At 49.5% G+C, this 115,863-nt stretch overlaps 1 protein-coding gene across 2 annotated transcripts; it reads left to right on the top strand.

Annotated features, from left to right (window-relative positions):
* The first annotated feature begins 4,034 nt into the window (after positions 1 to 4,034).
* Positions 4,035 to 91,870, top strand: PPARD (peroxisome proliferator activated receptor delta). 2 transcript variants are annotated; one of them, XM_052649451.1, is made up of 8 exons: positions 4,035 to 4,154; positions 7,702 to 7,786; positions 77,238 to 77,468; positions 85,897 to 86,051; positions 86,821 to 86,959; positions 88,169 to 88,371; positions 88,548 to 88,998; positions 89,937 to 91,870. In XM_052649451.1, the coding sequence occupies exons 3-8, from the start codon at positions 77,339 to 77,341 to the stop codon at positions 90,182 to 90,184; spliced, it is 1,326 nt and encodes a 441-aa protein (XP_052505411.1). In that variant the 5' UTR covers positions 4,035 to 4,154; positions 7,702 to 7,786; positions 77,238 to 77,338; the 3' UTR covers positions 90,185 to 91,870. The 2 variants fall into 2 exon arrangements, with proteins under 2 accessions (XP_052505411.1, XP_052505413.1); XM_052649453.1 differs by lacking the exons at positions 4,035 to 4,154; positions 7,702 to 7,786; positions 77,238 to 77,468 and adding an exon at positions 80,007 to 85,159.
* Positions 91,871 to 115,863: the final 23,993 nt, after the last annotated feature.

Here is a 115,863-nt window from a genome sequence, read left to right as displayed (position 1 = left end):
TAAAATGTTAATGTTTATAAACTAGTAGAAATTACATCCATCCTCTGCAAGTGTTCGAAACCAATATGAAAAACATTAGATGTCACCTTAAGAATGTGCAAGGAGCTGCATTAGTTCTTCCATATTCTTTTAGGGATAGAGGGGCAAAAATTTTGAAGACTACTAATTATGAAGGACTGTGACTAGAAAGATAGAATGGGAACTGATTAGACATTCTTGGAAGCCAGGTAGTGTTTAGACTTGAGGTGGCAGGGCAATCTCTAAACCTCAGTCTCCTCACGTGTAAACGGGGTCCGTTCCTGGCTTTTGACCATTCTATGACGGGACACAGGAGGTGTTGCTGTTTGCGGCGAGGCAGGGAAAAGAAGACCACTCTGAATTGGGACTGGCATGAGAAGCTGTCAGTCCTGAGGGACATTTTTGGGAGCAGAAGATATTTTGCTGTCTTTTAATTGCAGGGTTAGAAAAGAATGCCCTTGACCTTACCAATATCCTGGGCAAAGGAGAGTGTATCCAATCTCTGATGCCTTCAAAGATACCTATAAACTAGGGGCCACGTGCAAAGTGCAGTCATTGCTGCCCCAGGTCACCACTCTGAGGGTTGGGGAGGTAGGGCAATGGACTGGAAGGGCTGGAATGTAACAGGCTTTTTGCAAACAGTTGTCAGGATATGTAAAGTGCCTATTTCTCAAGCCCAGTGTCACTCTGGGCCAAAGAGGCGCCAGCTCAGTGATGCCGCTCTGGCCCCTGCTGTAGCTGAGAAGGACAGAGAAGGGCTGAGGAGGCCGATTTCGGGAGGCCAAGGAGGACTCCCCCTGCCAGCTGGATCTTGAAATGGCTGTGGAGGCAACCGGATCCGACAGTTCAAAGCAGGTCTAGCCTTATTCCACACTGTAAGTTACCATTCAGTTACACTGTGATTGGGCATCACAGCAGGTTTTGGTAGCTGAGGTCTCTGGCTGGTCTGAAAAGGTTTGGCAGGAACCAAATTTTCCCATTGTGAGCTGTGCCTGTGGGCAAATCTAGTCAAAATGAAGATCTGGGGAAGCTGTATTGGTCTGTTTTGGACTCAAGCAACAGAAGCTAACTGATTTAGGTGAATATATATATATATATATATATATATATATATATATATATATACACGCACACACATCCTTTTAGTATAAAAATGAAGTGAGGTTTAAAATGTACTATCTCTGGGACTTCCCTGGTGGTCCAGTGTTTGGGACTTCATGCTTTCAATGTCGGGAATACTGGTTTGATCCCTGGTGGGGGAACCAGGATCTCACATGACTTGTGGCAAGGTTAAAGAAAAAAAAAGGTATGAAAAATGTACTATCTTAACAGTGTTCCCAGAATTTCTTTTAGAGAAGGAGCTGTCTTCAGGGGAAATGAGTCTTTTAAAGGAAGGAAGTGAGATCTTCAGGGCATGAATGTTGGCAGGAACCCTAGCAATGAAGAGACGCGCCTAGAAAGCCAGAGGGATTTTATTTTATTTTTTTTTGGACACAGTGGGGCAGAAGGGAGAATGGTGGGGCAGGGAGGAGAGGTAGTAATTTGGGAAAAGGCCAGGCCCTAAGGGGAAAAGAGCCAATCAGAAAACTTCAACTTTATGAAGAATGTCAGCTGTGTGAGTTTAAACTATTTGCAATGCATCATGTGATCCTGCCCCAGGGCCCGGAGCATCATACCATCCATACCCATGAATGTTTTGTGTGGGAAGAGGTTTGGGCAGTCCTCAGGAAGGGCTGAGTTTCATCTCTACATTTCTGAACTGTGATGGCAACAGCCTCGCAGAAGCTGAAGCCTGGAGGCAGAGAGATTTATGAGAATATAAATCCCCCAGAAATTTGCAGAAATCTTAGGGAAGGCTTTGACTTCCACAACCCATTCTTCCTTCCATCTGACAGGCAAGGAGGTTGACGTCTGAATTACAAAAGTATTGCACATTCATTTCACAAAGTGGGGGGTGAGGTGGGGAAAGAGAAGCAGAGAGAAAAATATCACTCAGCTCTATTAACCAGATATCTGAGGGTGTAGCCTGGGGAGTATATGAGAGAGTGGAGTGTAATCTTTATTTTAAAGATGATGGAGAGAAGATAATATACCTACAGAGTTTGTTCATCTCCAGATGATAAATCCAATCTCTTTCATAAGATTGCCTTCCAGGGACTTCCCAGGTGGTCCAGTGGTCAAGAATCCATCTGTCTGGAGAATGGATACTTGTATATGTATGGCTGAGTCCTTTCACTGTTCACCTGAAACTATCACAATATTGTTAATCGGCTATACCCCAATACAAAATGTTTTTGGTGTTAAAATACAAATAAAATTGAAAAAAAAAAAAAGAATCTCCCTGCCAAGGCAGGGGACATGGGTTCGATCCCTGATCTGGAAAGATTTCACCTGCTTCAGGGCGACCAAGCCCATGCACCACAACTACTGAGATCATAGGCCACAATTACTGAAGCCTGTGCCCCCTAGAGTCCCTGCTGTGCAAGAAAAGACATTGCAGTGAGAAGCCTGCCTACCACAACTAAAAGGAACTAGAGAAAGCCTGCATGCAGCAATGAAGACTCAGAGAAGCCGATATATATATATATATATTTTTAAAGACTGCATCCCAGCTGCTAGGTACTTAAAAAAAATTTCATTTATGGCTGCACTGGATCTTTAGTTGCTGCATGCAGGATATAGTTCCCGGAGCAGGAATCAAATCCAGCACATTTACATTGGAAGAGCAGAGTCTTAGCCACTGGACTACCAGGGACATCCCTGCTAAGTAACTTTTTATGGTATATCTGAAGGTTGGGATGACAGGTCCCTTCCAGGTCCTAAAGACCTAGGTTAAAAAGGGACAACAGAATTTTCTACAACAGGAGGAAGGATGTTCCCCATTTACAGGGCAAGTATATTAGATGAATAGGAAGATAAGTAAGAAATCCAGAACCATAAATTTCTAGTTGTGGTGGTTTAGTCGCTCAGTCGTGTCCGACTCTTTGCAACACCACGGACTGTAGTTCGGCAGGCTCCTCTGTCCGTGGGATTTCCCAGGCAAGAATACTAGAGTGGGTTGCCATTTCCTTCTTTAGGGGAATCTTCCCCACCCAGGATCAAACCCGGGTCTCCGCATCGCACCCGGATTCTTTACCGACTGAATCACCAGGGAAGTCCATATTTCTAGTTACAGAAGCCTCTTGAAGGCCGAAGAATTTATTCTTTTGTACTGTGGTGTTGGAGACGACTCTTGAGAGTCCCTTGGACTGCAGGGAGACCCAACCAGTCCATCCTAAAGGAAATCAGTCCTGAATATTCATTGGAAGGACTGATGCTGAAGCTGAAACTCCAATACTTCGGCCACCTGATGTGAAGAACTGACTCATTGGAAAAGACCCTGATGCTGGGAAAGATTCAAGGCGGGAGGAGAAGGGGACGACAGAGGATGAGATGGTTGGATGGCATCACCGACTCAATGGTCATGAGTTTGAGTACGCTCCGGGAATTGGCAATGAACAGGGAAGCCTGGCGTGCTGCAGTCCATGGGGTCGCAAAGAGTCGGACACGACTGAGCGACTGAACCGAACCGAACTGAACTTGAAGGACAAAGCCCTTTGTGAAAACCAGAGGGAGCATAGTCTTCTTCAGTGTAATATCCAGGTTCCAGCCTCCGTATTGCCTCTCACTGCAAGTCACACAACTTCTCTGGGGCTGTTTCTTCCCTGGAAGGATAAGGAGACGGTGCTAAAATAATCGCTACGTTCCCTTCCAACTTCCAATTCTCTTCTGTGATACTTGCCTGACGTGTCTTACCGGTCCTGGAGCTTCCGCCCTGGCTCCTCCCTGGGCACCAGAGGGCGCTGCAGGTGGGCCCGGCGCCGCGTGCGGTGGGCGGAGTGGCAGAGTCAGGGGGCGGATCCCAGACGTGCGGTGATTGGCCGCGGCTTAAGCGGAAAGGGGCGTGGAAAAGAGGGGCGGGGCCGAGCGGCCCGGTGACGTCGCGCTGGCGGGGGCGGGGCCGGGCCGCGCAGCGTGTGACGCCGCGGCCGCCGCGCGGAGCCGGGGATTAATGGGAAAAGTTTTGGCAGGAGCCGGAGGCGCCTGCGGAGCCTGCGGGACAGCGGCGGCGGCGGCGCGGGGGCCAGCCGGGACAGGTCAGTCCGGGTCCTGGGAAGTGGGTCGGCGGAGCGGCGGAGGCGGGAGAGCCGCGGGCCCGGGCTGAGGCGAGCCGCGAAGCTGGTGCGCGAGGCCCGGCGGGGAGTGGAGTGCGGAGCGAGAGGCGCAGGGGGTCCGCCGACCCGGCGGCCGTCGCTTCCCGTCGCTCGGGCCCGGGCGGGCCGCGGCTGTCCGTGGCTCTCCGGGCACGCCGCCCCGCTGCCGTTGCGCTCCCAGCCTTTGGACGCCCGTCGCTTTTCGAGCCCGAACCGTGGGCCTCCTCCCCTCGACCCCCAGATTTCTGCGGCCCCTTCTGGGCCTCGAGTCTTCACCTCTTCCCACTTCTGTGTTCTGAGAGCCGGCGTCTCAGGGCTCTGGGTCCCCTCCCACCCTTGCCTCTCATCTCTTCCTCCATCCCTTCTCTGGTGTCCCCAAAGCCTTGACCCTCTCTGCCCAGGGTCTCCTTGGAGAGCTTCTCCGCTCACCCCCGCCTCATCATCCTTGCCTTCGTCCCCCTATCCTTGCCCTCCCAGTCTTCGCTCTCTTTCCCCATCCCCGTCCTCTCCTCCCAGTTGCCTGCACCTCCCCCCCCCCCATATTACTCCTCCCCCACACCTTTCTCACCTTGTTACTTGGCTTTTTCAGCCCATGCCTTCAATGCCTGTCTACCTAAGCCTCTCCTATCCCGGTTCCCCGCAGAAGCCCTGTTTGTTTTTTTTTTTGCCCCACTCTCAGGATTTCTTTCTAGTCAGCCCTGTGCCCTGCATTCCTGTCATCCACCTCCCCTTCCCTCCCAGTTCCTTGCCTCTGCTTCTGGGAGAAGCATTAAGCTCCAGACACTACTTTGTTTTCCCATGACCCACAGATGAGATCCCCGTGGGGTAGGGTGTACAGCCCTGTGATTGAAGTAAGGCTCTGAATGTCTGAGGTGAATATAACCTGTGTCTGTGTGGGAGAATTTACTAGGGTGTTGCATCAGGGATAATGTCCAATTTATAGACCATTCTCCCAGTCTCAGCGGAGTACTTCCCCTTTATGGGTTTGTTGACTTCCAGGAACCCTTGAGGAGAGACCAGCCGCTGAATTGGGTGTGTGCCAGGGGTAGTTGGAGGCCTCATCCAGCTCTTTTCCCCTTCCAGGAAACAGGGCTTTATGGCTTTACACTCTTATTATACACATTTAAACCATGATACCCCAGCCTGTCTCTGCCCTTCCTCCCGCCCTCCACCCTGTCCCTCGTCCCAGAGAGCTAAGAGAAGTCTCCAGAGAATGCCTGTGGACCTCAACCTGTTTCCTCTGTACTGGCTCCAGAACATTTTTTTTCCTGTTCAAGTTTTGAAATAGATTGCCAGTCTGATAGCCCTGGGGCTGGGAGCTATCTATCCCTTTTGTTATTGGTGGCTCAAACCACCTGCTGATTTTTCCCTCACGCATCTCTTAACCCACTGAGTGTGTTCTGGGCTTCTGATGTCAAATCACTGAGCAGGTTCTCCTGAAGGTTTTTCTCCCGCTGTTGCCCTTGGGAGCTTCGTTTCCTGTGGCTCCAAGAGCGAGGCTGACATTGAGGTTCTGTTCCCCTTGAACAGAACTATCAGGTCGTATCTGCCCGAGCAGTTTGTGGGTCTGCATTAGGAAGACAGTGCCAGGAGCTTGCCTTGCTTCCAGTCACAGGCATCGTCTTCTCTGGGGCTGAAGAACCCACCGTGTTCGTGGTGCATCTGGATGTTTAACCTTCTTGCCAAGGTGAAAGTTTGTCACAAATGTGTTCAGTTTGAGCTCCTTTATTTGGTGTTAGTCCTCTCGGGGACTCAGGAGATGTTCAGGAAATGACATATCCTCTGTCTCTGTCCAGTCTGATATTGAAGGATTCTGAAAGTGTGACCCACTGGCAGGTTCAAAAATGAAAGCCTGTTGTTTCACCTGGCTCTGGGTTTCTGGGTCTCCTCTTTTGAGGATCGTGCTCTATGCCTTTGAGCCAGAATTGAACACAGAATTGGCAGCCTTCAGGAGCTGTGGTGAAGAGCCAGTTGAATCAGCCAGACTAAACTTTAAAGTTTTGGAGCCCTCCTGTGCACAGACCCTTTACTGTGAGAGGAATAGGGCTGTGGAAGGCTGAGCCAGTCCCCTTTCCCAGGCAGCACTAGGGGAAGGATTTGGGCAGACAGGACCAAAAGGGATCCCTTGTTCCTGTAGAAAACACCCCTCTGGTGAGTCCTTCTGATGAAGCTGGGGTCGTGTGTTTGGTGGTCCTTTCATCCAGCATCTGGCTCCCCAGGAGTTTATCCAACTCTTCTGAGCTGTTTGCTTCTGCTCTGTCTGCTTACCCACTGGTAGCACTCTCCACTGAGGTGGCCGGTGAGAAGGGCTCGAGAGAAGGTCAGGCCCAGGCCTTGGGGAGCAGCTTGGGCACCAGCAGCTCCGGCCAGATAGCTTCTTGCAGTTTGTTCACCCCGTTGTCTTCTGCGTAGGTAGTCGTCAGTATCCATGACCAAGTGCCCATTCAGTGATTTTTGCAGAGCTCGGCAGACAGGCTCCTGACATTATCCCACCGGTGAGGTAGCCCAGCAGCCCCTTAGTTCAGTGGCCTGCTCTTTTGTCCGGCTGCCTCTCTCCTCGCCTCTCCACTTCTGCTTTCCTCCTCCGTGCACTCAGGAAGAGTTGCCCCCACTCAGCCTTCCAGTCCTACCTGTGGTGCCTCAGAGCCCGCTCCCCAGGGCCCAGTGAGAGGACAGCCGGTGTTGGGCGCTGGCCTGGGAAGCTCGTAGGCCTCTTTTTTGGACAGAATGCCGCTGCCCTGGCTGTTGTGCAAGCTGTCCCCAGGGCCTGCGGCTCCCAGCATGTCCTGGGATGGTGCACCTTCTCTCAGGAGGGGCTGGCCCTTTGGCTGCTAAAGGCTTCAGCTGTCTTCTGTCACTGAGGCCCACCTCCTAGGGTGCTGCCTGCAGGCTGGGAAGCCAAACTACAGGGCCTTCCTCTGTGCCTTTGGATCCGGAGGGAGGAGCCAGTCGCAGCAGCCGAGTTCGGTGATGTCAGGAGAGCTGGGCACACGCTTGAGCCTGGCAGGGAGAAAACGGCCCCTCGCATCAGGTTTCAGATACCGGGTCTTCTTCCGTGCCTCATGGTCCTTGGCCTTCATGGCTCAGAGGCTGGTGATGAGGGTGTGACTCCAGTGCTGTCTCCACTGGGCTCTGGTCAAGGAATCAAGTATGACTCAGGGCATCTCTGTTTATGAGCTGCCACCCGTGGGGAGTGTTGGACTCCGGCTTCTTCCTCACCTCGCCAGCTCCTCCCACCCACCTGGTAGAAGCAGCAAAGCCGGTGTCTGCTGACTTGGAAATGAGCAGATGACATCCAGGATTGGGAAATATTTGCTGATTCAGGCTCAGAATCACAACATCTCAGGGTATGTGTCAGTGGCAGAGAAGGAGCCAGGTTGCCCTGGGAGCACCCTCTGAGCCCTTGTGTTTCATTATAATGGATCAGAGCTGTTTTTCTGACCCCCGATGCCTCTCAGCTAAAGATGTGCGGTTTCTTTCTCTCCTGCAGCCTTGTGTGGTGTTTTGGGGTATGCACATGGTACTCACGCAGTGGCTTCTGTTCACCAACAGATGAGGACAGATGCACCAAAGAGGTAATCCTGTCTTTCATACCTCGGGGCCTCTGACAACGGGTGGATGTGATTTCTCTAGCGCAGGGTCCCAGATCCCAGGCGCCTGTCACTGCATCTGGTCGTGACAGTAATTAATTAAATAATTATTGAATCTGTGGTTTAAACATGGTTTTTTTTGAGGAGCATTAAGCTTTTCACCTTTACACTCACTGAAACATAAACTCCACAAGGGTGGGGTCTTATTTTATTTCCTGTAGTGTCTCGGACAGTGTCTGGTACAGAGGAGATGCTAAGTAAATATTGAATGAATAAAGGTACAGACTTTCTTCTCTGTCCATATGGGTGCCAGGCCACAATGATGGTGTGCACCTTTCTCTTTCATTTATGCAACAAACATTTTTGAGTGCCTTCTGTGCACCACGTGTATTACTAGGCACGTGGAAAATGATGATGGTAAGAAATCAGGTTCTGTCCCTGTTCATGGGACAGAACTAGCATGTATGTGAGAGCTGGGTGTGATACGTAGAATTGTTTCTAGCATCTCTGCTGGGATATCAGGTCCTCAGGAGAGTCAGAACAATGCTCCGCACTTCCCATTGCTGTTTCCCTATTTGGCTGTCAGGATGCCTGGCGGGTTTTGTAAACTCTCAGAAGGGGAGCACCATGGAATTCGACGTTCATTGTCCCAACTATCTGGGAAGCCTGGCTATGGTGGGGTCTCTGCTGGGGGCCAGGGGAAATGTGGGGCTCCTGTTTGATTTGTTTTAATCTCTGAAGCTCAGTAGTTTTAATAGCTGTTTATGGGTTTCACTTCCCTTTCTCTGCCTCCAGCACCCTGTGGGTTTTCCTGTTGCCAAACAGGGTGCTGAGCTCATGTGTCTGTCAGTCTGTGGGGGTCAGGCTGTTTGTGGATCTTGCAGGAAGGTCTCAGGCAAGGGCCCCTCCTATTAGTCCCATACCAGGTCTTTTTCTTTGAAGGAAATGTACGCGTGGAAGGAGGAGGATTTGGGAGGACTTCGAGGTTCTCTGAGAGAAGGCAGAGAGGGAGGTTCCCCAGAGTCGGAGAGAACTGCTGCGTGGACCTGATTGGCTTGGTCATATGTTTGGGCAGCAGCCACCACAGTGGCAGCTATTGTCCACGTCCAGGGTCAGTTGTCCTGTTCATCTCTTCACTTTGAGCTCCCGGCCCCAGCCGGAAGTTTTCTTTCTTTAGTTTACACTGGCAAAGATGAGGCTGTAGCTTTATCGGATGTTTCAGTGTTAATCTCAAAAAACTGGTGTTGCCGTCTTAGTCTTTCCCACCTAAGGCACTTTTTTGGGGCCAGATGCTGTGACAGACGATTTCAGACCTGGTCCGTGGCTGTCCCCGTGGCCTGGACATAAGCATAAAAACATTTTTTGAACGCTGAGAGCCCGTGAGCACTAAAAACACGTGCCATACAAGGACACTCATTGATAGGAGCAAGTCATCCGTGAGGGCTGGCTCTGTCCTCAGAGAAGCTGGGCATCAGATTGGCCACCTTGAAAGGAAGCTGGTTTACTCTGAAGTCAACTTCATGCTCTTAAAAATTGTTAAGGGCGTCATGAACTTTTGTTTACTGTATTGGAAATTAAAACCAAGGCAGCTTTAAAAATTACTAATTTATGAATTCATTTAATATAATAATAAGACCATTACATTTATCACAAATGACATTTTAAATGAAAAATAACTATTTTCTAAAACAAAAATATTGAGAGGAGGGACATTGTTTTACATTTTTGCTAATATCTGGTTTAACAGAAGAGAGCTGGATTCTCACAGCTATTTCTGTGTTCAGTCTCTTGAAGTACAGTCTCAGTTGAAGAATATGAAGAAAATCTGGCCTCATACAGATAGGTAATTGAGAAGGAGAAGGGTATTTTAATAGCTCTTGCAGATAATTATGGATGTTCTCCTTTAATACTGTACCAAAACTGGACAACTGGTAGTTTCTTAAAGGTTAGTTGGAATGTGGAGTCTGAAACCTTATAAACAAACTTCTCATATTTTGTGACATTTAAAATCCATTGGCCCATCTTGCACTTCGAATGGATCTTTTATTTTGGTCTTTGGAAAATGTTGGTTCACTGAGTTATATATATTTTCTATATATATATATAGAAAAAATATATTTTCTATATATATTTAGAAATATATACATATGAAATATGTTTCATTATACAACATCAGTAAATCATATTCAGACCACTGATTTTATCCTTCAAGTATTAGAAAGCTGTGAAGCTCACAGTGGTGGATACAAGTTTTCTATAATTTTTTCTTGAAAGGTAGATTTTTTATTGTTGGTAACATACTGTCAGTTTCTTTTCTTGAAGTGACAGCTCACTTCATTTTCAAGAAAAATTTTGTTAAATACCCAGTGTAAATAATCACAGTTTATTTGGCTGTTATTCTTTTGTTTCAAGTAGAAATGGTACTTTATGAAGGGAAAAAAGTGGCTAGTTTAGCTTGCAACTCAAACAATTGCACAATTGCTTTTCTCTGGAACAGTCTTGGAACTCCTGATTTGTTACAAAGGACATTTAAAAGACATGTAGTTGGGACCTTCCTGTTCCTCATGGTCCAGTGGTTAAGACTCCTCCCTTCCACTGCAGGGGGCACAGGTTCAATCCCTGGTTGAGTAACTAAGGCCATGCATGCCTCGTGGCACAGCCTAAAAAAAAAAGACATGCACTCAAGGGGCATGATAAGTTCATTTTTTGTTGGTTCATCTAGGGCATTCTTAAGTGAAATTGGCATGTTATTATTTTTCATGATTCTGTGGGTTGCCTGGGCTCAGCTGGGTAATTCTGACTTGGGGTCTCTCATGTTGCTCTGGTCAAGTGGAGACCGAGGCAGGATCATCTGAACGCACGGCTGGGCTGGACGTCCACACTGGCTCACTCACACGGCACTTGACGCTTGGTTTTGACTAGGGTACCTACACAGGGCCTTTCCATGTGCCCTGTGCCTCTCAGAGTATGGCAGCTGTTCTGAGCAGAAATATACAAAGACTGAGCGTATCGAGAGATACAGGCAAGGTTTCTTAGGGCCTCACCTTGGAAGTCATACAACGTCACTTTGTGTCTTCTTGGTCATAGGACCGGTTCAGATTCAGGAGAGGGCTGCACGGGGGTATGAGCAACAGGACACATGGTTCATTGGGAGGGAGAGAGGCCTCCATGCAGGCCAGGTATTGCTTTTTTTTTTTTTAAGCATTCCTTCTGTGAGGTAACCTGGCCTGTAAATGAATACTCACAGGAGAAAAGTGTGTTTTCTCACAATTTCCATTTCTGGAAACCACTGTTAGGAAACTTCTAGTAGCTTGACAGATGCCACTGAATACCAGGTCAGGAAATGTGCACTCCATGTTCCTTGGGCAATGGGTGACTGCTGATGGTTTTAGAGCAAGGAGTCATTATGTTAACATTGCACAGAGGTTGATTAAATGGAGATAGAATGAAGGTAGAGAGGTTAGGTAGGAGATTACTACAGTAGTCTTAAGTGTGAGGAAATTCTTCCTCACGTATAATCTGAGTTCCTCTGGTTGCTGTTGAAATTAATTGATTTTGAGCTGCCAGCCACACAGGTTAAGTACACAGAGCCTGGGTGGAGTAACGCACACACACAGATACACACGTGTCGTTTAGGAGTGCTGATACACCAGAGACGTTAAAGGGCTCACAAAAGTTAGAAGGCAACTGAATTTAGGTTTTATTGGCAAGACACATTAAAAAGTTCTTCATAATTTATCAAATAAGAAGCAGGAAAGATGAGGCTTCATGTGACACCACTGACAGTATCACCAGTCAAGAGGAAGTGAGGAAAAGAGTGAGAAGGGGACAGAAGAAAGGATGGGAGGGAGAGGGATGAAGATGGGGAAAGAAGGGGGTTGAGGGGGGGAAACAGCAAACAGAGGGATGGAGGACGAGCCTGGAGGAACTGCTTGAGACCCAGCTAAGACTGCTGTCACGGATCTCCAGCCTTAGGGCAGGGGCTGGCTGCTTCCGCAGTTCCCAGGGCCCTGGCTGCCGCGTTCAGCACCTCATGCCCTTGACCTGTCTCTGTGGCTCTTTGCTGTCTGCGAAGACGCCCGGGGGAAGTGCTGGAGCGGCATTAGTGTTGGGCAGAGCTGGATGTGACTCTTAGCACTCAGGGTGTGGAGTCGCGACTTGGAGACTGAGGAGCCGCTGTAAGTGCTGGTTTCCCGAGCCAGGCTCTGGGGCGCTGAGCTCAGGAGGAAGTGGTTTCCTGCACCAGGCCCCTCCCCCCTTGACAGGAGTCTTCATCTGCTCCTCAGGAGTTCCTGGAGTTCTGGGCAGTATGTTGCTCTTCTTTTCCTTTAACGTGCCATCTGCAAAGCCTGACTTCTCCCAGGCCTTGGTGTCATCTCGGGAGCTCTCCCGAGACCCTTCCCCAGTTATCTATGGCTCATAGCGATACAGCTTTGAAAGATTTCCTCCATGGGATGGATCCTGAAGGGAGAGTCTCCCAGGTGTTATGGGAAAATGACCTCATGTTTAAGTTCCTTTCTTTATTATCGTATTGTTAGGGACCTAAAAACAGATTTTTGTTGCTTTTCTTTGTAACCTGCTATAAGTCTTTGGTCCTTATCTTATGACTGCTTTTGGCATTTCCTTCATCCAAGAATTGTGACCTCAGTGGCCCAGAGTTTCTTGGCTACTGCTCTGCTGGAAGCACAAGCCAGCTCTGCCCTCCTGCCAGCAGCGGGGGCCAGGCAAGCTGCTCTGCGTACACAGCTGTCTGCAGGCCCACTCGCCTCCCAGACAGGCCGTCCTTGAACTTGCCAGAACCCAGAGCTCACTGATCATCCCTTTTTCCAAACAAGCAGGCCAGGTGTGCCTTTACCGTTTCCTTTAATCCCATAAAGCATTCCGTGCTTGTGACTGTCATCCTGGTTTCTTCACGTCCACTTCTGTTTTCTCTGGCATAGGGTTTCTCAGCCCCGGCGCTGTAGACATTTTGGGCTGGTGCCTCTTTACTGTATGGGCTGTCCGCATATTGTAGGATGTCTGGCATCACCCCTGGCTTCTACCCACCAGAGGCCAGTTTTACCCCCCCAACCTTGATGAAAACCTAAAATGTCTCCAGACATTGCCACATGTCCTCTTGGGACAAAGTCACCCCTGGTTAAGAACCAGTCCTCTGTCATTTCACTACTAAATATTTTTAGCCAGCTGGGTCCACTGGTGACCCAGCGGATCAATAAAACCCATGAGATAAGCATATCGTTCTTACAGTGGAAATGTATCATCCTTAGTCACCTCCCTGAGCCCTTGAAGGCTTTGAGGGGAATGAGCAGCGCATTCCAACCAGGAGCCGTGTGGTGCTACACAGCAGAGGGACCGCGTCCCAGGTGTAAAACTGTATCCTGAAGCGGCTGTGTTTCTCTTGCTTTGCTTCTCCGTGTCTTTTGATGTCTGGGCGGAAGCCAACTTGCTGTAACTCCCAGAGGTGCCATGTGGAGCAGAGTGGGTAACATGCAGCGTTTGGTCTGTCGTTAACCTGGCCCTTCCTGGCATCAGATAGCACCAGCTGATCTGGAACTTCTCTCTAGACTCGGATGGGTTCTCACAGCCCTCTTCCCAAGGCAGGTCTCATGGGAGAAAACTTACCTGCCATCCCAATCTCGAGCTTGTTCATCTGGCCAGATCATTTCTTTGCAGCTTCCCCTCCTGACTTCTCTGGTGGCTCAGACGGTAAAGCATCTGCCTACGATGCAGAAGACCTGGGTTCAATCCCTGGGTTGGGAAGACCCCCTGGAGAAGGAAATGGCAACCCACTCCAGTATTCCTGCCTGGAGAATCCCATGGACAGAGGAGTCTGGTGGGCCACCATCCATAGGGGCGCACAGAGTCGGACGCGACTGAGCGCACAGCGCACACAGCCTGGCTTATCCTGGTGGGCCCTGAACGCAGCCACAAGTGTCCTTCGAAGAGGGAGGCAAAGGGAGCTCTGGTACAAAAGGCGTGTGACTACTGCAGCAGGGTGCTCTGCTGCTGGCTCCGAGGATGGGGGAAGAGGCCAAGGAATGCTCGGAATGCAGCTGTGTAAGCGAGAAAAGGCCCGGAAACAAGTGCTCCCCTAGAACCTCTGGAGGAAGTGCGGCCCGCCAGTGCCTTGATTTTGGTCCAGTGAAACTAATTTTGGTTTTTTGACCTTCAGAATCCTAAGAGAATAAATGTTTTGTTTTAAGCCAGTGAGTTTGCGGTGGTTTGTTACAGTGGCAACAGGAAACTGCTACAGGGCTTATCCATCTCCAAGCGCAGGTAGTGACTTGGCTCACCCTTGTTCTTATTCTGAGGCAGTTGTAGAGCATCCCTTTTATGGCACTTGGAGATTCTAGGTCCAGCCTTTTTGAAAACTAACATTTAAAGCAATATGCTGTCTGTAGCTCAGTCGGTAAAGAATCTGACTGCAGTGCGGGAGACCCAGATTCAATCCCTGGGTTGGGAAGATCCCCTGGAGAAGGAAATGGCAACTCACTCCAGTATCCTTGCCTGGAAAATCTCATGGACAGAGGAGCCTGGTGGGCTGCAGTCCATAGGGTGCAAAGAGTTGGGCACGACTGAGCGACTAATACTTACTTACTGTCTGGGGTAACCTTTTTGGGAGTTCTTGGGGGCAAAAGAGAAGGCCTCAGATAATATGTGCTCCTTGCTTTTGGAACTCACCCCACACCTTCGTTCATACTTTTGAGGATCCAGGGTTAGTTTAAATCTGACCCTGGTTCCCTCTTCCCCTCCGCTCTTCCTCCCATTCATTCGGTCGGTATTTACTGGCTCCCTCCCAGGTGCCAGGCTCTGTTCCAGGCACTGGGAGTGAAGGAGTGTACGAAGCAGATGAACAGATCTCCTGCTCGCCTGGTGGTTGCGGTGGGGAAGGAGGAGGAGCCAGAATTAAGTAAATAGCCTGATGATTAAGTAAATAGTCAGATGGTGAGAAATGCTATATCAAAAAATAAAGCAGGAAAGTGGTCATGGCAGTTTCAGATAGAGGGCTTGAGGAAGGCCGCGCCGAGAAGGTAATATTTGAGCCCAAAGAGGAGAGTGAGCCATATGGGGGAAGAGTCTTAGAGGCAGAGGGAAAGGAAGTGCAAAGGCCCTGGGGCAGGAACCTGGCTGGTGTGTTAGAGGAAGAGCCAGGAGGTCAGATGGCTAGAGCAGTGAGGGAGGAAGAGAGCAGGAGAGATCCGAGGCATGCCTGGGGCCAGGGCCACGACCCTGAAAAGCTATAAACATTTCTCCACGTGGGCCCTTCCTCCCTTCCTCCCTCGCCCCGTCCCCACCTCTCTGCCTCTGTGTCTGTGTCCTCAGCTCCCTTCTGTAGAACACCTGTCACATCATGCCAGTGGAGTAGCAGCAGGCAAACATAGCTTAACGTACCAGAAGAGGGAGAAAGGCACCTTCCTGTTTCTGAATAATAAAAGCACCTCCACCGTCCCCCGCAGGCATGGAGCTGTGTGCCAAGGAAGGCTGGTCCGCTGCTTTCTCCCGGCAGGTCCGGGTGGCCCCTGAGGCTCCTCCCTCCCCTTATCCAGGCCCGGAGGCTGCCGCCCACCCCGCCACCTCTCATGCTTTCTTAACAGCCCCACACCTCCCAGCCGCCCAGAGCAGCACCTCAGTCTGCCTCTGTCCCCGCGCTCAGCCGGGTGGGTGCCTGGGGGCTCCCAGGGGGAGGGGGCATGCGAGCTGGGCCCCTGCCTGTTTACGGCTGTTCCCCAGGCCCCCCGGCCTCACAGCCCCAAGTCCCTGTGCCACCGAGTCTCCCTCTCCTGGGAGTGGCCGTTCCAGACCTCAGGACTCTGCCTCCGCTCAGTCCTCCCCGCGCAACTAGGATTTCGAAGAATCAGATTCCAGAATGTCTAGTATGCCCAGCTTGAAGAGTCACTCTCTCTGGATAGTGACCCAGGACAGTTCTGGTGCTCCGACAGCTTTCCAAAGTGACATTTTGTCAGCTTTAATGTCACTGGGAGGTCGGGTACAGACTGTCTTCATGGATTAAATCCTTCATGCCTTTGTCCCTGATTTTAGAGTTAGTCCTAGGTGACTCTGTAGAACCTGTTCTGAGTAATGGCACCTTGGGACGTTGCTGGCAGTCCAGTGGTTGAGACTCCGTGCTTCCACTGCTGGGAGCATGAGTTGGATCCTTGGTCAGGGAACTAAGATCCTGCATGTCATGTGGTGCAGCCAAAAAGGATAAATAAATAAGTAAATAATGGTACCAAATCAGTTGCCATTGAGAAATGAGAAATGAGAAGTCAAATTGACCGATGATAACTTTGATTTCCCAAGAGAAAGTCACTAGGTAAATAAATTCCCACACTGCAGGCTGCATCCAGTCAAAATTGTATTAATCCAGTCCTGTTTACCAGAGAAGGCAATGGCACCCCACTCCAGTACTCTTGCCTGGAAAATCCCATGGACGAAGGAGCCTGGTAGGCTGTAGTCCATGGGGTCACGAAGAGTCGGACACTTACAGAGCGACTTCACTTTCACTTTTCATTTTCATGCGTTGGAGGACATGGCAACCCACTCCAGTGTTCTTGCCTGGAGAATCCCAGGGACGGCGGACCCTGGTGGGCTGCCATCTACGGAGTCGCACCGAGTCAGACACGACTGAAGCGACTTAGCAGCAGCAGCAGTCCTGTTTACATGCTGTTATAGTGTGTGATTCCTGTGACTTCTTTTTTGGCACTTTAACACCCCGCTGTATTTACAGCACCTACTTACAGTTTGCCTCCTATAATCCTTGCAGTGGGTCACCTTTTAGAAAAATATTTTGTCTGTTTTTTAGCCCATTTCCTGACCCAGTGGACATATGTGCCCCCAGGCCTGCCTCTGCCCCTGCCAGCCCACCGTGGCTTTGTCCTCTGCACCTCCAGGACCATGTGCTTTGGACTCGCGTGTGCGCCCCTGCCCTGGGCACCTCGTGGATAACCAGGGGGTGCCTCTCGCGAGCTGCTTTCAGTACTCCTAGGGCTTCTGCCCGTGTGCTGCTGATTCCTATCTGCGGACTGCAGCCTGAACCTTGCCTTCCTTTCTGCTTTCTGCTTCCACTGTGAGAAAGAACCAGTCCATCCGTCCTATGGATGGGTGAGTCAGACACCTTGCTGAGTCACAGAGGAGCAGCCTGCCTTGCAGGTCATGTCAGTCCTGATGGGTGTTCCTCAGCCCCATCAAAGCTCTTCCCAGAAGCTGGCTGCTTGCGGGGCCAGTGCCATGTGCAGAAAGGCTCACCGGGCATTTGCTGGATGGACGGGAGACTGGATGGCCGGCCTAAGTGGCCCTCTCCCCACAGAGTGGTGCTGGAGCCAGCCCACCACGGAGCCGTCTGGCAAGGCGCCTCGGGGAGCAGTCAGAAAGCTGCCGTGTTCTCTCGAGGACCCTTTCCCAGTTGTTGCCCCTCCCTCTGGTTAAGGGTGGTTTCTCTCAATTGCCTCCTCCCTGCTCCCTCCATGGGGGCTCTAGTAAGGCTTCCTTCTCACACCTCTGGCTTGGCATCTGCTGGGGTATATGATGGTGGGGTGACTGCCTGCAGGCTAGGCTCTGACCCTGACTGTGGCCTCGTCAAGAGCTGGACTCACCTGTGTCTAAGCCCCTTTCTATCCCCAGCAGACGTCGGTAGATATCTGAGTGGTAGCTGAGTCGAATATGTGTGGAATGCGCTGTGCTCATCACATCCCGTCACGGTACCTTGTTTCATCCACACCTCCCTGAGAGGTAGAAATCATTGTACCGTTTTACAGATGAGAATGCTAAGGCTCAGACTGGTTAGGAAAGGTGCCCGAAGCGGCACAGCCAATAAGTGATAGAGCTGAGATTTGAACCCAGGGGATTGAAGCCTGCTTATTTGATCGCCACACAGCAGGGCCTCCGCTCAGAGGGGTGACTGGCCAAATCCAATTCTTCCACTTCGGAAAGTACCTGCCTGACCAGCCAGACTAATGTTGCCTTAGAGAACACTCCCTGCTTTCGAGCACAGCAGAGCCTCTTGTTGGTCACTGAGCAGAAGCAGAGCGTTGGCAGGCTTTGAGGCCCCCTGCAGAGCCTCATTTCAGGTCAGTGGGCAGAGGAGGCCCTGAGAATGACTGTACTTAGTGACGCCCTGGATCTGCCCCAAGGCAGTGAGCAAGCCCCCTAGAATCATAAGAATAACCAGCCAACCTTTGGGCCAGGCATGGAGGGTGGGACGGACTTGTAGGAGCTGAAAGCAGTCCCTGCTCCAGTGACAAACCCGCCTGCTTTCAGCCGAGTGAAAGAGGAAAAAGAAGATGGCCTACGCGTGCACACATGGAGAGAAGGGAGGAAGGGAAATTGTCCCTGTTTAGATTCTCCCTCAGGCCAGGCGTTAACACTTGCGGAGGAGCTCACTACTCTCACACCATTGGATGAGGAGGTATAGGTATAGGATCAGAGAAGCTGAGCAACTCGCTCAAGTCACACAGCTGACAAATGATAGAGCTGGGGTTGAGCCCTTTGGAGCCCGTGTTCTTCTCAGGTCAGTGACTCTGCCCTCCCTGCTCACGTCCCCTTAGCCTGAGTTTTCTAGGTGTGTGCGAATGAGTGCCAGTTTGCATCAGCAGGCTGGAGCAGAGGCAGAAGGGGACTTGGGGCTCTTGGCACCTGTCTTGCTCAGCGGCAGTGGCCCTGCCTGCACCAGGAGAACGTCTCAGGCTCAGAGCAGCAGTGGCATTCCACTTTCCTCTTCTTGCACCTTGCCATCCCTGGTTTATTTTGGGAGAGCTATATTTATTTCTGCTCCCACTTCCTCGCTGGAGGCAGGGGTTGGTGTGCAGGGAAGGTGTTGGGAATCAGAGAGGCGGCCCTGAGGGGCATCTCTCAGGGGCCCCCTGAGGGGCCTTAGCTGGGCCCTGTGGGCTGGGCCTTGATGGCCGCTCCTCCACCCAGCTGTAGGAGTGGAGGTTCTGGAGAGGGGACCGCCACACTCCTCGTTTCTTTGGCTTCTCAGAAGGGAATAGGCTTTTACCTAGAGCAGAGCAGGAAGGAAGTAGCATGTGGCACTCCCTGGCAGCATCTAAGGATAAGAACTTTGAGGGAATGTGAAGTACTGGTTAAGAGCCAGACTGCTCGGGACTATATTCTGGCTCTGCTAGTGGCCTTGGGCAAGTCACGTTATCCCTGGATAGCTTTCCCATCTGTAGCAGGGGGAGGTAACTATAGACCTTACCCCTCAGGGAGGACTTACGGATTAAAATTGCTTTTAAAATTACATGTTTAGGCACAAAAGAGACATTCATTGAGTGTTTTGTTTTATTGGCTGTACCGCATGGCTTACCAGATCTTGGTTTCCTGATCAGGGATTAAACCCAGGCCCTGGCAGTTAAAGTACGGAGCCTTAACCACTGGATTGGCAGGAAGGTCCCACTGCTGACAGTTGAGTGTTTTCTTGTTAGCATATCTCTGCACTGTCAGCGTCCAGCACCCTAGGGGATGCCAGCAAACACTGGTTGGACTCAACAGAACTTCAAGACTCTTGGTCTTCCTCTCTGCATCCGAGTGTTGGCTGGAGCAGGTGTTGACTCCTATGGGACCTCGCTGGGTGATGCCCATGGCAGCTGGCTAAGGGTCACCCCCACCTTCCCTGGCCTGGGCCCTGGAGGAGGCAGCCAGGTCAGGTGAGGCATTGTCCAGCCTGAGGATGTCAGGGCCCTGTTTTTCCTTTTGTAGCTTTCTGAGGCTCTGGCTTTGGGGTGTGAGTTCTGGCAGGGTTGGGACCTATGTCCCATGGGTGCAGTCACTGCTGGCTGGTTCTGGGTGATTGGGCCTAAGGTTTTAGAGGAGGGGCTTGCCACTAGCAAGCTGTTGAACTCACTAGTAACAGTGAAAGACACCTTTGGAAACTTGTATTTGGGCACTTAGGACTTAATCAGATGTAACCAATATATGTGGGCTTCCCTTGTGGCTCAGCTGGTGAAGAATCTGCCTGCAGTGTGGCCGACCTGGGTTTGATCCCTGGCTTGGGAAGATCCCCTGGAGAAGGGAAAAGCTACCCACTCCAGTATTCTGGCCTGGAGAATTCCATGGACTGTAGAGTCAGTGGGGTTGGACACAACTGAGCAGCTTTCACTTTTCATGCATGTAGGTATATGTATGTGCTTAGTCGCTCAGTCGTGTCTGACTCTTTGCGACTCCATGGACTGTGTGTAGCCCACCAGGCTCCTCTGTCCCTGGGGATTCTCCAGGCAAGAATACAAGAGTGGGTTACCGTGCTCTCTTCCAGGGGATCTCCCCAACCCAGGGATTGAACCCAGGTCTCCCGCATTGCAGGAGGATTCTTTCCCATCTGAGCCACCGGGGAAGCACACATGTGTATACATGTTGGTCCCTCAGTCATGTCCGGCGCTTGGTGACCCCGTGGACTGTAGCCCACCAGCCTCCTCTGTCCATGGGATTCTCCTGGCTGTCCCCACAAACCAAAAGCCAGGTTTGTGGGAATTTGGGAAACTTTTTTGGATGTGGAGCTGGTATTCAAGCACAAGAATTTCTCTATGTGTGGTTTTTAATTTATTTTAAAATGTTTTAACTGTGTAAATAGTGGTTATTCATTAGACAATAGGAAGATACAGATTATTACTGAGGAGAAAAAAGTCATACATGCACACACCTGCAGTCAATTAATCTACGACAGAGGAAGCAGGACTGTACTGTACGATGGAGAAGAGACAGTTTCTTCAACAAGTGGCACTGGGAGAACTGGAAGCCACATGTAAAGAGAGTGAGATTAGAACATTCACTCACATCGTATACAAAAATAAACTCAAAATGGTTTAAAGACCTAAATGTAAGACCTGAAACTGTAAAACTAGAAGAGGACATAGGCAAGATACTCCTTGATGTCAATCATACCAGTATTTTTCTGGATCAGTCTCCTAAGACAAAAAGCAAATGATAATAAAAGCAAGAATAAACAAATGGGGCCTAATTAAATAGCAAAGGGAATCAACAAAACAAAAAGATAACCTACAGAATGGAAGGAAATATTTGCAAATGATGTGACCAACAAGGGTTAATACCCAGACTATTAAAAAAACACATACAACTCAATATCAAAAAACAAACAGCCCAATCAAAAAATGGGTAGAAGACCTGAATAGACATTTTTCTAGAGAAGACATACAGATGGATGGCTAACAGGCACACAAAGATGCTCAGCATCGCTGATTATTAGAGAAATGCACATCAAAATTACAATGAGATATCATGTCAGGCCTGTCAGAATGGCTATCCTTAAAAAGTCTACAAATAACAGATGTTGGAGAGGATGTGGAGAAAAGGGAACCTTTGGGACAGCCACTATTGAAAACAGTATAGAGGTTCCTCAAAAAACTAAAAATAGAACTCCCATATGATCCAGCAGTTCCACTTCTGGGTATAGATCCAGAAAAAACAAAAACGCAAATTCAAAAAGATACCTACACCTCAACATTCGTAGTAGTACTGTTTATAATAGCCAAGGTATAGAAGCATCCTGCGTGCCCATCCACGGACACATGGATTAAGAAGAAGGGTATCCATTTACGATGGCACATTATTCAGCCATAGAAGAATGAAACTCTGCCATTTGCTGCAGCATGGATGGGCATAGAGAATATTATGCCTCACGAAATGAGTCAGACAAAGATAAATCCTCTGTGACATGATTTCTATGTGGAATCTAAAGAGTAATACAAATACATGTATATACAAAACAGAAACAGTCTTGCAGATACAGAGAACAAATTTGTGGTTACCAAAGAGGAGAAGGGAGGGAGGAAAGGACAAATTAGGGGCATGGGATTAAAAGATACAGACTGCTGCTGCTGCTGCTGCTGCTGCTAAGTCACTTCAGTCGTGTCTAACTGTGCGATCCCATAGATGGCAGCCCATCAAGCTCCCCTGTCCCTGGGATTCTCCAGGCAAGAACACTGGAGTGGGTTGCCATTTCCTTCTCCAATGCATGAAAGTGAATATGAACTATTTGAGCAACGAGGGTATATTGTATAGCATGGGGAATTATAGCCATTATCATCTAGTAAATTATGATGGGGTATAATCTGCAAAAATACTGAATTACTATGCTATACACGTGAAACTAATATAATATTGTATATCAACTATACTTCAAAGAAAAATTTTAAAAGTCATCCCTAGGGAATTCCCTGGCAGTCCAGTGGTTAAGACTCAGCACTTTCACTGTCGGGGCCCCAGGTTCAATCCGTGTTCCGGAAACTAAGATCCCATAAGCCAAGAGGTAGGACCAAAAAAATCAAATGTAATTATGCCATCTGTAAGTGACTGCTATAAATTTTTATCTTTGTTCATTCATTCATTCCTTCATTCATCTATTAATGAATATTATTTTTTGGTGAAGAATGTGAGTAACAATCTCTCACAAGCCAAGGACTGTGTTCTTTGAGATTTTAGTATGATTGTATATACCTAATCGTTTTTTCTTTCAAAAATGGTGTATTGTTTCTCAGTTTTATGAATTGCCCTTCCCATTTTTCAGGTGGTTTCATTATGTCTCTGCTCTGACCTTCCTTGCCTTTTGTGAGTGAGCAAAGAAAGGTATTTTGCTCAAAGAGAGGCATTTGGGAAGGGCCATCTGTTGGTGTAGTTGCTTGAAGGGTGGATGCCAGGGAGGTGCGTGAGCTGTGTCTCTGCCTCTCCGCATCCATCCCCCGTCTGCTCTCCCTCCCCACCCCATGCCTTTCTTTTTCCTCCTGTGCAAACCCAGGAAAGGATACTGCCTCCAGTCTGAAGGTTTCTTTTCATGGCTTTCAGAGGAAAACCTCTCAAGAGCTCAGGAAAAAAAGTACACAGAGTGAAGATGGGAAGGGTCGTGCCCAGCAGGGGGTGGGCCTGGGGAAGAGTGACAGACAGGAGGGCCTGGGTCCCTGGCTGCCCTGCAGCAGAGAGAAGAGGCTGAGTGCTGGGTGGAGCAGAGGGTGCGGGACAGCTGGTGGGCAGCCCCCAAGGTGGCCGGGAAGAGCCTGACATTCAATATAAGCAGCCCAGATATGGGCCGGAAGCAAGGGAGAAGGAATTACACCTTGAGGGGACACGCTCCTCCACCTAGGCCCTGCTCTTTCCATGAACCTCTGCCTGTCTACTTTCCCCACCTGGCAGTGCCTAGGCTGGGTGGTTTGACAGGGCTGACACCGACCCTGCTCCGTGGCCTCTCCCTGGGCAGTGGGTGGGGTTCTGAGCACATAGTCAGGCTTGGGGAAGATGTCCCCAGCATCCTCAGAGTCAGGGGAGATTTCCCCGGCATCCTCAGAATTACAGAAGATGTCCCCGGCCTCCTCAGAGTCAGGGGAGATGTCCCCGGCCTCCTCAGAATTAGGGGAGATGTCCCAGGCATCCTCAGAGTCGGGGGAGATGTCCCTGACATCCTCAGAGTCGGGGGAGATGTCCCTGACATCCTCAGAGTCGGGGGAGATGTCCTCGGCATCCTCAGAACTACAGAAGATGTCCCCGGCATCCTCAGAATTACGGAAGATGTCCCCGGCATCCTCAAAGTTGGGGGAGATGTCCCCGGCATCCTCAGAATTAGGGGAGATGTCCCAGGCATCCTCAGAGTCGGCTGCTCAGATTCCATTCTAAAATGACAGCTCAGAGCTGGGGGGACGTTGAAGGTGGGTGTTCTAGGAGGAACAACGATCCCTCCCTTCACTTCCTCTCAAATGAAGTGGGGTCCCTGGCATTAGGTGAGGAGGAGGTCTCTGGGCCCTGAGGGTGGGTGACACTTGGCATCTCAGTGTTTTTCTGAGCCACTCTGATCAGCACACAGACTGGTGTTTCATGAGGGTGGCCAGGACTTCACGCTTGTGAACAGGATGGCTTCTGTAAGCTGTGTGTCCCTGTGGGCCTCTCTGGGTCACGCGTGTTCTCCAGTGGAGCTCAGTCCTGGCGAGACCTGGCGGCCGGCCCCTGGGCTGCAGAGCAGCTTCCTGTGCGGCCCCTCAGAGTCTGCAGTGCCCCTCGCCCCTCCTCCACCCCTGAGCTATAATTAAGTCCCTTCATTGAAACTGTATCCCTCAGCTGACACACGCTCAGAACTGCAGTCCCAGCCCCGGGCAGCTCCTCTGGGGTGACCCCGGGGGCTGTGGTCTCAGCCTCCAGACCCGCTTGGGTGGGGCTGAGTGATGGTGGGCGCCTGCCAGGAGAGGCATGGGTTCCGTGGGGCAGGGCCAGGCCTTGCCCACGAGGCGGAAAGTGCGAGTCACGGGGGAGATGAAGGCCTGGCGAGCAGCCTGAGTGCAGGGAACCCAGGGTGGAGGGGAAGGGCGGGCGGCCCTGCAGGGCAGGAGGGCGCAGACCGGCCGAGATTCTGAATCACCGGGCCACGAGGCAGAGTTGGAGCGGTTCCTTTTATCGTCTGTACGTTTCTGTGGGATTTGAAAATTGAGGTACACCTCACGTAACATAAACTTCACCTCTAGTGTACGCACTCTAGTGGTTTGGGTAGATTTACCGTGTTGTACAATCATTGCCACTATCTAATTTCATAGCATTTCTGTCAGCCCTAGAGCAAACTCTGTGTGCATTAGTGCGGATTCCTAATACCACCCTCCCCTCCTCAATTCCCTGTCAGCCACTAGCCTGCTGTCCTTCTCTGTGGGTTTCCCTGTTTTGGACATTTCATATATATGGGATCATGCAGTATGTGGCCTTTTGTGTCTAACTTCTTCATTTGGCATAGTGTATTCAAGGTTCATTCGTGCTCTAACATGTAATGGTGTTTCATTCCTTTTTATGGCTGAATAATATTCCATTGTAAGTATATCACTTTTTGTTTATCCATTCTTCCAGTGATGGACATTTGGGTTATTTCCATTTTCTTGACTTCTGTGGACACTCGTGTACCGGCTTTGTGTAAGGATATGTTGTAAGTTCTTTTGGGATTGTTCATAGGAGTAGAATTGCTGGATCATACGGTAACTTTGTTTAATATTTTGAGGAGCTACCAATCTGTTTTCCGAAGTGCCTTCATCATGCCCTCACTCACTTATTTGTTTGCTTGTTGTATTTGCTGAATTTGTATTTGTCTTCTTATGGCTCTGCTGGGTTGTTGTTGCAAATGGGGGCTGCTCTTCGTTACAGTTCCCGTGCTTCTCACTGCGCTGGCTTCTCTTGTTGCGCAGCGTAGGCTCTAGGGCACGCAGGTTTCAGTAGTTGGGGCTCCCGGGCTCTAGAGCACAGGTTTAGTGGTTGTGGTGCACGGGTTTCATTGCTCCACAGCTTGTGGGATCTTCCCAGACCAGGGATCAAACTCGTTTCCCCTGCATTGGCAGGCAGATTCTTTACCACTGAGCCACCAGGGGAACCCTATGTATTTATTTTTAATTGTGAAACATCCATAACAAAAACTTTGTCATTTTAGCCATTTTTTAAATGTAAGTTCTGTGGCATTAGGTACCTTCACCTTGTTGACAACTATCACCACCATCCACCTCCAGAACTTTTTTCATCTTGCAAAAATGGGAATTCCCTGGTGATCCAGTGGTTAGGACTCTGAGCTTTCACTGCTATGGTCCTGGGCTCAGTCCCTGATTGGGGAACTAAGATCCCACAAGCCGCACAGCAGGGCAAAAGGGAAAGCTGGAAACCATCTTGCGAGAATGAAACTCTGTACCCTAAGTACACTCTCCATTCCCCCTCCCCCAGGCCTCTGCGACCACCATGCCACCTTCTCTATGAACTTGGCCACTCTAAATCCATCATATGAGTGGAGTCACACAGTATTTGTCCTTTTGCGACTAGCTAATATCACTTACTGGAGAAGGGTATGGCAACCCACTCCAGTATTCTTGCCTGGAGAGTTTCATGGATGGAGGAGCCTGGCGTGCTGCAGGCCACGGGATCGCAAAGAGTGGGACACGACTGAGCGACTGACTGATGCTCATGCCACTTATACTGTCTTCAGAGTTCACCATGTTGTAGCATGTGTCAGAATCCCATTCGTTTGTGAGGCTGCGTACTGTTCCATTGTAGGAATGTACCACAGTTTGTTTATCCATCTGTATATCATCCATTTGTGTATCGTCTGTTGATGATCCTTTCATCTGTTACTTTCCGCTTTTGGCTGTCATGAGTGTACTGCTCTAAACTTGGATGTACATATCTGTTCATGTCCCCTTGTTCAGTTCTTTTGGGTACATACCCAGAAGTAGAATTGTTGGGTTACATGAAAATCTATTTCTAATTTTTGAAGGAAACACCGCACTGTTTACCATAGTGGCTGCACCATCTTACACCCCCAGCTGCTGCTGCTAAGTCGCTTCAGTCGTGTCCGACTCTGTGCGACCCCATAGATGGCAGCCCACCAGGCTCCCCCGTCCCTGGGATTCTCCAGGCAAGAACACTGGAGTGGGTTGCCGTTCCCTTCTCCAGTGCATGAAAGTGAAAAGTGAAAGTGAAGTCGCTCAGTCGTGTCCGACTCTTTGCGACCCCATGGACTGTAGCCTACCAGGCTCCTCTGTCCATGGGATTTTCCAGGCAAGAGTACTGGAGTGGGGTGCCATTGCCTTCTCTGACATCCGCAGCAGCACTGCCTAAAGCTACCCAAGTGCTATCTTGATTGATAGCACTGTTGCATATAGAATCAGAATTTGGGGGTTACTGCTCCATGTTTCAGTATGAATAGTGGATAAGAAGACCCCAATATGAAGTTGGATTCTAAGTCCTCTGTAAGTAATCTGTTTTTTTTCTTCTCTGAAAGATGTAAGAATTTTCTTTTTTCTTGGAGTTCAAGATTCATCACCACGATGTGTGCTAAGTCGATTTAGTCGTGTCCAACTCTGCGCAACCCTGTGGACTGTGGCTCACTAGACTCCTCTGTCCATTGGATTCTCCAAACAAGAATACTGGAATGGGTTGCCATGCCCTCCTCCAGGGGCTCTTCCCTATCCAGGAATGGAACCCACCTCTCTTATGTCTCCTGTGTTGGCAGGCAGGTTCTTTACCACTGGCGCCACCTGGCAAGCCCCTGTATCACCAGAATATATCTAGGTGTTTGTCTCCTTTCCTTAATTTCTGTAGAGCCTTTAGTTGCTAAAGACAAATGTTTTGGAGTCTCCAGGAAGTCTTCTATTTATTTGCCTTCATTGTCTCTGTCCTCTGCTTCTAAAAAAACATTTATTTTATTTATTATTTATTTATTTGGCTGGGCCAAGTCTTCGTTGTAGCGCGCAGGATGTTGAGTCACGGCATGCGACCTGTCAGTTTCGGCCTGTGGGATCTAGTTCCCCGACCAGGGATCAAACCCTGACCCCTGCGTTGGGAGCACAGAGTCTTAACGACTGCACCACCAGGGAAGTCCCTGCTTCTAGTGTTTATTAGACACTGTGGACTTGTGGACTTACTGCTTCATTGCTAGCGTATAGAAATACAGATAATTTCTATATATTCATTTTGTATACTTCAACCGTACTGAACTTATTTATTAGTTCGATTTTTTAAGTGGATTTCTTAGGAATTTCTATGTATCAGACCATGTCTTCTGCTCATAGAGATAGTTTTACTTTTTACTTAGCAATCCAGATAACTTTTTTTTCTCACTTAAGTGCCCTGCCTAGAATCTCCAGTACAATATTGAATGAAGTGGTGAAAGTGGAGATCCTTGTCTTGTTCCTGATCTTAGCAGGAAAGCTTTTTCTTAGGAGTTGCTTATTTTTGAATTGAGAATTCGTTTTTTAAATATTTATTTATTATATTTATTTATTTGAATGCCCTAGGTCTTAGTTGTGGCAGGCAAACTCTTAGTTGCAGAGTGTGGGATCTAGTCCCCTGGTCAGGTGTCAAACCTGAGCCCCCTGCCTTGGGAGCAAGGAATCTTAGCTGCTGGACCACCAGGAAGTCCGTTGAATTGAAAATTCTCGACATGCTACAAAATTCAGAAGGTATCCCCTCTTTCCCTTCCCCGTCTCTCAGCTGCCCAGCTCCCCGGAGGAGGCAGCTGTCTTAGCCACTTTGGTTTATGGGTGCATACTTCCCTCTTTTCTGTCACGACATTCTTACTTTCCAGGCCGATGACTGCTCTGAGCGCTGGTCTGCTCCTTGCTCCGTGTATTGTGTCGTGTCCGCCCTTGCACGTCAGCACGCCTGGAGCTTCCTCATTCTTTTCCACTGCTCCCTCCTCTCTTGCATGAGTGTGCCATCCTCTCATTTACTGATGGGCGTGCAGGCGATGTCCGGTTTCTTGCTGCCAAGTAACCCTGACAGATATTTTTGCACATGAATATAACAAACAGATTGATTAGGATATAGTGTGACAGCTGCCATGGTGAGGTGTGGGAGAGGAAGCTGGTTTGACTGTTGCTGCTTTGACAAAAGCCTTAAGACGGGAAGCCTGGAGTGCTGCAGTCCATGGAGGAGCAAAGAGTCAGACACGGTTGAGCAACTGAGTTGAACTGAGAAAGGCTCAAGGTGAGCATTTAGCATCTGGGGTGGGCCTGCAGGCTGGGCAGGATTGTGGTAGACGGAGATGTGGCAGGAAAGGCTGTGAGTAAAAGAGCAGTGGCTCTGATGTGCTTGGGGAAATCAGGAGAATCGTCTGTTGCTTCATAACAGATCACCCCAGAATTTGTTGCTGTTGTTTAGGCGCTCAGTCACGTCTGACTCTTTGCAACCCCATGGCCTGCAGCATGCCAGGCTACCCTGTCACCCTGTCCTTCACCATCTCCCAGTTTGCTCAAACTTCTGTCCATGGAGTCCGTGATGCCATCGAGTACCATCTTATCCTCTTTTCCTCCTGCCTTCAATCTTTCCCAGCGTCAGCTTTAAACAACATTTAGGATCCGACAGTGTCTGAGTCAGCAGGCTATTACACGAGGGCCTGAATACACCGAGGCGGGTGTGTTTGCGGGTCATTTTCAAAGGCTGCCTCCCATAGCAAGTTGCCGTGAGGGTGGGATTGTCTTGGACCCTCGTGAAGGCAGACATTCTTCCAGGCCTGGCTGGGAAGCCGAGACTGATGCGGGAACATGCGAACCATGGGAGGCCTTTGGGCAGGAGAGTAAGGTGGTGGCTCTTATTTAGGACAATTAACCTGCTCGGATCATACCAGAGGGGTCAAAATGGAGAGTGACACCCAGTCAGAGACTTAGGTAGGAGAGGTCTGTATTAATAACTGAGGGGGAAAGTTTCTGGCCTGTAGTAATAACCGTTGCTTCGTATGGAACGCCTTCTCTGTACTATGTTCTTTGGCTGTGTTTTCTTGACTCATATCTGGGAAACCACCTCAAAAAGAAGGTGTTACTGATGTATATTGTTTGCAGCTGAGGAGGCTAAGCCCCAGAGAGGTCGAAAAACTCGTGTACGGTGCACAGCTGGCAGCTTGAAGAGCAGCAGTCTCAGGCCTGCCTGCCGTGAGGACCGTGCGGGTGGGAGTGGAGAGGTGTGGAGGCCAAGTCTTGGCCTTTCCCTGGATGCTGAAAGGAGACAGCGGAGCCTGCGAGGTTGATGTTTTGCCCGGAGGTGGCCAGGACAAAGATGACACTGTAACGGGAAGAAGGGAGGCCAGTGGGGACGCGGCTGTGGCGAGGGACAGTGAGTCATCCTGGAACGCTGGGTGCCTGCTGGCAGGGTCCTTCCCCGTTACAGGGAATTGTAAATAGTTCCCAGACCTGATGTATGGAGACGTGCCCCTGGCCGAGAAGGGCGCTAAAAGTGGGAGCTCCTGGTCAGAGGGTTCTGTGACGAGGTTATTTGTTAGAACACTGGGTTTTCGTTCCCTCAGCCGTCTGAGTGGGGGCCCCTACCACATATCAGAGCAGAACCTGGACCAGCCGGATTCAAGGAGGGAGTCGCAGCAAGGGTGCCGTCTTTAACCACTAACGACAATGGTGCAGAGCAGGGATTCGAACCCACAGCTGTGACTGGCCCAGGGCTCTCTCTGCCACACCGCACTGCATCCCTTTCTGCTTCCTACTCCTTGGTGCTGGCAAAGCTTGCTGGCTCGCGTGTGTCGTTGGAAGGAACTAATTTCTGTTGTGACCTCCCAGAGCCGAAGTTGCACGGTTGTTGTTTAATCGCTAAGTCATGTCTGACTCTTGCAACCCCATGGACTGTAGCTGCAAGGCTCCTCTGTCCTTGGGATTTTCCAGGCAAGGATACTGGAGTGGGTTGCCATTTCCTCCTCCAGGGGATCGTCCCAACCCAGGGGTTGAATCCACGTCTCTATCATTAGAGGCAGATTCTTTGCCACTGAGCCACCAGGGAAGCCCAGAGGTTGCACTTGTTACTTCTTTTTCACAGGTTAGCATCTCAGATCACTGTGCCCAAGAGAACCTTTCAGCATTGGCTTTGTCTTGGGGATCTGCTGGCTGTCCCCCAGGCTCTTCAGCACTGACTGCGGAACACGCCTGGAGTTTCCCAGCTGAGCCTCCCCTCCTGCGCTTAGCGCTGGCCCGTGGGATCCCAGTATGGCTGCCAGATGTGCAGACGGGCCCTGTTGCGCATCGTCCCGGGGGGTGTCTCGTCTGGTGATTCCCAGACAAGACTCAGCTGGCAGATTCACTAGGGAGTTTTGGAAGAAATGTAGTTTCCTGGGCCTTGTCTCAGGCCTCTGATTTCTCCTGGAAATTAAAATTTCCAGGAATGAAGTCCAAGGATCTGCGTTTTAAAGCTCCTCATTGACCAGAGCAGGCAGCTTGGGTAGAGAACCGCTGACTTTTCAGAAAGGCGTCTTTGAAGTCACTGATCAGAGCAGTTCAAGTGGGACCTGAGAGGTTATCCTGAGGGCCTCACACATCACATCCAGGCGTGTGGTTGTGACTTCTGATGGCCTCCAGGTTTCAGACTGTATCTGCTCAGCTCACCCTCTTCTGCTTTCTTTGGTAATATCTGAGCTCTCTGGTGACTGCTGGTTTCATTTTAAAGTGTTTACAGAAGGGAGCTAGCTCTGCCAGTGCTCAGGAGATCCTTAAACAGGGCCTACTGGGTCTCATTTATCTGGAATATAAAATCCCTTTGCTGAACTGCCCGGTTATCTTTGGTGCAAAGAACATGACTGCCCTAGATATATCCAAGCTAGCACAACAGTTGGATCCTTCTGGTTCTGTGCCTTCTATCTACTTTAAGGTCCCCTTGAAGACTTGAAAACCCAGGTTGATTTCTTTTGTCAGTTAAACTAATGCCTACATTTTAGAATATTTGGAAAATATAGAGGGAAACAGAAATTACCCAGAACCTTCCTCTCAGAGAATTGCTCAGTTTATATTTTCATGGTTGGAGCATTTCCATGCTTTCTCTCTCTCGTACATATACCCCTTCATACACCCTCTTCTTGTTGTTTTTAGTTTTTGCCCAGCCACACAACATGTAGGATCTTGGTTCTCCCACCAGGGATCAAACCCAGGCAGAAGTGCAGAGTTTTAACCCCTGGACAGCCAAGGAATTCCCACAAAATCTTCTTTTTGAAAAACCAAGTTGAAGTCATATAGTGATACTGTTACTCAGCAGCTTTATTGGGGTATAATCCATATATCATGAAGTTCGTCCATTTAAAATGTACAATTTGATGGTTTTCAGTATACTTGCAGAGTTGTGTAACCATTACCATAATTAATTTTAGAACCTTTTCTCGTCTCAGAAGGAAATCTCGCACCCGTTGATGTTCACTGTCTCCATGCACCCCTCCCCTGCCCCAGGCAATCTCCAGGCTGCTTTCTGTTCCCACAGATTTGTCTGCTCTGGACATTTTGTAGAAATGGGGTCATATGATATATGGTCTTGTGGGGTCATATGATATTATGGGTTCTCATAATTGTGATGCTGTTTTGAAATCTGCTTTAAATATTCATATCACTAGCAATTTGAATATAGTTTTCAAGAATGCATTTTTTAAGCAGAGCAGTGTCCCTTCTTAGGAGTTTACCTGAGCTTATTTAACCAGTTCTGCTGATGGACATTTCGGTCGGTTCTCATTGTTTGCTATTATATATACTGCTTCCTCAGAGAAGGCAATGGCACTCCACTCCAGTACTCTTGCCTGGAAAACCCCATGGATGGAGGAGCCTGGTAGGCTGCAGTCCATGGGGTCGCTAAGAGTCGGGCACAACTTGAGCGACTTCACTTTCACTTTTCATTTTCAAGCATTGGAGACGGAAATGGCAACCCACTCCAGTATTCTTGCCTGGAGAATCCCAGGGACGGAGGAGCCTCGTGGGCTGCCGTCTATGGGGTCGCACAGAGTCAGACACGACTGAAGCGACTTAGCAGCAGCAGCATACTACTTCCTACACTCAAAATTGATCTTATCTGATTGGTTAATAAGATACCTGGTATCTTTTCTGGTTGATACCTTATCTGGTTGTCTGAATCCCTGACTGGAACAGAAGTTCTTTGAGGGCAGTCACATTGTCTGCCTTGGTAAGAACTAACCCACTACCTGGCATAATTCCTGGCACTTGGTAGATACTTGGTTTTAAAGGAGAGAGAGAGGCACTTCCCTGGCAGGCCAGTGGTTAAGACGCCCTGCTTCCATTGCAGGGGTCACGGATTCCATCCCTGTCGTGGAGTTAAGGTCCCAGACCTTGCTGTGCAGTGCAGCCAAAGAGTTAAAAAGAGAGAGAGAGTGTGTGTGCCATTTTGAATGAATCAAAAGTAGGGATATTGGGACCTCCCTGGTGGCCCAGTGGCTAAGAATCCACCTTGCAGTGCGGGGGATGCCGCTTTGGTCCCTGGTCGGGGAACTGAGGTCCCACTTGCTGTGGAGCGACTGCTGAGCCACAGCAGGAGAACTCAGTCACCACAAAACGCAACCAAGACCCGCCACCGCCAAATGTATGAATATTTTTTAAAAGTAAGGAGATTGATAAATTTTGCCAACTCTAGAGAGTTACACTAATTTACCCTGTCTCAGCAGCCTCCGAGAGTTTCTGACTCCCTGTTCCCTTGAATCTGAGTTAACTTAAGAGAGGAAGTCCTGTGGTCTTCTGATCTCTGACACTCTCTGACCCGGGAACCCGTTAGTTTAGTCACATGCCCCTTTCCTTGGGCCATTGAAGTCCCGCCTGTGGGGGAGCCGGTGGTGGCGGGGAGCTTGGACCTCCTGGGCCCTCACTGTGGCCCCGGGCGGTGCTGCGTCATTTCCTGTCTCCCTCAGGCCCCGGGGCACCCTCTGGCCACTTCCCCTGTGGAGTGTGGAGGTGTTGGGGAGTGAGTAAAGTTGGGTTGGTCAGGGGTGTGTAAGAAGACGTGGGTTCAGCAGCTGCTTGGCATGCCCTCTTTAGTCATTAGGAGAGGTGTCACTCTGGAAGTTGTGGGTCTGCAAAAGGAGAAATGAAGAAATGCTTCCAGGAAGCCAGACACAAATGGCGCAGACTGCCCCCCCTGGAGGCGGCAGGCACCCACGCTGCCTGAGTCACCACTGGCTGCAGGCCCTGCTGCCGTCCACACAGTTCCTATCCAGGAAGGCCTGCCCAGGACAGGGGCCAGGGACATGGAGGCAGGTCTCCCCGGGTCACAGCGGCAGCCTCTTGCCTGTGGTCTCACAGCAGTTCTTTCCTCCAAAGACGAGTTGTGTTGTCTGTTTGTTTCTTGGCTAAGTCTGCAGATTGTACACTGGGATTCGAAGGAAGAGCTGGATGGCCAAGGCAGCTTGTCGGGGGCAGAGCTGTGCCCTGTGCGGAGTCAGTTACGGCTCTCTAGCAGTAGTTGCCCTTCGTTCATCGCTCACAGGTGTCGTGTCCCATTCCCCGGGAGCTTGCTCCAGTCCTTCTCCCCTTCACCCCCGTCCCTGTAAGAAGGTGCTGCCCCTGGTCACTGTGGAGATCACAGGCCTTGCAGATGGCACAGCTTCTTTCCTTGCAGCTCTGAGACCTCTCTTGCTTGGTCCTTACCTACTTGTGTGTTGTTTTCTTATCGCTCATGCAGGTACCAGCGCCTGCTTTGTGCCTCGTACCTTATTAGACTCTGCAAACATGCAGCAGAAAGAGATGGGCCCTGCCCCCTGGGAGATGAAGCTTCCGTCTTCCCTCTTGCTCTCGGTGCTGCCCGGATTCCTCTCCCTTTCCCCCGCCTGCGTGCGCGCATCGGGGGGCTTCTACCCCTTCTCTGCCAGACCCGCTCTCCCCACTGGCCCGCCTTACTGGGAGCCTCTCCATGCCCTCGGTCACCTCATGGTTGCCCTCCATGTCCCTTTAAATCAGTCACCGAATCTTATCATTCCTGCTTTTTGCCTTCAAGTCTGATGACACTAGTGCTACCCCAGCTTGTGGTTGTTGTTTTCCTTGTATTTTCAACATTTTCGTGTCATTGTGTTTTAGGAGTTTCTTTCATAAGCAGAATGTGGCTGGATTTAAAATTTTAAGTCAGATCTGAGACTGTCTTAAATGAGTTTAGTATATTTACATTTGGGGGTTTGACTTAAATATATTATTATGTTTTTGAGTACTTTTACTATGCTTTCCTTTTTTGCTTGTTTTTCTCCTTTCCTGCCTTCTGTTTGAGGTTTACTTTCCCCCGCTGCAGCATGTGGATCTTCCTGGACCAGGGATCGAACCCATGTCTTTAGCATTGGCAGGTGAATTCTTTACCACTGAGTCACCAGGGGAGCCCCGATTGGGTTTTTTTAATTCTCTTTACTAGTCTGAAAATTATACATCTTGTTTCTGTTCTTATTCCTACATTTTCTCTTCTTTCCTGCTATCTTTTTACTTTCAAAAAAACATGAAAATAGTATAGTGAATATTTGTATTCTTTTTACTTAAATTTAGTTAATGCATTTCTATATCTCTGTACTTTTGTTTAGAACCATTTTTTTAACCCTATGTTTATTTATTGGCTCTACCAGGTCTTAGTTACAGTGTGTGGAGTCTAGTTCCCTGACCAGGGGTTGAATCTGGACCCCCCTCACTGGGAGCTTGGAGTCTTAGCCACTAGATCACCAGGGAGGTCCCTAGAACCATTTGAAAGTAAGCGTGGATTTGTTTTTCTTTCTTCATCTGACTGTACCAGGTCTTAGTTGCAGCATGTGGGATCTAGTTCCCTGACCAGGGGTTGAACTTGGGGCCCCTGAATTGGGAGCCTGGAGTCTTAGCCCCTGGACCACCAGGGAAGTCCCTGTTTTTCTTTTTAAAAATAACTTTATTTATTTATTTATGGCTGTGCCGGGTCTTCATTGCTGGGCGGGCTTTTCTTTCGTGGCGGCTGTCGGGGGCTGCTCTCCATTGCAGTGCATGGGCTTCTCGTTGTGCTGGCTGCTTTCATTGCAGGACGCGGGCTCTAGGGCACGCAGCTTCAGTCGCTGTGGCCCGTGGGCTCAGTAGTTGCGGCTCCCAGGCTCCAGAGCGCAGGCCCAGTAGTTGTAGCGCACAGGCTTAGTTACTCTGAGGCATGTGGGGTCTTCCTGGACCAGGAATTGAACCTGCAACTCCTACAATGGCAGGTAAATTCTTCACTGCTGAGCCACCAGGGAAACCCTGTTTTTCTTTTTCTTGCTCAGAATTTGGTGTGCTCTTCTACCCAAAGACTCACTTAAAAAAATTTTTTTTTTGTTTTTCTATTTTGGAATAATTTTAGATAAATTTAGACTTGGAGAGTCCCATTTATTGTACTCTAGTCTCCTGGAATTCCTTAGGTATCTGTTGACCATTCTACCATCCAGATCTCTTATCTGTTTTTTCTGTGGTGCTCTATCTCTTTCATCATCTGAATCTTCTCATTTTGTCATCTCTTTCAAATTATTTTATTATTCCTGATTCTTGAGATGCTTTCTCCCTTTTTGTGTCCGATGCTGCCCCTCTTGGCGGTTTATTTCACTGTGTGGTTTGTAACTTTGAGTTATGAGCTCAGAGTCCTTCAGGACGGATTCTTAAGGGCAACTTTTGTGTCCTGGGATGTGAAAGTTTCCCTTAGAACAGTTGGCATTTGGTGGGCCTGTAGGGTTAAAGGTCCTGGCTCAAGTGTTACATTCATTTCTGAGTTTGACACCTCTTTCACCCTTCCACAGAGCCTTGGAGCAATGGCCAGCTCCTTGTTGCTGTCCTGCCCTGGGCAGCCCTTTGAGGCTCTCATCTTGATATCCGGACTCAAAGTCACAGCCAGACATTAAAACCACTTCATATGTGGGTTCAAAAGCCCACAGGTCATTCTGGTGTCAGTCCCCCTCACTGTTCATGTTTCACTTTTTCTGGTCATTTCCAGCACATGGGGTATTTTTCTTTCAAATTTGGCTATATGTTTAGGGATATCATTTATCTTATCTAGTATTTCTGTTAATATGATGTGACCATAGCAGGAAGGCGAAGCTCTTTCACTATGTTGCTGCAAGTTCAGGTCCAAGTCCTTAGTATAGTGTATGCAGCCCTTTGTGATCTAGCCCCCATTTACCTCTCCTGCGTAAACGTAGCTTTAAATTTTACACTTAAGCAAATTGAACCATTGCATACCACAAACTAATGTTTAAAAGCTCAAGTTTTAGAGTTTAGCTGTTTGGTTTGGAACCTGTCTTCATCCTTTCAACTTGTGATCTTGGACAAGATACTTATTCTCTCTGTGCCTCAGTTTCCTCATCTGTAGAATGGCAGCCTCTGGCATGTAGTAAATGGCTCCTGGCTCCAGGAGGCCACACCCTAGGCTTCTGCACCTTGGCACATTTTTGTTCTTCCCAGGAAGTACCCATCTCCCCTGACTGCCTTCCTTGATCCCTCTTGACAGAGTGGCTTTTGCTCTTTCTGTGCTTGAAGTCTCTTTCTATAGTAATTATCGCCCTGTAGGTCATTGCTGGTTTACCTATTTCCTGTCCTTTCCAGGTGCTAAGACCCTTGAGAACAGGGCCCTGTTTTTCTTGGTGCTTAAAGCTCCTGGCACTCTCCCCATCACTTGGTGACTGCTCAGTGTGGCCTGTTGAGTTGAATTTCTCTGGTTGAGTAGAAGCAAGAGCCTGAGAGTTGTTTGAGACCCAGATGCAGGGAAAGACAGCAGGAAAGATGATTTTTTGGCAGGTTTTGTGCCAAGTTGAGAAAGTGTGGCTGGGACCCAAGGTAGCAATTCTCAGTCTAGCAGAGGGTGCCAGGGACTTAAAGCAAGCCAGTGGCCAGAAAAGCCACTAAATCCTACAAATTAGTTTCCAGCCTTAAGAATGCATGCCCCACTTTCCATCCCCAAACTTGGCTTCTCTGAGTACCAGGCAAAGGAATACAAACTAATTACGATCCCTAGTGAACCCTGAGAACCTGTAATTTTAGAATAAGGTCATACTTCTGAAAGGGACAGCTGCTCTAGGAGTGGGCGATCCTACGCGCACTTGGGTGCCTCGAAGGAGACAGGGCTGAAGGCGCAGCGGCCAGCTGCTCAGAGCTGAGTGCCGCCCATGCCTGCCCATTGCATCCAGCCCCGTTAAGAGCTCTGCCTCTCTGAGATGTCAGCAGCTAAAAGTGGCAGATTGGATAGGCCTGGGCAGAGCTAAACAGGGCCAGTGCCATCCCTCCTCCGTTCTGCCTGACTTCTCTGAACTCTTGGGGTTCTGTCACAAGAGTAATCGCAGAAGAGAAGGGAGTTGATCTCCGATGATCACCAGAGGATGTCCATCAGACTGTAGTCTGGTGGGAGTGGTGAACAGTGACAGCTCTGACTCTCAGTCCTCTTGGCTGAGATTGCAGGATTCAGTTCAACTTAGAGGTAGGCACAGGGCTGGGGGTGGCAGATAGCCTGGGCCAATACACACAGTTCCTAAGAGATAGCTTCTTCCTGGACAAGAAGAGCTTGCTGTCTAGTTGGAGAGAATTCCTCGTGCACAGGAAGCGCAGCCTATCGTGTAAGGTAGTGATTCTGCGTGACGCTGTGTGCACATCTGCCCCTTGGACAGGCTGGCCCTCTTGCTTAAAAGGAGCTCTTCTCTTCTGAAGCTTAACCATCGGTTTATTTTTTTTCTTGGGTGGTTGTGAGCACCATTACAGACTGGCCTGAGGTTATAGAACCACCGATTTGTTTCTGAAAATGGGCCCAAGTGTGTCTTTTAAGAACTCCTCCCCTCTTGCCTGTCTTTAAATAATGACAGGTTTACAGTGTCACATGCTTATCTTCAGGGTCTCCTAGGGGCAGATCACCAGCAGTTGCTGGTTTTGAGGCATCAAGATTTTTTCTGTGGACTCTTAGATCATTTCTTTGCCTTTCCTAGTCTGATGCCATTTTTCTAGGAGAGTGACTACTGAATCAGGCTCTCTAGGAGTGAGTCTTGGAATCTGTTATTGAAGATTGGAAGAAAACTGAGCAAAGTGAGATCTGAAACACTTATGGTAGGATTTATGGGTGGACTCCAAGTGGCATAGGTGGAGTCCCAGGCAGTTATAGGAGCTCCACTAGGTTGTGAAGAACGCAAGTTCCTTCCAGCTCCTTGCTTTGTCACTCTTGAAAGTGAAAGTGAAGTCGCTCAGTCACGTCCGACTCTTTGCGACCCCATGGACTGCAGCCCACCAGGCTCCTCGGTCCATGGAATTTTCCAGGCAGGAGTACTGGAGTGGGGTGCCATTGCCTTCTCCATTGTCATTCTTAGGGTGTGGCTATTGTTTGCATTGTCCAAAATGGCTGCCGTGGACCAGCTATCACACCCACATTCCAGGCGGCAGAACAGAGAAAGAGAGAGGGAAGGATGATGGCCTCTCCACCCCTGCTTTAAGGCTACTTCAAGAATGTCTTCTGCCTCTACTTTTTTCTGTGACTCAGGGGAAGTTATTTAGTATGTCAGAGCCACAATTATAATGGGCATGATAACACTTACCTCAGAAGGATGAGGATTAGAGAGAATGGCACAGAGCATCTGGCACTGTGCCCAGCCCGCGGCGAGTGCCCTTTAAGTGGGGACTGTGGCCACGGGACACACTGACTCTTCTTTTTTCCTTCTTTCCTCCTCATCTCTCCATGGTCTCCACCTGCCCTTCATCTTCCCCTTTCCTTTGCTCTGTCACCCTTCACACTTTCTTCTTACCCTGCCACCCCGCACTTCCCCTCTCTCGTCTGCCCCTTTGCCCCTTATTTTCCTGCTTCTGCTCCTGCCATGATCCCTTATCATCTTCATCCTCTCAGCCTGTACTATCTCAGCTTTGTATTGCTTTTGTCCTTCCATCTTCCTGGTATCCATAACTAATGGAAAATTGTCATTGTATCACACAGACCAGAGATTGAAGATGGTGACTGGCCTTTGGACTGAAAGTCAGCAATGAGTAATTTAAGAAGACCAGGTGTAATTGGTTTATTCATGAATTTGTTGAATTACATTTGGCAGCTAGTAAGCAGAGAACAGAAACAGCAGTGGCTTAAACCGCTGGAAATGCATTCTGTATTGGGTATTTAAGAGAGATCTGGGGGCGACAGTCGAGGCCTGCTCCCTGCTTGCCATTCTGAGTGCTCGGCTTCCAGCCCCAGGGCTGTGTGTGGTCTGCAGTGGCTGCTGGAGCTCCAGCCATCACGTGGTTTCCAAGGTGATATGGGGGAAGATAAGAAGGACGTATTCTAACCGTGTTCCCCTTACGGAGCTTTGCTGACTCCCGCGTCTTTGGCCTCCCATAGCTGTAAGGTAGGCTGAGAAGTCTTTCAGATGGACCCATTGCCAAGTGAAGTAAAATTTGGCTTCTGTCACTACGGGAGAAGAAGGGAGTTGACGTTTGCAAGGTCTGCCTCCATTCATTCAGCATCGATTTAGAGCCTTCTGTCCGCCAGCTACCAGGACCAGTCAGGGAGTCCCCATTCCAGAGGGGAGAGCAGGTAAGGCGACACATGCAGGTCGGAATGAGGGTAAGAAGGGCAGAGTTGAGGAAGGTGTGAGGAGGCGCCCCTTACCCACCAGCTTGGTCGGTGCCCAGACAGGCTGTGGGGTCTATACCAGCATCCTCTGTTGCTCACTTCTCCTGTGCCCTTTCCTCTGCTCTTTCCCTTTTATCGTCATCATCGTTGTTACCCTTGGGGTGGTTTTTGCCCCTTCATTCTAACCCTAGCAGTAGTCCCCCAGCACCTGAGGAAGTGGGAACAGCTGGCAGCTTTGTGAGAGTTTCTGGGCTGGGAGCCATGTATTCGAAGAGCCAGGTTCCAGGCCCACAGACAGTTGGAGGCTGGCGGCAGGAGTGCAGCCTGTTCCTGGACACACCGCGGCCCTGCCAGGAGACACTGCTCCAGGAATGGGGTCGTCATTGGGAGCGATGTTTCTGGCCAGGCACCTGGCAGGGCTGCACTGTGCTGTCCCTGGCAGCTTGACACAGCATAAACCTTTTGAAGTAGTAAATCCTTCTCCTGGAAAATAGGTCCCATAAAATAGGTATAAATATTTTATGCACACTGGTTAATCAAGAATCCCAGGATACTGCAGTTAATTGTATGTAAAGAAAATACAGCTTTTATTTACTATAAAATTTCTAAACCGTTAAACATGGATATTCCTTCTTAGAACTAAAATGGAATTGTAGGGATAATTTCTAGGACCTACAGCGTCTTTGATGTCCATCTCAGAAACACTTATTGCGCGCTTTCCTCTTCCACCCCTCTCTCAGTTCCCTTTGGGAAGTCAGGGAGGCAGCGCGAAGCTTGCCACAAAGGTTTTTTTAAAAGGCACATCCCAGCCCTTAAAGATTTAATCTTTCAGGGGAGACTGAAGGATTTAAAAGTTAGTTCTGACCTAGGACACTCCTCATGAGCCTAGACTGTGACCCTGGGCACGTTGCTTCCCCTCCTGTCCTTGGTTTCCTCTATAAAATTGTAGTCCTGATTATTAAAGGGATTAAGAGACACGTGGGAAGCACTTGGTACATGTCAGTTATTTTGCTGCTTTACCCACTGTGGCTGGGCTGACAGGTTGGGGCCAGCAGGTGGGAGGCCTTGGATGCTGCATTTAAGGAGTTGAATTGCATTCTTTGGGCACAAGAGAGCTGCGGAGATTTGTAGGCAGGGTTGTGACAGATCACATCTGGGTTTAGGAATGTCATGAGTGGGAGAAAGGAGGCTGGAGTGGATCAGGGGAGGGTCTAGAGGAAGGGCCAGGTGAAGGGTGGGCAGGGCCTGAGCTGGAACGGCAGGAGAGTCTGGGGAAGGGAACAGTGGATGGTTGGAAAGTCAGTGGTGAGGAGGGACCCAGTGGTGCTGTGTTTCAGCCTGTGTGACTTGGGGTGGTGTCCCATTGATGGCGCAAGGAGCCTTGGAGGAGTTGCAGGTGGAAGGTGGCAGGAGAGGAAAGAAGCACGTGGCGATCAGTTCTGCAGACACAAGCTGAGCATGTGCACCTGCCAGGCGCGCTGCTGGGCGCAAGGGTCAGGGCTGCCTCTGTCCCAGCACAAAGATCACTGGTTACATTCTGGATGCATGAGGAGGCCCTGCCAGGCCTCAGCGGGGTGCTGAGACCATCCGCAGGAGAGCAGCCCAGGAAGAGGCGGAAGATGCAGTCACAGTGCAGAAAACCCCAGCGGGTGGTTCGTGTGGGGAGCAGGGAGGCCAAGTGTAGACAGGCGCAGGGACAGGCGTGTGTCAGGGAGGTTCAGGCAGGGGTAAAGTAAAGCACGCAGCAGAGGGCGGAGCCCCCGGAAGAGAGGGCTTCAGGGTGGTGGTCAGTGTGCCTTGGCACCAGGTGACGGAGGCAAAGGGCAAGGAGAGGTCGTGGGGAACCTGGGAACCGAAGGCCGCTCTCACTGCGGTGGTTCTGATACTCCGTGTTCTGTAGTACGGAGGCGTTTGCTCTGAGCGCTCACTGTTCACATGCCCTCTCACTAGCCTGTCAGGGAGGGGTGTGGCCCCACTTGATGGCCAGGAAGCTGAAGCGAAGCCCAGCAGGCTCACCTGACCCTCAGTGGGCTGGGGGTGAAGGGGCTTCCTCCCAGACACCAGGACCTCGGCGAGGTGAGGCAGGGGGCTGGCAGGAAGGGCAAGGCTAAGGCCCGGGGCCATGTGTGGGGAGCACGGTGCACTCAGACCCCTGGGCAGAGCGGAAAGAAGGCAGAGCCTGAATCGGGAAGGGCTTTGGGGGGGCTTCCCTGGTGGTCCAGTGGTTAAGACTGAGCGCTTCCACTGCAGAGAGCGTGGGTTGGATTTCTGGCCTGGGAATGCCCTGCATGCCTTGAGGTATGATCAGTTATAAAAAAAAAAAGTTAAGAGAAGAAAGGTCTTGGACAGCACGACCAAGTCTGGGGTGTTTCTTATGGTGGCGAGGAGTTTTGGAAGAGTCTTAAGCAGGGAAGTAGACGTGGCATGCTTTGTGATCTAGAAGACAGCCTGACTGCAGAGTCAGGAGAGGGCAAAAGAGTGGAAGCAGGGGCCCCTGACAGGCTCTGGAGGAGTTCAGGTGACAGAGGGAGGGGCTGGGGCGGGGAGATAGTTGGCACTTGGATGACAGTACTTAGTTCATTCGGTTCTTGGGTTATTTGGATCTTGGGATACATTGGGGGATGAGGGGATAGCTTCAAGGAGTATGACTTGAAGATTGAGACCCCAGCCCAGAATCCACCCAAACATAAAGCAAAAAGGCAATGGCGGAATCCACCTCCCTGTCGACCTTTCTGCTGGAGTGTGTTGGTTGACCCTGAAGGTCCTGAGACTCCTCAAGATCAAGGGTGAGGCTTCAGCATGGGTGGTCCTGGAGATGAGATGGGCAGACAGTCGGGCCACAGGGCAGACAGGTGGCTGCAGTCTGTCCCCCCACATCTAGCTCATGGTTGTTTCTGGCCCCAGGAAGCCCTGCCCTCTGCTGCGTGGAGTCTTAGAGCTGGGAAAATGAGCAGCCTCCCAGAGGCCCTTGTCCTGCCTTCTCCCTCCAGTTGCTTCTCCCGGCCTTTGTCTGGAGGTAGGGAAGCTAGGCCCAGACTCATCTGGGCCACTTGACTGGGTAGGTGACACTGATCCCCAGACCCCCTGCTCCCCGTGGCCCTAGGCTCTCAGCTCCCAGCTTTTGGCCAAATAAAAGCTGGAATTGTATCAGCTGTTGCTCCTTACAAGGCCCCAGGGGTCACCCTGGGTGCTCACATGCTGTTTCCATCTCTCCAGATTCGATGGGCGCTGAAATTCTGTCTCCAGGCCTGTTGCAGTGTCTGTCTGGCTTCTGGGGCCTGAGCCCACGTATTAGTAGGCTGCCCTCCATTTACCCTCAGGATGAGCTTTAGTCAGGTTAGCTTATTTTTATGGTAAAACGTTAATTAATATAAAAGTAACACGTAGACAAGAAAGTTATATGACAAAAAGAGACTGACAGACAAGACGTAGGACCCCCAGCCCCATGCTCAAAGGATGAAGGTAAGGATGACCAGTTTCCTGTGTATTCTTCCAATATTTTTCCATGCACATACTCCTGTGTACATGTGTATTTCCTGTTCCTACCTCTGTCCCCATGGCAGTGGGGAACGTGCTGAATTGTTTGTTTGTTTTGATACCTAGCTTCTTTTTCATCTAACTGTATATTGGGAATGTTTCTTTTGAATCATTTTTTGGGTAGAGATAATGTATATATAGTTTGACCAATAATTTTCCAATAAGCATTCATGTAACTAGAGCAGTAAAATGCTTTAGATATGTTGAGTGAACTGTGGGTTATAAAACATCTTCACAGCTGCTTTCTGGTATGATCCTCAGAGCCCTGTGGGGAGGACAGAAAAGAAGAATCTTTTGCAGGTTAGAGCAGTGAGGAGGTGAGAGTGGTGGTGCTCCATTTAATGAAGAGCAAAACAGACTCTCTTCTTTGAAAGGAGAAAAGTGAAGATCATGGCATCCAGTCCATCACTTCATGGCAAATAGATGGGGAAACAATGGAAACAGTGACAGATTTTATTTTTTTGGACTCAAAATCACTGCAGATGGTGATTGCAGCCATGAAATTAACAGATGCTTGCTTCTTGGAAGAAACGCTGTGACAAAGCTAGATAGCATATTGAAAAACAGAGACATTACTTGGCTGACAAAGGTCTGTCTAGTCAAAGCTGTGGTTTTTACGGTAGTCATGTATGGATGTGAGAGTTGGACCATAAAGAAATCTGAGCACCGAAGAATTGATGTTTTTGAACTGTGCTGATGGAGAAGACTCTTAAGAGTCCCTTGGACTGCAAGGAGATCCAACTACTTAATCCTAAAGGAAATCAGTCCTAAATATTCATTGAATGACTGATGCTGAAGCTGAAGCTCCAATACTTTGGCCACCTGATGCGAAGAGTTGACTCATTGGAAAAGACCCTGATGCTGGGAAAGATTGAAGGCAGGAGGAGAAGGGGACGACAGAGGATGAGATGGTTGGATGGCATCACTGACTCGATAGACATGCGTTTGGGCAAACTCCAGGAGATGGTGAAGGACAGGGAAGCCTGGTGTACTATAGTCAGTGGCGTCACAGAGAGTCAGACAGGACTGAGTAACTGAACAACAACCTTTGAAAGACTTAGATTGTTTGAGGAATAGAATCTAAACGTACATACCTACCCAGAAAGCATGGGAAGCAGTATGTGTGGGGTGAATATGGTGGGTGGCAGATACTTGGGGGCAAGCTTCCTGAAAGGGGATCAAACGTGAACCAAATCTTTGAAAGAGAAAGACTGTCAGAGTGAGACCAGTGACAAAGGGAGGTTATATCTGATAGGATAGCTCGGGCAGAGGTGCAGAGATGCAAACATGCCCCCTGGACACCATCCCTGGCCTGGTCTGCTCATTCAGTAAGCAGATAGTTAAATCCCTGCCCGGTGCCCAGCACTTCCTGGGTCCAGAGAGCAGCGGGAATAACTCAGTGCCTGTCCCCTGTGGGTTCTCACTCTCTAGCCAGGAGATGCTGGATGCGCAGCAGGCAAAACCAACAGATGCTGATAGAGATCAAAACAGTAGTTACCTCTCCGTGGAGCCATTGACTGGGAAGAGGCATGAAGAATCTTCTGGGGTGCTGGAAATGTTTGCTGTCTTGAACTGAGTGATGATTTTGTGGAGGATAAAAATGTAAGACTTCGTGGATCTGCGTACTTAAGACTAACGCAGACAGCACACTCTTAACAGTGGATATGTTATACCCCTGTTATGAAGCAAGCAAGAAAATAAATAATAACACATCCCTAGGTTAAATAACTAAGTAAAATGCAATAGCAAGACAGTGTGGGAAGGGATGTGCTTGGAGATACAGACCTCAGGAGCATGCTGCAGGAGGCTTATCTGAGGAAGTGATATAAGCTGAGATTGAAGGACAAAGAGAGTTAAGGGGATGAGGTGGCCCAGGTGGGAGGAACAGTCTATGCCAAGGCCCAGAGGCAGGGAGTGCCTGGTGTGCTAGAAAGTTCCGGATGAACAGAGTGTAGAGTTTTGAAGGGATGAGAGAGATTTCAGACCCTCACTGTGTTGTTTCAGAAGCCCCCCAGCGAGTCTCTGCCTCTCCCTGCTTGGGTTCTGCCCACCCCCTGCCTCAAGAGTTAAGTCCACCCTTAGTAACGAGGACGTCAAGGCTGGCCTTGTCTGGACCCCTTATCTCTCCTTCAGAGAACTGCACGCCCCAGTGAAAGGACAGCTCGCCGTTCCCGGATGCACTGTGTGCTCTTAGCTGCCTGGCCTGGCTCACCTGGGCCTTCACCCGGAGGGCCTTTCCAACCTTGTGCTTGGGCTGAAAGAAGGACCATAACACTACTTCACAGGCATCCCTGCCTCCCCCGAGTTGGACGCTTTCTTCCTCCCAGGCGCCTCCCTCTCTGCGCCCTCCGCCACACGCTTGTTTGTACCCTCACCCTCCTCAAGGGCAGTCTCTGTCTCCCTACTCTCGGCATCTCCCGTGTAGGACTATTGTATACAGTCAGTTCCCAAGCCAGTCCCATAAACAATTTTTTAAATGAATGGGCCTCTGGCTGGAAGTAGGTAGAAGGGTGCCAGAGGGGAATCATAGTGAAGGCTGCCTGGGAAAGTGTCAAAACTGGTGCTTCCAAATTCCTGGCAGTTATTAACTTTGAGAATTCAGAAACAAGGAATAGAATTTCCTGGGAGTTCCCCAGATCATAAATTACTTGATATCTTTAACACTTAATCTATGAGCGTTAAGAAGAAATGAGACTCTAGTAGACTGAATTAGTTGTCTGTGATGAAAGTTTCAGAGGTTTTTACTATAAAAGAAAATAAAGATGTATAACAGTAAATGCATGGTTTGTTAGTACTAGGAACAATATATTGTAACAAGATTATATATTAACATGCGAAAATGATCCCTACCCAACATAGATATTTGAGAATGGAAAATGTTAAAGGAAGAAAACATTAACACAAAATACAAAATAAAAATTTGATAATTTAAGGATAGTACCACAAATACTTGGACGTGGGGTAGCTCGTCTTGGCCGCTGCCCTTTTCATTATAGGGGACTAGAATGCAAAAGTAGGAAGTCAAGAAACACCTGGAGTAACAGGCAAATTTGGCCTTGGAGTATGGAATGAAGCAGGGCAAAGGCTAACAGAGTTTTGCCAAGAGAACACACTGGTCATAGCAAACACCCTCTTGCAACAACACAAGAGAAGACTCTACACATGGACATCACCAGATGGCCAATACCAAAATCAGATTGATTATATTCTTTGCAGCCAAAGATGGAGAAGCTCTATACAGTCAGCAAAAACAAGACCGGGAGCTGACTGTGGCTCAGATCATGAGCTCCTTATTGCCAAATTCAAACTTAAATTGAAGAAAGTGGGCAAAACCACTAGACCATTCAGGTATGACCTAAATCACATCCCTTATGATTATACAGTGGAAGTGAAAAATAGATTTAAGGGCATAGATCTGATAGATAGAGTGCCTGATGAACTATGGAATGAGATTCGTGACATTGTACAGGAGACAGGGATCAAGACCATCCCCATGGAAAAGAAATACAAAAAAGCAAAATGGCTGGCTGAGGAGGCCTTAAAAATAGCTGTGAAAAGAAGAGAGGCAAAAAGCAAAGGAGAAAAGGAAAGATATAAGCATCTGAATGCAGAGTTCCAGAGAATAGCAAGAAGAGATAAGAAAGCCTTCTTCAGCAATCAATGCAAAGAAATAGAGGAAAAGAACAGAATGGGAAAGACTAGAGATCTCTTCAAGAAAATCAGAGATACCAAGGGAACATTTCATGCAAAGATGGGCTCGATAAAGGACAGAAATGGTATGGACCTAATAGAAGCAGAAGATATTAAGAAGAGGTGGCAAGAATACACAGAAGAACTGTACAAAAAAGATCTTCACGACCCAGATAATCACGATGGTGTGATCACTCATCTAGAACCAGACATTCTGGAATGTGAAGTCAAGTGGGCCTTAGGAAGCATCACTACAAACAAAGCTAGTGGAGGTGATGGAATTCCAGTTGATCTGTTTCAAATCCTAAAATATGATGCTGTGAAAGTGCTGCACTCAATATGGCAGCAAATTTGGAAAACTCAGCAGTGGCCACAGGACTGGAAAAGGTCAGTTTTCATTCCAATCCCAAAGAAAGGCAATGCCAAAGAATGCTCAAACTACCACACAATTGCTCTCATCTCACATGCTAGTAAAGTAATGCTCAAAATTCTCCAAGCCAGGCTTCAGCAATACGTGAACCATGAACTTCCTGATGTTCAAGCTGGTTTTAGAAAAGGCAGAGGAACCGGAGATCAAATTGCCAACATCTATTTGGGTTATCAGAAAAGCAAGAGAGTTCCAGAAAAACATTTATTTCTTTATTGACTATGCCAAAGCCTTTGACTGTGTGGATCACAATAAACTGTGGAAAATTCTGAAAGAGATGGGAATACCAGACCACCTGACCTGCCTCTTGAGAAACCTATATGCAGGTCAGGAAGCAACAGTTAGAACTGGACCTGGAACAACAGACTGGTTCCAAATAGGAAAAGGAGTACATCAGGGCTGTATATTGTCACCTGCTTATTTAACTTATATGCAGAGTACATCATGAGAAATGCTGGGCTGGAAGAAGCACAAGCTGGAGTCAAGATTGCCGAGAGAAATATCAATAACCTCAGATATGCAGATAACACCACCCTTATGGCAGAAAGTGAAGAGGAACTAAAAAGCCTCTTGATGAAAGTGAAAGAGGAGAGTGAAGAAGTTGGCTTAAAGCTCAACTTTTAGAAAACTAAGATCATGGCATCTGATCCTATCACTTCATGGGAAATAGATAGGGAAACAGTGTCAGACTTTATATTTTGGGGCTCCAAAATCACTGCAGATGGTGATTGCAGCCATGAAATTAAAAGGCACTTACTCCTTGGAAGGAAAGTTATGACCAACCTAGATAACATATTGAAAAGCAGAGATCTTACTTTGCCAGCAAAGGTCCGTCTAGTCAAGGCTATAGTTTTTCCAGTGGTCATGTATGGATGTAAGAGTTGGACTGTGAAGAAAGCTGAGTGCCGAAGAATTGATGCTTTTGAGCTGTGATGTTGGAGGTATCTCTTGAGAGTCCCTTGGACTGCAAGGAGATCCAACCAGTCCATCCTAAAGGAGATTAGTCCTGGATGTTCATTGGAAGGACTGATCTGAAGCTGAAACTCCAATACTTTGGCCACTTCTTGTGAAGAGTTGACTCATTGGAAAAGACTCTGATGCTGGGAGGGATTGGGGGCAGGAGGAGAAGGGGACGACAGAGGATAAGATGGCTGGATGGCGTCATCGACTCGATGGACGTGAGTTTGAGTGAACTCCGGGAGTTGGTGATGAACAGGGAGGCCTGGCATGGTGTGATTCATGGGATCGCAAAGAGTCGGACATGACTGAGCGACTGAACTGAACTGAACCACAAATACTGAATATTTAAAAGTTATTTTTAAAGTGACATTAAAATTTTTTTATTTTTAAATTTCCAGACATTAAAATTTGCCCTTTCTAGTATGTAGTTCTGTGAGTTTTGGCAAATTTATAAAGAACTGTGCCATCACCCACTAAAGATAATTACATTCCTTGGTGCCATTCCTTTGTAAGTCAGACCTGCCCATATCATTAACTTCTGGTCTGTTCTCTCTTCCTATAGTTCTCCCTTTTTCCAGAATGTCACACACATGGAATCATAAAGTATGTAGCCTTTTGCGTCTTTCACTTAGCATTATGTATTGAAATTTATCCGTGGTTAGTGCATATATCAATAGTTTGTTCCTTTCACTGTTGAGTAGTATTCCACTGAAAGGATGTGCCTCAATTTGTTTGTCCATTCTTCAGTTCAGGGACATAGAGGTTGTTTTCAGTATTTGATGATTCTGAATGAAGATTCATATGCTAATTTGAACATACGTTTTCATTTCACTTAGGTAAATACCTAGGAGTGAGACTGCTGAGTCTATGCTAAGAATATGTTTAACAGCCAAACTGTTTTCCAAAATAGTTGACCATTTCACGTTCCTGCCGGCAACATATGAGAGTTCCAGTTCTCCACAGCCTTGATGGCACTTAGTCTTGTCAGCCTTTGTTTTGACTATTCTAATAGGTATTAGTGATATTTCATTGTGGTTTTAATTTGCTTTTCCCTAGTAACTAAGGATGCTGAGCATCTTTTTCATGTGCTTATTTGTCATTTATGTAGCTTTTTTGGTGAAGTATCTGTTCAAATCTTTAGCTCATTTTCTAATTGGGACGTGTATTTTGTTATTGCTGAGTTTCGGGAATTCTTTATTTGTTTTGGATACATATTCTTTGTCAGATATGTGATTTGCAGAAATTTCCCTCACTGATTGGCTTGATTTTTCATTCTCTTAATGGTGTCTTTTAAAGCACAGAAGTCTTTTAATTTTGATGAAGTCCAATTTATCAAAAAATGTTCTGATATGAGTTTTGTTTTTGATGTCATATCTCAGAACTTAACCGAAGGACTTTCCTGGTGGCACAGTGGATAAGAATTCTGCCAGTGCAGGGGACGTGGGTTTGATCCCTGGTGCAGGAAGATTCCACATGCCATGGTACAGCTAAGGCCATGTGCCACCACTACTGAGCCCCCACTTTCTGGGGCCTGTGCGCCACAGCTGCTGAAGCCCACAGGTCCTAGAGCTGCAGCAGAAGCCGCCACAGTGAGCAGCCCCCGTGCTGCCCCTGGAGATAGCCAACACACCGCAGCGTGGGCCCGCCACAACCAAAGACAAGTAAATGAATAAGTGCAGAAGTGAAGAAAGACATTAAGAGAAAACAAACCTAACCCAAGGTCACAAAGTTTATAGTCGCTTCTAAAAGTTTGTGGTCTTTTAACTTTTATTTAGATTTATGATCCAGTTTTAGTTAGTTTTTATAAAAGATACAAAACACAAGTCAAGGTTTTTCAATTTTTAATTTTTGTATTTGAGTTGCTTTAGTTGTTTCATCACCATTTACTGAGTTCTCACTATTGAATCGCTGTTTCCTTTTGTCAAAATCAGTCCAACCAGTCCATTCTGAAGGAGATCAGCCCTGGGAGTTCTTTGGAAGGAATGATGCTAAAGCTGAAGCTCCAGTACTTTGGCCACCTCATGCAAAGAGTTGACTCATTGGAAAAGACTCTGATGCTGGGAGGGATTGGGGGCAGGAGGAGAAGGGGACGACAGAGGATGAGATGGCTGGATGGCATCACGGACTCGATGGACGTGAGTCTGAGTGAACTCCGGGAGTTGGTGATGGACAGGGAGGCCTGGCGTGCTGCGATTCATGGGGTCGCAAAGAGACGGACATGACTGTGCGACTGAACTGGAAATGAAATTTTAAAACACACAAAGCATTTATTACTCTTTCTAGTAATCTTGATCTTTGTTTCATGGCAGATGTTATCATGTAGAAAATTCTTCATGATGTAGACTTATTCCAAACGTAGAAAAATGTTTTCATTTTACATTGATGGTGGCTGACTTGTTAAGGATGCATCCAAAAGTATCTTTAAATTGGACATCAAGAGACATGTATAAATAATTCCTTCTTTAATGATAAAAATACTTTGCTTGCCCCAGTTTTAACTATTGCTTTATCTAATCAGTACTGCTTTTACTAATTCACATTCTAGATCAGCCTCTGATTTAGTGTTCTAGAATTCCACTCCATTCAGTCACTCAGTCATGTCTAACTCTTTGCGACCCCAAAGACTGCAGGACACCAGGCCTCTTGTCCATCACCGTCTCCCGGAGTTCACTCAAACTCATGTCCATGGAGTTGGTGAAGCCATCCAACCATCTCATCCTCCATCATCCCCTCCTCCTCCCGCCTTCAATCTTTCCCAGCATTAGGACCTTTTCCAATGAGTCAGTTCTTCATATCAAGTGGCCGGAGTATTGGAGTTTCAGCTTGAGCATCAGTCCTTCCAATGAATGTTCAGGACTGATTTGTTTTAGGATTGATGGGTTGGATCTCCTTGCTGTCCAAGGGACTCTCAAGAGTCTTCTCTACCACCACAGTTCAAAAGCATCAATTCTTTGGTGCTCAGATTTCTTTATAGTCCAACTCTCACATCCATACATGACCACTGGGAAAACCATAGCTTTGACTAGACAGACCTTTGTTGGCAAAGTAATGTCTCTGCTTTATAATATGTTGTCTAGGTTGGTCGTAACTTTTCTTCCAAGGAGTAAGCGTCTTTTAATTTTATGGCTGCAGTCACCATCTGCAGTGATTTTGGAGCCCCCCAAAAATAAAATCTCTCACTGTTTTCATTGTTTCCCCATCTATTTGCCATGAATGATGGGACCAGATGCCACGATCTTAGTTTTCTGAATGTTGAGTTTTAACCCAATGTTTTCAGCTTCCTCTTTCACTTTCATCAAGAGGCTCTTTAGTTTTTTGCTTTCTGCCATAAGTGTGGTGTCATCTGCATATCTGAGGCTGTTGATAATTCTCCCCGCAATCTTGATTCTAGCTTGTGCTTAATCCAGCCCAGCATTTCTCATGATATACTCTGCATATAAGTTAAATAAGCAAGGTGACAATAAACAGCCTTGACATACTCCTTTCCTGATCTGGAACCAGTTTGTTGTTCTATGTCCAGTTCTAACTGTTGTTTCTTTGATCTGTATTCAGATTTCTCAGGAGGCAGGTCAGGTGGTCTGGTATTCCCACCTCTTTAAGAATTTTCTACAGTTTGTTGTGATCCACACAGTCAAAGACTTTAGCTTAGTCAATAAAGCAGTAGATGTTCTTCTGGAACTTTCTTGCTTTTTCTATGATCCAGCAGATGTTGGCAACTTGATCTCTGCTCCTCTGACTTTTCTAAATCCAGCTTGAACATCTGGAAGTTCATTTTTCATGTACTGTTGAAGCCTGGCTTGGAGAATTTTGAGCATCACTTTGCTAGCATGCGAGATGAGTGCGATTGTACGGTAGTTTGAATTCCACTACTCACATATTTTCTTCGTATTTCTCATGTAGCCAATAGTCAAATACTATAAAATGCCAGTGCATGTTATTTTAATAATCTAACATGTGGATCTCCTAATGTCACAATCGCCAGCTTAAAACTAATTTTGCCTCCAAACTTATTTCTGAGGAAATCACTGGGTGGATTTGTATATACCATGTAGGCATGCTCAGTCGCTTCTGTTGTGTCTGACTCTCTGCGACCCCATGGACTGTAGCCTGCCAGTCCATGGGATTTCCCAGGCAAGAGTACTGGAGTGGCTTGTCATGCCCTCCTCTACAAGATCTTCCGCACCGAGGGATCAAATCCAAGTCTCCTGTCTCTCCTGCATTGCAGGCAGATTCTTTACTCACTGAGCCACCTGGGAAGCTGTATATAAATATATTAATACATGTTTGCAAGAATGACTGTTAGCAACAGAAGGGACCATGAATACACACTTACAACATTGGCAGTGGCTTCAAGAAAGACATGGTTAGATTGTTGCCGCTTCTTTTCCTGTGTACTCCTGTCCTGGTTCCCAAAGACATCAGCCTTAACCTTGAACTCTGCATGTTAGTTTCTTGCTCTTGATTTGACTTAAAGCAGTGGAGTCCTTGGATTGGTTGTTAAGCTTTAATTCTCGTGAGAGGATTATAATACCTTTTCCCAATTTCTCAATTAATATCTCTCAGACTTCAGGATTCAGTAAAAACAAATCTCCCAAGAAATGTTGGGAAGAAAGTCTTGCATAGAAATACTAACTGAGGGCTTCCCTGGTGGTCCAGTGGTTCAGAATCCACCTGCCTGTACAGGGGACACAAGTTCCATCCCTGGTCTGGGAAGATCCTGCATGTCGCCAGGCAGCTAAGTCCTCAAGCCTTAACTACCGAAGCTCTGGAGTCTGTGATACTAAACAAGAGAAGCCGCTGCAGCGAGAAGCCCATGTACCACAACTTGAGAAAAGCCCTCGAACAGCAATGAAGACCCAGCACAGTCAAAAAATAATTTACAAAATAAATAAGTTTTAGAGGGAAAATACTAATCGAGATGTTTCAAGGCAGGACTTAATGAAAGCCAAGCTTCATAGGTTCCTGGCTGGTAGGCCCCCCAGGGCAGCTGCTGTGTCTCGTATAGCACAGAGCCTCTGGGACCCCACCTGGCACCGGATCCAAGGTGGGTGCCTGATCTGTAGAGGAAGCTCTTGAAAGTTGCTGGCTGAACACATGCATTTCCGACCAGTGGCAGGAAGCAGTGTGTGAACAGCTTTGGCTGACGAATATGATTCACATTGTAGAGGTTCGTGGAAGATGAACTTAGAAAACTCTGAGATCTCTATTGTGCCAAGCCTTCAACAACATTCGAAGAAGCTTGGATTTTTATATTCTGGACCCTCGCTGGGGAGAGACTCGAACATGACACAGCTGAGTCTTCATTGGCTCAGAGCCGTGTGATAAGCTGAAAGCAGAACTGCCTTTTTTCTGTTTTTTATTAAAAAAAAAAAAAAAAAGACCAAAGCTACAGAAAAGTTGAAAGGACAGGGCAGTAAACTTCTGACTTCTTTCGCTGAGGCTCGCCAGCTGTGACAGCGTTGCATTTGCTTAACGTCGCGTCATAGGTGGCGGCCCACAGTCCTGTTTGTTGGATTGTCCCCTTGTGATCAGGTCCCCGTAACATTTCTTCCGGGAACCCACAGAGGTGACGAGTGCTTCCTGGTGCTTCACATCAGGAGGCAAGACACAGATGATGACAGGTGCCCCAGGAAAGGTGATGCTGACTTTAGTCACCTGGAAAGTTGGTGTCTGTGCAGGCTATTTTTTTATTTATTGATTTATTTTTTAAGGCAGATAACTTTGAAAGGAACTTTTCACCGACTTTTGGGAATAACTGACAGCCATTTTGGAAATGAGGTATTTCTCTGTCAGTTACTCCTGCTATTGAAAAACATCCCTGGTAGTCCAGTGGCTCAGACTTCACATTCCCAATGCAGGGGACTCAGGCTTGATCCCTGGTCGGGGAACTAGATCCCACATGTTGCAACTAAGAGTTCAGTGCCACAACTAAAGATCCTGCATGCCACAACTTAAGGCACGGTGCAGCAGCCAAATAAATAAATGTTTATATATATATATATATATATATATATATATATATATATATATATATATATATATGTCCCGGTGCAGTCAGAAAAGCCCCAAGAGCCAGGAAACTGGGATTTGGAAACAGCTCCCTAACCATGTCTCCCCATGACTGTAGACCTGTAGACAAGCCATGTCATCTCTCTGGGCTGAGCCACTGAATCATGCATATAAGGAAATTGTTGCTCAGAGAAATGAAGCAATTTGCCCAAGGCCACTCAACCAGTAAGTGGCAGGTTGTGGTTGGGCCAAAACCCTGCCCTTGTCTTCACGCCAGTCCGCCTCCTCTGAGGTGGCTGGTCATCGTCGAGGTGGCGCCAGGTGCTAGGGCCCGGAAGCAGGCGAGCCCCAGTACCTGGAGAATGTGGGGAGAGTGGGCAGAGGGGGCACCTGTCCTGCCCAGGTCCCCTCCGCACCTGGCAGGTGGCTCTGGGCACCTCGGGCAGGCTGGTCATGGGGCTACCGGCTGCTTCTTGAGCACCCTTGGAATAAAGGCTTTTGCGGGTTTGACAGGTGAGCTGCCAATGCCACACCAGCCCCTCCTGCCCAGACGGGGGTGCGGCCCTCACATCACTGAGCCTGGGCCCAGATTCAGGTCTGTGCCCAGGATCCCCAGATTGGCCTGTGAACCCCCACAGTGGTCCCGAGGGATGGGGGAAGGCCCTGCCTAGGGGCCCAGGGCGGGGAAAAGGCCAACAGGAAGTGTTGATGAGGGAAAGGTGAGTAGAGGCTTGCCAGGCAAGTCACCCTGGGTGGGGAGACACTGCCTACCTGCTCCAGTTGTCCCAGGATTGGGGCGGAGGTTCTGGAGCCAGCAGCCCGGGAGGAGGGCCGGGCGGGTTTTAGAGGCCCATGGACAGCCCCTGGCCACCCCGGCCTATGCCCTTCCAGGTTAGCAGCTCTCCCCAGGCGAGTGGGACCCACATGCTCAGGGAGTAGCATCTCTTCTTAGGCTTCTGTGGTGTCCTTCCCTGGAGCAGTTGTTTAGAGGAAAACAGTGGCTCCGGATCAATCCAGATATGGTTTGTCAAGGCCGTGTTTTCCTGTTGCTGCCGAGCTGCGAATCCAGGAGAACCGGCCTTCCCGAGCTGCAGCTGCCTCTCCCTTATTGTCCATCCCCACAGGCCTCTGGGAGGGGGCCGAGTTCAGGACTGGGGCCCAGGCAGCCCCGCGCAGAGCACACCGTGCGGGTCCTGCAGGGAGCTCTGGGAAGGTCTTCTGCCCCTGGTTCGTGGCCTCCCAGGGCCCTGCCCCTGGAGGGACCTGCAGGGCTCAGGCAGCCAGGCAGGCAGAGGCCAGGGAGCCTTGGAGAGAGAAGCCTGGAGGGAAACAGTGTGAGCAGACCCCCCGCCCCCTCTGCTTGTGATAACCCTTGGGGGCCTGGGCAGTGCTCTACCTGATGCTTCTGAGGAGCACCTTCTGTCCTGCCAGACAAGGCTGGAATCCTTCGTGGGAGCCTGACATGACCCAACAGGAGGCCTTCCGCTCCCTGAACAAGTTCCCAGGAGTCATCACTAAGTCACTCAGTCTTGGCGTTTCTGGGTCTCCCTGGGGTTTCTGCACACCCCTCCTCCTGGCTCTGGAGTCCTGAGGCATGAGATGGCAGGGTTTTGACCAGTTTTCTCCCTGAGAGCTCTTTCAGGGTGTCAATGCAGGTGTAAAATCCAGAAGCTGCCGTCAGAATGTTCTGAGAATTGGAAGGAGAGGGCACAGGCCAATCGTCTGACTCTCCGAGGTGCTTCAAGGTTTAAAAAAGTCTGTTCTGGGCTCCCTGAGATTTGAGTGCTCTTACTTTTGTCCTTTCCTTCCCTCACCTCTGGTTCTTCCTTTGGGAGACTGCACACTTTCCAAATATTTGTGAACTAGGTGCTTATCTGGGACCTTAGAAAGCAAACAGACAGGTGTGCACTCGAAAAGGAAAGCGAGAACAGAAAGCAACTGAAAATGCCTTTGAGAGCTTCCACCGGGCCAGCTTCACTTCACTTCCTGCTGTCAGTGCTCGTCCTTAGTTCCTGAGCTGATTTCTCTCAAGTGAGACCCGCAGCTTGTGAGGGAAAAAGCAAGAAATTTCTCAAGGACACTCCTGGCTCTTCTACTCAGACTTGTTACAAAAGTTACAATTAGCTGCAACCATGTAAAAGCAGTTCATCTCCCCACCATCACACTTTGCTCCCTCTCCTTCCAGACTGTGTTCCCTTCACAGTCGTTCATGCTATTGGCCGAGCGTGTGTCAGCTCCACGATGCAGGCAGATAAAACGGGTGTGGGGCAGATGTGCAGTTCAGCCACTTGCTGTTCCCTCCCAGCCATGTGCCTCTGCCATCCTGCTGCGGCACCAGGTCTCTGCCACCTGCAGGGTTGGCAGAGAAGTCCATGAGGTGCCTGTGCCGGAATGCTGGATCTTGAGGTAGACGTCCTCACTTTCCTGCTTCAGCTTGCTACTCTCTAAAATAATGGAAGTCTCACGTTTATATCTTGCTTTAATTTTTTTTTTAAATTTTGCTTACTAAACACAGCACATACTCGTAATAGAAAAGTCAGGATTTCTTTGACGGTCCAGTGGTTAGGACTCTGCTTCTAATGCAGGGGGCTCAGAGTTCAATTCCTGGTTGGGGAACGAAGATTCCACCTGCCACGAGGCATGGCCAAAAAATTTAACAAAGAAAATTTAGGAAAATCAGATAAGCAGGAAGAGGGTAAATAAAAGACTTCCCTGGTGGTTCAGTCGCTGAGACTCTCTGCTCTCAATACAGGGGGCCCGGGTTCGCTCCCTGGTCAGGCAGCTGGATCCCACACGGCACCACCAAGACCTAGTTGTTCAGTTGCTCAGCTGTGTCTGACTCTTTGCGACCCCATGGACTGCAGCATGCCAGGTGTCCCTGTCCTTCACCATGTCCCGGAGCTTGCTCAAACTTGTGTCCATTGAAATGGTGATGCCATCCAACTATCTCATCCTCTGTTGTCCCCTTCTTCTCCTGTCCTCAGTCTTTCCCAGGATCAGTGTCTTTTCCAATGAGTTAGCTCTTTGCATCAGGTGGCCAGAGTATTGGAGCTTCAGCTTCAGTATCAGTCCTTCAAATGAATATTCAAGGTTGATCTCCTTTAGGATGGACTGGTTTGATCTCCTTGGAGTCCAGGGACTCTCAAGAGTCTTCTCCAGCACCACAGTTTGAAAGCATCACTTCTTTGGCACTCAGCCTTCTTTGCAGTTCAACTCTCACATCCATACATGACTACTGGAAAAACCACAGCTTGGACTAGATGGACCCTTGTCGGCAAAGTGATGTCTCCGCTTTTTAATACGCTGTCTACGTTTGTCATAGATTTTCTTCCAGGGAGCAAGAATCTTTTAATTTTATGACTGTAGTCACCGTCTGCAGTGATTTTGGAGCCCAAGAAAATAAAATCTGCCACTATTTCCATTGTTTCCCCATCTATTTGCCATAAAGTGATGGGACTGGATGCCATGATCTTAGTTTTTTAAGTGTTGAGTTTTAAGCCAGGCTTTTCACTCTCCTCTTTTACCTTCGTCAAGAAGCTCCTTAGTTCCTCTTCACTTTGTGCCATTAGGATGGTGTCATCTGCATATCTGAGGCTATTGATACTTCTCTTGATTCCAGTTTAAGCTTCATGCAGCCTGGCATTTCACAGGATGCACTCTCAGGTGCTCCTTTCCTGATTTGGAACCAGTCCATTGTTCTGTGTCAGGTTCCAACTGTTGCTTCCTGATCTGCATACAGGTTTCTCAGGAGATAGGTAAGATGGTCTGGCATTCCCATCTCTTTAAGAATTTTTCACAGTTTGCTGTGATTCAGAGTCAAAGGCTTTAGCGTAGTCAATGAAGCAGAAGTAGATGTTTTTCTGAATTCCCTGGCTTTTTCTATGATCCAGCAGATGTTGACAATTTGATCCCTGGTTCCTCTGCCCTTTCTAAACTCAGCTTGGACATCTGGAAGTTCTCAGTTCATGTACTGTTGAACCCTAGCTTGAAGGATTTTGAGTGTTACCTTGCTAGCATGTGAAATAAGTGCAGTTGTGGGTAGTTTGAGCATTCTTTGGCATTGCCCTTCTTTGGGACTGGAATGAAAACTGACCTTTTCCAGTCCTGTGGCCACTGCTGAGTTTTCCAAATATGCTGACATATTAAGTGCAGCACTTTAACAGCATCATCTTTTAGAACTGGACATTCCATCACCTCCACTAGCTTTGTTCATAGTAATGCTTCCTAAGTCACACTTGACTTCATACTCCAGAATGTTCTTCTGTGTTTTCTTGACACCTTTTCTTAACATCTTCTGCTTCTGTTAAGTCCATACCATTTCTGTCCTTTATTGTGCCCATCTTTGCATGAAATGTTCCCTGCTAAGACCCAGAGCTACCAAATAAATAGATAAAAGTAAGTATTAAAAAAAAATTATCCCAAAGGGATAATGATCATTAACATTTTGGCATATAAATTGTATAATATAGATGTTTTTCATATTTAATGTCTCAGTTAAGTTTGACACCGTTTATCTCAGAATGAACCCATGTGCTGGGGCTCAAATCCAGCCAAAACCCTGTTTGGGACTGTAACCCACGTGACCGGGACTCAAACACAGTCAAAACGCTGCTTTGGACTTGAAGCCATGTGGCCGGGATTCAAACCTGGCCAGAAGCCCCAGTCTTCAGCTGCGATCCCACACCTAGTTTCAAGACCTAATGAAGGTCAGGTTCTTGATGTCTCATCGCAGAAAGAGTTCAGTGAGAGACAGAGTGAAATGTAAGAAGTGGATTTATTTAGAGAGAAACACACTCCACAGAATGTGGGCCATCTCAGAAGGCAAGAATGGACCTAAGAGAAACGCATTCCACAGACAAGAGTGCGGGGTGTCGCGGGGGGTGAGTGTGGCCTGGAAATGTGGTGTGGGTAGCTTTCATGGGCTGACAGTTCCATAAGCTAATGAGTGGGAGGTTTATTGCACGAGTTCCAGGATTTGGGCCACTGCCCACCTTTTGGTCTTTGATGGCCAGCCTTGGAACTGTCATGGTGCCTCTCTGTGTCATTTATACCGAGGATCAGGTCTAGTCAAAGTTGGCTTGTCTGCCATCTTGGACCCACTTAGTTGTATCAGTTTATGGTGTATCCTCCAGATACGCCATTCTTTCAAAGGCTGTGCCCTGCTGCCTTCCCCCTTAGTTCAGTCCCGTCTTACCGACGGGACAACTGAGCCCTGGGGCTTCCCTGGTGGCTCCGTGGTAAAGAATCTGTCTGCCATTGCAGGAGACGCGGGTTCGATCCCTGGATCAAGAAGATCCCCTGGAGTCAGAAATGACAACCCACTCCCAGTATTCTTGCCGAGAAAATTCCATGGACAGAGGGTATAGTCCCTAGGGTATCAAAGAGTCCGACACAACTGAGCAGCTAAGACACACACACACAACTGAGCCACAGAGAGGTTAGAAGGTTGCCCAGAGGTGCACAGCATAGTAAAGAGCTGGGAATGGACTTGTCACGTGGCCAGCACCTCTCTCTGCACCGTATTCGTCTACCATCTAACCTCCAGATAGAAGTTGTGCTGGGGTCTGGATCTCAGTAGGACCTGGGCAGTTGCTGTCATTTGTTGGATTGACTCATCTAAAGGTTAATAAACGCCTAGAGGAAAGAGTGTCTCACTTAGGCCCTCATTGACTTAGGAGAAAAGAAAGAAGGAGAATGTACTCCTGAGATCCAGTGTGTTGCCCTTGTGTACTTGGCTTCATCCCCTTGATGACTGGGGCTTTCAGGAGCCAGAGCGTGATAACCCAGAGAGGAGCAGGGGCCGGGAAGCCATCTGAGGACAAAGTGATGAGAGGCTTTGTCTGGAAAAGATGGCTCTGGGGATAAGGACGGTGCAGGCAGAGACTTGGTGATCGGATGTCAGACAGAACAGCGCCAGGAGTGGAAGGCCGTTGAACGTGGGCTCTACTTACCAGGATGGCGGAGACTCTAGCATTAGGGGCTTCCAGGAATGGAAGTGAGAAGCAGGGCCCTGGTGGCTGAGAGCTCCCACCCTGAAGGCAGACAGCTGGTGGTTTCCCCGCCTTTTCTGGTCCCTGTCACCCTGCTCTGCTGTGTGTCTCTCTCCACCCCACCCCCTAGGAGCCTGCATTGCTCCCCCACCCCCAGAACACCCTGTCCCTTAGTCCCTGTAAACAAGTCATCTGCCCACTCCTGGACTTTATTTTCTTCTCTGAACCCTTCAGTGTTTCCTCTGATGAGCATATTTTACCTTTAAGATCATTTCTGGATGACCCAGCTCTCCTTGGCCTTGACCCTTCCCCGAGGCCTCCGACAGGAGGCCATTTCCTCCTGCTGAGAACTCAGCCCCCTCTTCCCCTTCCCTGTTTGCGTGCAGCCTTCCCCAGGGTGGGTGCAGGTACGGGTCTTACCTTCCTCCTGGACTGGAATGGAAACACTTACAAGGATCTTGAGGGTTTGTCACTACCTCCCTGCCCCGACCCTGAGAGGAGCTGAGGTCTGTGAATGGCCTGGGGCCTCCTTCCATTGGGTTCTGCTCCTCAGGGCCTGCCCTGGTGCAAGGATTTTAGAATTAAAGGGGTTGACAGGCCCATCACTCCTTCCCTATGGGCCCAATGGGGCCCGAGAAGAATGAGCTGCCTCCCCCAAGATCCCCTGGCAGCTTAGTAAAATGAGCTGGGCAGCCTACAGCGAGGCCCTCACCAGCCGCTTCTAGACTCCATGTTTTCCCCTCCACTCGTGTCTACCAATTGATCGTAATCCTTATAAGCTGTTCTTTTGGAAGGATCTGGAGAGCAGGTTCCAGTACCTTTGGGAAACTGAAACCGAAAGACAAGGATATCCATCTGGCTGTTTCAGGCTGAGTTGGCTTTTTTACAGTTGTAAAAGTGTTGCGGGAAGGGGGACCCCAGAGCCCAAGAGTGGGCCCTTGTCTAACACTCGGAAATGAATCGTCCAAGGAGACGCATGAGCTGGCAGAGCAAGAGGCTTTATTGGGAAGGCCGCCCGTGTGGAGAGCAGTGGGGTAAGGGACCCAGGAGGACTGCTGTGCCGCTGGCTCTGTCTCGGGTTTTATGGTGATGGGATTCGTTTCCAGTTGTCTCTGGCCCATCATTAAGACTGAGGGCCCTTCCAGGTGGTGCCTGCATCGCTCAGCCAAGATGGATGCCAGCGAGGATTCTGGGAGGTGGTTGAACATGTGGTGTCTCCTTTTGACCTTTCCCAGACTCTTCTGGTTGGTGGTGGCTTATTAGTTCTGTGTTCCTTACCAGGACCTCCTGTCGTAAAATAACTCGCGTACTGTGGTGCCTGGCCAGGGTGGGCAGTTTCAGTCAGTGTGCTTCCCCCAGTAGAAACTTAGCTATTACTGTGTGCCAGCCACTCCTCTCTAAGACTTGAGGATCAGCATGATTTTAACAGACCAGAACCTCTGGCTTGTGGAGTTTCTATTCTTCTGAGAGATGAGCAGTAGACAGGTGAGTGAAAAATACACACACACAAGTAGAGGTGCATTGTGTGTGCTCAGCCGGTAAGTCCTGTCCGACTCTTTGCGACCCACCAGGCTTCTCTGTCCATGAAATTCTCCAGGCAAGAACCCTGGAGTGTGTTGCCATTTCCTTTTCCAGGGATCTTCCTGACCCAGGACCAAACCTGTATCTCCTGCATCTCCTGTGTTGGCAGGCAGATTCTTTACCACTGAACCACCTGGGAAGCCCTATAGGTACATTCGCGTTATATATGTATGTGTGGGTATATGCATAAATATTTGTGTATACGCATGTGTGCATACAGACACATCCCAGATGGTAGTAAGAACTACTGAGAAAATTGAAGCAGGGAAGAGAATTGGAAGTACCCGAGGCTGGGCTGGAGTGGTTTTAAATAGGGTGATCAGGTTGATTGTCACTTTTGAGCAAAGCCCTGAGGAGGCGAGGCAGCAAGCCTTGGGGCAAGGGCATATTCAGCTGGAGGGGACAGCTGCAAGCTCCGTGAGGCGAGCTGTGCCCGTTGCGTTCAGCACCAGCAAGGAGGCCGTGATGCCTAGTATCCTGGGGGAGAGGTCGCAGGCAGAGGCCTCAGTTCCAGAAGGCCTCCCCTGGGCCAGTGTGACGGTGGGAGGATATGATCATAGGAGGGGCAAAATCTGACTGAAGGAGATCACGGTGACTGCTGTGTGGAGAATCGTGGAGTGAAGCCAGAAGCAGAGAAGCCAGTTAGGAGGCCGTCGCAATAATCCAGGCAAGAGATGGTATTGGCTTGGACTGGGAATCTAGCGGTGGAGGTGGTGAGACGTGATTAGATTCAAGGTGGTCAAGCTGTTGATGAGAGACAGAGACAACATTTGCTGACTCTGGACATTTTGGCCTGACCATCTAGAAAGCTGGAGTTGCCGCTTACTGAGCTGAGAAAGACTTTGGGGAAAGTACCAAAAGCTTAGTTTTGGGTGTGTTAGGGTCATGACGCCCTTGGGCATCCAGTACGGAGATCTCAGAAAAGCTGGGGGTGGAGGAGTAATAGGGGAGGCCGGAGTGCATGGAAGGCCATGAGTTCCCACGAGACCACGCGGGCGGGGACTGAGGGGAGAGGAAAGGAGCCCTTTGGAGACTGGCCCTGACCAGGCACAGTGAAAGAGGTCAACACGGAGCAGCCACTGAGGTCGGAGGAGAACCTGGGAGCCAGGTTGAGAACAGACACAGAGGGGAAGGGTCCAGCAGTGTCCCCCGTGCTCTGCTGCGTCAAACAAGATGAAGGTAACACGTGTTCAGTACGGGAAGTTTTAAAAGTAGAGCACCATAAAAATAATAAATTACCTGGCACGCTGTTTATGTAAGGAAACTGCCTTCCATTCTTTTGCTCGTCATATCTATGGAATCATGCTGTCTCTGTAGTTCTGTATTCTGCTATTTTCCACTTAGCAAGCTTTTAAATAGTCTATGGAAGCATGAGTTATGGCTAGATAATACTCCATTTTCTGGGAGTGCCCTAATTTAATTATCCATTCCTTTATTATTGGGCACTGAGTCATTTCTGTTATTTTTCATTATTATAAAAATTGATTTTGTTATTATGAATAACATTGCCTTGAACAGCCTGGTACAGTTTCCTTTGAGAGGAATTACCAGGTCAAAGGACATGATTACTTTTAGGTGAAGCTGACACGCGGTTCACGGTTTCTCCTGGATAGAACTTAGCTGTAGGGCTCTTTTGCATCTCCTATCCCCTCGGGGAGATTCAGAATCCACTCCGCCCTGCCAACCCCCATGTCTGGCTTTGTCCACTCCAGCTGGAGTCACGCGTCTCCTGGGCCGATCTGAGTTCCCTTCCCTCTCCCACGGCCTGGCTGTGCCCCCCCGTGCACTGCCCCTCTCCTTGCCACTGTCCCCTGTCCCCCACCCGGTTGGTTCATGCAGCAGCAGGAGTCAGAGCTCCCCAGAGGCTCACTGAGTGTTAGGACGAGATAGCCCAGCGCAGGTGCTCAGCGCACGTTGGTGCTGTGCCCTCCTCTGCCTGCATCGAGTAAATGGGATCGTGTACGTGGAGGTGCCTTGTAAGCTTTAAAGGCCTGGCCAATGTCCAGATCTTAGTTATTGTTTAAAAAGAAAAGGTTTTGAGTAGCAGTGTCCCATCACGCCCTGTAACCACGTACCCCCGCAGAAGGGCCGCAGATACACAGGCTGGTTGGACTTGCTGGTGGAGACGAGGTGTCAGGAGTCGGGGGGTGGGGTGCGGTGGAGCCGTCAGGCCCCGGAACGCGGTGGCTGTTTGTGGTCATTGGCCCCCTGCCCAGCAGTGCCAAGTGCCACATGTGCTCCCGGGCGGGTGGGTGTGGCAGCCGAAGAGCAGTGAGACCAGAACCGCGCTGGGAGGCTGGAGCTGGGCCCGTCAGAGCAGCAGTGGGTCTTGGAGTGTCCCATCCAGACCTGACCTTCAGCCCTGGGCGGGGCACGGGTGAGGTGCTGGAGCTGGGCTCAGCTTTCCGTAATGGCCTGTCCCTCGGCTCCTCAGCCCAGACCCTCCCAGGAGTGGGACAGGGGGCGGCTCCCCACAGCCAGCCCTCCTGCGCTCTGGGAGGTGGCCCCTGTCTCACACTGACACCCCTCCTGGGCGCGCCAGCACCCTGCAGCCCGGCCTCCACGGCAGCAGAGGAGTCCGTGTCTGTACGCTGCTCTGGTCCTGCGCGTCCCCCTTGGAGCCCTCCTGGGCACTCTGCTGCTCTTCAGATAAACAGCCGAGCCCTCGACCTGCTCCTCGAGGGCCCAGGTGGTCTCCAGATCAGCTGCCCTGAGCTCCCAGCACACCCGGCTCAGAGGGTCTCTGCCACCATCCTCCCTCTGAGGGGTCTCTGTCACCCTGTCAGGGGGAAAGGGAGGTGCTGGCAGCATCATAGCTCCTGCGGTCCTTGAATGAGAACATTCTGGAAGCCCCTCACTGTGGCCCTCTGCCTGCTGCTCCCCCGCGCTTACCTCTGCAGCTCCTCTGAGCAAGGAGGGTCCTCAGCTCTCAGGCTCCCAGGGAGTGGTCTCGCTCACTTCTCAGCACACCCTTCTTTTACCTTCTAAGAACCTTAAAGCATATTATTCAGTTTTCTTTGTTCAAAGCATAGCTCCCCTTTGTCCTTCCCCATATTGAAAGTGTCCCATGCTCACTGTAAAAACTTTGAGGAACACAAAAAAGTATAGTTAGGAAAATAAAGATCACCCATAACTGCGCCCTCAGAGTAAAGCGCCATTAATGATTTGGCCACGTCTTCCTGGCTTTATTTCTATGCGTTATGCACGTTTGTTTGTTTCTCCCCCTGCCCCCACTTGGTGTGAGATTATTTTTCATATTTTTTTAAAATTTATTAATTTTAATTGAAGGATGATTGCTTTACAGAGCTGTGGTTTCTTTGGTATGGCTTCTCCAAACATCAACGTGGATCAGCCGTCGGTACGTGTGTCCCCTCCCTCCTGAACCTCCTTCCCACTGTGCGTGTGTCTTGACATACTTGCAGTTCTGTTGTCTGTGAAGCCAGGACTCACAGCATCTCCGTGGTCCTCCGTGGTGATGCACGGGGCGGCTCAGCGCCCTGACCCATGGCAGGCTCGAGGCCCCAGAGCTGGCTGCCCCCAGGCCTCCCCCTGGTCCTGCCTGGGGAGCTGTCCTGCCCACTCTGACCTCTTATCTGAGCACCTCCTCTGTGGCTCCTTGAGGTCTCATTTTATTATAGCTTTAGCTCCGTTCCACATGGCTGATGGGCTAACTCTTGATGGAATTGGAAAAATTCTAGAATGGTGGGGGAGGGGTGGCTGGCTGGCCTCCTCTGGTTCCTACAGGCTCTGAACAGGATCAGCCCCTCATTCCTTGGGCTTTGCCTCTGGGGATTCCAAGGCCACAGTGCCCGGAGGGGAATGGGGTGACCTGGGCTGACGAATGGGAGCAGAGAGCACCATGGAGCTGCTGGTCTGGAAAACCAGGGCACTGGGTCAGCACCAGGTTAATGATTGAGAGGGAAGCTTGGAGCCAAGCAGCCAGGCCCTGCTCCCATGGGCTGTCTCACCGCTGACCCAGAGGGCCGCTCCCCACCCCTACAGTGAGGGAAGGACGAAATGCAGCGACTGGCTCTTCCCAAGGGCCGGGCGGGGGACAAAGGCTCCGAAAGAAGCCCAGACCCAGAGCAGGGCGGGCCCTGTCAGCACTCCCTTCTCACGGTTGATTGCAAGGCAGGGAATTGGGAAATTCAGGGTGTAGGTCCCTGGCACTCCAGAGACCAGCACTTGTCCACACTGGAATACTGCTCACTCCGTGCCAGCCCCTGAGGCGGCAGCAGCCACAGCCCGTTTGTTGCCTGTTAAGCATTCGCTGTGTGGTTGTCTTCTCTGCACGATGGCCACCCAGATTAAGTGGTCATACCCCAACTTTAGGGCTGAGAAGCAGGGGTTGGTGTCTCCCCCAAGTCACAGAGAGGGAGGAGCAGAGCCAGGGTTTGACCCCAGGCCTGACACACAAGGCTGCGGGGCAGTGCATCTCAAGGGCAGTGATGGGTGAGAACAGATATAGTGGCAGCTCTTACAACTGGACATGGTGTGGCTGAGGTTAATGTTTTTGCTCTGTTTATTCATTCAATGAGTGTATGCTGAGTATCCATTAAGTGCCAGGCACTGTGCCAAGTGCTGGGGACCTAACTCTGCAAGATAGATGGAAGGCATTATCTGGGAAACGGATTACATGGTGAGAACAAACCAGCTAACAGATGTTGCAGTTCAGTGTGGCAGATCTGGAGGGCCTGGCTTGGGGTTGCAGTAGAAAGGACCAGCGTGGGGCTAGTGAAGGCGAGCTCCCTAAAGAAGGAGGTGCAAGCAGCTCTGGAAGGAAAGTAGCCCTTAGCTAGAGGCGGGGATGGCATTCCAGACTGAGGCTCATGGATCTAACAGGGCAGGAGCACACCAACTTCGGTCCAAGGCTAACCCAGCACCACATGCACGGCACACAGTATAATGATTAAGACTGGAGCCAACCCACCTGGTCTCAAATCCTGCTTTTCCAGTTACTGTGTGACTTTGACTTGATTACTTTCCTTCTCTGTGCCACAGTTTCCTCATCAATTAAATGGAGATAATAACAGCACCTGTTGGTATGCTCTAAATCAAATCCCCTACAGTTATACAGTGGAAGTGACAAATAGATTCAAGGGATTAGATCTGATAGAGTGCCTGAAGAACTATGGACAAAGGTTCATGACATTGTACAGGAGGCAGGGATCAAGACCATCCCCAAGAAAAAGAAATGCAAAAAAGCAAAAGGGCTGTCTGAGGGGGCCTTACAAATAGCTGTGAAAAGAAGAGAAGCAAAAGGCAAAGGAGAAAAGGAAAGATATACCCATTTGAATGCAGAGTTCCAAAGAATAGCAAGGAGGGATAAGAAAGCCTTCCTCAGTGATCAATGCAAAGAAATAGAGGAAAACAATAGAATGAAAAAGACTAGAGATCTCAATAAAATTAGAGATTCCAAGGGAACATTTCATGCAAAGATGGGCTCAATAAAGGACAGAAATGGTATGGACCTAATAGAAGCAGAAGATATTAAGAAGAGGCGGCAAGAGTACACAGAAGAACTGTACGAAAAAGATCTTCATGACTCAGATAACCACAATTGTGTGATCATTCACCTAGAGCCAGGCATCCTGGAGTGTGAAGTCAAGTGAGCCTTAGAAAGCATCACTATGAACAAAGCTAAGTGGAGGTGATGGAATTCCAGTTGAGCTATTTCAAATCCTAAAAGGTGATGCTGTGAAAGTGCTGCACTCAATATGGCAGCAAATTTGGAAAACTCAGCAGTGGCCACAGGACTGGAAAAGGTCAGTTTTCATTTCAATCCCAAAGAAGGGCAATGCCAAAGAATGTTCAAATGACTGCACAATTGCACTCATCTCACATGCTAGCAGAGTGAGTAATGCTTAAAATTCTCCAAGCCAGTCTTCAACAGTACATGAACCGTGAACTTCCAAATGTTTAAGCTGGATTTAGAAAAGGCAGAGGAACCAGAGATCAAACTGCCAACATCTGTTGGATCATTGAAAAAGCAAGAGAGTTCGAGAAACATCTACTTCTGCTTTATTGACTACGCCAAAGCCTTTGACTATGTAGATCACTACAAACTGGAAAATTCTTCAAGAGATGGGAATACCAGACCACTTTACCTGCCTCCTGAGAAATCTGTATGCAGATCAAGAAGCAATAGTTAGAACCAGACATGGAACAACAGACTGGTTCCAAATCGGGAAAGGCTGCATATTGTCACCCTGCTTATTTACCTTATATGCAGAGTACATCATGCAAAATGCTGGGCTGAATGAAGCACAAGCTGGAATCAAGATTGCCAGGAGAAATATTGATAACCTCAGATATGCAGATGACACCACCCTTATGGCAGAAAGTGAAGAGGAACTAAAAAGCCTCTTGATGAAAGTGAAAGAGGATAGTGAAAAAGTTGGCTTAAAGCTCAACATTCAGAAAACTAAGATCATGGCATCCAGTCCCATCACTTCATGACAAATAGATGGGGACACAATGAGAACAGTGAGAGACTTTATTTTGGGGGGCTCCAAAATCACTGCAGATGGTGACTGCAGCCATGAAATTAAAAGACACTTACTCCTTGGAAGAAAAGCTATGACCAACCTAGACAGCATATTAAAAAGCAGAGAATTACTTTGCCAACAAAGGTCTTTCAAGTCAAAGCTATGGTTTTTCCAGTAATCGTGTATGGATGTGAGAGTTGGACTAGAAAGAAAGCTGAGTGCTGAAGGATTGATGCTTTTGAACTGTGGTGTTGGAGAAGACTCTCAAGAGTCTCTAGTCCAGTGCCTTGGACTGCAGGGAGATCCAATCACTCAATCCTAAAGGAAATCAGTCCTGAATATTCATTGGAAGGACTGATGCTGAAGCTCCAATACTTTGGCCACCTGATGCAAAGAACTGACTTATTGGAAAAGACCCTGATGCTGGGAAAGATTGAAGGCAGGAGGAGAAGGGGACGACAGAGGATGAGATGGTTGGATGGCATCACCGACTCAATGGACATGAGTTTGAGTAAATTCCGGGAGTTGGTGATGGACAGGAAGGCCTTGTGTGCTGCAGTCCATGGGGTCACAAAGAGCCGGACACAACTGAACGACTGAACTGAAGTGGAGCGGAGTGGACGTCACCTGAGTCTTAGAGCTGTTGTGAGGGTGAGATGTGTCAGCATACCCACAGCCTGGTGTGTACTGAGCCCTTGGTGGATTGGATGCACCACAGCTGAGTGGGTCGAGCACACAGGCTGACCCTCCTCAGAGCATTCAGCCTGCTGCTGGCATCAGGGAGTGCTGTTTCCTGGGGATGACTTGGTAGGAGAATTAGGGTCCCAGGTGGCTTGGTTGCTTGGGCTCCAGATCAGGCCTCTCCGGAGCTCTGGGCCATTGAGGGTAAATTGCTCACTCCCTCTGCCTAGGAAGTCCGCCTGCCACGTGCGAAATGGATGGAGTGGTGCCGCCCGCCCAACTTTAGCTCCCAGAAGGGGCAAGAGGGCAGGATGCTTGCTTAGCAGGCTTGCCTGAGTGTATGTGCAGGCCAGGATGAGTAGCCCAGGCGTTTGTTTCGTGAGTGTTTCTTTTGATGGAGACTTCATTTTCTGTCCAAGGGCTGCAGAGCAGCACCCCTCTCATTCTGGCTGCAGGACCCGTGTCCTGTTGGAGGGCAACACCAGCTTCTCAAGTGGGGCCAAGCTGTGTCCCAGGGAGACGGTGTTTGGCCCTGGCACAGTGCTTGGGGTGGCAACAGCAAAGACCAAGGTTTCTTGGCCACATAAATGTTAAACCTAGTGCCTGGTGCTATTTTTAGTCCCAGGGCCGAAGAAAGGAAGAAGGGAACCGGGTTTATTGCAGGGAGAGTGGTGCATGGGGTGGCAGCTACCTGCAAAAACCCAGCTTGTGGGCCTGGGCTCAGGGGGAAGGGCGGCCTTGGCTGCTGGGCAGAGGACAGACCTCGCTGCAGATGGAACAACCAGGGCTACGTGACAGTGGACGGCTTCTGGCAGATTACAGGGATGGGCCTCAGCTTAGGGTTACATCTGAGTGAGCAGCAGCCCCAAGGGCTGTGTTTGTGGGGTTTAGAACAGCCATACTGCAGCTCCCCCTCAGCTGTCACAGGCCGAGGGACAGCTCCAGGCTCAGCAGGGACATCCGCCTGGAATCCAGAGACCCCGGCCCCAAGCCCCGAACTCTAGCCAGAGCCCAGAATCGCATCTGATTTCAGGAGGCCACCACTGGCCCCCCCCAGAACCTGAGAAGAGCTCCTCTAGTCATGGTGAAAGAACATTCTTCCAGCGGGTCTGCGGACAGGACGCCGGGGCTCGGGGCTGTCGGGTGTATAAGGCGGCCTCGCGCTCGCAGCTCCTAGGAGGCCGGCCGAACTCAGGCCCCGTGGGTCTGCAGCCTGCGGTCCTCTGCTGGATCCTTCGGCGTGTTCTCTGAGAGACGCTTGTCAGGCTGGGCGGGCCTGTGCTTTTGGTCTCTGTTCATCTGCCCAGGGGAGCCCCTGGGGCTGGCCTTGGCCAGGGTTTGGGGGGAGGTGTGGTTGTGAGGACTGGGCCAAGCCTGCCCCGCGAAGGGACCTTGGTCAGCTCCTGTCCCCCTCCAGGGTTGGTCCTGACAGTGAACTCTGTCCTGTGCCGCGGGGTCACTCAGAGGGTGCGAAGTATCTCTACGGGGAAGTATGGTTTTTCCTCCTCCGAAGGGGCCCCAGTCCTCGTGGCCCTGTGGGGTTTCCCTGTCTCCACCGACACCCCGTCTGCACAGATCCCAAAGCAGTCTGTTCCGATCGGCCTCATGCACTCATTTGTGTGGTCAGGGCCCCCAGCACGCCTGGGGCTCACAGAGGTCCCATTGCCTGGCCCCGTCACCGCGTGGCGCAGCCCCCGACGCTGCTCGTCAGAAGCCTCCTGGATGCCTCAGCCACGAGCCCGGCTGGAGGTCTCACCCCTCACCCAGCCTGCACCACCCCCCCCACCTCCAGGCTTTTTCGTTCTGTGAAGCGTGAGGAATCCACGTCTCCGGTCCTCGTTTGCATACTCGCTAGTTTCTGTCGAGGGTTTCCTATGCGCCAGGAGAGGCACACACTGCTCTGGGTGGTCACCAAGGTCCTTTCCAGCGCTGGCACCACCCTCCCCACGCTCCCACTCTCCTCTTCTGTCCTGCTGCTGTGTCAACTGGGGCTGTGTTCAACTGCACGAAACTGAAATCTGGCAAACAGGGCCTTGGGATATTAGCATTTAATTTTTCCACCTAATAAGTGGTCTGGAGACCGATGTTCCAGGGCTAGTTCCGAAGCTCCGCGATGCTGTGGCGACCCAGCAGCTCGTTCCTACTTTGAGCCTCACCCTCTAGAGCTGTCTTCTCAGGCTCGTGTTTCCAGCAGAGCCTCCTAGCAGATTTCTGTTTGCATATGGTTGGTCAGATTCGTCACCTGAGCACTGTAACTGCTGGACAGCGTGGGAAATTGAGTGTGTAGCTAGGCACATAGCTGATCCAAGGAAGGTGGGAGGGCTCAGTGAGAAATAAGGGGAGTTGGAATCGGTAGCACCTGGGGGTGACTGCCCCAGGTGGCCACTCGCTCATCAGTCAGGGTCACGCGGCAGCAGCTGCGCCTCTGAGCACTTCCCTCGCTCTAGGTCCGGTGATTCCCAGGTTGAGTGCCCAGGGCTGATCAGAGAGCGGTCCTTGAGGAACCAGTGTGTACTAGCCAGACTCCCATCCCTGCAAGTTAGGGCCGCAGTTCATGCTTCGTGAATGAGGGAAGCAGCCCAGGAGTGCGTGCATTGGCCAGGTCTGCTTAATTTTTAAGAGAAACAAGAAAGCCAGATTTTTTAAGTTTGTTTGTTTGTTTTAATCTGTATTTTGAAAAAGTCTGCAGCTGCTGCTGCTGCTAAGTCACTTCAGTCGTGTCTGACTCTGTGCGACCCCATAGACAGCAGCCCACTAGGCTCCCCCGTCCCTGGGATTCTCCAGGCAAGAACACTGGAGTGGGTTGCCATCTCCCTCTCCAATGCATGAAAGTGAGAAGTGAAAGTGAAGTCGCTCAGTCATATCCGACTCTTAGCGACCCCATGGACTGCAACCCCCCAGCCTCCTCCATCCATAGGATTTTCCAAGCCAGAGTACTGGAGCAGGGTGCCATTGCCTTCTCCGTTGAAAACGTCTAGGGTTATAGAAGTGCTGAAAGGATTGTACAGAGTTCCCGTATACCAGACACGCTTACACCATTGAGAAGTGGAGGCTGGTGCAGCACTGTTCATACCAGCTGGATCAGCAGACTGCAGACTTGGCGTGAGAGCTCCCAGTTTTCCCACCACGGCGCCCTTTCTGTCGCAGGACCAGTCCACCATCCTCTGCTGCATGCAGTTGTTAAGGCTCCTGTCCGTGAGACTTTCCTCAGTCAGAGAGCCAGAGTTTAACATGACTTCTCCCAAGTTCTCCCATTCTGCTGTAATAATTTGGAAATCATACATTCTATTTACAGTGTCTTAGTGGTTACCTTTGAAACTTTTCCATGTACATTTGACTGAGCCGTAATATTCATCAGCATCTCCAGCTGTCTCCTGAGAAAGGGCTTGAACAGTTTAATGCTCATCACGTCCTCTCATCTTCCACATTATTGTTTGTAAGTTTTGCCTTTTCATTTCATTCCAGTTTATTTTCAGGATAGGTTAACATGCTTAAAAGTTCAGAATTTAAAAGGTATCGTAGTAACACAACATTGTAAATCAACTACACCCCAACAAAATTTTAAAAAAAAATGCTATAGTGAGAAATCTCTGACCCAGACATTCAGCCTCCCCACCCCCAGAAGGTCCGTCTAGTCAAGACTATGGTTTTTCCTGTGGTCATGTATGGATGTGAGAGTGGGACTGTGAAGAAGGCTGAGCACCGAAGAATTGATGCTTTTGAAGTGTGGTGTTGGAGAAGACTCTTGAGAGTCCCTTGGACTGCAAGGAGATCCAACCAGTCCATTCTGAAGGAGATCAGCCCTGGGATTTCTTTGGAAGGAATGATGCTAAAGCTGAAACTCCAGTACTTTGGCCACCTCATGCGAAGAGTTGACTCATTGGAAAAGACTCTGATGCTGGGAGGGATTGGGGGCAGGAGGAGAAGGGGACGACAGAGGATGAGATGGCTGGATGGCATCACTGACTCGATGGACGTGAGTCTGGGTGAACTCCGGGAGTTGGTGATGGACAGGGAGGCCTGGCATGCTGCGATTCATGGGGTCGCAAAGAGTCGGACACGACTGAGCGACTGAACTGAACTGAACCCCCAGAAGCAACCAGTGTTCCTAGTTCTTATGTAGCTTTCCAGCACTATCTTATCAGATCAAATCCAGCTTCGGTATATCTTTTTTCCATAAAGTATAGTTCTTCACTTCAGTTTGCAAATGCTTTCTTCTCTTATTAATATATCTTAGAGATACTCCCATATCAGTCCATAAACATCATCATCCTTGTTTATGGCTGTCCCTTGTTAATGGATATCTAACTTGTTCCCCACCCATGCCAGTCAAATAATTCTGTAATGAGTAACCTTGTGCTAATACTGTGTGTCATTATCCTTCAGTGGAAGGATATCTGTAAGAGACAACCTAGAAATGGTATCTCTGGGTCAAAGGGAACGTGTCCAGTAATTTAAAAGATGTAGCCAAATAACCCTCTTTAGACGTCATGCTAATTTACTTTCCCACAAAGGACATGTGAGATGGTATTTCCCCAAGTGCATAGCCACAGAGGTGTTAGCGTTTGTTTTAATCTGATTGTAAAAAGTATATTTCAGGGAATTCCCTGACAGTCCAGTGGTTAGAACTTTGCACTCTTACTGCCAAGGGCCCAGGTTCAGTCCCTAGTCAGGGAACTAAAACCTCACAAGCTGCCACGGTGTGGCAAAAAAAAAAAAAAAAAGTATATTTCAGTGATGTTTTAATTTGTATTTCTCTTTTTATAAATTATGTTGAGCGTTTTTTCATATGTTTAAGAAGTAAATGTATACCTTTTTTCTATATTTTTTGTGTCTTGGGCCCATTTTTTTGTTGGATTGCTGATCTTTTACTTAATTTTTAGAAACTATTTTAGAGCAGTTAGCCCTTTGTCTGATGAATTGCAAATATATTTCCCAGTCTGTTACCTGTTTTTGTTTTTTCCCTTCTGGGTTTGGGGTGTGTGTGTATGTTTGTTTGGCTGTGCTGGGTCTTCGTTGCAGCACAGGAACTATTGTTTACAGCATGTGGGAACTAGTTCCCTGACCAGGGGTCAAACCCAGGCCCCCTGTGTTGGGAATGCGGACCTGAGCCCCTGGACCAGGGAAGTTCCTGAGGGGTTTTTTGTTTTTTTACTTTGTAGTAAGTTTGTATTTTTATGAAATAGCATTTGTTAATTTTTTTACCCATAAGTTTTTACCCATTAAGTTTTGTGGATTTTAGTATCAATCTCCACTTTTCCTCCACTTAGCTTTTCAGCACTTTTTATATAGTTCATGTATTTTTGTTTTAACGTTAAAACCTTTGATTTATTTGGACCTTGTCTTGGTATAAGATATAAGGTAGGGATCCAGATGGCTACTCAGTTGTCCCCGTATTATTTCTTGAAGAATCTGTCTTTTCTTTTTGGTTTGGAGTGCCATCTTTTTAAAAAAATAAATGTATTTATTTTTAATTGGAGGATAATTGCTTATCCGTGTTGCTGCTGCTGCTGCTGCTAAGTTGCTTCAGTCGTGTCTGACTCTGTGCGACTCCGTAGATGGCAGCCCACCAGGGTCCCCTGTCCCTGGGATTCTCCAGGCAAGAACACTGGAGTGGGTTGCCATTTCCTTCTCCAATGCATGAAAGTGAAAAGTGAAAGTGAAGTCTCCAGTCGTGTCTGAGTCTTAGCGACCCCATGGACTGCAGCCCACCAGGCTCCTCTGTCCGTGGGATTTTCCAGGCAGGAGTACTGGAGTGGGGTGCCATTGCCTTCTATCGTGTTAGTTTCTGTCAAACAGCAACATGAATCAGCCGTAGGTGTACACACGTCCCCTCCCTCCTGCCCCTCCCTCCTGCCCCTAGGTTGTCACAGCGTTTGAGCTCCCCATGTCACACGGCAACCCCCCCTCCCCGGCTGTCTGTGTCACACAATGTACTGTTTCAGTGTTACTCTCTCAGTCTCTCTCCCTGGAGCGCCATCTTTATGACATTACAGTCCCGTCCCGTATGCATTTGTATCTGTTTGTGGACTTTGTATATTCTCTTTCAATGATGATCTGTTCTTGTGCCGGTGCCTCACTGGTTTACTTACCGTAGCCTTTCTATGTAATTCCTTTTATTTCTCTCCAGTTAATTCCCTACCTCCATCCAGCCTCTTTGTTTTCTTCAAGTCCTGTCCTTTACTCTCAGTAGACAACTATCCCTTATACTCAGGTTAACTAAGCAGTGAGACCGTTCCCCGCGAGCTTTAACGCCCTCCGCACACACAGTGCTGTGGCGTCCGTGTCTTCCTCTTCCTGTGCCCTTGAGTCATTCCCCTCCCATCAGTCGTTCTGCCGCGGCTGCCCCCTTGAATCTTCAGACTGTCTTTCTCAGAGGACCTCTCCTTTAGCCACAGCTTACTCGAGTCTCCTCTATTCCAAAAAACCTCCTCGTGGCTTTGCTAGTTTTTCAAGCTACATCCTCTTATAAATTTTTTCCCCTGATGATAATCATTTAACAATAAGTCTCCTTCACTGTCCCAGCTTACTTGCCGCCACTTAATCTTCAGAGCCCTGCTTTCTATCCCACCCATTTGGTTGAAATTTGTATAACAAGGTCAGAGATAACCTCACAGTCACCAAATTCAGTGGCCCTGTATCTGTTTATCACTCTTAACCTCTGCAGCATTTGATATGGTTGACTACCCTCCCTCCCAAAAAAAAACAAACCCAGCCCTTGCCTTGTCCCTGCCACACTCCCATCCCGAGTGTCTCGTCTCTGGCGCCCCGCCCCCCTGTGGCATGTCAGTCTTTAGTGAACTGAGCTCCATCCTGCGGCTGTCCTATCAGTGAACGTGCACCCACACACGCAACTCCAGATTCCTAGCCCCCCGGCGCCTAGAGTCTGGCGCCGAATTTCCAAGCTGCCTTTGGGAGACCAATTTAAGGGTCATTGTGTCAGTCCACACAAGGGAGGATGGAGGCCTGGTGGGAAGCAATGATTAAGAGGGAACGATTTACCACCAACTGGAAGTTGCTTTACTGTAGCACAGGGGTTCTCAAGCTTGGCTGTGCATTACAGTCCCCAGGGGAATTAAAAAATCCCGATGCCAAGCTGCTCCCAAACCAGTCGAATGAGAATCTGTGAGGATAGCTCCCCAGTGATTCCAGTAGAGCCAAGTTTGCAAGTCTAGAGCAAGGTGAGAGAGGTGAGTCTCGAGTGGCTCCCACTTGCCGGCTTTGATAGGTGGGCGGTGGGCGTCTGGGTCACAGAGGTAGGGATTACCAGAGGAGGGAAGGGCCAGCTCAGGGCCAGAACGTGGCTTCTGTTTGGATTGGTTGAGTTTGAGCTGCCTGTGGGGACATCCAGGGTGAGGTTCCAAAGGTGCGTGAATTTCCGTGAGATAGGTCTCTCCTTATGTTAGTTTCCGGGTCTGCACCGCCACAGGACGGTCTAGTCACACGCCCTGTGGCTTGAAGTGTGCATGCCGGATTCAGCGCCCTCCCAGCCATCCCTTCAAGTCTTCTCGCCTGTGGCGCCCCTCGCCCTGCCAGCGGGGTTCCCCACCACTCCTCAGCGTGTCGGCTCCGCGTCTCTTCTCAGGCTGTATCCCCGAGAGGCCTTCCCTGCCGGACTCCCCACATCTCGTGGCCTCATTCCCCCTCACTTGTGTGTGATTTGTGGACAAGACTGGTTGGGGGTTGGAACTGCCTCCTCTAGGGTGACGTATGGGGGTCACCAGATTCCGGAACAGCGTGCATCACCCCTTGCTCGGTGGCTCTGTGCTGACAGTCTGGTTGCAGACCTGTCAGCTGCTGGCCTAGTGGGCAGGGAGTGTGTCTTTTTCCTTCTCCCAGAGGCAGGAAGGGTGGGATCCACTGCCTTCAAGCCAGGTGCTTAGGAGAGAGATGATTCTGGGGCCTGGTGGGGACAGGATGGGGGTTGAGGGGCCTGATGCATATGAGGACCTCCAGCAGGGGCTGGAGAATTTGACAAAGGCCCTCAGGCCATTCTCATGTGGCTCCTGCAGGCTCAGGAGGCTCAAAGAGCAGGGCGCGGGGAAGGATTCACGGGGGCACGTCGCCCACCACACCTGGCTCATAGAGACTGCTCTGAAGCCCACAAACCCACTACAAGAGCCAGGTGGGCCAAAGGTGGAGGCGCAGTGACCCGTGATGCCAGGAAGGGAGACTGGCTTACTGCAGGCCTGAGGCACTCCTGCCCCAGCAGGGCAGCAGGACCTGCCCTCCCATGTGGGGGCTCCTCTCCCCACCCGTCCCCACCCTGTCACCCTCATCCTCCCCAGCCTCTTCCTGTCTTCCCCTTCGTCCAGGCTGACGGGAACTGCCCTGTAGAGATCCGTCTGCGTTCAGACCCAGATGATGCCAGAGCTATGACCGGGCCTGCAGGCGTGGCGCCCAGGGGAAGTCAGCCATGGAGCAGCCCCCGGAGGAAGCCCCTGAGGCCCGGCCAGAGGAGGAGAAAGAGGAAGCGGCAAGTACAGAAGGAGCCCCAGAGCTCAACGGGGGACCAGAGCACTCACTTCCTTCCAGCAGCTACACAGGTGAGGGGGTGCTGGGGACGCAGACGGGGGAGCCTGGCCCGCTGCACACAGCGTTGTCATGGGAGGCAGGAGGCTAGGGTGGGTAAGGGCCGGAGCCAGGCAGCCCGGGGCCACACCCCGGCTCTGCTGCTCATCAGCTGCAGGATCTTGGGCGAGTTGTCTCCCTTCTTCCTGTAGAACACGGGTTACAGCAGGTGTACACGCAGGCTTTTGTGGGAATTGAACGAGTTAGCGTTTGTAATGCGTGTTGCTGTTGATATTCCACCTCTCATACTACAAGGGGCCCAGGACAAACGTGCATCAGCAACATCCAGAAAGATCACCTTACGTGTGATGATCAGGCTTAGACAGAACACACAGCTCAGTTCATCTGGTGCTAGTTACACATCATCAGGGTGCTTTGCAATTAGGCAGATGCTAAGCAGTTAGAGAGAATGACAGGAATTTAGCTTCTCTTGCCTCACTTGTTGGTTCCGCGGTATCTACTGCCAGCATCAGCGCAGACGCCTTCCTCTGGTACCTTGTGCCACTCTGTCATCCTCCTCCTCTCATTGTCGTGATGTTGGGTCCACCACCAAGGTCTCCCGGACGCCCCCTCTCAGCCCCTGGCTCTCCCTGCTGCTGATGCCGCCCCTTCCCTCGCCGCCTCACCCCAGCTCTCTCCCGCCCCCTCCACCCCCGAGTGCTGCTGCGTTCACTGATCCTTGCTCCCTTCCTGCAGAGGGAGCTCTGGGTCAGTAGAGGACGTACTGCCCGGAGGGGCATCCCGACCTCGCTGCTGGTTTCAGCTGAAGGGGATCCCAACTGCAAGTGGTGATGTGGGCAGAGGAGCGGGCTGGCCCCACAGAGATGGCTCTGGCCCCCTGGGTCTGCATGGGGAGAAGGAGGCGGGTGGGGTCCAGAGTTGAGGTAGGGCGGACAGGGGCTGTTGAGGTCGGACTGGCCCCCCACCTGAGCCCACAGCTACAAGAGGCCTGGATCCCTGGGTCACACTGCTCTGAACCTGCACAGCAGGAGCCCGGCTTTTGTAGAGGTTCCTCCTCCTCGGGGCACAGGCTGGGGCAGGGCGACTGGAGAGCCATTGGCCAGTCCCTCCTGTCCCACCAGACACCCAGGCATGAGGAAAGTATGCTGCTGTGACTTCAGGCCCCAAGAGAGGGTGTCCCCCCGCCCCCAGGGTCACCTGCTCCCTGTTGGGTGGCTGGTTCCTGGGATGGCTTTGCAGAACAACCTTCCTCAAAGAGAGGACTGGCTAAACCTGCAGCCGTCTTGTCCTGCAGAGCTGACAGCCCACACTGTCTGAACTGGAGACAGGCACGGAGGGTTAGGAGGCAGAGGGGAGACACTGGGGGCTAAGAAGGAGCAGGAGATGTCACCAGGGACCCCAGGGAAGAGAGGGCCTTGGGGTCGGTGGCCTCACTGCCTACCCTGGCCCACACTCTCCCCGGGCACGGAGAAGTTACCAGCGCGGTGTCCTGTCCCGTGGTTCTTGCACACCTTGGGGGACCATATACCCAAGTGGTAGCCTGTTCACATGCAGAGCAGCATGTGGTAGCTGGTGCAGAAGCAGGCGAGGCAAGTGAGGTGATGGAGTCTCGGGGAGCTGATGGGTTTTCGGGCTTACAGGGAGGTGTCTGGGGCAGAATGTGCCCAGCCAGTCTCACAGTGCTGTGTACGATGTGACGTTTAGTAGAGTTTGTGTATCAATAAATGGATGACTTGGCAGTAGAAAGAACTACTTGTTTGGGAATTGAAACAGGAGGGGATTGTTTAACCTAATCACTTAAGTGGAAGCCATAGCACGTGAAATTCTAAAAGGCAAGCCTCCCACCAGAAAAGCAGGAGCAGGCAGTTGACGGTAGGACAGACAGACAAATGGCCAGAAAACAGGAAACATTTCTCAGCCTACTAGACAGCCAAGGAAGGGCTCTTCACATGAGGTGTCATTTAGCGTGTGAGTTTGGTGGCGAGGACCAGGCTGGCCTTGCAGCCCCTGAGGCGGGGAGGGCGGCTTGGCGGTGCAGGCCAGCACTTCTGAGTGTGTGCTGCTTCGGTCCTACAGCTCCTCTTTGAGGAATGTATCCAGTGTAAATACGCGCTCAGGGTGCACAGAGACTTCTGCACTCATCCACAGCCACGCTGTTCATAATAGCAGAAAATTGGAAAGCACCCATGTGTGGGGAGCTGGTATGTAAACTGTGGGAGAGCCGTGCAGTGGGGTGCCGTGCGGTCAGTAGGAAGACTGAGGTGGGTCTGTATGCACTGACCGGGAAGTAAGCTCCCAACTGCTTGAGGATCCCACTGTTTAAAAATCCTCACGTACCTCGGAAGGCACTGGGATAGAACAGCCAGAGGACTGGGGGCTGCTTGGAGGGGTAGGATTGTTGGGTGGGGGGGCGGTGTGTCACACGCTGCATGTGTGCCTTATATGTTTTTCCCAGCAAGCCTGCAGCAGTCTCATAACTTAAAAAGCAAATGAATTGCTTTCTTTAAAAGGGTGAAATAAACTAGTTGTTGTTTTCTTAAAAATAAAAGCAGCCAGCAGGTGAGAGGCCCCAGGAGCAGAGCTTCTTGCGTCGGGGAGCCCAGCGCCCAGGGCAGGAGCCCCAGGTCTGCCAGTCTGGACCGCGGGCCTCTGGAAAGGGCCTCACCTCTCCAGTCTCAGTCTGTTCATCCTTTAAGGCTGCGTTTTGGAGCTTCCCTGGTGGCCTCGTGGTCAGGGTTTCCGGCTTTCACCCTGGTGGCCTGGGTTCTATCCCTGGTCGGGGACGCTGCATGGTGCGGCCAGAAGTCCTGCCCATCTCAGGGGCCAGTGGGTGAGGAGTCACGGCGGCATGTCACCGGCCACAGCTGTGCCAGCACCTGCCGGTTCCCTGTTCCTCCCGTGAGTCTGTGACTTTGGCCTCTGGCGTCCCCTTAGGGACCCCAAGAGGATGAGGCGCCATATCAAGCCCTGAAACAGCAGACAGGCCTCATAGTTTGGCTCCCTCTGACCTCCCCCCAGAGGTTTTGCGCTGACGCTGTGCACCTCTGTACCGAGCTCAGCACTCGCCAAGCACCCCCGCTTCCAGGAGGTGGTCAGGGTGGGCCTCACGTGAGCACTCAGCAGCGAGGATGCTCGCATGCCCCGAGTCCTCGGCTGGCAGGGGCGCTGAGCCAGCCCTCACCCGCCTCTCCCGCCCCCTCCCCTCTGGCGGCAGTGATGAACCTCCCAGTCACACCCAAGGGGGAGGTCGGGTCTCCGCGCGGGACTGAGGGAGACAGAGTATCCTTCCTCCCAGCCTCGGCACTTCCTCTCACTCAGCAGTGCCTGACGGGGGTCCGCAGGGGCTGGCCATCCAGGGGAGGGCACGGCTGGGTACCTGCCCTGAGGAGCCCGCAGGCCAGGAGAACCAGGAGACTGCCGGGTCGCCCAGCCCCAGAGTTCCACAGAACTGGCCATGTCTTCAGAAGCTGTTTGCTATGGGGGCTCTACCAGTAAAGTAAATAGACAGGGCTGTTCCCTCTGGGCCGCCCTCCCAGCTCTGACAACAGCATGCCTCCTGCAATGGAGGCTAGATAGACAGGCCGGGGAGGCGATGACGTGAGTAAGGCCAGTCGTGTCTGTTTGCTGAACGTGTAATCAGAGATGGTGCAACTGATACTTCTCTCTCTGCGTGACGGGGCTACTGCTTATGCTAAGCCCAAACACTCCCAGTAATATATTCGGCAGTGACTCATCTTACTGATCCTAGTCACAAACTACTGATTAGTAGTTATGAACACAAGTATACACACACACGCACACATAGGTATGGGCGGTCATCCAGTGCTGGGGGTCAGAGCTCAGCCCTAGGGGTTCTGAGTTATAATTCTTAGTCTGCCACAGTGTTAGGGTTCTGTGGAGAAAGAACCAAGAGCGAGTGTGTGTGTGTGTGTGTGTCTGTGTATGTGTATGTAGAGAGAGAGATTTATTTTAAGGAATTGGATCATGTAATTATGACGATTGGCAACTTGAAATTCTGCAGGCAGGCCAGCAGGCTGGAGGCCTGGGGGCAGTGACGATGGAGCTCTAGTTGGAAGCAGCCTGCAGGGAGCATTCCTTCTGCCTTGCGGAGGCCTTGATCTCGTCTTCCTAAGGCCCTCAGCTGACTGGCAGGGGCCTCTCACATTATGAGGAGTCCTGATTTAAATATCAGTAGTATCAAAAAATACCTTCACAGTAACATGTTAGACTGGATTTGACCAAAAACTGGATTTCATGGGTACCTAGCCTGGCCGAGCTGACACAGAATTAGCCACTGTCAGCACATCACCTAGCCTTCTGAGCCTGTTTCCTCATCTATGAAAGAGTCTTAAGAAGACCTGCTTGAAGGGTTGTTGCATGGGTCACATGAGGCTGATGCGTGAAGCATCCAGTGGAGGTCCTGACACACTGGGCGTGCATTGAACACGTAGCCCTTGCAGGGGTTCTCGGACTGAGGGTCCAATCCCAGTCCTACCATGTACTGCACGGTGACCTTGGACAAAACCTGTAACTTCCTGGGCCTCAGTCCCCTCATCTTTAAATGGTGGCAGTTACTGACTCCCAGGGTGTTTTGAAACGATGTTCATGCTCAATTGCTCAGTCATGTCCGACTCTTTTGTGACCCCATGGACTGCGGTTCGCGAGGCTCCTCTCTCCCTGGGATTCTCCCGTGGGGAGATCATGGGTGGGCAAGGAGCCTTCAGAAGTGGGTCCCTTGAGTGGGGAACATTCTGCCATTATCACTTTTGGGTTAGATATGGTGATGGTTGGAGAATAAACTTTTAAGCCAGGTGGTGAACAGGGAAGAAACAGAACTTTATCTTTGGAAAGCTCACCATGCAGTGACAGGAATACCCCAATACACCGGTTCCCCGCAGCAAGCCCGCCCCTGCAGGACACAGGCGCTCCACGCGCCCCGCCCCTCAGCTTCCGGCCCCTCGGCTCCCAGCCCCTCAGCTGCTGGCCCCTTTCTGCCGTGTGCCAGTTCCTCGTGTTCTCTTCCGCCTCACACAGGCGGGGCGGGGGGCTGGCGCTCTCCCATCACTCCTGCTCCAGGCCTCCCTGCCTCCCCATGGCCTTCCACCACCTGGCGGGGAGCAGACGTACCTGGGCGCCGGCGCTGCCCTGCGCCTCTCTCTCCCCAGGCCAGTTTGCAGCTCTCCTGACTGCTCCCCGCCACCCCCGGGACGCTCACTGGGGCCTCTCCCTGCCGTCCAGAGATCTGCCTGCGTCACTGGTACAAGGGCTTGGCACCTTGGCTTCTTCCAGGCGGAGCAGGGCAGGCGGAGCAGGGGTGCCCAGTCTCGTTCGGAGCTCTCCCGGCCTCACAACAAGACGACCCTCCGCCCCAGTCTTGGTTTCTGTGACGCCATGGAGAAGAGGAGCCAGCAGCCAGAGGAAGGAGAAGGCCCGGCCCCTGCCATGTGGGCACAGGCTTGGGAACTGCAGAACCTTACTAAGTCCCCTCCTCACCGAAGCGGATTTACACAGCACTGCCAAGGTCCAGGAGCTCTCTGTTAGCTCCTGTGCTCCTCACCATGACTCTAGACAGACGCCGCTGTCAACTCCATTTGCAGAGGGGACATGCCCAGGGCACAGAGCTTAGGTCTGAGTCTTGGACCCCGACTTGAACTGCCCACAGGGCTCTTGAATCCATTCTCACCTCCCACACCAGGCCTGCTGCTTCTGAGAACCTGGAACCAAGTTGGGGGTCGTCCAAAGCCCTGACCTTTGAGCCCAGAGAGGGGAGCGGTCACATTCCCTGACCCCCTCGCCCGGCAGCAGCTCCCCCGCAGGCCTGCACCTCACTGCCTGCCCCGCCACCAGCCAGCCTTGCCGCTCGCTACCTTGGATCCTGGTTTCCTCACCTCCGCTGGTTGAGGGCATGGTCCGACTCCGGCTCTGCGCTCAGCAAGTGCACAGCAAAAGTCTATTGAGTGAAGAGAGAGGGTGACATTGCCACAAGCCGTGCCAGCAGCAACCAAGTGACCAGACGCCTGCCAGCCCTCCAGAGCCACAGTGGGGACAAGGAAGCGCCCCTCTTCATGGGGAGGTGGGAGCAGCCTGGGGTGATAGGTCACTGTGAACCCAGGTTCGGTGGAGGAGGTGGCCTTCGAGATCCAAAGAGAACGTGAGTAGAGACGTGCCGAGGCTAGCGGGGGAGGCAGACGTGCAAACCACAAAAGAAACACCGCTTATGAGAAGCACCAGAAAGCGAACAAACTCACAGACCACAGATGGGGAGGAACCGCCGGAAACCCTCCCTGCCCGCGTCTGCGCAGGTCTCCACAGAGCCTCGTCACATGTTGTCTCGTTTTCTCCCAGCAGCTGATGACGTGAACCCCATGCCCTCCAGGAGCGGCAGGTCCTGCCCGGCCCCTCCAGCCAGAGGGCACCGAGGCCCAGGCGCCCAGGCGGCTGGAGGACCCTCAGTCCAGAGTCGCCGGGCACCTGCCCTACATCCAGCAGCAGCACCCTGGCAGATGGAGGCCCTGCCCTGTGGCCCTTAAGTCCTGATGGGGGCGCCCAACTCTGAGTGCACTCAAGGGTCCCTGAGACCGGAAGGGCTGCCTCCCCTAGGCTCCCCGCTCCCCCGCCACCCCCCGCAGTGAGCACCCCTGTCTTCAGGCTGAGCGACACAGCTGCAGCCCATGGAGCACCTGGCCTCTGTGACTGGCCTGGCTTTTCAGGAAGCAGGGGCCGTGTCACCCCTACCCTCCCAGCCGGGAGGCGAGCAGCTGCTGCAGCCTGCCGTTTCCTTCTCCCGGGATCTTCCCGACCCAGGGATTGACCCTGTGTCTCCTGCGTCTGCTGCACTGGCAGGCGGATTTGTCTACCACTGGCCTACCTGGGAAGCCCTCTGTCTGTTTATTCGGTGCACCAGGTCTAGTGGCGGCATGCAGGGTCTTCGCTGCCGCCCTCGGGGTGTCTAATTGTGGCTGTCGGGCTCAGTAGTTGCAGCGCCCCGCTTTAGCTACCCTGCGGCATGTGGGATCTTAGTTCCCCGGCCAGGGATTGAACTCATATCCTCTGCACTGGAAGGCAGATCTTAACCACAGGACCAGGGAAGTCCCAGGAATCAAGATCTTGTGCAGAGTGACTGTACTGTAGAGGGCAGAAGGCAGCCCGGAACACGTTACGTCTGGGCTGATCACCGTGGCTGGGGTCTCCCTGTAGCACCGTCTGCTCCAGCTCCTCTGCTCTGGGGATTTGGCCCCTGCCCCTGAGGTGGGTGTGCACTCATCAGGGAAGAAGGCAGAGGACGGCAGGCTGTCAGGCTAGCCTGGCAGGGGAGACAGGCAATCTGTGGCATCACGAAGCAGCTTTGTGCTGGGGCTCAGTCAGGCCCCCTTGCCGGGGAGGGCTTGTTTCTGAGCGTCCAAGGAGGCGTTCAGGAGAGGCCCCCAGCACTCCTTAGTGAGTCAGCTGGCAGCACTAATACCCCGAAGCCCCCTGTGGTCAACTGCTTTCCTCACTGACACTCTCAATCCGGGGCTCAGACGTCTGTGCCTTTATTAGTAATAGGAAAACACTCAAGGAAGTTCAGCCTGCTGCCCGGTCAATGTGATTGAGACTTCTGCTTTTTCTGCTCAATCAAGCAAGAAATTCCATGGGAATGAACTTGAGCTTCTTGAGAGACTCTTCACAGCATCTCTGGAGTCCATGCAGGAATCAGACTTCTGGGGTGAGGGCACTTCTGAAGCCCCCACAAACCATGCCGCACACCATCTCCCATGGGCCCACCAGTGGAGTCTTATAAACCAGGGCGCCTCTTCCTCAGGATAGTCTAAGAGAATCTGTCTGCTTTTTCCCTCTTGGTGCCGTCCTTCCAAAACACAGCTATCCCCCATGCCCTCTCCACCAGTGGTGAGTCTGCCCAGGCCAGATAGTGAGCAGAATTTCTGGAACAACTGCAGGGTGTCAGATCTGGGGGAAAGGCTTTGGACACATTCACCCTCCTCCCAGAGAAGCTGTCATTAACCCCACATTCTAGGTGAAGAGACTGAACCTCGGAAAGGTTGACTCTCAGAGGTCACGTAGCCCTTAAGTGGCTGAGCCAAGACTGTGATTCATAGGCGTCTTCTCACCACCTCTGCTCCCCTGAGGGCTCTGGTCACCTCCCCAGGCCCCTAGGCCTGGCAGGACATGAAGCCACCCTATGTGTGTGTCTGCAGACCGCGCCCTGTGCTGTGTGTCTGCGGACCTCACACTTTGTTGTCTGTCCACAGATGTCTCCTTGTGTTGTGTCTGCAGACCTCGCCTCGTGTTGTATAACTGCAGACCTCGCCGCCCCGTGTTGTGTGTCTGCAGACCTCGCCCCCCCGTGTTGTGTGTCTGCAGACCTCGCCCCGTGTTGTGTGTCTGCAGACATCGCCCCGTGTTGTGTGTCTGCAGACCTCACCCCCTGTTGTGTGTCTGCAGACCTCTCCCAGAGCTGCTCTCCACTCTCACTGCTGGACCAACTGCAGATGGGCTGTGACGGGGCCTCGTGTGGCAGCCTCAACATGGAGTGTCGGGTGTGCGGGGACAAGGCGTCGGGCTTCCACTACGGCGTTCACGCATGTGAGGGATGCAAGGTACGGGCTGAGAGCGGGCTGTGCTCGCACGGTGAGTTGACCTGACAGAGCTTTCCCGCTGCCAGGCAAGGCCCTGACCAGACCCACTGCGAAATTCCTGCCTGGGCGGCAGCCAGGCCTTTGGGCCAGTTCCCGGCTGAGTTCTGGGTCCTGCAGCAGAGGAGGGGTTCCCTTACCTGGCCTGGGCTGGGCACCGGTGGTGCTGACCCAGCCTCTCACCTGGGCCTCTGGCGCCCCCTGGGGACCGGACAGGAGAGGGCGTGCAGGGCCAAATGCTGCTCTTGGGCTTGCCTCTCCTCCCTGAGGTCAGGGCTTCCTGGGCCTCAAGGGCCCAGGAGAGGCTCTTTTATAAAAAAAGAAACATTTTAATTCCTTTTCCAGGGGTGCTTTTGGGTTCTTTCTCCGAACTGCACACCCATCAAAATTGCACAGATGATTTTACTAAACAACTGCCTGGAAAACTGCAGAACCAGATGCATTTACAAGTAAATTAAGTTAGCCATAGTACGTTTGGTGTTATCAAACTAACAAAGAAGCACTTAAATATGGTATTTTATTTTGAATTATTTCAAAAGTTTTAGAATTATTTTACTTTCCTTTTGCCTCTCCTCTCCAATGATATTCCCCCGTTTATTTCAAAATTCAGGAATTGTTTCATCTTAAATGTATAATCAAGCCCCTGAGTGCAACCCAGCAGGCAGGCCAGGAGCCTCACCCTTTCTCCCTTCCTCGTGGTTTTTCTCTTCCTGACGTGTCCACACTCCCTCAGGGCTTCTTCCGTCGGACAATCCGCATGAAGCTGGAGTACGAGAAATGTGAGCGGATCTGCAAAATCCAGAAGAAGAACCGCAACAAGTGCCAGTACTGCCGCTTCCAGAAATGCCTGGCACTGGGCATGTCGCACAATGGTGAGCTCACCTGAAACTAGGTTTCTAGGGGCCCAGAGACAGAAGGGGTGCCCTCGGAGCAGTGCCCGGCATGCAGATCAGCTGTCGACCTTGCCCATCTGGACCCTGAGTCTCAAAGTCCGCACAGGCTGGCCCGAGGTCCGCCTTCCCAGACTGCCTGGGACCTGCCACGCTCCCAGGCCAGGGAGTCGCCTTTCTGCACCCAAGCCTCACCCTCTGGCCCAGAAGGGGCCTGGGAATTGACCCCAACTCCAGTGGTGCTGAAACCACCACTCTCCTGGAGCCTGTCCTGGATGACCCAAAAGGGTGTGAAAAGCCACTGCCAAGGCCCAGGATGCCCCCAAGCCTTGGTTGTTGAGGGTAGCCAAAAGCCAGTAGCTGACCACGTGTATCAGCTGCCAGGAGCCAGGCTGCAGTTTCCTGGAGGCCAGTGCTCCAGGAGACAGAGCCTGCCCTGCCCTGTGCGCTAGGTGCCCAACAGAGTCTTGTCTTCAGACTTTCAGGATTTTGCATAGCCCACCTGCCCCCCGTTTGCCCCTCTGGGTCAGACCTCCAGAGGACGGGGAGGGCCTCTTGTATACTTGTCTCCACCCACAGATACCTACCTGTCTTATGTCTTGGAAGGTGGCAGGTCTAGAGTTTAATCCCTCCCCTTAGTCTGTATCAGCCAGGACCCCTATCCCTTGGGTGGGGAGAGGCAGCTTTTCTAGGAGGTCTCAGGGGAAACTGAACGCTTCTCAGTTTTTCTCTGAGAGAAGCCAGATTCACATCCTGGTCTATTATTTTTGAGTGCTTCCTATGTGAATACTCTTAACTTAATTCTGATCATCTAGTGAGATTTATTAGCTGCACTTTTCTCACGAGAGAAGGTGAGGGGGCCTGCCTGAAGCCAGCCACACTGCGGGCCGAGCTGGCCCTCAAGCACAGGCCTCTGATACTAGCCACTGTCCCCCCGCCCACCACGCAGCACGGCCTCTGGGCCTCCCAGCCACAGCGGCTCAGTTGCCCTGTGAGTTAGGGCCCGTGCGTGCTAGACTCTGTGAACAAGACAGCCAGAGGGCCTGCCCCGCTCCCCGAGCTTGTGTTCTGGAGGGGCACCCCAGCGTTCCAGTTTGCTGGCTCTCGAGCTTCTGAAAGCATGTCTCCATCTCTGGCTCGCGCGCCTTAGAGGTGCCAGGCCCCTCCATGACGGTCCCCCTCCCTGCGCAGCCATCCGTTTCGGCCGGATGCCAGAGGCTGAGAAGAGGAAGCTGGTGGCGGGGCTGACAGCCAACGAGGGGAGTCAGCACAACCCCCAGGTGGCCGACCTGAGGGCCTTCTCCAAGCACATCTACAGCGCCTACTTGAAGAACTTCAACATGACCAAAAAGAAGGCCCGCGGCATCCTCACCGGCAAGGCCAGCCACACGGCGGTGAGTGTCACAGCTCAGCCGGCGACACCCCAGGCTCTGGGCCCTGCTGCCGCCCGCCTGACTGCGGGGAGAAGTGGGCCTCCTCCCCGCTACTCCTTGGCAGAGGCAGAGGGTGTGGGAGCACACACGGGCGGGGGTCCCCCGAGGCTGGGCCTCTGACAGGACCTGGTTTGCAGCCCTTTGTGATCCATGACATCGAGACGCTGTGGCAGGCGGAGAAGGGCCTGGTCTGGAAGCAGCTGGTGAACAGTCTCCCCCCCTACAAGGAGATCAGCGTGCACGTCTTCTACCGCTGCCAGTGCACCACGGTGGAGACCGTGCGTGAGCTCACCGAGTTCGCCAAGAGCATCCCCAGCTTCAGCGACCTCTTCCTCAACGACCAGGTGACCCTGCTCAAGTACGGTGTGCATGAGGCCATCTTCGCCATGCTGGCCTCCATCGTCAACAAGGACGGGCTGCTGGTGGCCAACGGCACTGGCTTTGTCACCCGGGAGTTCCTGCGCAGCCTCCGAAAGCCCTTCAGTGACATCATTGAGCCCAAGTTCGAGTTTGCCGTCAAGTTCAATGCCTTGGAACTTGATGACAGTGACCTGGCTCTCTTCATTGCAGCCATCATTCTGTGCGGAGGTAAGTGGGGCGGGGAGGGGGCGAGGGGCTGGCCCACGCAGAGCCAGCCTCCCAAGGGCCGGGCCCTCACTGCAGGGGCCCAGCCTAAGCTCTGGCAGCGTGAGGAAGGAGCCTTGTGACGATGGCAGTGGGACACGCACGGCACCAACTTGTGTGTGCAGGACCAGCTCTATCTAGTATATGCGGGTGAGACAGAAGGAGAAGGAAGCGTGTCAACATGTTGATGGGGCTTATTTCTGGTGGCAGAGAAAGTTTCTGTTTTACCTGCATTTTTCAAATTCCAGCGCACCAAATATTATCAGACTCATGCTGGCAGTGGCATAGCGCTTGCTTCATGCCAGGCGCTATTTCAGTTTCTTTTTATTTATTTATTTTTGGCCACACTGGGTCTTTGTTGCTTTGCACAGGCTTTCTCTAGCTGCGTCAACTAGGGCTATTTTTCGTTCTCATCATGGTGGCTGCTCTTGTTGACGAGCACAGGCGCTAGGCGTGTGGGCTCAGCAGCTGCAGCTCTAAAGAGCGAGGGCTCGTGGCTGTGGCACACAGGCTGTTGCTCTACGGCATGTGGAATCTTCCTGGACCAGGGATCAGACCTGTGTCCCCCTGCAGTGACAGGCAGATTGCTATCCCCTGTGCCATCAGGGAAGTCACCAGATTCCCCTAGATTATAACTCTTTAATCCTCATAACAACTTTATGCCAGAGGAACTTCTGTTATTCCCATTTTACAGATGAGGAAACTGAGGTTCAGAGAGGCTGAGTGATCTACCCATAGCCTTGTTAGTAGTCTATGGTAGAGAAGGGGTTTGGATCCAGGTGGGAGGCCCACTGTCCCCAAGGTCAGGTTGCCCACACCAGTGTGGGTGTAGGGAGCTGCCCCGCCCTCTGAGCCTCCAGGTGGGCCTCCTCCCTCCATGCCCCTGCCCTGTGTGCCCACAGACCGGCCAGGCCTCATGAACGTGTCTCAGGTGGAGGCCATCCAGGACACCATCCTGCGCGCCCTCGAGTTCCACCTGCAGGCCAACCACCCCGACGCGCAGTACCTCTTCCCCAAGCTGCTGCAGAAGATGGCCGACCTGCGGCAGCTGGTCACGGAGCACGCCCAGATGATGCAGCGGATCAAGAAGACTGAGACAGAGACCTCGCTGCACCCCCTGCTCCAGGAGATCTACAAGGACATGTACTGAAGGTGGCGTCCGGGGCCGGCGCCCCCGCGGGGCTTCTCCTGTGATCAGCCCCTGAGCGCTGGGCGCCCAAGCAGCGGGCTCGCTCTCACTTGGCAGGACTCACGGCTTCTGGCTCCCTGAACCCCAGCCTCCCTTCCCTCCTCAGCGCCTCCGTCTGCTCTCGTTTCTCTGCTCCTTCTCTTCCTTCCTCACTGTGGGTCTCATGCTTCCTGCCTCTCTCTCCCTCCCTCTCTCTCTCCCCCTCCCCGTGTCTGTCCCTCTTTGTCTTCCTCTGAGACAGTTTGTGTCACTTCACCAGCAGCTAGAACAGGGCCCGAGCAGGAGGAGTGCGGCCTGCCCTCTGTTCCACGGTCACCTTCTCCCATCTTCACAGCCGAGGACCCCAAAGAAACACTAAGTGCTCTGGGCCTGGCTTCCTGGGGAAGCCAAGCAGCCCTGAGTTGACTGCAGAGCAACACCTCGTCCCTGGGTCCCTGTCGGGGGCCATCTCCCCCAGATGGTCACTGCTCTGCTGAGGCCATAGCTGCCCCCCGATACCCGCCATTCTCCTGGTCTTCTTTTCACTGAGCTTCCAGGCCAGTGTCACTGATGACCCCCTGTGCTGGCCGCTGGGGTACACCCCTCCAGGCTGGATAGAGGTGGGGTTCCCTCCGGGTGGGGGTCCCCACACCTCCACTGAAGAGAAGCGAGCTTCATGGGAGTCGGAGATTAATGTGGTAGATCCCCCACCAGCACCCCAGCTCTCCCCCCTGCAGCCGCCGAGTCCTGTCACCGTGTCAGCTCCGCAGCTCCCCCGTGCCCCAGCCCCTGCCAGGGCCTGGCCACACACCCGCCTGTGCCTGCAGGAGGCTGCAGCTCCCGCCCACACACTCCCCCCAGCACATACCCCAAGAGCACTGAACTCACTTTACCTGGGGCCTCCTCGCCCCCCTCCCTCCCCTCCTGGAGGCAGGTGAAGGCCCCGAGGGGCCAGGGGTGGCCACAGAGCTTTGCCCCAGTTCCCTGGGCTGGGCCAGATCTCTGGGTGGGCGGGGGTTGGGGTCCTGCAAACCCAGCCCAGCACCTGCTCACAGATCCTGCACATCTGTGACCCCCATTTGTTGCAACAGCTCTGCTGCGCTCCCCTTTCCTTGTATTTGGCCCAGCTGGCCGCCTGGAACTCTCCCTGCACTGCCTTGGGTGACCAGGACCTCCAGGCCCGGCCCAGCTCCTTGCCCCGTCCGCCCCCCCACTGACGAGCACTTGCCACCTCCACCTCAGGATGGGGGCCCAGTGGAGAGCAGAGCCCACCCAGGCTGCCTTTCCAGAGGGAAGTGGACTAGAGGGGTGAGGGTCTGGCTGGGTTCTCTGAGAAAGGTATCAGGAGGCACGGGGTAAGAGCCCAGGCTTCCTGGGTCCTGTCTGGTCTTCCCCAGGGGCCCTTCCACACCCCCGCGATCACTCTCTATGGCAAAATTCTTCCCTCTGGTCCCTATTCTTCCCTCCCTGCCCTCTCTCCCCTGCCACACACACCATCCTCATCCCCCACCCAGTCTGATACTGAGGAATGCAGCTCTTCTCAGCGTCTGAACAGTCTCCAAAATTGAAATGTATATTTTTGCTAGGAGCTCCAGCTTCCTGTGTTTTTAATATAAATAGTGTATACAGACTGATGGAACTTTAAATAAATGGGAATTAAATATTTAAGAATTGATTTAGACTAACTCAGTTCTTGATAGTCTTTTTCCTGGGGGCTGAGGGGACTCCCCAACAGCCTGTTCATAGAGGGGGCAAATGAGCCTGGGGTTCTGGTGGGGGTGGTCGATTCCAGCTGGTGGGGCTGCCCATCATTCCCCCTACCTCTGGGCTCTGCTCACCGCTCATCAGCCAGCAGGGTTTGTGGAGGACTGAGAAGGTGCCATCCCACCCTAAGGAAGTATTTGGGGCGGGAGCGGAAGAAGGGGGTGTGGAAGCACAGCACAATCCAGACTTGGGGTCGGAAGGGGCTCAGGAAGGCCCGGGAGGAGACAGTCCCTCTGGGCCGCGAGTGGGATAGGACTCACAAAGCCAAAGCCTGGCGTTCACTGCGGGACACTTCTCTCCTTAGCTGACACCCCGGCTTTCTCCTTTACTTCCAGCGGCGCCATCTTCACAGAGGTTCAGGACAAATGAGTCCAAAGTTTAGACTAAAAAAGAAGAAAGCAACCATGAGAGAATTAGAAGATACGGTCTTCTGAGACTTGTAAAGGTTTATTTTTAGATAAAGGAAGAAATGGGGTCCCAGGCTGGTAGTATCCCTGGGGAGCCTGGAAGAAGCAGACAACACCTTTCTGAAGGACAAACAGGCAGTATAGAACTTCCACAAAATGATAAATGGGAAGAGACAACCTGCATGAAAATGAACAGGACAACCAGTGAAATTAGAGCCCCAGGACATCAAGAAATACAGCTGTTGGTTACAGTATAGGAAACAGGGTTGTTTTTGTTTGTTTGTTTGTTTGTTTTATTTTGCCTGTTGTGGGTCTTACTTGTGGCTTGTGGGATCTTGTTCCCTGACCAGGGATTGAACCTGTGTTTCCTGCATTGGGAGGGCCGAGTCTTACCCACTGGACCACCGGGGAAGCCCCCAAATAAGTCATATTATTTAAAAATATATAAAGATATGAAAATTGTGCAAAAGATACAGTTTGCCTTTTAAGGGAAAAAAATGATAAACATTTTTAAAGAAATACTTGGAACTTCCAGAGAAAGAAACTCAGTTAAAAACATCAGACACAGCCAAAGAGATCATTTTTTGCACCTCAAAAAAAGATCTATAGAAATCATTAAAAAACAAAAAAAAGCACAGGAAAACCAAAAATGTGGAAAGGAAGAATAACAATACAAATTCTCATATACTGCAGAAGGGAGTAGAAGTTGATACAATCAACTTGAAAAACAATTTGGCAAAAGGTCATAACGTTAACATACACCCATGGAAGCTGTGAGGCGTCACCCAGGCTCCACCCCTCAGAATCCCTGAGGTCCATGACTGCCTGGCTCATAGCTGAGTTCCTCAGGAAATGGCCTGTAATGAAGGGAGCCTCCTTGCCCAGGATAAGAACATCTCCTCAGGAGCAGCCTGTAGCCCACGTGTGGGGACAGTGCAAGCCCCACTGCCTCAATTTGAGATGACGTGAAGAATCGTCCCAGCTCCTGAGCGGAAGCTTCTGTCGTAACTACATCATGGTTTAACTTCTCTCTCTACCCAATCCTGCCTCCTCCAGTTTCTTACAGGGGTTGTTCTTAAACGCACTCCCCAGTGAGTGTCCTGTAAGTCTGTAAGTAAAACTCCAAATCTATCCTGGGAAAACCAGCCTGACACACCACCACCAAATTATACCAAGACTCACATACGTGTTCATTACGCCAAGAGCAAAAACTTAGCAACAACAAAAATGTTCATCAGCAGGAAAATGGATAAATTTATACAATGTTAAAAACTAAGGAGGGAGAAAAACTAGAAGAAATACGTGGAGAAAATTGTATATAATCTTGAGGTGAATAGATGTTTCAGATATTTTTTGAAACACATGAAATTTATTGTACACCTGAAAATGTCTTAAGTTCCAGGGGGTATACACAAAACTTAGAATCTATAAAATAAAAAGATAAGATCTTAGTATATACACATTTAAATTTTTTCTTCTATTGAGGAACATAAAGGAAAACATTTAAATCAACCATATTTTAAAATGTGTGATGTACATTGTGGTAAGATTAGATGTCAACTACAGGAAAAAAAACTATTAACAATACAAACATATGGAGGCTAAACAACATACTTCTGAATAACCAACAAATCACAGAAGAAATCAAAATATGCATAGAAGCAAATGAAAATGAAAACAACCCAAAACCTATGGAATTCAGTAAAAGCAGTGCTAAGGGGAAGGTTCATAGCAATACAAGCTTACCTCAAGAAACAAGAGAAAAATCAAATAAATAACCTAACTCTATACCTAAAGCAACTAGAAAAAGAAAAAGTGAAGAGCCCCAGGGTTAGTAGTAGGAAAGAAATCTTAAAAATTAGGGCAGAAATAAATGAAAAACAAAGGAGGCCATAGCAAAAATCAACAAAGCTAAAAGCTGGTTCTTTGAGAAGATAAATAAAATAGACAAACCATTAGCCAGACTCATCAAGAAACAAAGGGAGAAGAACCAAATCAACAAAATTGTAAATGAAAATGGAGAAATCACAACAGACAACACAGAAATACAAAGGATCGTAAGAGACTACTATCAGCAGCTATATGCCAATAAAATGGACAACTTGGAAAAAATGGACAAATTCTTAGAAAAGTACTTTCCAAAACTGAACCAGGAAGAAATAGAAAATCTTAACAGACCCATCACAAGCACAGAAATCAAAACCAGAAATCTTCCAACAAACAAAAGGCCAAAACCAGACGGCTTCACAGCTGAATTCTACCAAAAATTTAGAGAAGAGCTAACACCTATCCTACTCAAACTCTTCCAGAAAATTGCAGAGGAAGGTAAACTTCCAAACTGATTCTATAAGGCCACCATCACCCTAATACCAAAACCAGACAAAGATGCCACAAAAAGAAAAAAACTACAGGCCAATATCACTGATGAACATAGATGCAAAAACCCTTAACAAAATTCTAGCAAACAGAATCCAACAACATATTTAAAAGATCATACATCATGACCAAGTGGGCTTTATCCCAGGGATGCAAGGATTCTTCAATATCCGCAAATCAATCAATGTAATACACCACATTAACAAATTGAAAGATAAAGCCATATGATTATTTCAATAGATGCAGAGAAAGCCTTTGACAAAATTCAACATCCATTTATGATAAAAACCTCCAGAAAGCAGGCATAGAAGAAACATACCTCAGCATAATAAAACCCATATATGATAAACCCACAGCAAACACTATCCTCAATGGTGAAAAATTGAAAGCATTTCCCCTAAAGTCAGGAACAAGACAAGGGTGCCCACTCTCACCACTACTATTCAACATAGTTTTGGAAGTTTTGGCCACAGCAATCAGAGCAGAAAAAGAAAAGGAATCCAGATTGGAAAAGAAGTAAAACTCTCACTGTTTGCAGATGACATGATCCTCTACATAGAAAACCCTAAAGACTCCACCAGAAAATTGCTAGAGCTAACCAATGAGTATAGTAAAGTTGCAGGATATAAAATCAACACACAGAAATCCCTTATATTTCTATACACTAACAATGAGAGAACAGAAAGAGAAATTAAGGAAACAATTCCATTCACCATTGGAACTAAAAGAATAAAATACTTAGGAATAAGTCTGCCTAAAGAAATAAAAGACCTATATATAGAAAACTATAAAACACTGATGAAAGAAATCAAAGAGGACACAAATAGATGGAGAAATATACCATGTTCATGGATCAGAAGAATCAATATAATAAAAATGAGTATACTATCCAAAGCAATCTGTAGACTCAATGCAATCCCTATCAAGCTACCAACAGTATTTTTCAGAGAACTAGAACAAATAATTTCACAATTTGTATGGAAATACAAAAAACTTTGAATAGCCAAAGCAATCTTGAGAAAGAAGAATGGAACTGGAGGAATCAACCTGCCTGACTTCAGACTATACTACAAAGCTACAGTCATCAGGACAGTATGATACTGGCACAAAGACAGAAAAATAGATCAATGGAACAAAAGAGAAAGCCCAGAGATAAATCCACGCACCTATGGACACCTTATCTTTGACAAAGGAGGCAAGAATATACAATGGAGAAAAGACAATCTCTTTAACAAGCGGTGCTGGGGAAACTGGTCAACCATTTGTAAAAGAATGAAACTAGAACACTTTCTAACACCATACACAAAAATAAACTCAAAATGGGTTGAAGATCTAAATGTAAGACCAGAAATTATAAAACTAGAGGAAAACATAGGCAAAACACTCTCCGACATAAATCACAGCAGGATCCTCTGTGATCCACCTCCCAGAGTAAAGGAAATGAAAGAAAAATTAAATGGGATCTAATTAAAAGCTTTTGCTTTTAAGTTTAAGGAAACTATAAGCAAGATGAAAAGACAGCCTTCAGAATAGGAGAAAATAATAGCAATTGACAAAGAATTAATCTCAAAAATATACAAGCAGCTCCTGCAGCTCAATTCCAGAAAAAATAAATGACCTCATCAAAAAATGGGCCAAAGAACTAAACATTCATTTCTCCAAAGAAGACATACAGATGGCTAACAAACACATGAAAAGATGTTCAACATCACTATCAGAGAAATGCAAATCAAAACCACAATGAGGTACCATCTCACACCAGTCAGAATGGCTGCTATCCAGAAGGCTACAAACAATAAATTCTTGAGAGGGTGTGGAGAAAAAGGAACCCTCTTACACTGTTGGTGGGAATGCAAACTAGTACAGCCACTATGGAGAACAGTGTGGAGATTCCTTAAAAAACTGGAAATAGAACTCCCATACGACCCAGCAATCCCACTGCTGGGCATACACACTGAAGAAACCAGAATTGAAAGAGACACGTGTACCCCAATGTTCATCACAGCACTGCTTATAATAGCCAGGACATGGAAGCAACCTAGATGTCCATCAGCAGATGAAGGGATAAGAAAGCTGTGGTACATATACACAATGGAATATTACTCAGCTATTAAAAAAGAATGTGTTTGAATCAGTTCTAATGAGGTGGATGAAACTGGAGCCTATTATACAGAGTGAAGTAAGTCTGGAAGAAAAACACCAATACAGTATATTAACACATATATATGGAATTTTGAAAGGTGTAATGATGACCCTGTATGTGAGACAGCAAAAGAGACACAGATGTAAAGAATGAGACTTTTGCACTCTGTGGGAGAAGGTAAGGGTGGGATTCTTTGAGAGAATGGCATTGAATGGTGTATATTATCACATGTGAAATAGATTGCCAGTCCAGGTTCAATGCGTGCTCAGGGCTGGTGCACTGGGATGACCCTATGGGATGGGATGGGGAGGGAGGTAGGAGGGGGGTTCAGGATGGGGAACACATGTACACCCATGGCTGATTCATGTCAATGTATGGCAAAAACCACTACAATATTGTAAAGTAACTAGCCTCCAGTTAAATTTTCAAAAGTAGAAAAAAATACCCCTTGGAACAGAATTGTCAATCAATAAACATTTGCTGATTGAGTAAATAAATTAAAAAAATATGTGACATAGTAAGACAAAAGCTACCTACAAATTGGTAAGTAAAAGTGCAGCAACCCAATTGAAAAATGGGCAAAGGATTTGAACAGGAAGAACAATGCCTCTAAAACAGGGAGAAGTGCTTAATCTCACAGTAAAAGAAATAAAAGTTCAGGCCACAATGAGGGCTTCCCTGGTGGCTCAGTGATAAAGAATCCACCTGCCAATGCAGGAGACACGAGTTCGATCCCTGATCCAGGAAGATCCCATCCCATGTGCCGTGGGCCAACTAAACCCTGCACCACACCGAGCCTGTTCTAGAGCCTAGGAGCCACACCTGCTGAGCCAGGTCCCTCAGCTGCTGCTTACCCTAGAGCCCGTGCTCTGCAAAAGGAGGTCACCACAATGAGAGGCCCATGCACCGCAACTCGAGGGTCGTTCCCGCTCTCCCAAACTAGAGAAAAGTCCAACCAGCGCAGCCAAAAATAAATAAAAATAAATTATAAAAACCACAATGGGATACTGTTGTTTTACATAACAAATTAACAAACACCAACAAGTTTGATTATATTATGTGCAGAATCTCACGCTATTGGTGGAAGTAAAATCTGGCACAGCCTGTATAGAGGGCAGATTGGCAGCACCTGTAAGAATTATTTTGAGTAATTTTGATCCAGCAAAAGTTAAAGAAATAACAATGATGTCCTATTGATCTCCCAAACTAGTTAGACAACAGAGGAAGTTGTTTAAATTCAATTTAAAAATCTCTCCTTTGGGACTTCTGGTGGTCCAGTGGTTAAGAATCTGCCTTCCAGTGCAGAGGTCATGGGTTTGATCCCTGGACAGGGAACAAAGATCCCACGTGTGACGGAGCAACTAAGCCCTCACACGGCAACTAGTGAGCCCACAAGAGAAGTCCACGTGCCACACACAAGAAAAGATCCCACATGCCACAACTAAGACCCGAACCAGACAAATAAATAAATATCTAAAACCAAAAAAATCTCTCCTTTAACTTCTACGTGAATGCCTTTTGTTTGGTCCTTTTAAGTTTCACATCGGGCATTGCAGTCCCGTAAAGGGAACATGGGCTTTGGAGGACTAAGACAGGAACTGGGGGGTTCTTAGAGCTTGTGGTCCCCTTTCCCCTCACTCCCTGCTGTCTGTGGGCCCAGCCCCTAGCTCTCCAGAATGCAAGCTAGGAATCCACCAGCCAGTTAAACTACCTAGAAGAGGTCTGATGGGCTGGTTTGCTGTCATCCAATCTGGAGCTTCCTCATTAGAGCTTCAGGCAAGCCCCTCCTGGCTGCCTCTCATTGTGGCCCTTGCTGAAACCCTCAAAGTCCTTAACCCATCCCCCAATTTCCTCCAGAAATCTTCTAGGGATCCTCCTGCCCTGCTCCACCTGAGTCCTGCAGCCTAAACAGGGCAGCTAGAGCCCCCAGCCCCCTAGCCTTCCAGCCCTCCTGCTCTACACTCCATCCCACCTCAGGCAGACCTGGGGCCATGGGGAGGGGTGGGCCATGTTCCCCAGCCCTTCCTCCCATTGGTCCTGTCCAGAGAGGGAGGGATAAAGGAGCACCATCCCTGCCTGATTCTCATGAGGGGCCACAGCTGGGATGGACTCTGCCGGGCCCGAAGGTGGTGGCCGAGGTCGGCGGAGGAGCCCCTACTCCCAGCAGTCATGCAGGTAGGGGTCTGGGTTATGGGAGAACACAGGGGAAGTGGGGGAAATTTCTTTCGGGTTCCTTCTGGCCACTGAAAGCTCAGTCTTAAAGAAGTGAGATGCATCAGGTGGGAGAAGGGGCTTCCTAGCCCCCACCCCAATGCAGGAAGGGTCTAGAGATGACCTCTCACCTCCTCATAGTCCAGAGAAGGAGACTGAGACCAGAGAGGGGATAAGACACACCAAGGCTGCACAGCTCAATCAGAGCTAGCTCCGGGTCTGACCATTCAGAGCAGAGATTCCCCACTTGCCTTTTTTCTTTTTATACAGCAAAGGTTTTTCTGCCCAGCAGCACCATGCAGCTCTCTGTGGTGAGACCTGTTCTCCCGGTCACCTTTGTAGCCCCTGCATGCAGCCTAGTGCCAGGTGTTCCCAAGCATTTGAATGGAAATACTTCAGATTGAACATTACACCATTAGAGAGTCATTCCTTTGGGTATGCTAGCTCACTAGTCCTCCCATCAAACATTCAGACCTTAAAACACATTCATTTTCCCAACAGCTGGAAGAGCTCAGTTACCCGAAGAGAACTGAAGTTTGAGTAAAGGAGAGATCATTCTCCCTAAAGAGGGATCACTGTAGATCTTAGGGTCTCCGTGTGAAGTGCTTTCCCCAGGTTGGGAAGAAAGGTGATCTGATAGCAAGGGGAAGGCAAAAAAAGGAAGACAGACTTTTACTAAAGGAGATTTTCAGTTGTTTCTGGCCCTGCCCAAAACTCAGGAAGGAAGGTGGCATGCTAGACTAAGTCTGAGTTCTGAAGTTTTTATTTGTTTATTTATTGGCTGCACTGGGTCTTTGCTGGGGGCGCGGGCTTCTCGTTGCGGTGGCTTCTCTGGATGCGGAGCAGAGGCTCTAGGGCAAGGGTTCAGAAGCTGTGATGCACGGGCTTCGTTGCCCTGCAGTTTGTGGAATCCTCCCGGAGCAGGGACGGAACCCGTGTCCCCTGCATTGGCAGGCGGATTCTTAACCACTGGACCACCAGGGAAGTCCCAAGGGCTCTCCAGTTTTAAGAATCCCGGTCAGGATGCGGCCGCTGCGCCTCCCGCCTTACCGCACCAGCCCTGATCACCTTCTCCCTGCTCTCCTCCGCACCCGCTGCTCCCGCTCAGCAGGCCAGTCCCGATTCCCCGGGCCCACTGCTCCAGGGGCTCACTGCTCCAGGGTCCACTGCTCTGGCCTCCCGGCCAACCCAGATGCTCCCGCTGCCTCCCCAGGCCTGGATTACCTGTGACCTCTGGCTGCTCTGTCCCCAGAAGTTGGTTTCAGAAACTTCCCCAAATCCAGTGCCCCTCACCCCTGGCAACTCAGTCTTGGTTAACTAAATACTGTGCTGAGTGGCCACACCTGCGTTATAGACTTAACTCTTGTTCTGAGTCACAGGCCAGTTACTTGACCTCTCTCAGCTTCAGATTTTGTAAACAAAAGAGGATTCCTGGCTTTTAAGGTTTGTTTTGAGGATTAAATGAACTAATCTGCCATTTCCTCCAAACCAGATGTATTTTATGCTGTGTGGGTAGAAGACCTAAATAAACAGCAACAGAAACAAGTTTAAACAATGCTAAGTAAAATCAGATTCCTTTGCAGGACTTATCAGAGCCTTTAAGATGTTCATAGACAATAAGCAATATACAACATGACTCTAAGGACATACAGAAGGAGTCTCTCAAATTGATTTGATCACAAAACCCCTAGCCTCTTTTGTTGTAGCTCGTCTGATGATCTAAGAGCCCCTCTGGACCTGCTGGGAGAATTCTGTCACTAGACCTCTCAGCTTGTGAAGGAGCTAGTGTTGTGGCCTCTCCAGGCAGCCCTGGAGATCACCCTCACTGGTGGTCTTCAGGGAAAGCACAGCTTTGGGGACCTGGGATAGGAGGCTTGCAAGCCCTTCCTTTGAGGGCCACTGGCTCCTGCCCGAGGAGATGAGAGGCTGCTCCTCTCGGGTCCTTCACCCTTTCCCCAGTGACTGTCATTTCCACCTCACCACTTCACCGAACCTCTGTCCACCCTCTAGCCTCGCTAATTTGGCGGTCACCACTGACCTAGTCTGTCCCCTACTCCAGCCCCTTCCTATTTATTCCCCAACTTGTAATTGGGAGCAGCAACATAACAGGCCTGGCATCTTCTATAAACCTAAAAGAAATTTGAAAAAGCATGTTTCCCCTTCATTCTCCAAGTTATCTAACGGTTTTCATCATAATGTAAATTGTCACCAAGGTTAAATTTCTAATGTATTCTTAATAGTCCCATTTAAAAAAAGTATTTATTTACTTGGCTGCACTGCGTCATAGTCACGGCACACAGGATCTTGGTTGTGGCGCTCGGGCTCAGTTGCTCTGCGGCTGAGGGATCTTAGTTCCCCAACCAGGGATCAATCCCGTGTCCCCTGCAATGCCAGGCAGATTCCCAACCACTGGCCCACCAGAGAAGTCCATGAAATAGTCCCATTTTAAAATAAAACAATTATTCTTTTTTCATTCCAAAAGAGTTTTAAGAGTTGTTTTTAGAGAAGCTATATCACTACATCAAATGCTTTTTCACCATTTCTGAATCTTCTTTCTCCAAGGCTGGCACCTCGGGCAAGATTTTGAGGGATGTGTTCAAAGCTCCCAGCCCACAGAAACTTGCCTTTAATCTTCCTAGAGGAACTTGTCCATTTTTCCAAGGCAGGCAGTGATAATGATTAAAAGGCACCATGGGGTACTGGGCTGGGGCTGGCTGGGGCTCTGTGTAGAAGTTCAACTGGAGCTATTTCAGGCTGCTTGTTTTAGGTCCTACTAATGAGCAGCTGATGAGCAACGGCAGGGGAGCATTGTGGATCTGAATAAGTATATTATTATTTTCCTGTATCCAGTGGCATCTAAATCCCAGAGAGTTAATATATAATGTCATCCATTTAAAAAATACATAAGCAGGCTCTTTACAGTTTTACATAATTCCCTTTTCTCCTTGAATGTCTATTGTACTCCCCCACAGAATTTTATAGTACTGTTTTTATTTATTTGGCCTTGTTGGGGTTTGGTTGTGGTGCACAGGCTCTTCATTGTGACACACAGGCTCCTCTAGTTGCAGAGAACTGAGGTGTGTAGGATCTTAGTTCCCCAACCAGGGATTGAACCCTCGTCCCCTGCATTCCAAGGTGGATTCCTAACCTCTGGATGACCAGGGAAGTCCCTAATAAAATATTTTTCTTCTCAGAAGTCTTTTACTGATCACAATGTTATTTGCTCCTGCAACAAAGATATTTGTGAAACAGAAATATGATTTTATTTCTAGATTTAGTTACTGGAAGTACTCAATACACCGCCCCCCCCCCCTTTTTTTTTTTGATTGTGCCTCATGGCTTGCAAGATCTTAGTTCTCCCACCAGGGATTGAGCCCCAGATCCCAACGATGAAAGCGCCACGTCCTAAACACTGGACTACCAGGGAATTCCCTACATATTTAACAGTTAATTACTAAATAAGAAAATTTTCTTTGGAAAATTTAGTTGAAGTTGTTGCTTCTCCCTGCCAAAAAAGCTCATGCATCCATGGATAAACATTACTTATTGCTAGAATAAGACAGGGTTCAATATCAATTGTTTTTTGTCATTCAATTTTTTAAAAATTTTATTAGGGTATAGTTGATCTACAATGTTGTGCTGTTAACATCAAGGTCTATTTCTAATATTGATGAATGGAAACATTGAGAAGCCTTATTCACATAAATAAGCAAATGGAAATGAAAAGTGATTTGTTACAGTAGGGACACCCAATTCTTTGAATTTCTTCTGAATTAAATATCAGAAATGATGTAGTGGTCTGAATTAAAATCAAAAGTTACTGTTTAATGATCTTACATGACCCTCCTTACCCTCACAGCAGCTTTTGTAAAAATAACAACAATAATAACTACAGCTATTATATTGTATGACAATAATCACTGTAGTAACGTTTATTACTCCTAGCACCTCCTCAAAGACCCTCCCTGACCATCCTGTCTAAAGTGGGTCCCCACCCTGCCAGCCTTTTATTTCTGCCTGAATCCTTTCTCCCATCTGTACTTGTCTTGGTGATCTCTGCCCTTGTTGCAAGGCCAGGACTAGGGGAGGCAGGGATGGTAAATTATGCAGGGTTGAACCCTGTCTTTATTGAAAGCTTTGCTATTTTGCTCGTTGTGGATTTTATTTTTGGCTGTTCTGGGTCTCCGTTGCCACGCTGGCTTCTCTCTGGTTATGGTGGGTGGGCTTCTCACTGCAGTGGCTCCTCTTGTTGCAGAGCATAGGTTCTGGGATGTACAGGCTTCGGTGTTGGTGGCTTTCCCGGGCTCTGGAGCACAGGCTCAGTAGTTGTGGACACAGGCTTGGCCGTCCCATGGCACCTAGACTCTTCCTCGCCCAGGGGTCGGACCCATGTCTCCTGCACTGCAGGTGGATTCTTTACCACTGAGCCACCAGGGAAGCCCCACTGTGGATTTTTTTTTCTGCATTAATTTATAACTTTAAAAAAATCATACTAAAATATAATTTCCTTTTATTACTGAGTATAGTTGGCTGTGTGGGTTCTGACCCCATGGATTAAAACAACCACAGATTGAAAATTTGGGGGAAAAAAAAAAAACCCAGGAAGTTCCAAAAAACAAAACTTGAATTTGCAGCCAATATGTATATAGTATTTACATTGTAATAGGTTTATAAGTGATCTAGAGATGACTTAAAAGTATAGATGCAAATACTATCCCATTTCATATAAGGAACTTGAGCATCTGTGGATTTTGATGAATGGGCGTTCTGGAGCCCACCTTCCATGGATATCAAGGGATAGCTAAAATTTACGTATAATATCTCACTTGCATTTTGCATCATCCTGTGAAGTAGGTACTAGTAATTTATAAATGAAGACACTGAGGCGTGGACAAGCTCAGACAACCGAGAAGTAGTGGTACCAGGCAGAACTGGCTATGTCACTTGTGGGACCCAGCACAAAAAGAAAATCAAGGCCTCTTGTTCAAAAATTTAATAATTTCAAGGCGGCAACAGCAGAGCTTTGAAGCAGGTATGGGGTCCCTGCATGACTACATGGGTTCATACCCATAGAGCCAGCCCTGGTTCCAGAAGCTGAACCCAGAATTCTGACTCCAGAGCCCATAAGACTCTGTGCCTGGAGAAAGTAACAGTGATCACTATGATTTGCTAAGCACCTGCTGTGTACATTGCATGAAATCTTGAAAAACCCTCACAATGACCCTGAGGTAACAGGAGGCATTGTTACTCTCATTAAAATATATATATATATATATATTTATTTATTTATTTACTCATTTTTGGTTGTGCTGGGTCTTAGTTGCAGCATGTGGGATCTAGTTCCCTGGCCAGGGATCAAACCCAGGCCCCCCGCACTGGGAACATGAAGTCTCGCCCACAGGACCACCAGGGAAGTGCCTGCTACTCTTGTTTTTAAGGGTGAGGAAATCAAGCTTTAGGGAAGTTGAGTTACCACCCAGGGATCATTATCCAGCAGAGGCAGGATTTGAACACAGGACCAAGCCTGGAGCCTGAGCCCTCATGTCACACAGCAAAGGCAGGGACTAAAATGGGGCTGGGCATGATCTCTTAGGAAAGTTGACCAAGGGCCCTGTCACTGGAGGTCCAGCCGCTGCTTCCCTCGGGACCAGAAGGCATCCCAGGTCTGCAGATATTTCCAGAGAGGCTTCTGCTTCCATGGAGAAGGCTGCAGGTAAGTACCTCTTCTTTTTCTTTTTATTTAGTTATTTATTGGGCTATGCTAGGTCTTAATTGTGGCACGCAGGATATCTAATCTTCATTTGGGTCATGCAGGCTCTTTAGTTGCCGCACGTAGGCTCCAGTTCCCCGACCAGGGATCAAACCTGGGGCCCCCTGCCTTGGGAGCAAGAAGTCTTAGCCACTGGACCACCAGGGAAGTTGCCGGCACCTCTTCTCCTCCAGTGGGGAGAGGGCTGGGGGACTCGGGAGGAACAGTCCCTTATGGACCATGCATCTTCCCAGAGCCTGCTGTACCCTCTAAGCTCCAGGTTCTAGGCAGAGCTGGCTCTGAGCCCCTGCAAGGCTAGCCCTGTCTTCTCACACGTCTCTTCCCCCACCCCCTAACAGCTACCAGCGCCTGCCATCTCCCCGTCACCTCGAGTGGGGCCGCCGCCATTCAGAGCCCCACGTCACCCTGCCAGGGCCCTGGCTGGGCCTGACTCGCAGGGGCTCTGAGCCCTCCTACCTGCCCTCTGTGGCCATCAGCTGGGGCTGCGTAGGGGCCAGCCCAGACATGGAGCTTGGCCTGGAGGGGCTGTTCAGCAAGGCTGAGGATGCTGGTGGCAGCTCCCGGGAGTCCCTGTCACTATCACGTGAGTCATCGGGGGCACTGCAGGTGGGCACAAGTAGGCTCTGAGGCCAGGGTCCCTGCTCTGTGTCCAAGCAAGGCTGCTGTTGCCTTCCACCAATCTCCATCCTCGAGACTCCCAGCCAGCGGGAAAGTTTCCTCCAGCTCTCTTGCTCTCTGTTCTAGAAGCAGAATACCCTGGTGCCTGTGGAGTGAAACCACCTAATTTCAGATGCTGGCTCCACCGCTTTGGAACTGTGTGACCTTGCACAAGCCACTTAACCTCCCTGGGCCTCGACTGCCTCATCTGCAAAGTGAAGTCTCTCAGTCGTGTCCAGCTCTTTGCACCTCCATGGACTGTAGCCTACCAGGCTCCTCTGTCCATGGGATTTTCCAGGCAAGAGTACTGGCGTGGGTGCCATTTCCTTCCCAGCATCTGCAAAAAGGCACTGATATTATTCCTTACCTCACAGGGCTGTGACAAATTCGTGCATGTGGTGTGCTTAGCCCAGTACCTGGCATAGAGTAAACACTAAATGTTAGGAGCTACTTTTTAAATTATTGCTTTAGTTCAATGCTGTTCAACAGAAATATATAATTTTTTGAATCAGTTTTATTGAGATATAATTCACAAACCAAAAATTTCACCAATTTAAAGTGTACAGTTTAACATAGTACAGTATGTTCAGAGTTGTATAAATAATAGCACTGTTTTAAAAATTAACTTTTACTGGAGTCTATTGATTTATAGTGTTGTGTTAGTTTCTTCTGTACAACAAAGTGAATCAGTTACATATATACATATCTCCATGATTTTTTAGATTCTTTTCCCATATAGGTCATTTCAGAGTATTGAGTAGAGTTCTGTATGCTATACAGTAGGTTCTTATTAATAGCACTATTTAATTTTAGAAGATTTTCATTATCTCAAAAGAAATCCATTAGCCATCACTCTCCATCCACAACCCTTCCCAGCCACTGGCAACCACGACTCTATTTTTGGTCTCTAAGGATTTACCTATTCTGGACATTTCATATAAATAGAATCATGCACATTCTATGGCTGTTTTGTGTCTGGTTTCTTTTATTTAGTATGTAATATATTCTAGGTTCATCCAGGTTGTAGCATATATAAGTATTTCATTTCCCTCTTTTTTTTCACGCAACAGTACATTTAATCTTTACTGAAGGCAATGGCACCCCACTCCAGTACTCTTGCCTGGAAAATCCCATGGATGGAGGAGCCTGGTGGGCTACAGTCCATGGGGTCGCTAAGAGTCGGACACAAATGAGTGATTTCACTTTCACTTTTCATTTCATGCATTGGAGAAGGAAATGGCAACCCACTCCAATGTTCTTGCCTGAAGAATCCCAGGGATGGGGGAGCCTGGTGGGCTGCCATCTATGGGGTCGCACAGAGTCAGACATGACTGAAGTGACTTAGCAGCATACCCTGTGTAATAAGAACAATTGTTTAGTCATGTCTGACTCTTTTGTGACCCTATGGACTGTAGTCTGGCAGGCTCCTCTGTCCATGGGATTTCCCAGGCAAGGATACTGGAGTGGGTTGACACTTCATTCCCTTTTATGGCCAATTAATATCCCATTGTATGGATATATACCACATTTTGTTTTATTCATTCACCAATTGATGGATACTTGGGTGGTTTTTGCTTTTTGGCTGTTGTAAATAATGTTGCTATGAATACTTATGTACAAGTTTTTATGCAGATGTATCTTTTCATTTCTCTTGGGTGTATACTGGATCATATGTTAACCCTATGTTTAATAGTTTGAGAAACCACCCAACTGTTTTCCAAAAGTGGTTGCACCATTTTACAATTCACATATGTAATTAAAATTTTTCTAGTAGCCTCATTTTTAAAAAAGTAAAAAGCAATGGATGAAATTAATTTAAATATTTTAACCCAATATATCAAAAATCACATATCCAATGTCATTTCTATAGGTAATCAATATAAAATTATTAGTAAAACATTTTAGACTCTTTGGGGTATTAAGCTGCAACATCTCATGTGTATTTCACCCTTGCAACACATCTGAGTTCAGACTGGCTCCATTCCAAGTATTTGATAGCCACACATGGCAGGTGGCTGTCATAGTCCATTGTGTTGAACTCCTTGAGACCCCTTGGACTATAGCTGGCCAGGCTTCTCTGTCCACTGAATTCTCCAGGCAAGAATACTGGAGTGGGGTGTTATTTCCTCCTTTAGAGGATCTTCCCCACCCAGGGATGGAACCAAGGTCCCTTGCATTGCAGGCCGATTGCTCTGAGCCACCAGGAAAGCCCAATGAATGGCATGGGTCCAGACAGTTTTGTTAGAGAACAGACTCTGAGCTACTGGGCAAAAGAACTTCATGCGCCCACAGGGCCTTGCATGCAGCAAACACTCAGCAGATGCCACATGAATGAGGAAATGAATGAATGGATCCAGTTTTTCCCAACAGCTGCTGATGGTGATCACTACTTCCTGAAGCCTCCATCTCAGTCAGATCCTGTCTGGGAGTTTCTGGCCCCGTTTCAGAGCCTTGACCTTGAGGTGCAGCAGGTAGTGGAGGGGGATGAGGGGAGGATGCCATGCTGGACCTCTGGGATGCCCAGACCTGCTGGAGGAGGGAGTGTGTGTGTGTGTGTGTGTGTGTGTCTGTGTGTGTGTCTGTGTCTGTGTGTGTCTGTGTGTGTGTCTGTGTGTCTGTGTGTGTCCGCCCGCCTGCCTGTCTATCTGTCTGTCTGTCTGTCGGCAGGGTGGGCTCGGGGGATGTGCTCTGACCCTGCCTGTGGCTGCAGAGGGTGCAGGACAGTCAGGACGTCGTGTGTGGCATCTGCATGGACAAGGCGTGGGACAAGCGGGGCCGGCCGAGCGGCTCTTCCGCATCCTGCCCGACTGCAGCTACGCCCACTGCCTGGGCTGCCTGCGCGCCTGGCGGAAGAGCCGAGGGGACTTCCCGCCCGGTGTCATCAAGTAAGGGTCTTGGAGAAGCCAGCTGGGAGGGGTGGGCTTGTCACTCTTTCACCTTCCACTCTCCTCCCCCCACACACACCTCGCAGGGCCTGTCCCCAGTGCCGGATCCATTCCAGCTACATCATCCTCTGCAGGTTCTGGGTGAGCAAGGGGCCTGAGAAGGAGCAACTCATCAGGAACTTCAAGGCTCGGACCAGGTGAAACTGGTGGGGGGAATGTGACACAGGTTAGGAAGGAAGGAAAGCAACCCTTGATCCATTCCCACTCCCCCGGGGTTCCCAGCATGGAGTGCCCCTCCCAGTCCTGGGAACACAGAGTGTCGGAGGTGGCAGGCAAGAGTGTGAGCTCTTTCCACTATTTCAGAAAGCCAGATAGGCAACAAGAGTGACCGAGACAGTCAAGGCCCAGTTCCTCCTCTAGCCTGGCTCAGGATCCATGCAGGACCTCTCAGCACGATGAGAAACCTGGCCTGGCTTTTATTTCTAGTTTTCTTTTTCTTTTTTTTTTTAAGCAGTTAAAGAATGGGATTTCGCTGGCTGCCCAGTGGTTCGGACTCAGTTCTCACTGCTTGGGCCTGGGATTCTTTCCCCAGTAGGGGAACTAAGATCCCCCAAGCCTTGCAGTGTGGCCAAACAAGAAGAAGACATTTAAATCAGGAAAGTAAGTTGATCTGAATACCTATTGTTTCTTACAGAATTTTTGAAAACATGGGGTTTCTGAAGACACTGAAATGCAGCCCTTGGAGATGGGGTAAAGTTGAGTAGGTTTTCATCTCTTGGGGAGGGTAGGCTTTTATTTAAAAGCTAGCATTAGTTACAATTCCAAGTTCTTAATTCTACCTTCCCAAAGGATTTTATTACACTTGATGTATGCAAAGTATATCTGGATAGGGAGAGGGATAAAAAGGCCTAGTCTCTACCTGAATTTTGTCTGTGAACTCTAAAAACTGCCTCAACAAAGTCACTGAGAACAAACCTAGGCAGAGTCTCACAGAGGGGGAGGTGTTTGAGCTGGGGGATGGAGGAGGAGTGAGGAGGAAGAGAAAATGGAAGCACTCAGGCAGAGGGAGGACGAAGCGGGGAAATCAGCTGGATACCAGTTGGGAGTGTTCAGAAGTCTTCGGGGCCAGAGGGAGCGCCCAGGCCCAGGTGTGATAGACGACAGCACCGTGGAGGGCTCACTGCGTGCGACAGACATCGCAGGTCACAGACGCTGTGAAGTGGGGCTCTCACTCTCCGCACGTTGCAGACGGAACTGAGGAAAGGCCTGTGGGGCTTAAGTGAGGAAGCGGGGCTTGAACCCAGGCATTCTGGCTCATTCTGGCTCCTAGCTCGGACTGGAAGGAATGGTGGGGAGGACACTGCTGTGAGAGAAGAAGGGAAACGGTAAGATGATGAACGCTCCAGCACAGGCAGCCACAGGACGGGTGTGACGTGAAACCCAGTGAGAGAGGCTAATGGAGATTTGGTCAGATTGAGTGGGGGCTTTTTATCTTTTGGTCATGCAGGAAGGCATGTGGGATCTTATTTCCCCGACCAGGGGTTGAACCCATCCCCCCTCCACTGGAAGCGCAAAGTCTTACCCACTGGGCCACCAGGGAAGTCCCATGGCTGAGTTGGGGGCTTTTGATCACTGTTTGGATGGATGGGTCCCTAATGCTAGCTTTGGTCAAATGGTAAGAAGAGAAAGAGAGGCAGTGCTTTAGAGGGACTCCCCTGCTCCCAGCTTGGTGGCCAAAGGGATCCTGCATTCTTGCTGGGACTGCAGGAAGTGGGAAAGACTCAACTGCACTGGTGTCAAGCAGCGAGTTGTGATACAGGAAAAAGGCTACAAATAAAGCGCTTTATCTTTTTCTCTCTCTCATCCATCTTTCTGTGCAAGAAAACGCTGTTCCTACTTAAGCAGATCACAAGTTGCCGGCAAACCCTTCCTGTATCTGACCTTGCACAGAGTGAAATTTGAAATCTCAGAAGTGGGAAACTTCTTAATCAAATTTCATTAGCTAGCAATGACCAAATCATAAGGAAATGGCAACCCACTCCAGGACTCTTGCCTGGAAAACCCCATGGACAGAGGAGCCTGGCAGGCTACAGCCCATGGGGTTGCTAAGAGTAAGGCTGAGCGACTTCACTTTACTTTACTTAAGACCACCCCTTACAAGACAGCCTTGTTCTAAACTAGTTACAGAGACACAGTGTAGGATTATCTGTTCTCCCTCCTTAGGTGGTTTTATTGAAACTTAGTTCAAAGAAGGAAAGGAGATTCCCAGAGTCACTGCTGTCCCAAATAGACTCTGGGAATTAAGAGAAAGGTACCACTTAAGACTTGGAGAATTTTGAGCATTACTTTACTAGCATGTGAGATGAGTGCAATTGTGCGGTAGTTTGAGCATTCTTTGGCATTGCCTTTCTTTGGGATTGGACTGAAAACTGACCTTTTCCAGTCCTGTGGCCACTGCTGAGTTTTCCAAATTTGCTGGCATATTGAGTGCAGCACTTTCACAGCATCACCTTTTAGGATTTGAAATAGCTCAACTGGAATTCCATCACCTCCACTAGCTTTGTTCGTAGTGATGCTCTCTAAGGCCCACTTGACTTCACATTCCAGGATGTCTGGCTCTAGGTGAGTGATCACACCATCGTGATTATCTGGGTTGTGAAGATCTTTTTTGTACAGTTCTTCTGTGTATTCTTGCCACCTCTTCTTAATATCTTCTGCTTCTGTTAGGTCCATACCATTTCTGTCCATCTTTGCATGAAATGTTCCCTTGATATCTCTAATTTTCTTGAAGAGATCTCTAGTCTTTCCCATTCTGGTGTTTTCCTCTATTTCTTTGCATTGATCACTGAGGCAGGCTTTCTTATCTCTCCTTGCTATTCTTTGGAACTCTGCATTCAAATGGGAATATCTTTCCTTTTCTCCTTTGCTTTTCGCTTCTCTTCTTTCCACAGCTATTTGTAAGGCCTCCTCAGCCAGCCATTTTGCTTTTTTGCATTTCTTTTCCATGGGGATGGTCTTGATCCCTGTCTCCTGTACAGTGTCACGAACCTCCATCCATAGTTCATCAGGCACTCTGTCTATCAGATCTAGTCCCTTAAATCTATTTTTCACTTCCACTGTATAATCATAATTTAGGTCATACCTGAATGGTCTAGTAGTTTTCCCTACTTTCTTCAATTTAAGTCTGAATTTGGCAATAAGGAATTCATGATCTGAGCTACAGTCAGCTCCCGGTCTTGTTTTTGCTGACTGTATAGAGCTTCTCCATCTTTGGCTGCAAAGAATATAATCAGTCTGATTTTAGTGTTGACCATCTGGTGATGTCCATGTATAGAGTCTTCTCTTGTGTTGTTGCAAGAGGGTGTTTGCTATGACCAGTGCATTCTCTTGGCAAAACTCTTAGCCTTTGCCCTGCTTCATTCCATATTCCAAGGCCAAATTTGCCTGTTATTCCAGGTGTTTCTTGACTTCCTACTTTTGCATTCCAGTCCCCTATAATGAAAAGGACATCTCACACCGCTAGTAAAGTAATGCTCAAAATTCTCCAAGCCAGGCTTCAACAACACGTGAACTGTGAACTTCCAGATGTTCAAGCTGGTTTTAGAAAAGGCAGAGGAACCAGAGATCAAATTGCCAACATCCGCCGGATCATGAAAAAGCAAGAGAGTTCCAGAAAAACATCTATTTCTGCTTTATTGACTATGCCAAAGCCTTTGACTGTGTGGATCACAATAAACTGTGGAAAATTCTGAAAGAGATGGGAATACTAGACCACCTGATCTGCCTCTTGAGAAACCTACATGCAGGTCAGGAAGCAACAGTTAGAACTGGACATGGAACAACAGACTGGTTCCAAATAGGAAAAGGAGTACGTCAAGGCTGTATATTGTCACCCTGCTTATTTAACTTATATGCAGAGTACATCATGAGAAATACTGGGCTGGAAGAAGCACAAGCTGGAATCAAGATTGCCAGGAGAAATATCAATAACCTCAGATATGCAGATGACACCACCCTTATGGCAGAAAGTGAAGAGGAGCTAAAAAGCCTCTTGATGAAAGTGAAAGAGGAGAGTGAAAAAGTTGGCTTAAAGCTCAACATTCAGAAAACGAAGATCATGGCATCTGGTCCCATCACTTCATGGGAAATAGATGGGGAAACAGTGGAAACAGTGTCAGACTTTATATTTTTAGGCTCCAAAATCACTGCAGATGGTGATTGCAAGTCATGAAATTCAAAGATGCTTACTCCTTGGAAGAAAAGTTATGACAAACCTAGATAGAATATTGAAAAGCAGAGACATTACTTTGCCAACAAAGGTCAATCTAGTCAAGGCTATGGTTTTTCCAGTGGTCATGTATGGATGTGAGAGTTGGAGTGTGAAGAAAGCTGAGCACCGAAGAATTGATGCATTTGAACTGTGGTGTTGGAGAAGACTCTTGAGAGTCCCTTGGACTGCAAGGAGATCCAACCAGTCCATCCTAAAGGAGATCAGTTGTGGGTGTTCATTAGAAGGACTGATGCTGAAGCTGAAGCTCCAATACTTTGGCCACCTCATGTGAAAAGTTGACTCATTGGAAAAGACCCAGATACTGGGAGGGATTTGGGGCAGGACGACAGAGGATGAGATGGCTGGATGGCATCATCAACTCGATGGACGTGAGTCTGAGTGAACTCCGGGAGTTGGTGATGGACAGGGAGGTCTGGTGTGCTGTGATTCAGGGGGTCGCAAAGAGTCGGACTCGACTGAGCAACTGAACGGAACTGACCACTTAAGACACTTTACTGCCATCTGCTGGGAAGTAACTGTCATTAACATCTACACTTGACTATGATGCTAGTTGTTCAGTCACTCAGTCCAGTCACTAAGTCGTGTCTGATTCTTTGCGACCCCATGGACTGCAGCACGCCAGTCTTCCCTGTCCTTCACCATCTCCTGTGCTCTGCTCAAGCTCATGTCCATTGAGTCGAGGATGCCATCCAACCCCTCATCCTCTGTTGCCTGCTTCTCCTCCTGCCTGTAATCTTTCCCAGCATCAGGGTCTTTTCCAATGAGTTGGCTCTTCGCATCAGGTGGCTGGAGTATTGGAGCTTCAGCTTCAGCATGAGTCCTTCCAATGAATATTCAGGGTTGATATCCTTTAGGATGATGCTAGAGGTGCCAGGATGGATGTGGAGCCCTTGTGCTGTGTACAGCCTACCCAAGCTTACATGCTGGCCCTTGTTCCTGGGGCAACTGGGCTTGAAGGTGATGGTCTTCTCTCCTTCCGCCCTCTCATAGCCAGATTCAGTGCTGGTTCTTCGTGCGGGGGAATGGCCGCTGCCCTTTCAAATCTGACTGCATTTACCTGCACCGGCTCCCAGATGAGGCCCCGAGTTTTGATCCTCTCTGGCCTGAGAGTATGCAGCTGGCCTCTGTGAGTGAGGTGGTAATAGCAGGGATATGGAGGTTGGGAAGGCTGCTAGTTATGCTTTATAATAAATGTCTGTGAATCGTAAAACCTACATATGCTATCTATGACATGGATGGTGCCTGTGTGGATGTGGTACTTTTGCGCTATGGACAACCTCCCCAACCTATGTGTCGGCCTTGATTCTCTGGTACCAGGCACAACTAGAACTGAAGCTGATGGGTTTTCTCTTATTTCCGTTTCTACTCCCAGGTGGTGGGCAGACCAGTGTTCCTAGGGGGCACCGAGCCAGAAGAGGAAGTGCTCTTCATGGACTGTGCCCTGGGCTTGACTTTCTGGGGTTCAGAACTCCTCCTGGACCCCAATAGTTCTTACCACTGCCTGCCATAACCACGATCAACGTGTGAGGGATGGGGCTGAGGGGCAGGGGTTGCCAGGTGGTAGTATTTGCCCTTTGGGGGCTTGGTAAGGGACGAAAGTAGCAAGCCCTCTACCCTCATGGACTGCAGCAGTGACACAGCTGGGGGACGTAGCAAGGGGGTAGGGTTCTCAATGTCTCGGCAGGGACTTGGTTTTTAACTTTGTTCTTTTGTAAAAGGATTTTGAAGGAAACCAATAAAATGTACCTAAGCATCACTGCTGGTGTCTGAAGAGTCTGCTTATACCCCAGGCGTGCCCCCATCCCAACCAAGGGGTTGCTTCTGCACTTAACCTGTTGTAGTATCACTTGTGACTTGGCTTTTGGAAAACTTCACTTTATACCCATAAGAGAATGAGACAAGAAAGGGCAAATAACAACATAAGTTCTACAAAGAAGAGTGATGTCAGGGATCCCCTGAAAGGATCTTGAGTATTCCTTCAGGGATCTTGAACCACACTTTTAGAGAACACTTTTTAAGAACTTTTCTCCTTCATCTCCTTCCCATCGGCTAGAATGCAGACCTTGAAGGGCGTGAGCTAGAGCCACTACAAAGGAAAGCTTTGTTTGTTGAGGGTGGGCAAGGCGTTGAAGGTTGTTTAGCATCCTTGGCCCTGCCCACTACTTATCTGGGCCTCCCTAACTCCTTGCCCCCAACATCATTAGAAGACCAAAAACATCTCCCATGAAGTTAGAACTGATAGCCTGAAAGAGAGGTTCCTGGAAATTTCTTTCCTACTATTTTGGGCTTTGCAAAGCAGGCACTATCTAAGAAATCCTCCTTACTCCTCTCCAATGTTGTTCAGTCGCTTCAGTCGTGTCCAACTCTTTGTGATCCCATGCATTGTAGCTCTCCAGGCTCCTCTGTCTATGGGATTTCCCAGGCACGAATACTGGAGTGGGTTGCCATTTCCTCTTCCAGTGGATATTCCCCGACACTTGGCAGGTGGATTCTTTACCACTGAGTCACCTGGGAACTCCAGTCCTATCCAATAGCTCCCTTGAAATCATTTTGGAAAAAATTATAAAACTGACTCTAATGGAAATCAGATCCAGCTCAAAATATGCCTATGGTTTCCCATACTATTCAAAGTAAAAGACAAGTTTCCCTCTGGGACCTCACGGCCTGACAAAATCTGGTCTGGTTATCTTTCCAATCTCATCTATTTTTCTCCAGCAGGGGCACTCAGCTCCAGCCAGGCTTCTGCTCAAAGCCTAACCATAACCTTCCCAGAATGGTCTCCTCATAGACCTCCACCTGGCTTACTTCCTTATCTCCTTTAGGTTCAGCTTGCCTGACCACCTGTTTAAAACTACCTCACTCTATCTCTGTTCCCTCCTATCACTAACAGTCATTCTATTGTTTACTTATTCAGTTGTCTGTTTCCTCCCTTGAGCATCAGCAACAATAAGGGCAAGGATCTTTATTTTGTTTCCTGTATCCTTAGCCCTAGGTGATCAGTAGAAGGCTTATTGATCGAATGGATGTATGCATGGCAGCAGAAGCTGCGAAGACAGAAATACAAGCTGGCACCCGAAGGAGGCTTTATGGGGGTCCTGTGGGGCTCTTCTCCCCTCTGCCTTTATTTCCATCCTCTGCTATGATCCCTCCCTTCGCG

This window comes from Budorcas taxicolor, chromosome 11, assembly GCF_023091745.1.
Source record: "Budorcas taxicolor isolate Tak-1 chromosome 11, Takin1.1, whole genome shotgun sequence".
Lineage (NCBI taxonomy): Eukaryota > Metazoa > Chordata > Mammalia > Artiodactyla > Bovidae > Budorcas > Budorcas taxicolor.
This window is presented reverse-complemented; position numbering and strand designations above follow the sequence as displayed.

Coding starts and splice junctions, on each gene's coding strand:
- PPARD (XM_052649451.1), top strand. CDS start 77,339: ATGGAGCAGCCCCCGGAGGAAGCCCCTGAGGCCCGGCCAGAGGAGGAG. Junction 86,052..86,820: donor ACGCATGTGAGGGATGCAAG/GTACGGGCTGAG, acceptor ACACTCCCTCAG/GGCTTCTTCCGTCGGACAAT. Junction 88,999..89,936: donor AGCCATCATTCTGTGCGGAG/GTAAGTGGGGCG, acceptor GTGTGCCCACAG/ACCGGCCAGGCCTCATGAAC.